The sequence below is a fragment of the Solea senegalensis genome, linkage group LG9, assembly GCF_019176455.1.
Source record: "Solea senegalensis isolate Sse05_10M linkage group LG9, IFAPA_SoseM_1, whole genome shotgun sequence".
In the NCBI taxonomy this organism is placed as follows: domain Eukaryota; kingdom Metazoa; phylum Chordata; class Actinopteri; order Pleuronectiformes; family Soleidae; genus Solea; species Solea senegalensis.
In genome coordinates this window covers 2,870,273-3,010,464 of record NC_058029.1, presented here as the reverse complement: position 1 = coordinate 3,010,464, position 140,192 = coordinate 2,870,273, and the positions used below count along the sequence as shown (strand labels likewise).

General features: G+C 41.5%; 1 protein-coding gene across 1 annotated transcript; it reads right to left on the bottom strand.

The window, feature by feature from the left end:
* Window positions 1-30,588: 30,588 nt before the first annotated feature.
* On the bottom strand, window positions 30,589-95,441 carry LOC122774666 (DNA-binding protein SATB1). The gene is given in 14 exon segments (XM_044034135.1): window positions 30,589-30,723; window positions 34,423-34,593; window positions 35,837-35,908; window positions 40,179-40,391; window positions 45,420-45,931; window positions 50,500-50,577; window positions 51,702-51,813; window positions 60,512-60,534; window positions 60,537-60,580; window positions 60,582-60,632; window positions 64,959-65,085; window positions 67,208-67,384; window positions 73,383-73,621; window positions 95,289-95,441. Coding segments are annotated over 13 exon segments (1,929 nt in total). The 5' UTR covers window positions 73,597-73,621; window positions 95,289-95,441.
* Between the last annotated feature and the right edge of the window lie 44,751 nt (window positions 95,442-140,192).

Below are 140,192 nucleotides of genomic sequence, written 5' to 3'. Positions count from 1 at the left end.
CTCAGTGAGATCAGAGAACAGAATCCGTGGCATGGAGGTGCAGACGTACGTTCCTGTCAGAAGCAGCTGATGGTGAGAGTCACATGACCTTCAGAAGTTCTAATCTGCTTCTTCATTCCTGTAAAGTAATGAGAAGGGACGGCCTGATTGGAGTGAGCTGGGTTCTCATATGCAAGTAAATGAAATTATTATTAGAATGATAGATAGAAAGGAAGACAAAGCATTTAGAAAAAAAATGAGAATTTAAATGACTTTCACAATAATGTTACCGTGCAGATTACAATTCTTCCATCTTTTCAACAACTCTATGCAAACGTGTGTCGTTGTCTGCAATTTCTACAACAACAAACAAATGAAACAATTAGACTGATTGTTCCTCTGCAGTTAAACACTTGCCTTTTAAATGTGTAAGATATGCACAGCTGTCTATTCAGATGCTAAATCATATACAGCAAATGTTATAGCAGGATGGGTTTTTTTTGTACTAAATGGTAAAATGTTGACCAACCAAATGTTGATTGTGAATATGTTGCAAAATTGAATATAAACAATCAAAATATAAATCAAATAACAGTTTAATAAAAAAAAAAAATATTGCATATATAATCCATTACATATACATACATTTGTACTTTGAAAAACGCAATAATTATAATTACATTCCGAAACAAACAGACAAAACATTGGCATTGAAAACAAGGCCAAGGAGATTTTGGAGGTAAATGTTCAATACTTCACAGTTTGTGCTGAAATCCATACTGTTCTCATACTCGCGAGTTGGAGTTAAACCTTAATTTCACACTCGAAAAGCAATTTGATTAGACCTAATCAGACTAACATCTGTGTGAGGCAGTTATGAAAGTGCTTTATTGAGAATTACTGGAACTAAACACTGAGAAACTGATCCTAATGTTTTATTAGCGTTTGGAGTGCTGCTGCCGTTGTATTCCTCACCACACTGATTCTGTTTGGATCGATTTCCATTTCTATTACAGCAAAATATGTTTTTAGCGAGATAAAGTGACATCCCTGCTCGTTTGTGCTCCGTGGTACCGACCTCTGCTGGATGATTAGCCACTGTGGGACTTCATCAGAGCCCAGCTATTGATAGCGGATCAGTTTAATGAAGGTGACATTTTAACCCACCACTCCAGAGCGTGGCATGCAGCCCCCAGAGAGGCCTCGACTGTGGCCGAGAAACAGGAAGTAATGGATGGCTCTGATGAGCTGACCAATTTATCCTTTGTTTTCCTACACGTGTGTGTGTGTGTGTGTGTGTGTGTGTGTGTGTGTGTGTGTGTGTGTGTGTGAATGAACAGACTGTTGTCAAACATGAAAACATGACATTCTCTAATCTCAATGATGCAGGAAACCTTTTCGGCTTTGATGCTTTATTGTCGTCGTGATTAAAACGACTGGTGTAAATAGTTGCATGACTCACACATTCGAGTATTTTACTTTATTCTATTTTTATTTTGTCTAAAATGGACACTGATTTTAAACTCGACCAACAGATGATGAATTCTTTGCTTACGTCCAGTTTTTTATCAGAAACCCGTTTTATCTTTTGAGTGTGTGATTCATACTTTTATTACTAATCATCTTGATTACTGTAATGTGCAGTACAGTTAGTCCAAAATCCAGCCGTAGCACATAAACATGATCACATTTTTAAATTGAAGTGATCTTAAAACTGTGTTCCATGACACAGAAGACATTTTATATCTCGTTTTTAACTCAGTTGTGTGTTTTCTCCACAATACATGAAATAAACGTGTCATGATCACAAGTATATACTCTCTAAGTCCGCCTCTGAGACCCATCTCCACCCCTTTCTGTCTGATCTGATGCTGAATACAATACAGTGAATCCTATGTAAATCAGGGAAATAGTCTTTTTTGTCACCGTACAGTAATAGTCACATGATATTGATGCTAAAATTATCGAGACTCATCCCTAATAACTTCTGGTATGTAGTTTAACCTGATGCATGTGAGAAAGGGAGGGTTGGTAGAAGGATTCCTCAGCTTGTCATGGTCTACTCTCTCACCATTAAATGTCAACAATTCGCATGCACTGAACCTTTAAAATGTTGAATCCCTAAATGGCATTTGCCTCTTTAGCACAGTTGCACAAGTTAACTAGTTGTGCACCGGCCAAACTTGAAGCCCATATTCCAACTGCACGTTTAAAAAAAAACAAACTTTTCAGTTTCTCCTCACTGTGTCTCGCTGTCTTCACAAAGTCCATGAAACAACCTCCGTCACAGACATTGTCCAACTGGAGCTTCACAGACTTTCTCAAGGTGTTAATTGAACATCACAAGCTGTGACAACACGACTGCTGATAATAATACATTTGCTTGTCGTAGCTGCCACGCACTTTGTTTCCAGGTAGTGAAGGCAGACGCACAACATGCTGCTCCGTCACAACAGTTATATATGGTGCATTAAAACCGCACAACAGTTGTGTGCGGTTTTTATGCACCGTGTTTAAACTGGCACCTGTTTGTGTGTGAAATTTGATTAGTCTGAGGCCAAAACCAACTGCGGCTGTTTGTGTTTGATTTCCTCGTCCTACCTGTTTGTTCAAAGGTCATCTTCTAAATCCATTATTCCAACAGCCCGTGTTCGTAATTCATTCTCTAAATCTTCACTAGGTTTTTGAGCATTGCAAAGGTTGGCGATGAGAGCAGCTGGCATGTGACAGAAGTCAGTGAGGGCAGCTGAACTTCCAGCTCACTTGACTTTGTGGAAACTGAAGCCGACTTTCAATGACGTTCAGGGTTTTTTTTGTCAATGTCTGCAGATCTGTGTGTGTGTGTGCCTGTAATCTGCTGAACCATCACAAAAGCTTGAGTTTTATTATTGTGTTTATGTTAATTCTGAAGGGTTATTAACAGTGGGATTGCTGCACCTAATCATTTCATAGCCACATATATTTAACCCTCATTATTACAATACTGCAACTGTAATTCTGCCAAACCTGCACCTTGTTTGTGTCGTAACGTGTCAGCTGAACAGCCGTGCTTTTAATTCACATATTAATTTGACCTCACAGCTCATTTAATCAGTGCTGGTATTAAAAGGCAGGTTGGCCCAGGTGACCCGACGACAATGTGCATGTCCCTTTATGAGCTGAGGCGCCTAAATAGCTCTCTGGTCTGTGCACACGATGACACATGAGCGGGTAGAATGTGAAATACGTAGTATGTCTTTGTTGGTGATGGCTTCACATAAACGTAAACATGTACACAGCGTTACGCTCAATATCACTCAACAAATATATTCTTTAAATGCCGAATGATGAAAAAATGATTGAAATTAAACAGCCACTAGTTTGTGGGAAATACTGTGTGTCCACTTGTGCAGAGAAAAGTATTAATGGTACCGTGACTAACAAATCATAATATTACTACAGCACACATGATTATATTTCAGGTTCATTTGAGGCATGAGTCCTCAGAGGGCTGTAATTATCTCTCCACTCACATTCACCAGCATCACCTTCCTTTTTGATGAGATTTTTATTTTATTATCCGTTTAAAAGAAATGATTTCAGTAGGACATGAAGCAGCGTTAGGTTAATCAGAGCTGCTAACCCACCAGCTCTGGTCACTTTGCTAAAGCAGCCTTCTGCAGAGCTTAGTAAAGATGCAAGAACACTGCTCTACCACTATCACCACCATATCTAGTTCTAGAGAAAATGTACATGGAAACATGGAACACAGTCAAATATTTAGTTTGCTTTTGGTTAAAATGTACAGTGTGTTCGGCTATGAGAGAAGGAGGTGATCAACTGCCTGCCCAGCAAATTAAATTTTTCATCTACTGTGGTCCCACAAATCAGCACCATGGACAGCGACAGCTGTCCATGTTTAAATTGGATTCATTACAAATCTGATTCTGTGTCTTGGACCTGAACGCACCTGTCTTCTCAAACAGCACACATGCACACAGATACCATTTTGCATGCATCAGTGTCACAGTTGTGAGGACACTCTGTACTGAAGCACAGGATGTAAGATAATAGAAGATAATAGACGATGTACCTTTACTGGATTTCTGCGTCCACAAAAACAGGGGAAAATCTAATTTGTGTCACTCCAGCCTGGTAATCTGAGCGTAGCCTCTGTTCGTGTCATCTCACCTTGTCAGTTTTGCAGAATCCCTATAATTTTCTTTTCTTCTCAGATATTAATGTGTCTTCCAGAGTGCAGGACTGAAAACAGCTCCATAAACTCTGTGACTCAGCAAAAACATTTTATATCATTAACGATCCTGCTAATTGCACTTGAGGAAAAAAGGTACATAGACCATGACCATTAGATCATTAAAACCACATTGCATTTAGTATTATGTACACAGTGCTACCTCCTACAAATAAAACCATACAATCCTGAATTGATTTTTGAAATTGCACAACTTGGGTCGGTGCCAGACTCAGTCCAGTGAAAGTGGATGCCTCAGGGTAATGTACAATACACAGACAGAGGTAGATATGAGATGAGATTTACTGGTATTACAATAATCAAGGAGAGAAATGAGGCAGTAAGTCTTGTTTATTTGTTTAAGTCAATATTTGTCAACATGTTACCCGCCGGGGCAAACTGAGTGCACCTTGTATCCCAAATCTCACATGATGTAAAGTCCACAGAATGTCAACAACCTGTCTTCTCCGCCAGCCTTTGCCCACGCTGACGAGAAAACAATATTACACATTTCATCCTGTCATATTTCATATCTGTAGAAACCTCTGCCAGGGCCGTTTGTTTCCCCACAGTGTCAATACAGATCAAGATCCGGATTTTGACTCAACCCCTATACATAGTAACGTGGTCCTATATGAGGCACTTCTTTCAAAGCACAAGTGACAAAGTAGATTTATTGAAACAAGTGTCAAAACTCTCTCAAACTGCTGCTATATACGGAAGGTCGGAGATCTTGACTACTGACTCCTACTGACAATCCCTGGCAACGCGTCGTGCCCTCATCATCTCATATTCATCAGTGTCTCCTCCATCCTCTGGCCCTTGTGATCCTCTCTCTCCTCACAAAGGTCCATCATGCCCAATTCCTGAACTGATCTTTAAATCTGTTCACAAAGGATTTTAATACCTAGAATCATCATTTCAAGCATCCCTACCATTATTTTGTGTCCTCAGTTTTTCTCCCCGCTCTCTTGTTTTTTCCCTACTCTGTGAAGCTGCCTTGAACAAATCTAATGTATTATTATTATTATTATTATTATTATTATTATTAACAGTATTATTATTATTATTATTATTATTATTATTATTATTATTATTATTATCAGTATTATTATTAGTATTATTATTATTGTTATTATTATTGTTATCCCAGTGTTTTGTTACAAAAGTAGACAAATAACAAAAAGACACGTATAATAATTCCAACCAGGTGGTCCTTCTTGGTAAAAACGAGCAACAACTGGTGTACAGACACTTTTGTATTTGTCAGAAAAATAAAATGAATTCACAAATAAAGGGAGGAAGAAGAAGAAAAGCACCACAGTCCATGGGAATAACAAATAAATGAGGAGAATGATGAAAGCCTGCATTTACATAATGTGTTCACAATTCAGCAGGGTCTGCACATAAACTCTAATTGTGATTAAATTCCGTTGTTTTCAGTCATTACAGGGCCACTTCAATGAGATAACGGCCTGATTCATCATACACATTATAGATGTGGTGAGTCCACGACCCAGCGTGAGGAAACAAGCGCTTATACCCACAGTAAACACTCAGGGATTAAAGATGTCAATTTCTATCAGATAAATAAGGTCTGAGTTTAAAAGAGTCATTGACAGTCACATTATCATGATACACATTTGCCACATTGCTGTAAATCATAACCCATAATCCATGTGTCTAAGTGGACATGTGTCCAAAATTTGAAAGACAACCTTAAAATACTGCATATACAAGACCTTTGTAGGTGTTTGGAGGATCAAATCTCGAGGATACAAAACCAGACGACAGTGGCAACCAGGCACCTCTCTGACAACACCACGTGTCAATCACACTGGTGTCCACTCACATGTGCCACGCTTTATAAAAATCAACATCATAAGCTGTTGATGTTGACCTGAAACTAGAAACCATCATACGACGACTGTAAAATCAAAGTGCTGATGGTAAATTGTGTTGAACAGAACAAATGGATGGACAGTCCTCACACATTATGCCCGTGACCACTGGCTGTTGGCATGAGCATGATGTTTTATGGTGTGAGAGAAATGCTTCGTTTTGTCTCGTTAGACGCTCTGTGGCTATAGGTTTTAATGGCTCCCATTACACAGAGAGGCGGGGGGGGGAGGGGAGGGGAGGGGAGGAGAGAGAGACTGCAGGATAGAAAGCTTAAAAGTGCCTTGTTGGGTTCGCTATCGCTATCACTCTAATGACACTCAGTGTTGAACTGATTAAACCCAATTTGTGTGAGAGAGAGAAACGGGCAGTGAGATTTATATGGAGAGAGAGAGACAGAGAGAGAGACACAGAGAGAGAGACAGAGAGAGAGAGGAGGAGAAAAGTTACAAAGAAAGCATGAAAGAGCTGCTGGTGTCAGACAAGATAGAGGATTTATTGGAATTATAGGAAATAACAGTGTTGTACATATTCTCTCGTTCTCTCTCTGTCTCTTGCACAGGTGCAGTAATGTGTGATGATACTGAGGGTGGGAGTTTACGTGCACTATGTGTGTATATGAGTCATTTTATTTGTGTGTGTGTGGATATGTTTGTAGGTGTGTGTGTCTACTTGTTTGTACATGTGGCTCGTGTGTGTGTGTGTGTGTGTGTGCCACATCCCTGCAGCACGGGGGTGCGAAGCAAATCAGACTGTAAATGCTATTCATTTACTTCCCAGCAGGCACTTGGCTATAGGCTTGTTAGCAATGTTCCTTAAGAGAGAGAGAGAGAGAGAGTGAGTAAAACTGCCTCAGTGCATCGCTTTGCAAATGTAAACCTGCTGTTTGTCAAACAAGACCTTAGGTCAGATTAACTGGCAGCACTTATACTTAGACATACTGCCCTTCAGTGGTGTGGAATAGGTCTGTCAATGTTTAGGAGTGGTAGAACTGCGTATGCAAAAAGCGCCATTTGTCATTTATGTGTAGAACCCAAGATACCTCCACCACACGCTGCTTTGATATCGTGAGTGGAGTGGACGCTCATGAGGACAGCTGCATCTTCCTCTGCTGTGTTTGCTTCTAGGCTGTACACGGGTCATGATGTCATCCATAAGAATTTGAAGCCATGTTGAGGTTTTGCCTCCAGAATGTACAAACGTTAGTGTGTGAGGACATCAGCATGCTGACATACGTTCAAAGCCAGACACCCTGCTGTGTGGCCTCTTTTTGAACAAAGCATGTCCGAAAAGAACCATATTTGGATTTGATTGTTGTCCACGGCATGAATCGGGACAATAGCTGAGTGATAAAAGCGAGCAGCATATTGTCCAGCTGCAGTGATTGAGTGTAGCCTGTGAGACTGTGACTCTGCAACGTCCAAAATCTCAAATATCAAGTGATATATGATTCTGCAGTATTGATCCACAGAACCACCAACCTTCACAGATACATCACGGACATGTAGTTATTCATTTAATACTCCCTCCATTGTCCACAGTGGCATCTTTCATTTCCTTGTCTGCAGTAACCAGAATTGTGTGACACTCTCACTTTGCCATGTACAGTCAGTCATATCAAAAATCTGCTGGTGCTTTAAAGCAGAATCACTTGTGATGTCAGGTTATTTATTAGACCCAACATTTATTCTCTGAACGAAGAATCAAACTCGCGCGACAAATGATTCATTTAACAAAATAAAGTGGCTACATATGTAAATGGTTTCTTGACACATCTGACTTAATATCACAGAATTGCCTGATACCCACTGACCATAGCAAAACAGCTCCATTGTGGGACCTCAACTCATTAAAGCATTAGAGGAACAGGCTTAGTTAGGTGTCAAAATCAAGTATAATTAGCTCAGTGCATCACGATACATGTCGAGTGTTCTTTGCTTGAACATAATGTTGAGCACACGCTTGTTAGAGGCTTGAACCACTTCACATTTCCTTTTCTTTTTGGGCAATTGTTTGTGATTTTAATCCAAAACAACTGAGGGACCCACATAAGCAGTTTCTACCACATAAATGATAAATGACTAATACACAACACTTACGTATACAAAAATACTTTGGCTTCTTATGTGTTGTTGAGTCAAAGTTTTGATTCACTTTATTTCACGTTGTTAGTAGTGATTTAAAATAGACCTTTTTTTTCTTCTTTTTCTTCATAAAAATGAACCAGTGAACTTTGAACTGTGACGTATTACCAAATTTCACAAATTCAAACAGGTTTTACAACATTTTGAGTACTTTTTGCTCAGGTGTGTTTATATAGTTGGTCAATAGCCTAAAAAAAGGATATAGACACTCTTTATTGCACATACTGTATATACTGTACATTTTAACATAGTAATTGAAAAAAGCAGACAAAAGTGGAAAACTTAGCATTCCTCAATATTTAACAGGATCAACTACAACTGGGTGGCAGAGGGGTGTGAGTGGTGCACTGATCAGTCATGTAGAGGCACTAGTAATGTTTTGGTAATTAGTTGAATTCCTCCGGGGGGTCGGGGGTGGGGGGGGCAGAAGAGGTTCTGCTCTGGTGCTTTAACTCATAAGCTGACAAAGAGACAATTGCACCATCTGTCAAGTTGAAATCAGTCTTTTGCTCCATCTACAATCTGTGTACTGATGCCTGTGTACCGTTCCAGGACATAAAGAGAGACGTATACGAATGTTACATGATTGTGATAATCCTAATCACTCCACTTTTCCCAGTATATGACTCACTGCCTTCTGAGACACCTTCTGAGACATCTTTCATCTTCATCTCTGAACTCTGTGTTTGACACCCACTACAGATTTGGATTGGTACTGTTTAGCAGTCAGAAGAGTAACAGGGGTGTGTGCGTGCGTGTGTGTGTGTGATTGTGTGTGTGTGTGTGTGTGTGTGTCTGTGTGTGTGTGTGTGTGTGTGTGTGTGTGCGTGAGAGAGACGCTGTCTAAAACTCCAGCCTGTGTTCACGATGAGGCTGACAGTGTGCTTTGTGTTAGTTTTGCTCTGCTGAGCAGCGCTCTAGTTCCAGACACGTTTGGCTCCTCTGTCGCAGTCGTCTCTTGTCGCCGCCGTTGTTTATATCCCGTGGCCTTTTCCTGTTTTGTTCTCCGACATTGTTCCTCCTCTCAAACTCTTTCCTCCTTTTCTTGTGAATAAAGTTAATCTAAGATGCACTCCACCTTCTATGCTGTGTACTTTTCAAGATGTTTAAATTCAAATACCTGCCTTCTGCTCACGCATTTTCGATCAAATAAACATTGTTTTTTTGTGCGTCTTTAGAAAGCATTTTTCTTTTAAGAATTATATAACCCTCATTTTTATTTGAGTAATTCTGGTGGATGATTAAAACAAACCAACTGCTCACTTGTTCACAGTAGTTAAAGACTAATGGAATTATGTAACACGCATTTGTTTGGATAACAAACACATACCATAATATGCCTCAACCACAGATAATTGTTGAGTATACATTATACAAGTTGACGTGTGCTTTTACCTTGAATATGATCCCACACACCCACTCACCTTGTCTCATTGTGTATATTTAATCATGTTTTACCCAGGAGCCATTTTCAGTCTGAAATCTCATCATGTAGTGATTCAACTGGAAAATGAACATCAAAATGTACCTAATTGCACTATTTTAAATAATATAACTGGTATAATTAATAAATAGATCTATATCTGTTCCACTGTATACTCTATTCTACTGTTCTACTGCGTACTCTATTCTACTGTTCTACTGCGTACTCTATTCTACTGTTCTACTGCGTACTCTATTCTACTGTCTCTACTACTCTATTCTACTGTTCTACTGCTCTATTCTACTGTTCTACTGCGACTTATACTACTGTTCTACTCATGCACTCTATTCTACTGTCTTACTCTCATTCTACTGCTCTCTGTCTACTGTTACTCTCTATTCTACTGTTCTGCACTCTCTACTGTTCTACTGCATACTCTATTCTCTGCACTCTATTACTGTTCTACTGCTACTCTATTCTACTGTACTCTATTCTACTGTTCTGCTCTATTCTACTGTTCTACTGCGTACTCTATTCTACTGTTCTGTCTACTGCTGCATACTCTATTCTACTGTTCTACTGCGTACTCTATTCTACTGTTCTATTCTACTGCTCTATTCTACTGTCTCTACTGCATACTCTATCTCTACTGTTCTACTGCATACTCTATTCTACTGTTCTACTGCATACTCTATTCTACTGTTCTACTGCATACTCTATTCTACTGTTCTACTACTACTATTGCATACAGGAAGCATACAGGATGAAAAGACTGCTATTCCAGGACATGCAAAAACTTAAGATGTGCCCTTGAATTTGATGGGATTAATCCTGGGAAGCACTTGAAAAGTACTTGAATTTGATGTCATCCAAGTTAATGTGAGCTAACATTTTCAGTGCATGTGCTACAGAGACGCTCTGTCACAGTAACATGTCCGGAAATACGCCATCCATTGTTGGGAAGCACTGCAGCGCCTCTTATCGCTCTGCCTGCAGTCTCTATCGCCCCTTGCAGTCTGAAAGCTGCCGATTGTGAAGATGGAGTCTGAAATATGTTCCTGCAGCCGTGTTTCAGGACATCTCGAAGCTGCATTCCCCATATTCCCTCTGGATCTTAGTCAGCACACTAAACATCACATTCTATTCTCTTGGGACCTTTCCCATAATGACATAAGGTAGACAGGGCTTATGCTTTCTCCTACTTAATCTCTATTTGGCTCCAGCTCTGCCTCCCTGGCGTCTCCTCCTTAAGTGGTCGGGAATTTGAGCAGAGTGAATTTGTAGAGCGCCATCAAAAAAAAAACGTGATAAACAATAGTGAATGCAATGATTTGCTTCTAAAAAAGATGCCTATATTTCTCTAATGTTGGACACTTGCTGGCCACTTTAGAGGAGCTGGACTATAGGGCAGGGATTAGACCACACCCGGAAGAAGAGGACAGGTTTCACTGTAAGTCCATCAGAGACTTCTTCACTCCTCATCATTTTGTGTATTTCTGCTTGTAGCGGATTAAATTGTTGTTAACTATGACACTAACACTACGTGGTATAAATGGATAGATTTTCACTGGCAGAGGTGTCCTGGCACCATACGTCGCTCAGGTCAGGCTATAATCACGCTGAAAGGTATTTCTGCTATTTCAGAAACTGCTGGCACAGCATTCATCTTTAGGTTTTACAGACACTAGTGCAAAAAAGACAGAATATCCAGTGGGCAAGAGTTCTCTAGGTGAAAATGACGAAAACGATGGTATTTATTAGCTATACTGTGGACCTAATGAAGTGGCCAGTGAATGAACGTCCTACGTGATGCATAAACCTGTATTACACATTTTATAGATATATGTCTTGATGGCCTCCGTCCTCACCCACTGGTTTTGCTGCCATGGTCCTTCTTATGCTGAGATGTACTCATGGAAAAGGAGTGTTGAAATCCCTGAAGTGACGAGGAAGCTCTTGAGCACTGTAATATTGTCAATCTGACCTTTTCAGAAGACTCGCCCATATGCTTTGATGTAATTGTTGACATTTGGATCCCGGGGTGTACAAATTGCTCCTCCTCAGCAGACTGATGGCCTTTTGATTGAAGCGCTTAGTCCTGCTGAGAGGTTAGAAAGTCTTCCAAAGACATCCTGTGTGCTTTCATTCATTATATCAGTGATGTGAGGTGGTTGACTGTAATATATTTACTCCCATGAGAATACAAGTCTCTTGCACCTCCACATTGGCTTCACTGTCCAGACCCGGTGACTGCATTCATTTTTATATTCAGTCTATAATCAGGATCAATAATACTGACAGTAAACTACAGGACTTACTGTCGACCACTGGAATAAACACAGTCCATTTAAACCTGTCAATCGTCCTACTTTCATGTTTCCCACTCGTGGTTCGTTGAGCACAACATGTGAGAAGGTTTTTACGGTTAACTGCTGCAGACTTAGCCACTAATATACGTGTAAGCTGAGGAACAATGTCTGTGAAAAGGGAGTTAGCAACTGTAAAAGCTTCAGATTGGTGTAACTTTTTAAAGACACACTAAAGGTCAGGTTCTAAATGTATCATCTCCATGAATACGTTCCCATCCCTCCCCTCCTCGGCTTAAGCCTGCTCTCTTGCTCCAGGGTTATGACTAAACCAGAGTTCATGTCAGGTTTGGCTTTGAACTTAGGTCTGTCTCCCCCCGGCTCACTGACGGCGCGCTTCATTTGCGAGCTTTCAGATGAAATTGGAAATTGACGCGGCGTGCTGAGCGCTCCCTCTCTCTCCCTCATTTCTTTTGGATCCACATTCATTACAGGCTAAATGAACTGCGGTGGATTCAGCTTCTCCATTTGGATTGTTTAGTCCTAATTGCAGTGTATTAACAAACACTCAGCAGAGAAGAGTCAGATAGGGGGAGAAGACATTTTTTTCATATTAATGTTAACACGGTCACTGGGCTCAGTCATCGGTGTCTTTCAAGCATGCATAATAGCACCTGGACAAAGAGGAAGATGAGGGGCACGAGGGAGGAGCAAAAAAGGTCCAGACAGGTGCAGTGAGGTGAACAGAGCCAGGGAAATGAGGCTCCATTAAGTTTGTCATCAGTAATATGCCACTGGGGTCACTGCAAAAGATGACAACTCCCTTTTTCTCCCCTCTCCATGGCTCTCTTCTGGCCTAATTGTTTGTGTCTTTCCATCTCATCCTCTAAACCTGTCTCACACCCTCCCATCATTTCTGTATTTAAAAGCCTCTCTATCCATAAGGGCAATTAAAGTGGAATGGAGCGTGTACTCGGCCATATCTCTCCCCGAGTTCTTCCCTACCCTATCTCCATATTTAATATGCATAGCTCGAACAATTAAGGTGAATGGAGCACTGTACTCCTGTGTACCTCAATCCATCTCTCTACCCATTACGCCTCCACTATACAGAGTAATTTAAATCAAAGCCTCGCTGTGGGAGAAGGGGCACCAAATTCACTTTATCAGATAATGTTAAGAATGTGAATTTTTATGTCCGACGCTGCGCAGATAGCAGCGAGAGTAAAATGTCGAGCTTTACATTTAAATGGAGTGATATTGCTCTGATATGGTGACAAGGTTTGGGATTATTCAAATTGAGCCGTAGCGGTCGACAAATTTTAATGTCATTCAATAATGTGAAAGAACAATTCATGTCCGCGTTAGGATATGCATTCTGTGCTAGATAAGAGGAATCAGGCTTTAAAACTGATAAAGGCAGTAAAATAAATGTGCATTATTAACATAATATAATATACTGTATTTACTTTGTATGAAGCTGAGTTTGATGTGATCTAATCTCTCTCTGAATATCACAGGATTTTTAGCATGTTAGCCCATGTTTTCTGTGTACTGACGTTCTAACGACATAAAGACACCAGCTTCTGGTGTGTGATCCTGATGTTACAGTGACAACAAACTGTCTTAAATGTGCAAATGGAAACAAAGCAGATGGCCTTGTAAGTATCTTAATCAGTCATTCTGGAGTCCAGAGTAACATTGAACAGGTGTAGTACTGAGTGTAGGGCGTAAAAAAAAAAACCCTCTAGTATCCTGCAAAATTGTCTTTAAATTGGATGATTCATGCCAGTTGTCAGAGTCTATGCGATGCTTTTTCTGTGTAACAAGGTCAGAGGTGTAATGTCATTCGTTAAAGTGCTGGAGCGTACCAATGATTCAAACTGTTCCACTGTGTCTCATTTAAGTGATACAACCACAGTTCCTTTGGTAGCAAATGACACACATTTGTCAACATTAACTCACCAGGGGATCAATGAAACACATTGATAGGGTAATGCATACACTGCAGATATCAGTTTATCACTTCCATCAATGCTCAATTGTTTGCTCCATCTCTTTTCTAACAGCATTAGATGTATATGAATGTCAGTGACATGCCAATAAAGACTAAAGTAAAGACTTTTTGAAACATCGGAACATGATGTCAAAGCTGCTGACGGCGAAATATCAGCAGCTTCATCTGCACTAAACATCTTTACATTGGGTGTGCTCTCACTGACCTGGAGTGGTTGGTTCTCACAGTGTCAGGGCTTTTACAGTAAATCTCACAACCTTCTCTGCTGTGAGAGGTCTAAATGCCCCCTCTCACAAAGGAAAAAAAGGAGGAGCAATGGACTCCTGTCAGTTAACCAAAACTTGTTTTAAAGATGACATTCAAAGTACTTTAAAAACACTCTAGCAGTCCTGTGAGAGTGTCCACACTGTATCAGATTAGAGCAGCCACACTGCCTGTGTGAGTTACAAGTAGATACACTGTAGTATTGTTGACCTGAATCCTTGAATGTTTGGCTTTTATTGTGTCGAACCAACAGATTCATGGCTTCATGCTACAGAGTCATTTCCTTAATTGCAGAGGCATGTTTCAAAGTGGTGCGAAACATGGTGACATGCTCAGAAATCCAGATTTTTAGAAGTCAGGGGAGTCATAAATATCGACATGTACAGGATTTTCTGCCAATCCAGATTTTGAGGCATTTATGTGAACAGTCTAATCCACTGTTGGTCAGTTGATCGTGAAGCAAGTCCATGTTCTTGTTTGGTGTCTGAATGCCTGTAACGTTTTCACTGGAGTCTTCAGGTATGAACTCTGTCACTGGCAATGCAGTAGCCTTCTGTAACGGCTAACATCCAGCGGAAATGTTCCAATGTCTGAGGCAATAAAAGCAACGCAGCAGTGTAACTGTATGTGACATTCAATCATAGAGTGAACATCTGGGTTTTTATTAATGACCGTGCATGGATGGTAACAATATTAACCACCAATATCAAGGCAATCTCATCCAATCACCTTCTTTTCCTCTTAGCTGTGGTGTATTTAGCTTTTGGTTCCATCAATGCTGCCGTAAATTGTTCCCGTCACTGGGATAAAATCCTATTATTTGTATGTGTTTGTTTTTATAAGCAATGACAGCTTTTTGTCCTTGTTGAAGAAACGTTCTGATAAGCTCATAGCTGCAGGCTCGCACTCTACAAATGTCCAGCACATTTCCCATTAAGATAACTTCATTTATGGCCTGAAAGGCGACAGGGAAGAAATTGAGAAGAGAGGATGTTGGTGGAAAGGTCACCAGGAAACATAAAATAAGTTAAAAGAAACCTGGAGAGTTGGACATGGATGTACTTCAGTCAACTACAGTCAAGGAGGCAGAGAGATGAATAGAAAGACATGTTGGTCCACGGAGAGACACAAGGTGAGCAAGAGATAATAAATGATTGTAAATGATTCTTTATTACTGCGCAGTGTGCAGCACTCAGCGTGTTTGTGTGTGTGTGTGGAAAAGAGAGAGTGATTAGAATTCTTCTGATATAGTTTTTTTCTGAAAATGTTTCATATGTTTCAAACAAGCACCATACGTCAAGTTAGTGTCAAAGTTGGAAGCTTAAAACTGAATAAGATAACGAACAACCATTTACACCAACGCTCAGTTTAAAGTGTCAAATTAACCTGGACTGTGGAAGGAAACCGTAGCACCCGGAGAAAACCCACGCATACACGGGGACCAGGTTTTCAACAGTGCTTGTTATTAAGATGTTGTCATGGTTATGGACAAATGATTTCATCTCCTATAAGCTTGGCTTTAACTACTGTGTCATCAACCGCTACTGCTGTTCCCTGCACCACGCAGCTCCAAGTTTCCTGGATGATTAATGCTACATCTACATCATATGGGAGAAGACAACAGCCGTCTGTGTGTGTGTGTGAGTGAGAGGGAGAGTGAGAGAGGGGGAGGGTGTGTTTTAGTAATAGAAGTTACACACTTGAGCTTTAAGAGACTTCTATGAGAACAAAGCGGATCACAGCCTGCATCATACTACCACATCCTTATCTTGAAGGGTTTTTTTTTTGCCAGTATTGGGATTCACTCATTTCTTATAAGGAGATGTTATTACTGTAGATGTCTGTAGATTTGTGGCAAAGCTGTTGAAAGCATTCAAAGTGTTACTTGATTCCATTATATTTCACCTTGGTTGTATGTGTATGTGATGCTTTAGCTTGCAGTGCTTTTAAAGTGCTATGGTTGAGCATGTTGAGACCGGCCCACTCCACCCCCAACACATTAACAAAAAGGATGCACACAGTCATAGCGACATGGGTTGCCAGACCGCCAACACATGATGCATTTTTCTTATAAATAGTGGACTAATGGAACTCTCCTACCTTTTAACTTTTATTTGCAAAAACCAAAGTACATCATACGCATCAGTGCACATTTGTAAGTGGTTATACAGGAAATACTGGTCCTTATGTCATGGCTATACAGCGAATACATACATATCATGTAGACAGTGTACTTACCACTTTCTTCTCTTCAGTAATTAACAAAATGATATGCTTTTGATTTCCTCACTTCCACAGAATCAGGGTTTAAAGGAAAGGTACCAGTGTACCAGTGCTACTGCTGTGGCTTAGAGATAGTGCTAGAAACACAAAGGTTCAGTTCTGTAGCACCATTCAGACAGCGACAGTGTGACGTCGCTACATTATGAGGCAACTTCTCTAAGGTAAATGTCTGACCGTAGGGTCAAAGGATGTTCATGACCAGGAGTGGACAGTCATTGAAGGACACACTTGCAGACACTCAGTGTGACACTCAGACAGCACAGTGTGTCCACAGATGGACCTGATTCATCAGTCACTGTTAGTAATGCTTACACCTGCTGGACATAGTTTGAAAAACAAAAATAAAAAGAACAACGCTGCCTTTGTTCTGCTATCGGAGGACACATGCTCAACATCAGACGGACAGACAGACATCGGATCCACATGGTCTCAGGCTAACGACTGTAACAGGGAAAGTGTGTGTGTGTGTGTGTGTGTGTGTGTGTGTGTGTGTGTGTGTGTGTGTGTGTGTGTGTGTGTGTGTGTGTGTGTGTGTGTGTGTGTGTGTGTGTGTGTGTGTGTGTATGAAAAAAATGTTTTATATCAGCTGCATCTTTTGGAATGAGCTGATGACTAATTGACCCAATTTGTGGTGCATCTATTACCACAAGGTGGCAGAAGTAGCAGGCGGAGTTTGGTTCGTGGGCTGCACATGTAATTACAGAAGTGATGGAATTTAACAGAGTCATTGAATGCATCTCCAATGCTGTCAACCCTGCATTACTCACACTAAGTTTCATGCGCTGGAGTGTCTGATGTAAAATATTGATATTTGATATTTTCGGATAATCCCCAGTGACTGTCCAATGTCATTTCAGCTTGCGGGGTTCTTGGTTGACACAAAATTCAAGGACTTTCCAGGACCAATTCCCTCAAATTCAAGGACTAAATGTGCTGACACAGCTTCAGATGGGAGGGCAACTTGCACGCTCTGTATCTGGACAAGTGATTGTCCTTTTTGGGATCTTGGTCAAAGTCAGTCTTTGTCTTTGGTGAGACAGAGATTCTTGGAATTTGCATTTCCCAGACATCATGTTGTCATCTCACTACTTGCTCATTGTTCTGCACGGAATCTCATGTCAGCGGCGGAGAGAGACAGTGGACAGTGTCCACAACACCGCTAGTAATTACGACTCAGTTAACTTCTTTCTTGCACAACATTCAAGCACTTTCAATGACCCATGATTATAAAGGGTGATTTTCAAACACTCTCAAGGGCCTTTTTTTTCCAAATTCAAACTTTCAAGGAATTCAAGGAACCATGGAAACTTTTAGCCATTAGCATTTGTAGCAAACATTGCTGTTTCACAACTTGGGACAGCTTTAATTATTTTCTATTTCATAATTTGGATCAATTGGGTAAACAATAGGGGGCTAAGTAAAATATACATATTAGTAAGCAGTGCCTTTGTGATGTCAACATTCATGCATGACTGAACAACCACTGGCAATTGTAACAGTGTTAATTTGCCCAGGGAAAAAAATCCCCGCTAATTTTAGATCAAAGGCCAAAGTGACAAAAGAAATGATGATGAAGAAATGATTGTGGTCATAGTGGCGGTAGAAGAATAAAGCTAATAGTCGGGGAAAGAAAGCCAGACAATCCTCCCCACTGTCTGAAAAAGTAAAAGTAAAAGGAGAGACAATGAATGCATCATTGTCTCATTGTCTTTCCTCCTCCTGGGCAGAGAACCAGCACTGGCAGACACCAGTATGCAGATAAGTGCAGCTGATAGCACGTTAAAAAACCTGTTTCTCCTCTCAGGGAACAGCCGCACTACTGGCTGCTCACCTTTAACCTACAAGGTAACGAACATGCACTCTGTTGTAAACACATTACGACATCGTAGGCACCTGTTATGCTGATGACAGTGAAGTCTCGATATGTCCCCGATGCGCTGGCTTACGCAACTGTTCTGTGCCAATAAGGAAAAACCTGACTGCAAAATTCAAGCCCTGATTATTTACGTGGGGGAGGAGGAGGAGGAGGAGGAAAGGAAAAGTCTTTATGTGCAAACAAAACATTGTGCAAATTGTCTTTGGCCAAGTGTGAAAAAGATTGAGCACTGGAAATGGGGTCAGTGGACTAATGAACTGCACTGGCATTTGGGCATTTGGAAGGATGGCAATTATATACCCCAAAAAACAACCTGCTAATAGACAAACAATGACAACACAAAAGTTGTGTTTATTTGTCTCTTGTCTTTGTCTTTGTGGAGATAATGTGTCAGGTGACCAGGGGCCCAAACATTCCAGAAGATCTATGTAGACGATTCATGAAAGGGTATGAAATGTTAATCCTTGTGATTTGATGTGATGAATGTTTCCAAAAGTATGAATCACAATGTCCTCAAATGTTTTGTTTTGACCACAAACCAAAGTTAATTAAGTTTTCCTGTCACAGGGAAGCGGAGAAACCACAGCATACTCACACTTCTGATTTCAAGAAGCTGAAATCAGAGGAGTTGTTTTTATACATATCAATAAAAAACAATTAATCAATGCGTCAGGGTTGGTAAAGGACTCATTTAGTTGATGATTATTAAACAATCCTACCAGAAAACACACCATTTGAACTACTACAGTATAATGGGTAAACAATTTTTCTGTGTGATGTTCTTTTAACCGACTTTGACAATCTTTTAATGCGCTTTATAAATGAAATGTATTACTATTATTTTTGCTCCACTGTGAAGGTGTTCTGGTGGTCCAAGCATCACTTCCTACTGACGCTGTGTCGGAGAATAAGGACCGCTGATTGTCGCAGCACCGTTGCATCACCCTATATGAAAGTGTAAGGCTAAGCTGTGCATTCGTTTTTATATCCTCAGTAATCCTGTTTAAATTCCCTTTAAGCGACGGTGTTGTTCGTAAACAAGGACAAGGTCTCAGCGCAAAATTACAGCCAGCGAGGTCTTCACACACAAACGTCTCGGTTCAGGAAAGGAGAAGATTACCAAAACTGTGCATTCATTATATGGCCAAAGTAATCACGTTTGCATCCCTTCATTGACTTAGAGCACAGCGAGGATAAGGTTTGTGCGAGAGCGATCACAACATACTCATTTGCAGAGTCTCATGTTGCTGAAAAAGGAGATTACTGAGCGTCTTGATTTCCTGACACTGAATATGTCATGTCAATGCCGTGGATCCTCCGACAGAAGTTGCCGTGGACGCGTTTGGATGAGGAAACGCAAGAGACATTGATTAAAAGCTTCCGCTTCCACCCCCTCCACGGTTCACTTGACCGGCTTCAAAGTTGGCAGGCGACTTACTAAGCCGGTGTCCTTCGTAAGTCACCTGCCGTGTGCAACACTGACTTTGACGTTGTTTGGATTTGAAATGCAAGATATATTGGTAGAAATGTGACAGATGTATAGCTAAACCGGCACATACTGAATGGTTACAGTGCTAGTTTGTATCAATTCTGCAGATTTAAAATGGTGACACTGTCGCAACAAGGTATCTGGCTCTCAGAAGCTGTCACCTTCAACAAATAGTTGAGTTGTGGCAAAACAAAGCTGGCAAAAGATCTCTGTATTTGCTAATCTATCAACAAATATGCACGAAGAATCTGTCAGTCAACTGTTCGTGACTTACGAAGTCTTACTAAGACTTTATATCCCTAAACGAGCCAAAAAACAGGCACATATTGAATGGGTTTACCTGATACAAATTCTGAAGATTCAAACTAGTGACACTGTAGCAACAAGGTACTTGGCTCTCTGAGGCTGTCACCTTCAGAGCCAGGGAAACTCTGGCCGTCTTAAAGGAGCTTTTTCGCTCACAGCGAGTTGTGGACGATAAGAACCCATCGGGAAACATACGTTTTTTTTAACCGTGTCATTGTTTCCAAATGTCTCAGTTTTTGCTTATCCATCAAAAAAGGTCTTCATTCATGCTTATCTATCTGTAAATGCCACGAAAAATCTGTCTGGTATTGTTTCTTGACTGTCCAAGAAAGACAGTGACTTACTATGGGTGCCGACTTTGACGTTTGTTTGGCTAAGACATTCAAGAGATATCAGTAGAAATGGCTAAAAGAGCTGTATTGAATGGTTACAGCACTTATTTATAACAATTCTGCAAATTCAGACTAGTGACACTGTAGCAATAAGCCATTATTTCACATCATGATTATAAAGAAAGGGGGAAAAAAAAACAAAAGAATGTTACAGATAAAAAGAAATTAACATTTTCCTATAAAATATACCACTTTGTCTGCACTGTATCTAAAGCTGTTCGCCATATGGTCTTCAAAGAGTGGAATTTATTTGTTGAGCCTCGTCGTTATTTACCTCCGAATCGCGTTTCATAACCTCAGACGGTCCTGAGCGTTCCACAGCGAGGCAGACTACAAAGCAGATGGATCAAATGAGCATCTTTGCGAGGCGACCTACCGTACCAGTTCCCCGCATACGAAGAGAGAAACTGTTGTGTGTTGGGGGGGAGGGGTCACGAAAGCTGCTCAAAATGTCGTAAAATGACCACTGTGTGTCGTCAGAGATAGCAGATTATTTAATTTATTGTTCAGGGTTGGCGTTTAGTCTGTTGCTCCACCTACTGCCATGCAACTCTGAGCACTTTCTTTACTTTTCGTTACTGCAGGTACGGGTCGCAAACGTAGAACGTCAGAGCTTCTCTCATACACATTGTAAATGGATATTAAACGTAGCACAAATATGACTTTAGCATCTTCTCATCATGTGATGATGATAATATAAAAATAATATAAAACTTTGAAAAGTAATGATTCTTTTCAAAGTGGATGAATCTGTAAATGATTTACTCAACTAAAAATGTTTTGTTGTTCGGTTTTTAAAATACTAATAAAAACTTAAGTTCTTCAACTTTTTTGATTATGTGTAGCTGAGGAACAAAGGAACTATTCAAATGTATTGTTTTAATAATTGAACAATACTTAATAATCAATTACCTAGTGGCAGTCCTAGTAAAAAATAGAAATAAAACAGTGGAACGGCAGCTATTTTAGTGCTAAAGCGATTATTTCCGTAATTGATTATTACGAATGAATGACAATGTTCTCAGACGTCTTTGTTTTGTCCACAAACCAAAATGACTCAGGATTTCTTTGTGTTTTGGAGCAAAGAAAAATATTCACGTTGAAGACGCTGAAATATCTGAGAAACCACTCAAACTTATTTAATCTAAACAGTTGACGATTCATTGTTTCAGCCTTAAGCTTTTTTGTCTCCTTCCCAAAACTTTAGCAACCTGAATCTTTTAAATCACTTCAAACTGGCCTTTATTATTGCCTTTATAACTTTATTATTATTATTATATTAAATAAATCATGTTGATGTGAGTGTGATTTCTTATCAGAGCGGATTGTTTTTGCCAGATTGTGTCTCCGTCCTCTTTTGTGAGGACGTCAGCGGCGGAGCTTCGGCAGAGAGAGAGAATCTTGCCAGTGTGAATCATACATGCCAGACAATTAATCTCTATGTCGAGCTGCGACACGGGGGGAAGTCTTCGCCAAACAGCGAGCGTTTTTTTCCTGAAGAGGGAGGTCGCGACCTCTGCAGATACAATTCGACAAGTCGACAACAATAACAGACTGACGGCTAACACGGCGCACATTGTGGAAGGACGAGGCATGACTGTGCAGGAAACGTCCCTCTCTCTCTCTCTCTCTCTCTCTGTGTGTGTCAGCAATCGCTCTCTGAAACAATGGCCGACCAGTTCTGTGTGGCAGTTTACGTCATTGGCTGGCAAACCGATAAAGTGTGCAGGGAATTTTCCAGCAACCAAACAGAGGCAGATGGAGCATAAAGAATAACCAAAGGCAAATGACCAGTCCATCTAAAATGGAGCACATTAAACATCTGTGTGGCCACAATTTCCTCTTTTCTTTTTCTTTTTTTTTCCCAGCCGCACGTTTTGTTCTTTTCCAGCAAAGTTTAGTGCTGTCGCACAACACGGTAACACAACCTCAGAGGCTTTTTTTTTTTTTTTTTTTGTCACACCTTGTTAATCCCTATGAGGCAGATTGTAATGACCGAGTATGTGCCGTACAAACACGGCCATGATTTATAGATTGAGCAACATCACTTTATCTCATGAAAAATAAAAAGGGGGGAGAAAAAAAAAAATCACGTTTTGAATACATCATAATTAAAGTGACATTTTGTTCTCTTTGTCTTGGGATTGTGCGCGCGTAGGAAATGGCAGGAAATCAAGTCGCTGATGATGCTACAGTACACAACGCCTCTTTGTATTAAATATTAGTACAGTTGAAATTGCACCATAATCCAGTTTCGCCTGGTGGTGGGCTGATATTTGGGCAGCGGCGGCGGCGGCAACACAGCATGTTCAAACACGGCTCTCCCACCCAATAATTTACTCCTTGTTTATAATCTCTTCTGTTCGATACTGCTCAGGCAGATGGAGGATGAATGCACAGAAGACAACAAACACTGCTGCGGATGGACGGGAGATAAACAGCGGCGGGCGGGCGGGCGGGCGGCAAACACGGCGCAGCACCTACGTGGAAGTCTGATTCCGTCAATTACAAGAGCTTGATTGAGATTTAATTCAAAGCTGGGGTTTAATTGCTAATATCAAAGCATAATTAAGCTGATAAATCATGACTGATCTTATTGAATTAGGGATTGAAATAGCGCAGAACCGGCAAATTGTCTATGTCAGCTAAATAAGTGTTCTTAATTGGCTGACAAGTTTGCTTCAGATGCTAATGAAACTAATTCTCAAATAAAAAAAAGAAAGAAAGAAAGATAAGTTGAGAAATAAAAGCAGTTGTTGCTCGTTACGGCAGCTACAGTTGTTTTGAAATCGTCTCAACTACAACGGGAATGCGCTCGTGTGTGTGTGAGGTAAAAGTTGAGTCAGAGCTCGGCGTACTGCAAAGAACTCAGGACAGACACACAAGCAGCACTCCTAATATCTCCCCATGTAATTCCCTCCCTCTCTCACACACACACACACACACACACAGAGAGACTCTCTCCCTCTCTCTCAGACTGCATCTGCCGGAGCTGGTGGCTGTAGTTAAATTGAAATATTTCCCGGCGTGTGTCAGAAGCATGCAGAATGGTAATTATGACAGATCTGATTAGGCGGGCCGAGTCGGGCGGCTCCGGGCTGCAGGTGCGACCTTGTGCATTCCTGCGTGTGTAAATAAAATTAATTACAAGCGTAGGGGGCGCGCGGCGCGTGACATCAGCGCGCACAGGGGGGACTCCCACGGGGGGCACCCTAATGGAATATTTTCCCCGAGTCTAATAATACAGTTGGTATTGACTTGAGGTAATTAGGGGGATCATTAAAGCGCTTTTCCCGGCGTATTTGCCTGCCTGATCAGATTAGCGAGAATGGGCCTCAGAACAAGCCCTGTGTGGTCTGTCAGGAGGAGAGGAGACAGTGGGAGAGAGAGCGGGTTAGCTAGCTAACACGTTTGCAGGGAAGGGGAGCGTCTACTCGACACCGTGCCGCCGCCGCCTGTCACCGGGGCAGACGCGCCATCTGCTAACAAGCCAGCAAAAGTGCAGGGGGTGGTTGGGGTGAGAGGGACGCGCACGGGTTCAGAGAGCGGTTCCCTAAGAGGAAGGAAAAGTGACCACTTCATTAACCGCTAGGTCGGTTAGCTGGTAAACACCTGCTCCAGAGCAGAGACGATTTGTCCTGCGATAACGCAGTGGATTAAAGACGGCTCCACACTAGGGGGCTGTCAGTTCTCCCAAATCTTAAATCAGGTATGTCCAAAATCCGTTTTATAATGTATTATTCATGGCCAGGGACAGAGTGGGACAGAAAACCAGCCCTGGTCCCATGTGTTGTCCACGTTAGCTCAGCTGGTGAGGAGTTGTCCTCACCAGGATTCACAACGCAGTCATGACAGACTGATGCATTTACCACTTATTATGTTTTCTGAGATTTGTGGCTTAAAATGACAAATGTGGCAATGAAAATAACAGTGTATTTGTATGTAACTGTTAAAAAAAGGGACCGTCGGCCCCCGGGAACCTTCACATGATCAAATCTGGACCTGGTTTTTGGACACTCCTGTCTTAGATGAAGATATTTGAAGACACAAACGTGATTTTATTCATTATTTTTCTGACGGGTCAAGACGACGTTATTACTTCACATTAGGGGTCGGGAATCACAGGGTACGATATGATACGTGGTTCACGATACCAATAATATCACGATACAACCATTCTGTGAGAATCACTATATCGCGAGACAATCACATAGCGATAGGATTTCTCTCTTTATTCACAACACAGAGAACAAAGTGCACAAAGTCTTCTAACGTAGCTTTCTTTTCGCTACCATTAGCCCGCTGTAAACTGCCACTTCTTCAGTCAGGTAACTTCCAAGTTTCCCCTCATTTATTTGAGCAGCGCCACCGCGAGGAGACGTGAAGTAGCGACGCCACGCGAGTGAAACCGGCAGAGACTGTTTACTTTAGAACGCCTTAATTCGTTCATTTAAAATATCGTAATCTGCCTTAGCATATTGTACAAGGAAGGACGTCGATATATCACCAAATCGATACTTTGACCCGCCCCTACTTCAGATGGTCTGATGCACTTCGAGGCTGAATTGGGATTTTACGTGTCGGGTTTGGACGTTCCTGAGTTAATACCACATATTTAACTATTTTTAAAAACACAACAATCCAAGTTTATAAAAAACAATTGTGCTCCCAAAGGGAAGAAATAACAAGCAGACTGTGCTTAGTGAAGCAATTATGTGAAATTAAGTGTTTTTGGGGTCGTGTTGGAGTTTTTAAGAAATCCAATCCAGTGACCAGGACTGTACTGTACCAGCTCACGCCTGCTGTAGATATGACAATTCGACGTCCTCTCGCTTTGGGCAGTGGAGACGGAGGAAGGCGAGGAGGAGGAGGAGGAGGAGGAGGAGGAGAGAGTGAGCTGTGCGTTTGGAGACAGATGGGGTGAGAGGTGGCATGTGAGGCGTAAGTGAGAGAGATGGCAGGAGAGGCACAAAGTGCTGTGGGCATGCTCAGTCAGCGAGACCCTCCGTGCTCCTGCTACGAGGAGGAGGAAACCGACCGGTGGGAATTCCACTGTCCATTAAACAATAAGAGAAAGGCTCATTTCAGAGGAAAGGCGACTTAACTGTTTGCAAGATAATTCATTCGCTAAATTAATTATTCAGACAGCTCAGTCTCCGGTTCAAGAAATTGTGTCTTTAATAATAGAGAGGATCTGGCCCAGCCTGTTTCCCATGGCAACCTAATAACCAAGCAGGCACGAGAGATAAATAAATAAATCAATTAATAAACAGTCATGGCCCCTTTTAGATCCCTGAGGGCCGCGATACGCTCACTCTGATCTGCCTGATTTCAGAAGGAGTGAGTCCACAAACTAAAAATTACAGACGCTTTTAGAGCCCCGTCCCGTCATAATGAAGACAAAGATGAAGGAATTTCACAGCAGCAGCAGCAGCTCGACAAGCAGACATCGTCTGATAACATCTCCCACTGTGATTCAAAGGTCTAGTGTGAGATATGGTGGCCTTCACAGACCATAAATGCACTGTGAGTGCACTGCACTATTGGTTATTTTTATTTCACAGCACATAAATTAAATTAAACTATTAGGTCATCACAAAAAAAACTTTGTCAAAGTTTCCGAGTGCAAAAAATTGGCGGGATTATTCGGCCCACCTGCTGCCTAAAGTACATAATTAAAGCGTATTCTAAGGCCGTTTCACTGGATTAGTACGACGCACATTAATCTACAAAACGGCAGAAAGCGTCAACGTAAATATGCTGGAATTAAGACGACGGCGGGACATCAAGAGAAGAACAACCTACAGTACGGGGTAAAGATGTGTCGTAAGCCCTGAGAAGAGGCTTCAGAGGAGAGTTACTGTATGTAAATGTATGAAAACATGAATGCTCTTTGTTTTCAGCCAGTGTTTTGAAGGTCCCTGGTAATATGAGCCGCTAGTTTGTTCCATGAATGTGAGTCTCTGACGGGCAACGGCCGTTTGACTAAATTTAGTCCTGCGCCGCGGCACATTACAGCCTCCACCGCTGTTGTTGCTATTAATATTTGATTCTTTTTTTTGGTATGAAATCAGTAAAAGGTGGGAAGTGAAGCCCGTTTAAAAAAAACAAACAAACTAAAAGATGCCGATCCATGGCAACGCCCGGAGTGTGCTACCTACTTATGACGATGATGTATAGGTTTCCTGTCCAGAGACTTACATACAAACATATTAGTATGTACAAATATAGTATATACACTATACTAGTATAGTAGCACAAACTTGTTAGTATTGGTATGGCAAGTACATTCAATTTCTGCGGACCTTTAACGCCGTGATTGTTCATGTTAAACACGACTCTGAGCCCGAGTGGCTCCTCACAGACAAACCTCAGCGACAACCGACGAGAACAGACACTCGGAAAGGTCAGCCATCTGCCCCGCTCCCCCCCCCAACCCCCACTCTTGGATGGAGCCGGGTGACACAGGCACGGTGCGTGTACGTGAGATTCAAGCCTTTTTCGTACAAGAAACGACTGTGAAGCAGATTCCACCTCCGACAGGAAATGAGCCACTTTAAAACGCAGACAGGAAGCAGTTGTCGTGTCACCTTCCCTTCGGTGTCTCCACCACCGTCTCCTCTCCCCTCCTCCCCTCTGAGGACTGCCGTGCCAGGCGGGTGCAGGGTGACAGATGGCATACACCATCCTCCCCCACCACTCTCTCCACCCCCCAGCCCCCCCCCACTACTGCACCAGCCCCCCTGACTGGCCCCCCCGGTGGCGCAGCGGCGGACCAGATCAGTGCCATTCTGTCTCATTAGAGCCTGGCTAATTAGTGTAGCCTCTTCCAGGGGAGAATGAGGGAGAGAGAGAGAGACACAGGAAGGGAAAGGAGGGCGGTGTTGGTGGCGGCGGAGACTGTGTTCTGTACTCGACTGGTCATTGAGGAGTCGGAGGGCTTTGAGCCCTGTGGTGCACCGGGCTCCCTGGGTGCTTGTTTTATGACAGCGGGGACTCTGATTCCATCCGCTGCGTAATTCCTCTCAGCAAGCGTCGGGGATGTTTAGACACAAAAGTTGTGTCAAAGGAATGGCCTACCCCTCCCCGCCCACCCCCCCTCCCCGCCATGAGCTGCTCTGCCATCCCACCCTCAGCTAACCTCCCATCACTCAGCCGAACACTAGCCGCCCTCTCTGCCAGGCTAGCCAACACAGCAAGCCTCCGCCATTACCGTGAATGAGGACAAAGCACGCCTCCCACCCCCCCGCGCTCGCTACATAGCACTCTTAGTCCGACTGAGCCAGTTAATATTGTTGACATCAACCGGCAGGCGTTCCGCTTCATAGCGTCCACCTCTGCAAGCTGAGATGAAATGGACCGTTTGGCAAATACAGCCACGTCTGCCAGTGACATCACCGCAGCTGAGCAAGTGACACAAAGCTGTTTCTCCAAGTCTGACGTTTCCTGGAGCAAAAGTGGAGGAAGGGAGATTCTGAGGTGTTTGGGCTACAGATCACGAATAATAGGGGTGTGAAAAAAAGAACCCTAATACCAATCTGCAATCCGTTATTACTATGAATCAATCAATGCCCTGTCTTTGATTGTTTTAAATCTGTTTAATGACGCTGTTAAAAGACAGTCAAAAACAGATCTTGCAAGACTTGGATCCAGAGTTACAGACGTTCTAGGTCTATTTTCGGATAATAACGAGTTCATGTGTTTGTCTTGGCATCACAATCACGTCCACCTGATGATTTTTGAGAAAGTTCGTGTACTGAAAGAGCTACAGCGGCAGCACACGGGGCACCGCATCGAGACAAAGGCTCAAAACCATACTTCACTTCTGTGGTCGTGAGGAGACGGTTCCTACAGATAAAACCAAAGTGTCTAGAACTTTGCAAGATTACAGACAGCTTTATGAGGCCATTAAGAAAGAAGTCGTTTTCCTCGCTTTAGCATTCTGCAATCAACTGTTCTGACGTCTTGTTCGGACAAACTGAGCACTAACACCTCCATTGTTGACCGTTGTGTCGCACCGTCTCGTACGACGTCACGCTACATATCTCACTGACACGACCATCAGGCAAAGCACACACCCAGCCTACCAAGTCAAGCTACTGTTCTCAGTCGAAACCAAAGCCTGACTCAGGGCTTTGCCGTTCTAAACCGGAACCTGTACTGCACCTCAAATAGACTGATGTGCTTCTAGGATTTATGTGGTTCCACACAGTAGATGGCAAAGTCATGGAGAAAAATCTGCTGACTCAGCTGTTAGCTCCATCTAACAGTTAAGGGAAGTTAGCGGCGCTAACAAAGTCGGCGGAGGCATCACAACACAAGAGTCTGTTGCCGTTTTTGTCGCTCTCAGCAGAGACAGGAAAGAAAAGCGAGACGACTCAACTCACGTAACGACATAAAGGACAATTATCAACAACTAAAGTCAATATTTTCTTCTATAACATTGACTACTATCCTTACTGTAATCCTGTAATCCTGAGTTGAAATTATTTGTCTGAAGCAGGTAAGACACGGCAACATGAGAAAATGAAATGCCCCTGAAATGCCATTTTATTTGAAATATTACGTGCATGAGCGTCTCTGTCTGAGCTTCACTTTATATTTACACTGTCAAAAATGTTTATTCAGACATTAACAAGATAGGATTAACTAAGTTAAAATTCAAGTTCATTTTTGTCCTAAAAATTTGAATTAAAAATTCTACGATTCTCTAGTCTTTGTCATGAAATATCTATTTGAAGGTCAGGTTCCCTAAACCACGCCCAATGAATAACGATCGTCACTTTATCAAAGTGTGAATGAAATATGTGCGATGATAAATCAGAAGAACAGGATTTTAAACATATGTTTATATAAAGGACATGTTGAGGCTCGAAGAGTGAAGAGCAAGCATTAATCTGATGGAGTAATATGGATGGGGTTAGAGTCACTGCTCTATAGTTACTACTCTGGCAGTAAAAGTGTGATTGAAATGCAACATTGAATACATGAGAGGAGGAGGAGGAGGAGGAGGATGGGAGATGGGGCAGTTAAGGGCTGGCAGAGGCCTGCTGTGGTTACGAGCCCTGAGAGAGGACGGGATGGCGTCGGTCCAGGAACAAACCGCCCTCCCTAACTCAAAAAAACAAAAAAACAAAAACACCCACACATCGACACCAACGGGCGTTGAAATCTGCCTGCACATGATTTACCTGTTCCATTCACACTCACTCTCCTTCCTCTCTTAAACCTTGTGATCTGGGATGCAAATCGGCTCCATGTACGTATCCATACGAGTCACTTTTTATTTATTAATGACGACATTTTAAGACAAAAACAGCCTGTGTGTCACGTGACTGTTCAGGAACACGGCACGTGAATGTTTACTACGTTTTAGAAAGTGAGACTAAATAGCTAATAGTCGAGATGTGTCTAACAATTTTGCCCAGAAAAATGCAGCCTTAGTGTTTTCAAACAGTATTTTTTCAACTTCTCCATTTTGGGCCTCTAAAACGCTGAGTCATGGCACTTTTCTACGACACAGTTATAGCATGACTTGGCTCTACGTGGTACCTCCTGCTTTATGTGACGTCGACAGAATTACCGCACTTTCTAAAAGCAAAACCATGCTAAAAAGGCTAAAAAATAAAGCAAAACAAAGGTACATTAAGGCGCTTATAAAACACATGTAACCCAAAATGACAGGAAACAGTCGTTTCTAACTTAACTTAAGTGGCAGTTTGGTCTTTGGAAAACTGAGTCGAGTAGAACCGAGTAGATCGAGAAGTAAAAGCACCATGAAAGCATCTGCAGCAGAATTGGTGTGTTTTTTAAAGAAAACAGTTGAGTGTATTTGATGTATCCTGAGTACGCAAACGTATACGAGCGGTACCAATGACCCTGTGGTCACCTTATCTTGATTCCTGGGAAACCCTGAGCTGAGCTTCCGAGGCAGAGGTGATGATGAGGCCTCTTCTCCACCCCTCCCCTTCCTCCCTAATTACTTCCCTGGACCCCATATGGGCATCCAGCCAGCTGAGCCATCCTCCACCACAGTCACCAAGTGCTGGCATGGTACCGGAGCTCCTCGGATGGTGGTTGTTTTACAACCCCCGCCCTCTGTGTAGCTGGGACGCTTTTGTGACACGTTTAAACGCTTTTGTTTAAATAAACATTTGCTTTTCATACATTTCAGAAGAATATAAATGAGAATATTTTCATTCATATGTGAAATAATTCCATGGATGTTGAAGATAACTAAAATATGCCTATTATTTTTACTACATGACCACATTTATGTATTTTATAAATAAATGAAGACTGCATTTATGCAGGTGTTATTAAGGAAATGTGAAGTTAAAGGCTTCTAAATGACTATATATTTTTCTACAACTGACTTTAGACACTATTTTGTAAACAGGCGAGCGCGAAACAACTGCTCCATTGTATGATTGCCATTATCTTTTCTGCCAGTTTTTACTTCTCATTTCCACGATATTCACTTTGCTTGTTTTTCTTTGGACCGAAATCCAACAATATCCATTTTACGTTGATAAAAAAGCGGCAGATTCTCACATTTCAGAGGCAGTAAATGGCCGGGGTTTTTTTTTTTACTCTCTCTCTCTCAAAATCAAATTACTAATTAAAAAAAAATTGCTTCCATTTTTATAACCTGACAATCAAGTTTTTTTTATCAATTATACGACAGATCGCTGCAGCTCTTTCTGCGGAACAACGTAAAATGTGTGTTTGTTGTGAGTGTCGGTGACGTGATAATCTGTGTATGTACGGGAAAATACAGCTGGTGGATTAGATTATCAGTCTTCACTCTGAGTAATAACAAAACAGATATTTTAAGGATACTGTAAGTGAATCCCGGGTGCTGCAGCGTCTGGTTTTCGGGGGAGGTGGGGGGGTTCAGAGGTGACGGCGGCGGTGGAGGAGCGGTCGCCGGCCTGGCAGCGCCGGGTAGATGTGGCAACGCCGGCTGGGTAGTAAGGGGGGAGACCAGCTGCCCGGGGAGCGCCCATTACGAGATGGAGCCAGAGATAAGTGCTCTCCCAGGCCCCCTTTCACAGGCATAATTAGCACACTTCTTATCTGCTGCTCAATTCACATTCACACTCGTCTGCCATGAATGGAACGTGAAAGAGAGGCAGAAAAAAAAAAAAGAATCGAGGAGGAGGAGGAGGTGAAACGACGTCGAGAGGCAGAGGGGGCAAGACGGAGAGAGACTGAGAGGAAGAAGAAGAAGAAGAAGAAGGAGGCACGGTGTGGAAACCTGTTCCCACACAAACCTTCATTTACCACTGCCTCACCCCCCTCCTCACCCACCCCCTGTCTCTCTTTCTCCAGCGTTTTCCAAGGAGTCTTTGAACTCTTGAACAAAAACAGTGGTTTGTGCATCAAACTGCAATTTGGTAAAACAAAGCTATCTGAGGCTATAATCATCCTAATCAGCAAGAAAAAAATAAAGCCTTTGCAGATATTTCCAGATTATTCCGCCCTTGGTGATCTATTCCCCCCCACCCCCCACCACAACCACCACCATCATCATCATCGTCATGCACGATTGTGGAAAAACTCGGTCTCAAATAGAGACACGAAAACCTGTAATAAAAGCTCCTCGGTGCTTCATTTTTAAATTGCTTTTAATAAAGACTTAAACTGATAGTGTGTGTGTTTGTCTTTCACACACACACACACACACACACACACACACACAGGCGTACATTGTGTGAGCTCGCTGCTCTCTGGGAGAAGATAACAGGGGCCCTCATCGGCCGCGCTGAGCTCATATAAACAGGTTTGTTTGGTGTTGAAACAGTGTGGACTGTTAAAGCCCCCAAAAAACCCATAATAAAAGCAGACATGTGTCATTATGACAGAGCAGTGACTGCGCCGACGCACGGACGTGGACAGATTTTCCGTCTTCTTTCCATTTTGATGATTTCTGTAGAGTTTCAACACTTTTATGTTGCAGTGCCCCCTGGAAAACACTCCCCCAGGATCATGGACGAGGTTTTCAGATGCCGAATGACGCCGAATAAGTCACGATAAAAGACGACTGTTTTGTTTTAAACGCAGGTGTCTGTTACCTTCACGTCTTACAGGAGCTTTTTCTTCACACCTAATAGTCACGTTGTGGCCAAAAAGAACCGATCAGTCTGACTGTTAATCGCGTGACTCTCAAACTTCAAACTTGGCAGGTGACATACTACGGTGTGGGCAGTGCCGACTTTCACGTTGTTTGGATAAGAAATGCAAAAGATATCGGTAGAAATGCGACAGAGTGCAGAATTTACATGTGTTCTAAGTTCAGGTGTCACTTTAGAGGCTGTCACCTTCATAAGCAGAGATGGGGAAACTTTGACTCATCTTCAAGGAGCTTCTCCTTCACATTGTGGCCAAAAACAACCAAACAGGAAGAGAATATGTGTAATTGTGCCATATTTTCCAAGGAACGGCCACCTGTCTGTTAACCACATAACTGTCCAACAAATCACTTGACAGGCTTCAAACTTGGCAGGTGACATACTACGGTGTGGGCAGTGCCGACTTTCATGTTGTTTGGATAAGAAATGCAAAAGATATCGGTAGAAATGCGACAGAGTGCAGAATTTACGTGTGTTCTAAGTTCAGGTGTCACTTTCGAGGCTGTCACCTTCATAAGCAGAGGTGGGGAAACTTTGACTCATCTTCAAGGAGCTTCTCCTTCACATTGTGGCCAAAAACAACCAAACAGGAAGACAATATGTCTAAGTGTGCCATATTTTCCAAGGAACGGCCACCTGTCTGTTAACCACATAACTGTCCAACGAATCACCTGACAGGCTTCAAACTTGGCAGGTGACATACTAAGAGCACCGGTGTGTGTAGTTCCAACTTTGACATTGTTTGGATAAGATATGGAAGAGATATCAGCAGAAATGCGACAGGTAGATTGCCTAAAGCGCCAAATTTTACCACAGAGTGCAGAATTGACATGTTTTCAAATGAAAATGGAGTCGTATCAATACAAAAATGTTATTTATGCATCAGATCTGCCAAAACAAGAGGCCTTCACCTTTGCAATCTGAGCTTAGGAAACTGGTCCACTAAAAAAGCTTTCCCTTCACATTGTGGCCAAGTGTCTTGGTTCTCTATGAATACAAGGAACGTCTGTCTGTCTGACTGTTAATCACATAACTGTCCAATGGGTCACTTGACAAGCTTCAAACTTGGTAGGTGACTTCCTAAGGGCACCAGTGTGACGTTGTTTGGATAAGAAATACAAGAGACATCAGTAGAAATGCGACAGATATTTTGCTTAAAGTGCCAACTTCTGCCACAGAGTGTACAGAGTAGTATGAATATGAAAATCCACCCAAACATGTTTTTTATACATCAAATCTGCCAAAAACATCTCTGTTTTTTAAACTCAGGTGTCACTTTAGACGCTGTCACCTTCACAAACAGAGCTTGGGTAACTTTGGACGTCTTACAGGAGCTTTTCCTTCAAAGAGAGCCAATCAGGAAGTGAATATTTTTAATCATCGTTTCAGAAGGCCTCTGTTTTTGCCTGTCTGTCTCTAACTGCAGCCCTGGAGTTTTCAAACTAAAACAGTGTCCCCGGTATTTACAAAAGGGCTCGAAAACGCCGCTTCTGCTGCCTCTCGTACAGCGCACAGAGTGTTTGCCTTTACAAATCAAATAAAAGTGATAAAAAAAGGTTTTTTAAGCATAGAATTTGCTGAAAACTTCAGAAACAGAGCCTGAGAAAACTTAAAGGAGCTTTTGAACTTTTTTTGACAGCAAACAGTCGAGTTATTGTGGACAAAAGGTTTTCTCTCGCTGTGTGTCTTGGTACCTGGCTCTTGGAGGCGGCCACCTTGGCGAACAGAGCCTGGGAAACCTTGGCCCTCTTCATCTCCTGCTGGATCTCGTCGTAGATGGTGGAGTTGATGTTGAGGATGCAGCTCTCCGTCTTCCCGTTCCACTCGCTCGGCAGAGGCGACGGCTTCACCTTCAACCACAGAAAACAGTTAGTTAATAAATAAATGCACGTTTTCCTACTTAAATCTATTTAAGTTGTGACTTAATGCATGTAACACAATCTTTATTAATTATAATTCGTTCTGACGCTGCATCAGGTATAATATAAACACAAACAAAAAAAGCTTTATTAGACTTTAATCTAGTTATCAAAGTATCAAAACAAGTTATTATTAATACCTAATAATAATCTTTGTAGGAGCTTAAAATAAAAAAAAGCATTGCATGCGTGTGTTTATGTTTGTTTTAAGTTAAAACGGAAACATTAGCCTCACACTTGGATTTCAAATGTCGCTCTTATCAGTGTTTTTGTTTCCTGCTTCACAAACATGTAAACAGAGAAGAGCATGCTGGGAAATTATGATAAACTCTCAAATGTGCATGGTCTGTAGCCGTTTTTAGGGGTTTCCAGGCTTTAAAATTCAGATTTTCTTAAATTACTCGCATGAAATGAAGTTGCGTCTCGAGGAAATGTCTGGTTTACCCGCTCAAAAATAAAAAAGGCAGTTAAAAAAAGATTTTGTCATGATTTATGATGTGAATTTGGGCCAAGATTATTTAAAAAGTGGGTCCTCGTACAAACCTTATAAGCACATTTCTGACTCATTTTTAAATGGATAAACCACACATGACTGATCAGTAACTCAGAACTTCATTTTGTTAAAGTATACTTCTATTTTGTAGTAGTACAAATACACGACTTATTCGATTAATCGATTGCAAAGTTAATTGCCATGTTTATAATCGATTTTTTCACCTTCTTAAATGTGAATATTGTCTGGTTCCTTTGCTCCGTGTAACAAAGAAAGATTCAATTTGGTTTGTGGACAAAAAAAGACTTTTGAGAATCATTATTTTGAATTTTCTGACATTTTATGGACCAAACACCAAGATAATAATCACCAGATTCATTCAGATTATTTTCTAGATTAATCAGGTAATCGTTAGGTAAATAAAATGTCAGAAAACTACGATCAGTGTGTCACAAAACTCAAAATAATGACGTTCTCAAACATCAGTCAGTTTTAAAGGTTTATTTTGCAAAAACTGGGCAAAGAAACTAAGAAATATTCACATTTAAGACGCTGAAAAACCAGAGAACTTGTGAAAAACAGCTGATAATGCAGCCCTATGTGAATGTTACTGCTCTAAAGTCATGTGTGAGTAGAGTGCGGTGCTGGAGTGGAGTGGAGCCGGTGCCGTGTTTTGCTCACAGGGGAAATGCCCACAGGGATCCGGGGATTCCAGTCCTCCGGCCTGACGCTGTTGCAGTCCTCCCGCCGGGGCTGAGGAGCAAACACACAACAACACACAACCATGATTGTTCACACTCACAGGAACTTATACATGTATACCCACATCTATACATATATATATATATGAAGAAATAAATAGATAGAGGGGGGGGTGGATCTGGCACAGCCTACACACACTCCATGAATGTGAACCACTTGAATGTGTTGTCGGAGAGACGCTATTATCCCCCGCGTCAAGGCGGTGATTAAAAAATAAATGCCAGTCACATGAAATCAAATCATCGTCATTGAGCGTCTTGTTGCGTCTTGACAAAAAATCCTTTTGACGACGGAACAAGTACCCTAATAAAAGCATTACCCGAGAGCCATTAGCATATGAATCATTCCATACCAGCCCCAAAAAAAGCAGACGTCGTCACGCGGGGGCAAATAAACCGTAATAACCCCAACAGATACTGACTAGTCTGACATGAAAAGAGCACATATGTGTATACATATATATATATATATGTTTATATGTATGAAATCCTCCGTGATAGAAACATTACCGACACGTTTACGCAAGCAAACTTTGCATTAGCCGTAATTACGTGACGGTTTGTGCAGTTTCTGAAAGCGGAGAAGTTGCACGTCAAAGTCAAACGTGTGGTTATTACGGTAATTTCACTGCAGGAAGCCGGAGATTCTGCGTCTCTGTCGCCAGAGAGGTTGGACAAAACGTCTGTACATAGTTTCCATGTTTTTGGACATTTGAGACACATTTGAGACATTAAAACTGAACCAAATGTTTTTAAATATGTTTTTTTACGGTTTCATATTTCAAATTTAACAACTATAGCAATACAACTACAGCATTTTTTCTAAATAAAACACTTACAATTGTGAATATACTATTTCAACATGCAGTAAAACTGTAAATAACTGCCAGATATTGAAAGTTATTCTGGGAAAAATAAGCAAAAAAAAGTCCAAATGTTGAAAGGTTGTGCCAATTCGTTTGGGGACCGCAAATAAATCTCCCATGACCCTTCTGTGGGTCCCGACCCCCACTCTGGGAGATCCAAAGTCTACGGTAATTTCACTTGCGCCACTGCAGGAAGTGGGGAGAGTTTTTTAGAGGCCTGTTTTTGCAACATTGAGAGAAAATATGTTTTTTACTGTTTACAAAAATCTGGTGTTTGTGTACAACTACAGAGTTTCCCCTCAATTAAACGTCTCGTTTTCCCTTCATTTTAAATTCTTAACGCACTATTTTAACGCGCAGTCGTCGCTGGAACGTGTCTCCGAGCCTTTCACGCTTTTCATTTTCCTCTTGTTTTTCGTGACGTCGTCGCGGGGCCATGTCGAGCTAATTGTCAAGGCTGGGACGTGCACTCACTGGCTTTGTGGTGGTGGGAGGAGGGTGAGGAGGAGGAGAGAGAGAGAGAGAGAGAGAGAGAGTGAGTGGAGGCGACCCATGAGTAACACGTGATAGAAACATACCTCTGCATCTGTTTTTATGAGGCCAATAAAAACGCTCCTCTGTCTCTGGCTCAATTGCCACCCTGGCTGATTTATGTGCTTAAATTCACACCGCATTGCTCCATCGGAGAGGCTGGCAGATGGCCAGTGTGTGTGTGTGTGTGTGTGTGTGTGTGTGTGTGTGTGTGTGTGTGAGAACTGCTTCAACTAGGAACAGGTCTGACGTGATAAATGTCTGACATGATAAATGTTAATGGGTTAAAGTCATACAGGTAAAGGTATACTGGGCCTCCAGATATTCTTGCGGCTTCTCTTTTCTTTTCTTTTCTCCCCCTCCTGTTTTTGATCATGTATGAAATAAATACTACACGACATAAAAAAAAACCCCGTACAGTATTATTTACTGTTTGAACGGGGGGAGAATTTATATGTGGTTTTGTTGTGTATCAGCGCGACAAGAGTCTGGCGGCGCGATATATAAAAGCCTCCTTTTGTTCCCGCGGATCACCTGATCGCGCCTCTGCTCCGCTGCTAATGCTAATAAAAGCATTAACACTGGGTTATTCATCCGTCTGATCTCATCTCGGTCATGCGTTCACACGACCTGTGGTTGTAAAGGCGGGCTGTGAAGTGCGACGTCGTCCTGCCTGAATGAGACTCTTTAAATCTGGGTGGGCCGGCATTTTTCATCGGTCTTTCCAGACAAAAACACGACAGAAAGGGACTCGTCACCTCACAACACTCTGCTGACCGCACTGAGAATAATGTTGTCATGTCAGTTACAACATCTCTTAAATCTGCTCCACACTGGCGGGTTTTTAATAAAAAATTGATCGGACTTGATCGTAGGAGAACACAGATCCCGAGAAAGCAAAGACTAGACGATCCAGATCCAGTCAAGACACCGGGACCACACACCCTAGGAGATTCCAGGGATTTGGGATCTCACGGAAACCCGCGTGAAATAACGTGATTTCAGAATATAAACAGAAAATGGAGACGCAAAAAAAAACCAAAACTGTGGATGAAGTCACGGCTAACAAGCAAGTTACGGTTCTAAACTAAAGTTCGTAACGTCTGTTTCCCGGTCCACTCGCTCTCATTGATTATTACGTGGTTCTGGTCACGCCCCCCATCGCTGTTTAAAGTCGTAAAATATCAAACATGTTTAATCCTTGCAGTTTGGAACAAAATCCCTCACCCGACAGGATAATTTGGCCGGATAATCTGATCATATCATCCTAAAATCAGAAGACACCCACGATTTTCCAGAGTGCCAGATCGGGACCAATATCTGGACAATTGTCTTCCCGTGTGGGGCGGGGCTTCAGGCAACTTTCCCGATACATTTTTTTTCCTTTTCGCTCTTAAAAAGCTCAGGAAGCTGGAGAATCAACGCCGTTTTAGCATCGTTTTTGGACATTGAGACAAAGACTCAAACATATATGCCAGATATTGATAGTTATTCTGGAAAATGGGCAAAAGCACTTACTAACTTTTATGGTTAAAATAGGCACAAAAAAGTCCAGACGTACACGTGTTAAAGGGTTAAAGGTTTGAAAGGTTCTGACTATTTGTTTGGGGACCCCAATGAAATCTCCCGTGACCCTTCTGTGGGTCCCGACCCCCACTTTGGGAGATCCACACTTAACTGGTGGAAAGTTTCTAACTTTAAACAAAAGAAATGTGATTTGCAGCGAGAATAAAGTGGTCGTGGAGCGATTTTAAAACAAATATGGACATGATTATGTTTGCTCTCTTATGGAGCTTCAGTCGTCTGTTAATGCTGCCGGATGCAAAGGAAAAGGTCAAAATTAGCACAAATATCACTACCACTCACCTGTGTGAGTGAGTGTGTGTGTGTGGGAGCAGCTGTGAGGCGTTCAGGGACACACGGCGTCTGCACAGTCATGCACCGTGAGCCGGAATGTACTGTATTTCCCCGACATGTTTGCAGACAGGTCGCGCACACGCGCGCACAATGGGAGAGGGAATGTGCGGCATGTTGCCAGACAACGTGCTGCGGGGGCGGAGCTGCGGGGGCGGGGCCGCCGTGCACTCACAGGTAAACACACACAGTGTACTGTACTTATGAGTACATATGAGTTTGTTTGTGCAGGACATTTAGTTTTTCCCCCACTCGTCATCAAGGGGCCCGCTCTGTTACATGTTGTGTTGTTGTTGTTGTTGTGTTATGATCAACCGTAAACCACGCTACGCCAACTGTTCAAGGGACGTTTTCTACGAGGGCTGCAACAAGTTATTTTAAGGATGTCTTTGCCAATATCTTGAGATTATTTACGACAGGGTTCCCCGCACCTTGGTTGACATCAAATTCAAGGACTTTCCAGGACCCACTTCAGAGAATCAGGACTAAAATGACCGATATCGGGATCGTGAGACACTCGAGTTTGTGATAACGTTATGGTATCAAACATGAAAAAGTGGTATCGGAGTCATTGTGGCAAGAAATGTTTCCTATCGTCCCACGACTGACTCGTCGAAACGAGCGCCTACGCTGGGAAAAAAACTTCCACGATCCGGTATTTCCCTTCTTTGCTCCGTAAACGCGACATCTTTGTATCAAGATTGTAGTCTAAATATAAATGCCAGGCCTGTATGTGGCGCTGTGACGCTGCCACAGAAACACGACAAGGACAGAGGAAGACACAAGAAGAACGATTGTTTTGGGACTTTAGAGCTCAGAAATCGCTGTTCCCCTCTGTGAAGACATCCTGCTGTACTTCCTGTCGTTGCACAAGTCCTTCCTCTCGGAAACTCAAAAACCCTGCGTGTTATAAATGAATAACCGTGGAGAGAGAAGTCAAACGTGTCTAACCTGGACAGGGCGGCTGGGCGGAGTGCTGATGAGCGGAGCGGAGCCCATGGCGGAGGCGGCTGTCAGGCTGCGCTCCCTCTCCTCCTGATAGATGCGGTCTCGCTCGGCCTCGGGCAGCTGCAGGAAGTTCTGCATGGCGCGCAGGTTGACCAGCAGCGACTGGGACGCCGTCTTAGGGTCCTCCTCTTTGCGCAGGATCTCGGACAGCAGCCCCTGCAGCAACGGACGAGGGAGGAGGGAGGGAGGAGAGTTGGTGAGATGGAGACGGCCGGGTGCAGAAAAAAAAAAAAGGTCCACAGCTCCCGGGATGACGGGCATCAGAGGAGCGAGCAAGAATCAGCACATTAAGAGGATTCTTAAATAAGACAGTAAAAGAGCCATAAGAGTAAATGAAGACGCTAATGACACTGGAGATGTGACTGTCTTACACCCACTTACACTCTCAACTAATAAAGCCTTTCAGGGACTCCATATTTACTCCTCTTTTTTTTGCTGGGGAAGAAGAAGAAGGTGGAGTCGGAGGGCTTTCAGCGACCAAGCGGGAACGCCGAGTCAGCAGACAGTTTAGGACAGTCGGTCATGCTACCATTCAGTCTGGCTGTCAGATCATCATTTTCATCACCAAAATGAAATGTTTTTGTTTGCCTATTTCTGCCGTTATCCGGTCGCTGTCTCCTCCTACTTTTCACAGCTTGTTTCTGCGACCAATGCTTTTAAAATAAAAAGTATTTGATTGGAAATGCGGAGTCAGCGATTCCCAGCTATGGTTTTCCTGTTTCCGCCATTCAGTTTTATTCCTGCTCTTTATACTTTCTAAAATATTCTACTTCTTTTTCCAAATTTTAGACGTTCCTATTTGCTATGTATGCTATTTTAAAACATTTAAATCTGGATATGAACTGTTGGAAAAATGACCAGGCAAAAGACCACGATTAAAATCATAATAATGACTCAGCATTCCCAGCAAACGATCCAGAGGAATTACTGAACATCATGACTCGGCATTTTAACTCTAATTTGTAGTTAGGAACCCAAAGAGACGTTTGTCAGGAACAGGAGACGAAGAAAGAAATGTTGGTCATCGCTGACTCAGCATTTCATCAACAAACGTCGGAGGTTCCCGACATTCCCAAAAAAAACACAAGTTCCAATTTAAAGAACCACTCTTTCATGTCTGATACTGATACGACTTCTTACGATGACTCATCACGTTATCTAACAATAAAGTCCACGGAGGTCACATGATCACTGCGGCGTGGCAGGCGTGTGCATTCCTCACTCACATTCCTGTCACATGACGTCGGCGTCTGTCCTCAGTGAAGCATTTATGTAATATTCGTTTCTCGTGTGTGTGAGTGTGTGTGCGATACGTGATCCCTCGATCTTTACCGATACCTCGACTCGACAGATTTTCTTCTTCTGGCCGCAGCAGTTTCTCTCCGATCTTGGACGTTTTCTCGGATGCCGTGCGTACGTACGCGTGCGCACGCGCGTCACTCGGCATAAAGAGCCCTCGGCGCCGCTTTCCCCTCACTTGCCTGCGATCTTGTATGGGCGAGCAATCAGCGCGTCCTCTGTTTACTTTTCAATAGCGCCTCAATTCCGTCATTATGAGGCGGCGGTGACTCCATTATCGGAGACGCGTGATTGGGCCTTTTCATCAGCTCTTGGCCACACACTGTGCTAACCATCACGCTGCTTCTCTCGCTATCAATAGGTGTGATTTGGTAATCAAACAAGGTGATGGAGCAAACGTGGAGGTTTTTTTTTTTTATTTGTCTCTTTTATGCGAGGAGCTCTGTGTGTGTGTGTGTGTGGGGGGGGGCAGAAAATGAGTAATGCTGCAAATATGTGCTTGATGTCACTGGAGTGGCTATTAAAAACGTATGCGAGCGCGTGTGTCACGCTTCGCTGGGCGGGTTTGTGGCGTTCAGACGAGTGTGGACAGATTCGCAGACAGACGTTTTTACGATGAGGGGAGACTGTGCACTTGATATACTGTACGTCAAGTGCAGAGCTTAGTATTCAGGGAACAGATTAGTGGCTCTTCTTTATGTGTGTGTGTGTGTGTGTGTGTGTGTGTCTGCATTCTTCAGCTGCGAGTGTGTGCTTATCTGTCTTTGCCATCAACGCCACACTGTGTTGTCTATCTGTGGGTCAATCAGTTTCCTCTCCACCTCGTGCACTGCACCTGACAACACTAGCACCAGCACCAGGACCAGCACCAGCACCAGCACCAGCACCCCCCCGTCAACACAACACGACGACTAATTCACATTCATGTTCCTCAACAAAGACATTAACCCTAACCCTGAATCTGCCAGCGATTTTGATTTATCCCGGCAGACGCGTGTGGCCAAGGACGGCGCTTCAGAATCTCTTTGGGAACCAATCACAAACTGGGGGCGGGGTTAGCGCGCCGTAGAGCAACGCGGCGGCCACCGAAGAAGGCCAGCGCTCCTGGAGAAGATTGGTCCGATTGCTAACGGAGGCATTATGACCTTTGACCCCTGATCTGTTGGTCACATGTCGGAACACCTTTTTCCAGACGTCATGCAGTCCGGTGTAAACCAGGCTCATCTACATCTGCGGCGACGTGAGAATGAAAAACATAAGATATCAGTTTCACTAAATGAGCTGTACGTGTGAAAGTCGACCGATCAAAAGTTCCTAGATTAAATAATTCCTATAAATCTGGACACTGGGAATGCCAAGTCAGCAGATTTTGTTATTCATTAGGACGACACTGGTCAACAATTCACGCTCGGCTCGTTTAACACATTCCTGATACTAGTATTTTTTTTAATGCTCTTTATAGACTTTTTGGAAAAGATTGGGAAGTTACTGTTTCTGCCATTTTTGGCGTTATTTCCTCCAACTTTTTTTTTTTTTTTTACAGCCAATTTTAAAAATACATACAATTAAATTGAATGTTCCACTCGTTCAGCACATTCCTGCAATCATTCAATTATTTTTTTTCTGATATTTATACTTTTCGCCGAAGAGCAGCAGCTGTCTTTGGATTCAACTGTTGCTTCCACTTAACAGTATTTTAATGTACTATTGTCTGTTTTTGGCTCTTTTAGTTTCTTTATGTACAACACTTTTTTTTTAAAGTGCTTTAGAAATACAGTTGGATTGGATTTTCATCCAGATCATTGGTCCGATTGGTTAGCGTTAGCCAGGCTACCCTTAACTTTTAACCCTTAACCCTAAAACCAAATCTTCAGGCCGTTGGTGGTGTGACAGAATATCTTCACTTTCACAAAATGTCCTAATTTCCTCGGGCTGTTTTTGAATAAATATCGAATTAGCGATTATTTTGACAGGAATTGCGATATCAGAGGGAACGGTCAATTCTTTACATCACTATTCTCATTTTCCATTCGAGAAACATACTTAAAATAAGGCAAAGACAATTCATTCATCTAAAAATGACATTTTGACACACACTGAATCTTTAAAACCTCCTGCCATTCAAAAAACACACACACACACACAGACTCCGCCTTGACTTCCATTCATTCCAACAACCAAACCGAAGCCAAACCACTCTCCTTAACCTGAACCACAATCCAAATCTTGGCCCTAAACTTAACCAGTCGCTAAGAAAATTAGCTTCTGCCTCAACAGGACCAGGTTTCGGTCTCCATGAGGACTACTAGTCCTGACAGGGTCGGTGTTTATGCCAGAAAAAAACGGTCCTAAAGAGGCAGCAAACACACACACACACACACACACACACACTGTATACACTCATTGATCCCTATCAGTTTCTTGCTTTTCCATCTTTTTCATACGCGCTGGCGTCAGAATGAATGGAGTCTTAATGAGGTTTGCTGTCACCTCCTTTCAACCCCCTCTAATACGCGCCGTACATCTTCAGCCATTATCGCTCTCTTTGCTGTGTGTGTGTGTGTGTGTGTGTGTGTGTGTGTGTGATGTTTTGGCAGAGGGAACGCACACACCGTGACCCAGCCTGGGTCTCTCTCCTCTCCACGTGGCAGCCTGCCAACTGTCTTCAAGTACAGTAGAAGTGCAGGATCACTGGAGTGTTTGGAGAATTATGAATAAGATATCAGACCACGTGCGGAAACATAAGCGGACGCAGACACTTGTGTTGATGTGTCATTCGCTGTGAGGACGGGACGTCTTTTCTGTGTTTTCTGGTTGTCGTCGTCGTCTCTGGTGATGTTTTTGTGTTTGTTGCAAATCATGTTTTGTTCTTTTTTTCTTATTTTTTATTCAACTGTTGACTTTTCCCAAACAGAGATATTATTCTCTTGATTCTTGCCCGCGGGGGGGGACGAGAGATGAAAATTAACTTATCGCCAACTTTGATGCAGCCACAAAGCTGCACACTGTCCCTGTCAACTAAACTAATAAATCTTTTAAATGTTCTCGTTGCAGTCGCTCCCTGCTCCCTTTTTACTTTTTATGATATTTTCCAAAAAGGTAGTGTTTATACACAACACACACACAAAAAAAACCCTTTTATTACTTTGTGAATTTTTTTTTTTTTGCGTCAGACTTGGGGGGAAATTTTTTTAAATTAAATTAACATTTAAGAAAAATAAATAAATTGAATCTTCAACTCAAACCTCAGATGATGCAAAATAATTCCCACACTGATAATTTGGTCGGGGTTTGGAGCTAATTTTACTTTATTTATGATCAATGAATCCGTCAGCCGCACTGCGATTGATCGATAAAACCAATAAAAACGTGTTAAACGGAGCAAATGTCCACATTTAAGAAGCTGAAAGTTCAAGTTAGTTTTTATTAATCCCCTTAGGGTAAGTATTCCTCTGCATTTTGACCCATCCTAGAATTAGGAGCAGTGGGCTGCCACACTGAGTGGGGAGCATTGGGTACCTTGCTCAGGGGTACCCCAGCCCTTTTTGGCCGGGTGGGGATTTGAACCGGCGACCCTCTGGTTACAAGTCAAGTTCCCTTTCCACTTGACCACGGCTGCCCAAAAAAACCCCAGTGAACTTGTTTTAATCGAAAAGTAAAACAAACTGAGTAGTTACAGATTAATAATCCATAAATCGCTGCAGCCCCAAAGCCACCGACCTGCGACATTGAACCTAATCTGATTAAAATCGGACAGTATTCGCTGCAGCCAAATCTGAGCTTCTTTATCAAAAGCACATGGAGGAGGATTAAAAAATGGGATTACACAAACATATGATGATAATAATTACTAGTGACACAAATGTGTGCGTGTTCTCTGCTCACCTGGGTTCTGTTGAAAGCCACGCGGGCGAACACGGCCTGAGAGATGCCCGCTCGCTTCAGCTCGTCCCTCACCCACTGGTAGATCTCGGACGACACCTCCGTGTTGGACGCCACCTGCGGCTCCATGGGCTTGTTGTGCGAGCTGCGGCTGACGGGCGGGTGGTTGAGGTACTGCTGCGACAGCGACTGCTGCGCCAGCAGCCGGTTCACCGCGTACTGCTGGTTGAGGATCTGCGCCATCACCAGCTGCTGGTTGACCAGCTGCGGGCTGATGGGCGTGGACACCAGGCCCGGGTGGTGCAGGCCGGGCAGCTGCGGCTGCCGGCCGCCCGTCTGCCCGCCGTGCGACGGCGGCGCGTGGGGCAGCGGCGGCACTTGCGAGGACGGCGTCTGCTCCGCCGTGCTGCCGGGGATGGGCTGCTGCTGCTGGGAGAAGCCCAGGTGGTTGTGGTTGTGGTTGTGGGTGTGGTTGGAGCTGGGCGGGGAGAGGTCAGCGAGGCTGTCGATCTCCGCTGAAACAAAACCAGAATTATTCAAGTTTCATTGAAAACTGCGGCGATAACGCTGGTGATTCAGTCTTCCTCTTTGAAACCTTTGACGGGGGCAAAAAGAACTCATCTTGTCTCAGGCCTTGGTTCTCAAACTGTGGTACGTGTACCACCAGTGGTGCGCGAGCTTCCTCTGGTGGTACTTCACACATCTCTTGTTGACTTGCAACCTAAATAAAGTGTCATCCCCTAACCTTTGTCCTAAACTCCTCTGCCTCATTAGGACCAGGTTTTGGTCTCCAAGAGGACTACTGGTCCTGACGAGGTCAGACAAAAAAAAAACACATTGAAAAACATGACTTCTACATGTTTCACTCCATATCTAACCTTACTTAATACTTTAGTTTAATATAAGATTTCACCCCCTTATGCCATGGTTCTCAATCTGTGGTATGTGTACCACCAGCGGTACGGGAGAAAAAGTGGCTTGCGGGAGAGCCATAAAAACGCTAATCTCAGAATCATGACCATCGGTTAAAAACGCTATCGTCTCTAATCACAAGCAAAGAAACAGATCTTCTCCGTATCAGATCAAATTTGAGTGAATCTGAGTGGGTCGGCGAAAACATTCCAGCTGATCAGTTTAAAAAAAAAAAGAGAAAAAGATGGCAGACGCAGATAAAAGGGCTTCATTGTGTTTGACCTGTGTCTTCCACAAGCCATGCCTTCGAAATTAAGTTCAGACCGTCTGGTTTTATCATGTGAAAAAAAGTGTGTGTGTGTGTGTGTGTGTGAGCGGCAGAGGCTCTGCAGATAAATCTCACTCTCTCTTTATATACTGAAAGTCTAAAATAAGGAACACGAGCCAACAACATGATGTTTTTAGGGGCTGGTGGTGTAAATATAAATGTAGAGGAGCAGTGAGCAGAAGAAGAATCCACCACCATCTCTGCCATTTAATGGCATTAAAAGAGATCTTTGCAGCGTCTCTTGTTGTGGGAATCGTTAAGTCCGTAATGGCTGCTGGGGAATATTTGATCACAGGTTTAAATTATGTGCTTAAAAGAGGGCGAAAACAATGATTTAGCATTCAAAGTGCTACCCACAGCGAAGTGGAGGGAGCGGCCGAGTCCACGTTTCTTTTTCCTACTTTAAGGAAATCCACATATGCCGAGCGCGATGGCAACATTAAAGCGTCATGCGAGATTGCGAAAAGCGTGAATGGCTGTTATAGTGTGTGTGTGGGGGTGTTCTTCAATAAGCTGAATTTTGTAGCAGATGAAAGATTAAGTGCATGGATGTTGTCCAAAAAAAATACCCTCAATAATCGTGTGTTTGAGCTGCTGCCTGTTTGTCAAAGTGACAGAAAAACACGCGGCCAATGCGCTTCTATTGAGTGTTTGTGGAAAACAAATGATGCGGTGTGTGTGTGTGTGTGTGTGTGTGTGTGGGGGGTTCTGGGGGTGGTGGGAAAGAAACAAAACAAAACAAAACAAAAAATCTTGGTAATAATCACATCTCTTTCCATAATCCCTGGCATTCCCTGTCTCTGATGGTATGGCGTGCCTATTCACTCATATGTGAATGTGTTGTGTGTTTTTTGGTTTTTTTTTGCATACGTGTATGTGTGTGTGTGTATGTGGAGTGCTGGGGGGCATGCTCATGACACACAAACACACACATGGAGGCATTTCCATGCAAATTGAAAAGAGAAGGGGTGACAGAAGAGCATGGCAGGCCCTGGGAGAAAAAGGCTGCCACAGAAGCGGGGAGTCCTCGTGTGGAATCCTGCCACAAAAGAGCCCCGGATTAAACACACAATGGGAATGGGATGTGGGCTGAGGGAGGGAGTGTGTGTGTGTGTGTGTGTGTGTAACAATGTGGAGAGAGGGAAAATGAGACATTCAAAGTGACCTAACTCTCTCCTGTGTTGTTACGTCAAGAGACACAGAGCTACTTTCGCTGACAGGCTGTTCAGACACAAGAGGCTGCTGCTGGTACCTGTGACCACGTAATTCTCGCTCCCTCTCGACTTCATGCTGCGTTCCAGCTGGAGACGGAAGTCGGAAATGTCCAAATTCCTAGTCGGAAGGTTTCAACTGGAAGCTTTCCAGCTCAGGAAGTCCGTGCAACCTCACGAACCCTCGCCGAGATGGCTGCCACTTTGCTACTTTTACTTTTAATTGCACTTCTGTCGTATTTGTTTGTACTCAGAAGTCGGAATTTCCCAGTTGCTAGTCGGGATTTCAACTGGAATGCATGCTCAGGTCGGATTTTCAATTCAGAAAGCCGGAGCAACCTCACAAACCTCACCAACACAGCTACCACTTGCATCAACACTGAAAACACTTTTTTCCTACTCTCGACCTTATGGTGCGTTCCAGTTGGGGTCGGAAAACAGAATTTCCAAGTTCCTAGTTGGATGTTTAAACTAGAAAGCCCCCTTAGGTCAGATTTCCAACAGAGAAAGTTGCAGCAACCTCACAAACCTCACCAAGATGGCTGCCACTTTCGTCAATAGTACTACTTTTTTCTGTTAATTGCACTTCTGTCATATTTGTTTGTACTCAGAAGTCGGAATTTCCCAGTACCTAGTTGGAAATTCAACTGGAACACCCTTCAGGTCGGATTTCCAACACAAAAAGTCAGAGCAACCTCACAAACCTCGCAAAGATGGCTGCCACTTGCATCAACAATAAAAACACTTTGCTACTTTTACTATTTATGACACTTATTCGCTTGTACTCAGAAGTCGGAATTTCCCAGTTTGTAGTCGGGCTTTCAACTGGAACACATCATCAAGCCGGATGTCCAACTCATGACTTTGTAACAACCTTGCTAACAGAATTATAAGATGACTGCCACTCGTGTCAATTGTAAAAATACTCTGCTACTTTTACTCTTAACTGCACCTTTGTTATATTTGTTTGTAGTGGGAAGTCAGAAATTCCGAGTTTCTAGTCAAAAGTTTCAACTGGAACGCCCCCTTTGGTCAGATTTCCAAATGAGAAAGTCAGAGCAACCTCACAAACCTCACCAAGATGGCTGCCACTTCCGTCAATGGTACTACTTTTTTCTGTTAATTGCACTTCTATCTTATTTGCTTCTCAGAAGTCGGAATTTCCCAGTTCCTACTTGGTCTTTCTACTGGAACAGTTCCTGAAGTCGGATGTCCAACTTTCAAAGAAAGTAGTAACAATCTCACATCCCCGACACATATGGCTGCCACTCTTCTGTAAACTTACAACTTCTTGTAGTGGGAAGTACAAATTGCCCAATTCCCAGTTGAATGTTTTAACTGGAACGCATCCTTAAGTCGGATTTCCACCTCACTAAATGGAACACGCTATGAGTTACAACCTGTCAACACATAACAGTGAAGTAAAAGAAAAGCCACATGTGACCTCGAGGCCAAATCGTTAAAAAAGGGACGGCGTGGACACACCGCCTCGCTGATTTGCACTTTATTTGACCGTGTGGGCACAGCAGACTCCAGAGGCTCTCGTGCCAGGGTTTTGTTATCTGAGGTTTGTTCTAACGCGACACATGACTCAGAGTGAGGGTGTATAAACACATCTCCAGAAGCTATCGTTGCTTCTGTGGTTTTTTATTCTTATCAGTGCCCGATTTCCTCAAATGAACAGTTTCGCAGTGAATGACATGTGATGCAAGGGTTTCATATGAATGCAGTTGACCCGGTGCCTACCATGAGTTGACTGGCACCCTTAAAGCTACAGCTGGTTATTATTATTGTTGTTGTTGTTGTTGTTATTCTCCAGCCTCTGTTTTAACTTTGTAAACAAACACGCGTAAATGTAACAATGTTTACTTTATTTGAAAACTATTAGCCCTGACTGAGGGAGCATTTGTGTGTTTACAGCAGCATTGGTGGTACGTGTACCACATCTTGAGAACCACGGCATTAGACATTTAAGGGTAAAAATAAACATCTTACAGTGACATAAAGCAGTATAATTCAGGGTTTAGGTGTTTTAAATAAGATTAGATATGCAGTGACTCGTGTTTTTAAACGTCTTCTTGAATCTGCTGCCTCTTTAGGACCTTTTTTTATGGAAAAAACACTGACCTAGTCCTCATGGAGACCAAAACCTGGTCCCAATGAGGCAGAAGCTCATTTCTGAGAAACTTGTTAAGTTTAGGACTAAGATTATGGCCCTAAAGTGAGGGATTACACTTGAGTTAGGCTGTGCTGAAGTCAAGGATAGCTGTGTTAATCTGTGTGTGTGTGTACAGGTATTACTAATGTTGTGGGGACCTAAATCTGTTTACATACTCACATTATGGGGACTTGTCTTCCTTAAGCAAGTCCTTATAATGTAAATGACTACATTTTAAGGTGCAGACATGTTTGAAGGTTAGGCTGAGGTTAGGATTAGGATTAGGGTCCTAACCCTAACCTCTAATTAGGGTCAGTAGCAATTATGGTTAAGTTTAGAGTAAGTCTCCAGGAAATGAATTTAAGTCAATGCAATGTCCTCTGAAGTCATGGAAACTGTGTGCATGTGTGTGCGTGTGTGTGTCTGTGTGTGCGTGTGTGTGTGTGTGTCCATGTTATGTATAGACATACATACCTAGTGCATTGGCACGCGGGCTCTCACGGAGGACACACGTACCCAGGTAGCCCTCCAGCTGGGAGGGCTGGCGCATGCCTGTGCAGGTGGATGGAAGGACACGCACACACAAACACACACATGCACACACACACGCACGCACACACACACACACACACAGCAGGCAGTGTCGAGTCAGAAGAGGGAAAAGAGAAAACAACACAGCGTTAAGGATTTTTCTTTTTACATTACTTCACACAAACGCAGACACACACTCCGGCAAAAACATAAAACTTGAAACACCTGCAGCTGCAAATGTCCCTATTTTTTTAAAGAATGCACACACAACTGTTTTTATATATATATATATATATTTATATATATATATATATATATATCGTGTACATAAAAAAACAAACAAACAGAAGAAGTGTCTGAAAAACATAGGAGCAGCAGGTCAGAAGTAAATAAAGTTGTCAGCCTGTGCGCTGCCACTTTAACAGATTAAGGAAAAAGAAAAAGCCATCAGATACGATCATAACACGCTATTTGCATCGACGTTGTGAAAACATTTTTGATATAATATCTCGCGTGTCATCACTGCAGGCGGCAGAGGGGAAAAAAGTAAAGAAAAGGGAGATTTTTTCAGCCGATTGTTGGAGCTAATATCTGCAGATTAAACTGCATTATGAGCGCTGTGACATAGTCGCGGGTTCTGCTTCATCAAAAGATATTATCTGTCAGCGTTCTATCTGCAGCTGGGGCAACGCCGCCGTTATATAACCTCATTTCCCCGCAGGTCAAAGGCTATTTATTTTTTATTTTGTATAAGGGTTGATAAGAAACATTTAATTGAATCTTGGCCAGTTGAAGTTCTTCTTTTTTTTTTTAAGTTTTTGTTCGACACAAACACAAAAATAAATAAAGAAATAAATGTGTGTGTGTGAGTGTGAGAGAGAGAGAGAGAGGCCTCGGTTTCGATTCTAGCGTTAGTTAAAGCAATAATGGATAAATCAAAGATAACACTGTGCTCAGCGGAGCAATCTTGAATTATTAGATAACAAGATAAAAATGTATTTCTGCTTCGTGCAGCAGCAGCAAGACAAAGCATCGGCTGGTTAGGGAACATATTGTAATGGTGTGTGTGTGTGTGTGTGTGTGTGTGAGAGAAGAGACAAAAGTGTGAGTGAGCGCCATACTTTGCGCCCCTCCATTTTGCTTACCCATCATATCTTTTGTCTTCTTGAAATGTTTATACCAGCGCCCAAATTCCTGACACTTCGCCGCCGACACATTTGCATAGTAAGTGCTGTTCACAATGGAGGAAATCATACTCTGAAAGAGAGAGATTGATTGAGAGAGAGAGAGAGAGAGACACAGACAGAGAGAGAGAAAGAGAGAGAGAGAGAGAGGACTTTAGATTCCCATTGTGGGGGGGAAAAAAAAATGCAGACATAATATTAAAGCTTGTGAAACATGCGGTAACAGTGTAGCTTGTCAAAACAAATAAAAGATAGGGGGGGTGGGGAGGGGGAGATATGGTTTAGCACGTAAAAAAAAAAAAAAGACATGCAGAAATTCCCGATAAGTCGTCGTCTAAGGGTGAATTAAATCAAACAAAGCTTTATTTTCTTCTTTCCTTTTCCGTCTTTTATCAAATGCCGCTGAGTTTGTGTGATGGTCTTAATTTCAGAGTGGGTAGATAATCAGATAATAAGGTCAACTGATTTCTCTACCTCTGCTGACATGGAGATGTTTACCTTCAAACGGGAGAGAAGGGAAAAAAAACCTGGCTTATTGAATATCAGCATCTGGGGAGTCGGGGCGATGTAAACAGATAAAGCTGTTTTTTTTGTTTTTTTTATTTCTCAGGTCTTTATTTACACAATCTGTTAAAGACGACGAGGACGACGAGGAGCAGATTGAGAGGCCGCGCCGGGCATGTCGTCCTCCGCGCGCCCATATTTTCCCTTTACAGTCGACTTTTTGCCCTCTCCGTATTTACCTCCTTTGCCTGAGAAAAACACGGGGGGTTTAATTTTCCTTCTTTTTTTTTTTTTCTTCTCCTTCTTCCAGTTTCATTAAAATGAATGTTTTAACACCTTGGCGGCCTCCGGGCGAATTGTGAGGTTGGTGCAGGAGAAATTGTTTTTGATTGTTATAAATATTCAAAAGAACCATACCATCTGTTTTCAAATTACAGGTATGCCATCTTTATCATTTCTCTGTAATATTATGCACACGCGGGGCGGCAGGGGAAACCTTCTGGCAGAGCAGCGCGGGTCGTGGGAGCACAGCGACGATCCCGGTTTCTCTGCGGCTCCAGGAGCAAAGCGCGCTGCGCGCAACGCCGCCAATTTAGGAGTCGCGTTCTCTCTCGCACGAAATCTAAACCGCACATGTCGTAAAACACAACAAACAAAGATTCTTCCTTTTCTTCTTTTACCGCATGTGAGAAGAAGTTTTGTACGTTTTGAAAAGTTCAATTGTATCACAGAAGTGTAAAATACGACGTGATGCCATTACGTGAAGCACAATTAGAGCTGAAACAGTTCATCGATGAACGGATTACTAAATTAAGATTAAAACAAGATCTCTGATTGTTTATTTTCTTCATTTCTTTGCTCTGGATAACAAAGAAAGGATCATTTAAAACAAGACATTTGAGAACATCAGCTTTTCCAGGTTTGACAGGTTTTCTGACAATTTATGGACCAAAGAAGAAAGTAATCGACAGATTAAACGATTATGAAAATAATCGACGCAACCGTTCCTCAACCGGTGTATTCTGGGCGTGAGAACCTGTTTGAACGTGAGACTTTCATCCAACCACAGGCATCCAATCATGTGCAGGTCGCACGAAGTACAAGTCTGATCGAACGCTCCGGATATTTAATGTTACAGCAGCGTAAGCGGGGATTTTGCTCTTCAGTCCTGACTGATTCCATCACAAATTCAGTCTGGTCACTTTTCCCCCAACCTTCTTCCTCTAAGGAGCGACACCAGCGCAAACATCCATCCATTGTCTACCTCTTCATCAACGCTGTTGTTTTCTCTGCTTCTATTTCACAGTGAACGTGTAAATGAACGCTCTCTGCCTTGATCTTACCTGGCTGGTACCTGGCTCCTCGTGAGAGGACTCCAGGTCGAGCGGCCCTGACCTTGCAGGGCTGGGTTTACGGGTTTGCCGTACATAACCATCCCAATGACTCTGACGCTGTTCAATTTTTAAAAAACAAAAGGTGAAGTGAAGCAAGATCTGATCGCACGCGCTCCCAGGAGAGACCGAGCGCTGAACTCCTGACCTCCTCGATCCAAGGAGCCGCACGCACATAACGCGACTCCTAAGTCGAACACGTTTAACCTGAATACAACAAACAAATGGGAGGATCTGAGAGAGCCGGAGCTTTTCAAGGCGAGTCCTCACTTCACGGCAAAACAAAAGCACGCGGCGGAGGAAGACGCCGGTCACGCGGCGACTAATCCCTGCAGACACCCGTCCCCCCCCACGCCCTGAACATGCTCCCACCAGGTCGAGTTTGGCTGCTTTCTGTCACGCCTTTTTTTTTTTTAGCGCAGTCATACAGGAAAGTGATGCGGGAGTCGCGCTGGCGACTGCAGCTGGGTGTGAATGTGTGCCAACTCTGCTGTGGAGTCTGTGATAGCCCTGCAGACGACAGTCTTTCACAGAATCAGTGACGGGAACTCCAGGTGAGAGGGTGAGGAAGTTATGAGGAATCAAATGTTAATGGGGTCACCAACATTTATACTTAAAGTGCGCTTGTTTTATTCGAGATTAATGTGAGTTTTAAGACCCACAGTCGACTCCGCTGGATGTGCTTTACTGCCGGGAAGGTGGGAAGGTGAATATTTGGGTGATGCTGATTCGTGAAAAAAGCAGCAAACCACAAATTCCTGTTCAACCAGGTTCTCGGGAGCCAAACATCCGTCTGAAAACCATATATTTTGAAAGAGTGCAAAGAATTCTCCTTGAATACGAGGGGATAATGAACTCCTCTCCTCCTGCCTGCCATGTTTTATTTACAGTATATCTGGGCTAAAGCAGCTCCAGGCAACAAACAAGAGGCCTGCAGAAGACGGTGTGCCTCCCTCCCTCCCTCTCTCTCTCCCTCTCCGTATCTCCCTCGCTCCCTCTTTTCCCCGCCATCTTTGACACAGATGTTCTAATAAACGCTCCTCATTAATCAGCCCTCTCCCTCAATACATCACTCTACCTCTCACAGGGGGCCCAGAGTGTATGTGTGAACGAAACAACACACACACACACCCCTATTCTCTCCCCCGCCTCCCCCCCCCACCCCCCGGTGCACTGTCACACACACATGCATCCGCACTAAGTGAAATCAAGCAAATAAGCAGAGTCTCTGCCGCTGCCACTGCAGTGCCAGCAGGACGGCCGCGCTCGGGCTCGTCAACAGGTAGCATGGGCTCCACGAGTGTGTGTGTGTGTGTGTGTGTGTGTGTGTGTGTGTGGTCGTATTTGTTGCCTCTTTAAGACTAAACAAAAAAAAAAAAGAAAGAAAAACGCGTCCTTGTCGGGACCAGTCGTCCTCGCGGAGACCGAAATCTGGGCCTAATGACGCAGAACCTGGTTAAGTTTAGGGACTCAGATTTGAATTAGGTTAGGGATTTATGTTTTGAGTCCTGAGAAGAACAGCTGTGTGTGTGTGTGTGTGTGTGAGTGTATGAGCATGTGTGTGCGTGCGTGCGTGTGGACCCTTTAAGTGATAGCCATCTGCAGCACAGAGCGCTTATCAGCAAGACCAGGAAGTGGCACTGGGCGACTATCGGTCCCCAACATCTATTCTACACCCCATCATGGGAGACAGGAAGACACAGAGAGAGAGACAGAGAGAGCAGGAGTGTGTGTGTGTGTGTGTGTGAGCATCACGGTGCAGCAGACAGGTACTGCAGGCACCCAGCTGCCAGCTTTTAAGTGCAGCAAATGCAAACACACATGAAAGTACAACCCCTACAGATAAAAGCCTGATGTCTTGAATCAGGGAGAAGAAGGAAAAAAAAAAAAACACTTCCTCTTCTCTCGCCAACATGGAAACACAGCTCAATTATGGCGCACGTCCACCTCAAGAGGGGCAACCTCCTACACACACACACACACAGACACACAGACACACACACACACACACACGCCCTGGCAGCCAGGTTGTGCCTGTGGCAGCAGAGGTGGTGAAAGGCCTGCGAAGATGGCATTTTGATGACTATCTGCTGCTACGCAACGCAGCAGCTGGTGCATCAGAGGCCGCCCAGTGAGAGCGAGGTGGTGCTGCTGGTGGTGGTGGCAATGGGAGAGAGAGGAGAGTGGGGTGGGGTAGGGTGTGTGTGTGTGTGTGTGTGTGTGGGGGGGGAAGCAAGATCTCGTTTGTTGCCATAGTTTCTGTGTGGATGGGCAAAGGGGGTTGCTAAGCCTGGTAGCAACCTAAGAAAAGACAGAATGATCCTGGCTGACTGCGGCGAGTTTGTGAAGATGCGTCACCACCGTGTCTCTGCATGGAAACGATGTCCGGCGGTGGACGCGCGCGAGACAGAAGGTACCCAACGCGCTTTAAATCAGCATTTAACGACGTCACGCGCGAGGAAGGATAACGCGCGTTTCCGTTGTTGTGTTCAACACTTGCCGGTTCCCGCAAGCGCAGGAAACGAGAAGACAACAGATCACAGAAAACCACAGCTGGAGGTGGTTTGAGGACGCGTGGACACGAACTCGACGTGTCCTCACACTGCATTTGAGGAAAAAAAAACAAAAAACGACGTCTAATCTGCGGCAGTTTCACTACTTATCAGCTGATTTATCTGCAGTCACAACAAACACAGAGAGAGACACAGGTCGGGCCACATTTTGCTGTTTTTTTTATCCTCAGTCGCTGCTTTCCAACGCGATTGAACAGCATTTTAGTTTCGAGACGATTCCCATGATCTCACGCTGCCTCCAGATTAGGGGGCGGGAACCACAGATTACCTCACGATACGACAATTCCTTGATACTCAACGTATTGCGAGACAATCGTGTCGCGATACATCACAGCGTGAAGCGTCAAAATGTATTCACAACATAGACAACAAAGGTCATAAAGTGGGTGGAGCAACTTTCTCTGCTATTATCGCGCCGTAAACGCCCTCTTTTTCTGCTGAGGGATGACACTAGGGCTGCAAGAACTATTCGATTAATCGATGACTATTTTGATCATCGATGAATCGGTTTTAGAGTTTTTATAGTTTTTTTTTTTAACAATCAACACAAGCTTTCTGGTTTTTCAGCTTCTTAAATGTGAATATTTCCTGTTTTCTTTGCTTTCTTTGGTTTGGTAAACACTGATCGGCATTTTTCAACGGACAAAAGGACTCAGACAGATGACTCGATTCTTAAAAAGAATCGTTGGTTCCCGTGCGTCCTAGAGGACGCCCAAGTAGCGACGCTCGGCGCCGTCATCTGTGAACTCAAATCCCGATATCCGATGATCGTAAATCTCTCCGCGTCTCCACCGTACGTGTTCGCGCCTGCGGCTCCTCCCGCAGAATCTCAATGAGCCTCGCTCGCATGCGTTCTCGCTGCGAGCGCCTTTGTGCAATTTGTAAGGCCAAAAACACACAAGGCACACGGGACTCCCCCGCGACAAAAGAATCAAACTCAGTGTTTGACAAGGCGCCGGACAAAAGCAGCATTTCACAAAATCGCCCTCCCTCCCTCACCCTCTCTGTGGCTCTTCCACTCCTCCCCTCTGTGTTCAGAGGTGGGCTAATTCTCTTTCACTCACTCACTGTAACGCTGTCATCTGTTAACCTCTCTTTTCCGACTGGGATTACGCTGCAGAATATCAAGGAAATGCCAATCCCTCCCCCTCCCTCTCCTCCTCCTCCTCCTCCTCCTCCTCTCAGGGAAACTCTCCCAAATCCTGCCCTGCGTCTTCACCTTCTCATGAGACGCAGAGAGGAAAAAGAAAGACGTGTGGACACAGGGCGGACGCGGGGACGCCACCTCACATGTGACGACACGTCCCCATCAGCCAACGGGGGGTTCAAGAGCAACAAACGTCTGTGTGCGCGGGGGCAGAGCGGGCCACGAGGAACCCCCGCCGAGTAACAGATGTCAAACACCGTCCTGGCAGCCATGTTTGAACAAGACACGCACACACACACACACACACGGATGTCGACGCTCAGCAGCATCGCTCTGAAGAGACAAACACGATTTCTCTGACGAGTAAATGCACAGAAAGAAATACTGGAGTTGGGCAAAAATGAATTAATTATGACGAGAGGTCGTTTCTTCTCTGTGGCTGATGTTGATTTTTTTAGATTCAGGGCAGCTCACGGTCAATAATTGATGCGGATTCTCCCTCCGTCTGATAAAATAGGACTAATATATAAGTAAAATATGACTTTAATGATCAGAGATAATAGAAAAATGAATAATTGTGCTTCCCGTCAGTGTTATACAGTATTTTCAGTAAAAAAGTAATGTATGAACGAAGGATTCAATTTTAAAAATGGATGAAAAAATAGAGTTTGAGTGACGTAGCATCATTTATAAAGTTTCTAAGAATAAAAAAGGTCATTTATATTTAGCCTCTCTGTAATTATGACTTAATTATGACCGTTTTTTAAAATATTTTCATATAACCCCTAAAATTATTATAAATAATTATTAAAAAATGATATATAAAATGGTTTAAGAGACTCTCCAGTCTCTACAGTATATTTTGAATTTAAAGTAAATAATGTATAAATTAAATTTTAGATACACTATAGAAGCAGCAAAATGTTGTCAAATCCGCTTCAGGGTGAAATAATTAAGTTTCCGAGAACACAAACGTTAGATAAAAATAGACAGAAATCAATCGACCGCACTGATTATTAACAATAAAGACTTCAGCCGCCACCAAATGTATAACAGGCTGCTCACAGACTCTGTGTAACGGTAAATAAATAAAGAAATCAACCAACACACACACACACACACACACACACGTTTAAATGTGTGTCTGGTTTACAACAGAGTGAATAAAGACAGAAACATATTCCGTTAGATATTTCCAGGAGCATCTTTCATCCTCAGTGGAGAGCTGAAACAATCTACGCTCTCATTTGAGACTGCCGCACGTGTGTGTGTGTGTGAGTGTGTACGTGGGAAGAGCAGAATGTGTGTGTGAGTGTGTGCGTGCGTGCGCGCGATCGCTCTCTCTTCTGAGCCGTCTTCACATATGGACCGTAAACAGGGTGATTACCAGACCGGGCTGGGCTCCGCCTGAACGCCACCCAGGGACTCTTTACATCATCAGCGCACTGCTCATGCCCGGCTAAACACACAAACACACAAACACAGACACACACACACCACACACACACACACACATACGCTGCAAATGAGGGTCTCCAGGTGACCATACGGTGGCCTAGGAGGAGATCTGGCTTCATACTGGAGGCTCCTACGCACATGCTTGGAACTAAACACACACACACACGACTCATCCTGAAAGTTGATATACATTTTCACACACACACACACACACACACACACACACACACACACACACACAGACGCACACACATTATTGCCCCCTGTGAGAGATATACTGCCGTTTCCTTCCATTCACTCCAGAGCTGCCTGTGTGATATACTGACTCCACTGCCTGTTAATACAATATCAGAGCTGCTGCTTTTCTATACGGCCTCCCAGCCGACAACACACACACACACACACACACACACACACACACACAGAGTATAACACCTAACATGTGAACGTGCTGTGAAATAATGACAATGAACTACAAGGAGAAGAAAAACAATCCCGATGGTTCTGGGTTGGGGCCAATGTTTACCCAACAATGACCATACGTGCAGCAACACTTCTGCTTTTTTTGGCTGGCGTCGCATATAAATCTGGGTAAGTGTGTGTGTGTGTGTGTGTGTGAGTCAGGATGAGTGAAATAAAATCATGCGGCAGACAATAGACAATAGCCTTGTGCGTGAATGAAATGTCGCATCTAAGTTTTTTCACCTTTGATTAGAAGCGGGAAAAAGCGAAATTAGCGATTGTGCGACTGATAAAATAATCACTCCAAGTGAAACTGCGACGTCATCCGGAGAATGTCGACGCCGATTGGCCATCGCACCGTCGCAATGTTTCGCCGAACTTGAAAAAATTAAACTCAAGCGACTTCTGTCTGCGTCGAGGTCGAGTCCCGTAGTTTCCTAGCTAATCCGTTTTAAAGGAGCTAGCGGTCTTCGTAGGTCTCCTTACTACAGTTTGGGGGTCTGCCGGCCTGGTTGGTAACACTGCATTCATCTGGGCTGGGTTGGATACGGAGAAGCGCACAACGCTCGCCATCCGCTCAAAACGTAACGTTAGCCTACGTCACTCTGTCGTCTTGTTTCCGGTCTAGCTAGATCCGGTGTGGTGCTGTAGCTTTTCTAACGTTACTAGTTGTTGCGACAGCATGTGTGAAAAAAAAAGAACGTAAATCTCGCGATAAAAAAGCACAAATGTGAACTTGTCACGCGACAAACTTGCATCGCGTCCGGTGTGAACGCAGCATAACGTTCACGCATACGCGGGAGAGAACACGCAATGGTCCCACACCCCGGGAATCAAACCCAGCACCTTCTTTGCTGTCAGGTTAACTAACCACTACCCCAAATACCGCCATCAGAGAAGCAAATATGACGACAATAAATGAAAGAACCGGTGGCGAAAGAAACACGACTTTGTCTTTTACGTCAACAACAGCCTTCATAACCCCCAACATCGGACACAACGTAGAAACGTAGAATTTGCGATAAAATCCAATCCAATTCCCGACGCCGTTTTCTCAATTCTCCACTCGACCAAACTCAGGGCATTTGATAAGTTGCTAAGTCAAGGATAAAAGGACAGAAGTGATGGCAGGAGGAGAGTTTGTTTAGTTGTGTGATGTGGAAGCAAGGCAGTAAAGGTTGTGGGGAGGGGGTTTGCCTTTTTTTTTTTCTTAATAAGCAGACTGGGCTTCAGCACCTGTGATAAGGGACATTCTTTGCCAGAGAGCTCTGATTCATGTCTTTGAGTAACTCCTTGAGGGCGTTTTACTGTAGAGTGGCTCCATTGCTCGGGTGGCAGGTCCTCCAGCTTAGGACAACTGTGGACAGAGAGAGAGAGGGAGAGAGGAGAGACACAGGGGGCGGGGAGATAGGGGAGGCAGAAAGGGGAGGAGGGGGTGGAGGGAGAGCATGAGAAACAATTCAGATGGAGAGGAGACGGAGATAGAAAAGGAACGCCGGCAGCCGTGATGGTTTCTTAAATGCAGCGATAAAGCACACAATGTTGGACTCATTCAATCGGACTCTAAGTGTTGGGAATTTCTCATGTGCTCAGCAAACACCTTTAAATCTGTATTTGTGTGGAGGCACGTGTGTGTGTGTGTGTGAGAGGGAGAAACAACTGGGACAAGTTATGCTGCGTCTCTATCTCGTCCAACATCCACAACAGACTTTGACTCAATCTGGCACAACAGCCTGCTCCTAAAATTAACTGAAAACAGAAAACATATAACATACGTTTAAGCAGTTGCAATGGTGGAAACGGCTGCACTGTGTTTCTTCTATAAGTCAGTTTCCTTCAATAAATGTCAAAATTAAAATTGATGAATTTGATCCCAAAAAAAAGTCAAAACTTGTCACGTTTAAGAGGACGGAGACAGCGACTGCTTACATTTTCACGTCCAGCATCACTTGATACGTCTACCACATCTAAAGAACACGTTTGACACTTTTGACTCCTCATTAAACAGCTAAACTCAAGTTCTGTAAACCACTCCCTCTTCCGCACCAAAGTCCATAGAGAAAAGCGTGCATTTTTAGCTCACATGGACACAGGGGCTGCTGGTCTACTGCTGCCTCGTGTGGACACTTTGTGCCACTGGAGCATCGCCGAACAGAGTTTTCCAAACACCCAAGTGACAACATGACGCGTTTGGACTCAGTGAGGTGAAGCAGCGGCGCATCAACAACTCCTGTGGGCTGTGACGGCAAACCGCTGGTTTTCTCTCTGGGGTTTGGTGAGGGAGCGTTTTAGACGACCGTAGACTCGTGCCGGTGTGGCTAAAATCGGCCTTTCTTGTGTTCCTCACTGGTTCACGCTGAGAGCCAGCGTCCTTGTCTCTGTCTGACAAAAAAAAAACAAAAAAAAAACCCTGAACTGCTCCTTTAATATCATGTCCAATAAAATTGAATAATCATTTCCGTGTCCTGCTACAATTTGGGAACAATTTATTCTCCTTAGAACAAAGGTGTAAATTGGGGTTGTGGTGTTGAAGCCTGCGCGAGGGATGTATTGATGAATTAGCTAAATTACTGGAACGATCAGATAGGTAGAGCAGCACAGAGAGAGGGAGGGAGAGAGAGAGAGAGAGGGGGGAGAGAGAGATTAACACACACAGGGCCCTGCTCGTTTTTCCTGCTGCAAGCTCCCCTCCAAGACAGACAGATTTCATTTGGCGCATCAAGCAGATGCATCTGGAGATTGCTCTGTCTCTCTCTCTCCGTCTCCCCCCTCTTTCATATCCTCCCTCTCTCCCTCTCTCTCTCTCTCTCCTGATTGTTCTGATTAGTTAATTACTTTATACAACACATCTGCTGGATTGATGCATGAATTATACATTAGCTGCATGTGGCGACTATTATTTCGTGTTACTTCTACCTTCCTGGCTCATTGTGCTCGGCAAAACAATTTAAGGTGTTACTGGCGAGATTTCTGTGGGGTGTGGGTGTCGGGTGAGGAGGGTGGGTGTGTGAAAGGGATGGAGGGGGGTTTGGGGAGAAAGGGGTGGGGGGTTTTTGGGAAACAAATACAAAAACAAATATACAGCCAACAATCAAAATAGATTTAAAGATCAAATGGACGGGTGTTTGCTGTGAGATGCCGTTGACTTGTGTGTTACCAAATTAGTTTGACTTAAACCTGCTTTTTGTGTGTGTGTGTGTGTGTGACAGAGGTGTGTGTAAATCTGTCAGTCGGTGCGTTGGAAAGCGTTACGAGCGAGGAGATGGCGCAGAAAAGGATTGTGCGGAACGTTCGGGGGGCTAACATCTGCTTGTTGGAGAAGCGTGCACACACACACACACACACACACACACAGGGAAACAATGGGTTTCTCCAGAACACCTTAAACTGCTCCAGCAGCGAAGAAGCCTCTGGGGAGAAGGAAGTGAACAAGAGAGAGAGAGAGAGACAGGGCGGTGTAGTGGAGAAAGACTGCCATCCATGCATTCAGGGCTAGCATGCCGGAAATAAACACAAACACAACCTTCTGTATCCTGAGTGCTGGATGTGTTTTTGCATCCATGTGTGTGTGTGTGTGTGTGTGTACTTCACTGGTGAGGCAGGTGGTGGGGGAAGAGAAAAAAAAAAAAAAAAGAGGGAGAAGAGAGGATGAGGTAGAGAGAGAGGGAGGTTGGGGAAAGAGTGGGAACAACTCTCCAGAGGGTTGCAGAACACTGGGTTAGCGTGCAGCTGGCACAAGCCTCCACACACACACACACACACACACAGACACGCGCACGCACACGCACACGCGGGGTCTATAAATGCTTGTATGCTCTTCTCAGTGTGTATAAATACGACGGAGCCTCACACCTACAGAGCAGCAGTTAGCTTGCAGTGCGGTGAGTGATGGCAGAGGACGGTTTCAAAAGTGTGTGTGTGTGCGACGCGGGGTTTTCAGGCTCGTGGTTTTGTTTTGCTTGTTTGGTCGTCTTCCTTTTTTCTTTTTCTTTTCTTTTGTGCCATGTGCCCGGAGGAGGAGGAGGAGACTCCTGAAGAAATGTAGTCGTCTGAAAATAGCCGCCCGCCGCTGCAGCCCGGTTTATTTGCCGTACTATTTCAGGTGAACAAGCTCGCATTCATGTGTGGCGAGAGGCATTTTTAGCCGCTGTTCCGACCACATTCGCTTTCTCATGAAAGAGCTCGGTTCAAAAACACTTACTTTAGTACATTAAAGTAAGATAACATTTAAGTTATCCAAATCCATAATCCACAAATGACGAGCACAGGTTGATTGACACAAGTGCGTTAACAGTTGTGTTATTGATTATTTATGTCATTTATTCTTCAATTTAGTGTCAGTTTATTTATTAAATAAAACCCTAGTTGTATCTTCTGGTGTGTTTTGGAAACCTATATATTATTGATATAATATAAAGCAACAGTGGCCCCAACACCGAACCTTGAAGAACACCATATTGAATGGGCCAATAGAAATGATCTTTCTCCTTCTCTGAAAGGTTATTATGTATTTATTGCTGAGGAATTCTGCTAATAATAATCCACATAATCCCAAAACAGATTTGGATAAAAATATTTTCTAGTGTTTTGGAAATATTATTGATATGATAAATTGACAGTGGCCCCAACACTGAGCCCTGAGGAACTCCGTATTGAATCAGCCAATAGAATTGCTCTCGGAAAGGCTATTATGTAATTACTGCTGAGGAATTCTGCTAACTGTACATTTACCATGACTCAGCAGTTTAATTTAGAGCAGCCAAAAAAAAAAAGATGGAATCATCTCCCTGACTCACCACGGTGTAAATTAACTGTTAGCACGGACACACGGATGACGATCAAACCTGAAAATGAACTAATCCCAAAATGCTTTCGATGACATCATTGAAGTGTGTGTGTGTGTGTGTGTGTGTGACTAATCAAGCTATTCTCAAACATGCAGAGGGCTTTCAGAAGATTGGCACCTGCTTTTGTTGGAAGTGGATATTTATAGGTACAACTGTGCCTGCTATATGTTCTAATAAAAGCCGTTCACTTCTGGTTTATGTATCACAGGAAATACAGGACGTGGAATGAAGATTTACACACATTTTAGTTTGTGCCACATGTGAGACACAAAGGGGGACAAACAAAAAGCAAAACGTGGGGGTCAAAATGTTGATTTGAGAAGGTTCCTTTAGATTCAGGGTAGGACATTTCATTTATGAGACTAATGGTATGTTTTTGTTTGAATTTTTTAAGGTTTCTTAGAGCAGGTATATACACAAGTTGGCCTTTAGGTGAATGTATAGGTCCTTAAAAATCCTGAATGAATGTTTGACAGTGCCGCTGCATTTATTTCATAAAGATAAAACAGCATGTGCTGCCAGTCTGTTGACAGACTGAAAAAATGTCAAGTTGACACGATTTTAATAATTCTTTTGTATTAAAATGACAGTTAGGATGCAAAACACAAATGATCCATCCAAGCAATTATGAATCATATTGCAATCTTACCGCCTGTCAAAATAAGCACAATATGATCGCTATTTATCAAAAAACTCACCAAAACGCCAAGTTGAGAAAAATGTCTTACGGAACAACATCCTTTCAAACTTCTGTGTTTTTTTTTTTTTAAAGGAGTAGTATACGAACCCTACATTACATGCCTGTGTGTGTTATTGTGTGTCTGTGTGCGTCTTACCTGTGCAGCTGGATCTTAAGCGTGACCACGTGGTAGACATCCTGCAGCATGTCCGCCACTGTGGCGTCCGGTGCGTCTGTCACGTATGACAGTGGGAGAGGATTCCACTTCCCCACCTGAATCATGCCTGAAAGACGGAGCGTGACACAAACACATATATACGGGGTTAACGTCGACAAACTGTGGGAATAAATGACGCACAGCAGAGTTCATTTAGATCATTAAAGTCAGCGATTTTGGTGATATATCGTCATGACGTGACGTATCGTTCAATACCTAGACTTTATGACCTTTGTTCTTTATGTTGTTATGTTTACGTTTTGTTTTCTTCAGTTTTGTTTACGTTTTGTTTTCTGCAATATATTGATTTATCACAGAATCGTTGTATCGCGATATCATTGGTATCGTGGACCATGTATCGCGAATCAAAAGGCATCGTGAGTTACGTAGACACGCGTCAACTGCAGAATCTCCAAACGAAGGGGGACCCATCTAAAACAGGTTTTTGCACCCTGTCTCGCCAGAGGCTTCACTCACGACTTCCCGCAGCTTTTGTTGTCTTTCGATTCAGCTGCTGCTTCCATTTTCTCGCTCCACGCAGCTCCCCTGGGCAGAACTACGTTAGTTGCTCTTACCTGATAGCCATCGCATCCAGGAAACTACAACAAGTACATTTGTCGACATGTTTTCCGTCGCTCTTCATACATCATCCAGATTATTAGTGATCGGCAGTACAGAGGCACCTTCGTCCACGTACGTTGGTCCCTCTTCCGGACTCGTAATCAATCTCAAATGAGACAAGAGATGCAGTCTGGCGTTAGCCAAGCTACAAAGTCACTAAAAACAGCCATAAAAAAAGCCACAGGTAGCTGCTTCAGAGGCTTCCCGGGTGACGTAGGCGGCCTGTATCAACTTTATTTGCTACGGAAATCACGACGACCACGTAGGAACTTCTCCCGAGACTACCTTGAAAAAAAGCCACAGCCCACACAGCAGGAAGTGAGCGGGGATACGGCTCATGGGAGCAGCGAAATGGGATGTGTGCAAGCGTGTGTGTGTGTGTGTGTGTGTGTGTAAATGTTGAAGTGTGATGGACAGGCTATAATAAAAAAGCACGCTAAGAGGCACCTTGAAACAGCCACCCTCGGCCTGTGTGTGTGTGTGTGTGCTCAAGAGCAATTAGCAGACCCTTTCCTCCACCGGCCCCTCCCACCTGCTGAGTCACTGAGTGGATGTGTATATAAATATATACAGTACAAGTGTGTATCTGTGCGTGTGTGTACAGTGTGAGTGTGATTATGAGCACTTCACTGGGTGAGCCTGTGTGGGAATGTGTGTGTGTGAGTGTCTCCTGTCTGAGATCAGTGTCAGGATGTGTTACTGTGGCTTCAGATCTGCTCGCTCTGTGCTCTTATGGTCACAGATTGTGTGAGGGAGGTAAAAAGAAAGAAAAAAAATGTGTGTGTGAAACAGCTTTGGTCAGAAAACGCAGTGTTTTCCCAAAACGTTCTATGTGGGGACGAGGTCTAGGCATTTCTAGCAAAAATGCTAAAATATTTGCTGAATATTTGACGATGTTTGCACTGAACCAACTATTTTGTTACTTGATTATTTTGTGTGACCGTTTTTATAGCATTTAAAACAATGTTTTTTTCCAGCTTTCTTTGTTTCGTGTAACAAAGTAGTAACTAAAATTGGATCATTTTGGTTGTGGACTTTTGAGAACGTCATCATTGAGGTTTAGCAAACACCAATCCATATTTTTCTACATTTTCTGGACCAATCAACTTGCAATTAATCAAGAAAATAACCAACAGATGAATCAAATATGAAATATTAATTATATTCTAAACTCCAGCGCATGATAACTAGTGAATGTAATGCAGAGTTCACAGCGTGTTGACCTTACGGGATGCATTCAAGGACCGTGGTAAATGCAGGATCTACAGCGTGTTGAGCTTTGAGGAGAAGCTTCAAGATGCATTCAAGAAATCTCCTAAATTTTAGTAACTGAATAATCAAACACTCTCATCCTTAATGGGGACACAATTTTGAAAAGATGGCAAAACTATCATGACCCAATTCACTTAAATTTACAAATCTGTGCATAGTAGAGCGACTCATTTAAAACCATATTATTAGACACATTATATCATCTTTGTGAATGACTGTACTGTAGAGAGGATGCTAATGAGCCCCAGAGAGATAAAAGTAGGAAAAACAGCAGCGACGAGATGACGGTGGTTTACCTTTGGCCTGGGCCGCCGAGCTGTGGGAGTAGCCCAGTGACAGCAGCGCCATCTCAATGAGCTGGTTGAAGAGCATGTCCTTACGCACCAGGACGAACTCGGCGTGCTCCTCCTTGCTGTCGAAATCCATGGGATTCTCGTAGTGCTCGACGACACAGAACACCGGCAGCATGTTGCCTGAAGATGTGAGAAAAGTAACACATTCACAACCTTTCTTCACATCCAAACTTTGACCTGTGGGGTTGGTTTTTGCCCCTGCAACCCATTTCTCAGGGACCGTTTGATCAATTATTCGAGGATTCCTTCTTGCAGTTGACAGATGTCTGTGTCCGAGAAGAAAATCTACAGATTTTTAGAGGCAAAAACCCTTCGACTCTTAGGACACGAATACCTGTCAAGGTGTTGGGATCACTTTAGCCCTTCCAACCTAATTCTTACCGTGCACATTTCAAGCCACTGTTGCCTCTCCAAGTTTTACGACTCTGTGTCAACAGTCGCTCCGCTGAGAGGTGAAATGAGCAATCCTTGTCCAAAGACTGCCAAACACTCAAGGGACCCAACTGTGCAAATATCAGCCGATAAAATAACATCCCTGAAAGTTTGAGAGTGTAATGGCGTGAGGAGAGCGTGGCCTTTTCCCAAGCCTAAACGGAAACGTCAGCAGTGAATATGAGATTCTCAGTTTCCCTACGCTCTGAGTACGTCTTTCAACACCTCACCTGTCTGTCAATCACATAACTGTCCACCAATCTGCTTGATTGCTTGGCTTCAATGTGGTAGGTGACTTACTGACGGACGGCACCAGTGTGTCCAGTGCCAACTTTGACACTGAGTAAGAAATGCAAGCGACATCGCAGACAAATGTCTGCTCCACTCCCTCTCACAGACACATGCAAAGCACAGCACCTATGGATGTTCCTTTCATCCGTCTGATAATCACATATCGATGGACCGGTTTGTTCAACAAGGCACACACTTGGTGGGTGACTTAATGAGGGCACCACTGTGTGCAGCGCTGACTTTAGCGTTGTGAATACAAGAGATATCGGTAGAAATGCGACAAACAGACCAACCATGAATATGCGATTCTCAGTTTCCCTACACTCTCTCGTCACGCCTTCAAACTAGCATCACCTGGAAACACCTATATATAGTCAATGCGAGAAATGTCTCTCTGTCTCTTGTTAATTCCATAAACATCCCACTTGACAGGCTTCAAGGCTTGGAATGAGACAGGCACCTCTGTGTGCAGTGCTGAACTTGACGTTGTTTGGACAAGAAATACAAGCGATATCGGTAGAAATGCGACAAACACACAGACGAATAGCTGACAATACGTACAAATCCCTACACTGTCATCACGTCTTCAAACTAGTATCCCCTGGAAACGTCTATCAATAAATGCCATAAACCTCTCTGTCTCCTTGTCAATCGCACAAACGTCCCAACGGGTCACTTGACAAGCTGGGCAGGTGACTTGCTAAGGGGCATCGTCAGATAGCTGACAATCATACTCAGTTTCCCAGTTACGTCTTCAAACTAGCATCACCTGCAAACATCCGTCTATAAATGTGAGAAGCGCCTGTGCCTGCGTGTTCGCCGCATAACCGGTACCAACGCTGACAGTGGTACTGCACCAATTAGTCGACACTGTTGACATAACATGACGCTAATAATAGCCAACGGGAAATTTAATTGCAGACAATTGTCGGTTATGTCATGACACGACTTGAGCGACATCCCTTTTGTTTGGTCGGAGTGAGACATCTCGCTCTCTGCCTATCTCCGCTGGGAAACGGCAGGTGAACATTGGAGAGACATCCAACAACCGCACGCCCCCCAAAAATGAGGTATTGGAAGCATTTCACGGAAAGGAGAACTCCTTGGCGACAAACTTGGCAGGTGACTTACTAAGGTTTGAAATTTGGGCGATGTATCGGTGCAAACTGGCTAAAACGGGCCCATATTTAACAGGTACGGCGCTGGTTATCTGCGCATTCACTGTCCCCGCTGAATAAAATGATTCACACTTTAATATTTTCCAATTCCAGGATCCCAGAAGATGTACACAGCCCTGGCAAAGCGGTCAATAAGCCGACAGATGCCAGGGAATGTGCTGAAAGCGCTGCTTTTCTCCTCCCTCCCCGATTTTAATAGATAAAGATCTAACAATAAAGACTGCTGTGTAGGTTCATTTGGGGGATCAATACCGGCTTTGTTTCCACGGAGCCCGCAGAGGGCTGCTGTAAATATTGTTTCGGGCTCGGACACAATGCCCACTGTGGGCCCTGTGCGAATCCTCCGCGGCGGACCGCCCACTTCCACTGGCAGCTTCAGCCTTTACCCAGGAAGAAACTTTATAAAAGGAAAGGAGGAAGCATGGGAGGGGAAGCGAGGGGAGAGCGACGACTTGGAGGAGCAAACGTCGTAGGAGGCCAAGAGACGCAGAGATGATGGAGGTGAAAAATTAGGCTCGCTCAGCTGGAGGGCGCGCGACGCGTACATTAAAGGAGCAAATAAGAGAAACGGCTCATGTGAGGACACTCGCGCAGCCACATTCCAAGAGTTCCAGAGTCCCTCTTGCCCAAAGAGAAACCGCGGCAGCCAAAGAACACTGCACAAACAGATGAGCCCGGGCGCCATTACGGCTCCAAACCTGCAGGTTTTCAAACTCATTTCCAACAACAACAAAAAAATAAAATAAACAGAAACTCATAAAAAGGGGGTTTCATATTTTAAACGGCGTCTTCGCCCACCGCCGTGTTATTTCACGAGACGACAGCAGTTATATTAAAAAGCTATGTCATAATCTCAAAGTAAAGGCTCCCTTTGAACTGCAACCGCTCTTAAAGGACTCCAAACTTTCCCCTTAATAAACAAATGTCGGCGCAGGAGGGCTGCGCTCAGAGAGCGGTGACACAGCACAGCGACACACAGGAATCATTCTCACACTCTCTCACTCTATTAGCTATTGTCTGGGATAAATAAGTGGGAGTGTGTGTGTGTGTGTGTGCTGACGTGACAATAGAAACACTTTTGGAGCATTTAGTCTCTCGTTTACGCACAATGTGCAGAACTTGTTACAAGTTTTTCTTGATTGGATTATTGTGTTACATATATTTCATGAGTTAACCCTGAGAATGTGTCTTATATCCATTTTATCCCCATCACAACCTATAGACGATCTGATGAAAAAGATACTATGAAGCACGCGAAATGTTTTTAATCGGATTGAATTTGGGAAATTTAGAGTTCTCTTGGCACGTTTTCAATGAACATAAATAAAAGAAAATGATTTATTTATTTTATTTTGTGACTGCTGCACAATTATCACTACTCTGATATAAAATGAATCATAACTTTGACTCAACAACACATAAGAAGCCCTGATCTTTATGCCTATTTTCTGTTTTTCAGTAAAGATACCAACGTTAATCTATGACTAAATTAATCGCCTACTTTTATTAAAAAAGTGGGTTAAAAAGTGGGTTAATTTAGTGTTTTTTGTGTGTTGTTTTTTAAATATGTAGTGACTCTAATAGGGCCACACCAGTTGCTGGCAGGTTATTCTTCAAAGTTCCTAAAAATCTTAATATTTATCTTCTAATGACAACTTTCTTTTGCAAACGCTTCATGAACGTGAGCTTTGTCATCTTGGAAATGGTGGGAGGTTCCAAATATAAAACAACAACAAAAACAGCTCCTACAAAAACATAATTAAAAACAGGTTTTTCCGATTTTTCAACCTCTTTCTACTCTTTGCTCCACAACAAAATAAACAAATCATTAATTGTGGATAATCTTTGGAATTTGTGAACGAAAACGGGCGCCTGTCGATTGGTTGATCCTGTTCCTCAAATAATTGATTTTATAGAGAGGTTTGAGTTGAATTATTCGGACGTTTATTTTAAAATAATTCAGCTTTTTAAGTATTTTCTGGTTTCTTTGCTCCGTATAACAAAACAATGTCATCATTTGACGTTTTATGGACCAAAAAAAAGCAATCGACAGATTAATCGATGATGAAACTGAACATTCGTTGCACTTAATGATTATTACGTCCTCTTGTGGACCTGCACGGTGGCCGGTGGTGTTTAGTTTCTGTTGGCTCAGCGTCTTTGGTTTCTAACAGTCTTGTCAGATTCAGACCACAATCTGACAAAAACCTGCACCTGCATTGTGTTTCCATTTCCCTGGGATATTAATATTAATTGATTTTTACAGCCTCTCTCTCTCTCTTGTAATAGCTTGTGTTACAATTCCAGCTATTTTCTACATTAGACTCTTTATAAATTTCAAGTTTTTTGTGTTACTCTGATCACATTTTTCCACTTAAATAAGGGTTTTTTGGCGTTTTTCCCTCATTCAACATGAGGGTCTAAGGAGGGAAGACTGCACAGACAGTTGGGCTTCATAAATAACTTCTAAAATGTGTTATTATTTACTTTATATTCGCGACAAACATGTTTTATAGTCGATATTCCATTTATTTTGCTAATGACGGCTGTCACACGCTCACAGCCACGTCTCCTTTTTTTTAAATGGCTTCTCATTTTCTCCAAAAAGTGAAGGATTAAATTAAAAGTAATAATTACAGTGTTTCTCTGTACACACCTGTCTTAAGGAGATGCTGTTATTTTTTTCCCCTCTTGGTTTATATGTTGATTAAATGTCAGAAATTAAGAGACTTTGTGATTATTCTCATCATAGGTTAATTAATTGTTTCATGTATAAAATGTCAGGAGGGGAAAATTAAAGAAAGAAAAAAGAAAAAGTTAAAAATGCACAAAAGCAGAAAACAAACAAATGAAATGACTTGTTTTGTCCCTTTTTAATGGTTCAAACATTAATAGTAATGAAATATTTGACGATCTGTCACAGCTGACAAACGAAGCCAAATCCTCACATTTGTACTTTGTTTTTTTTCCCTGCATGAAAACGACTCGGCGATTAATTCTCCATTAATCAACTAATCAATTATCAAAGTTGTTTACGCTCAAACACAAACAAAGAGAGAGGAAGTGGACAGACTTTTATTTGATGTCTCCGCCATTATGTCCAATAAAATGTCCACGTTTCCTTTTCGATTGATCATATTTCTTTTACACATTTGGTATTTCTGTTTAAAACCTTAAGAGTTTTACATGGTGATTAAATTGATGTCAATAAAATAATAAATTAATCTATTTTTAACATTTTTAAACCAGCAAATCATCACTATTGACTAATACATTGATAAGAAACAGAAAGAAATGCCCAGATTTCAAGGTTATTTTGTCAAAAATGCAAGCATTTACAAGCAATTCATTGACTTAAATAAGTAAATGATCACCTTAATACACATTTTGGTGTTTCTCCTTCAAAAACAGCCATTTATCTGGTGATTATTTGCAATAAATCAATAAATTCAATGAATAAATCATCATATTTTTACACGTGTGGTATTTTTCCTTGCAAACGAATAGGTGATTAATCACCAAATCAATATTTTTCTACCTATTGCTATTGTTCCATCAGAAAGAGAATTAAAAGTGGCAAGACTTCAAGGCGGCGTCTCCATTATTCTGTCCAATAAAGTGTCCAAAACCTATAGATTTATGATCAATTCACTGATTTGAATCAGTGAAATCATAAATATGCCATCAAACAACTAATCAGAAGAGTTAAAGGTGGCGTCTCCATTGTTCTGTCCAATAAACCTCAACCTTTCTAATCGATCGATTGATCTGTATCAGTAATTGATCACGTTTTTGGTAAATAAGTCAAACTAATCAATTCAAACGAGAGAGAAAAGTGCCCAGATTTAGAAGGTGGTGTCTCCAGTATTCTGTCCAACAAAGTGTCCAAAAACCCAAACATTTACGATCAATTTGATTGATTTCCATCAGTAAATCGTCACATTTTTGTATATATTTGTGGAAACGAGTGATTAATAATCCCCCCCCCTCCAATCCACTAATCATTTATAAGAAAGTGCCTGGATTTCAAGGTGACGTTTCTTCTCTTCTGTCCAATAAAATGTCCAAAAACATTCAACATTTACGATCGACTGATTGATTCCAATACGTAAATCTTCACATTTCAGATACTGGGAGCAGCGTATGTTGCCTGTAATGGAATAAAATGTGACTCTAAGCTAAAGTCGTGTCACTGTGTCCATGGCCGGTGCTCTTACCCCTCTTGTGGCAGGTCTTCAGCAGGTGACCCGTGGGTTTGTACGGGACGCCGGCGAGCTTGGCCCCGGTGCTGCCCAGCCTGGCTCGGCCCAGCGGGCTGCCGTTCTGCTCCAGCCGGGGCAACTTGGCCGGCGGCGCCTTGGCCTCTGCCAGGCTGTTAACCAGGTCAGAGTTGTCCTTGCCCAGACACGCCTCGCTGAGATGGTCCATCATTCTCAGCACCTCTGCTCACTATCACCTGAGGAAGACAGCGAGAGAGCGAGTCAGTTGACATCTTAACATGTGAGAACACAAGCGGACGTTGTTGTAGAGCGGGGGGGAAAAAAGGGTACTTTAAGTGACTGAAACCTCCAAGAACACAGCCATTACGACCAAAACTGTCATTTCGCTTCACCAATGACAACTCGGGGCCGCTGTAATGTTCCCGTTTTTCAACACATGTATTATGTATGCAAAGATTCCCATGCGAGGGGAGGAGGAGGAGGAGGAAGAGGCAAACAAGCCCAAGGTTTTTAGTGCAAATACATAAATTTGACAGCAGATTCCACTTGAATGAATCGAGTGCAGTTCAAGAAACCAGGGATGCATAGAGACCACAGGGAGGAGGGCGAACTCACGTACTGTAGTTCACTTTCTGAGTCACGTCTTGTGGCTTTGAATTAACGGCGTCGTTTCACTCTGAACAATCAGCACGTTCACGCAAACTCGGTGGCTTTTACGCGAGCGGAACCGGCAACCCTCCAGTTACAAGCCTCCTTTCCACTTGGCCCTGGCTACCCCCAACGCAAGCAATCAGACTTTGAAGCAACTGTACTGTGATGAAAAGTTCAAATAAAAGAGCGAGGATGGGCAGGAAGGAACGACTGACGGTTTATTTCCAAGAGTGGTCCTCAAAGTGGGGTTCAAAGACCCCCAAGTGGGCCAATTTTGGGTCTGTTCAGGACAACGGGCGAGGAAATAGTCCAACTTCTATGTCGACGTTTGTTTTGGTCATCAGTTAATTGGTTTGAGTGTTATTTTTAATACTCAAAACTAGCTGTGTGGGTTTTCCAGCTTCTTCAGTATGAATATGTTCTGGTTTCTTTCCTCCATATTAGTGTTTAAGTAGTAAAACATGACATTAGCAGTGCATTAGCCTCCCACCAGTGTGTCAGAAATATGACGACGACTGCCTGATACGTACAGACTTGAGGCTGGAGCAAACTTTTACAATATTTCTGAACCTCCTTGTGTAAAGTTTTCCTGGTCCGACACCTGGATCGGTCGACAGCTGACTCTGAAAGGATTGACACTGCAAATAATGAGTGATGTTCGGGGACAACGGGCGAGGAACTAGTTCAACTTCTGGAAACTTTCTGGACTTTTTACGGACTCTGCAACAAATGATTGACTCGCATCCAAAGACAAGGAGAATGCGATCACGTATAATTGGAAAATGGATGCCGGACATGACGCGCCGAGCAAGCCCGCAACATTTACTACTAAAGTGTTTTGGTAATCGATGAATTGGTTATTTTTTAACACTGAAAACTAGGTTTCTGGGTGTTCCCAGCTTCTTCAGTTTGAATATGTTCTGTTTTTTTTGCTCCTTATGACAAAAGAAAATAAAAAACAGTCATTTTTGGTTTGGGGACGAAACAAAACAGTTGAGAACATCATCACTTCAAGGTCTGAGGAACATTTTTTTGACAGTTTGTCGACCAAACAATGATCCATTTGTGAGCAAAATAATCAATTTGAGGTTCAAATGGCAGTAATCATATCATTCAACCTAAGAAAATCAGGTTTATATGATTTTACTGAACCTGTAAGTTGATTTCTTTGGCTTTAAAAAGTCAATTCCCCAGGTTTGGAGACCAGTACTGGGTCTTGAATTAAAGGCCAAACCAAACGCAAATATACTGTGTTTTGTAACTGTGCAGCACACCACAAGGGAATTAATATTCATCTACAAGTATCAGACCACAATGAGGCTTTGAAAAATACACTGCGTCTGTCACTCGCACACAAAGCACCAACACGCTTTGACCCTCACTGTCTCTGGGAAAACAAGCTCAGTCTCGGTGTTGATTTCCCTGTGTTATGTCGGGTGTTTAAGTCGTAAAACATGACATTAGCAGTGCGTTACTGTCACTGCAGAGTCACTCTCCGCGCAGTGTGTCAGAAATATGATGAATCATGAACTGCTGGTACGTAAAAACTGAAGCTGAAGCGTTCTGAACCTCGTTGGGTAAAGTTTTCATTTAAGCTGATTCTTAAAATATGTGTGTCTGCAGTAGAAAAATAATTAAAGGCAACACCATTTGTTTTCTCCGCTATGTTTCAGCGAAATGCATCCTGGGATACACTCAATTCAATGCAGTGCCTTCTCCAGGCACGCTACTTCAAACCAAAGCAATGGATCAGACTAGATCAGCGTTAGCCCCGCCCACTGACTTTGATGGCCGAGTTTGACTGTTAAAATCAATTAATGATGCGCTGCAACACGGACCATGAAATAATTAATTAAATAGTGAATTTTTTTTTTTTTTAGATAAAACTAATTATTTGATAGTGTATTTATTAATGTAATTATTTAATGACACATTTACCTTTATCTCTATCTTTTTACTTTTCAAATCCCGTCTGAAAACGCATCTGCTCAAACTTTGATTTGTTTTTATCCGTCCATCTGTTTCAAGCTGCTCTTTATGTAATAAATTACTTGTTAGTTATTAACTTTACTGTATTCTTATACTCTATAATAAAACTCTGCCTGTAAGGTGACACAATTATCATTAATATTATTTTCCCCAGCACTTTATTTGAAAGTGCAGTGGTGTTTTGTGTTGTTTATGTTGTTATTCTGCTTTTGTTTTGGTCTTCATAATCATGTGATCAGTTATTCGTATGTTGCATCCTTCCTCTGTCAAACAGCTCAATCAAGTGTTTTTTGAGCATTAACTTCTGAAACTTCTGAAAAGAATGACTTCCTGTGTGTGGTTAGGGAAATGTCACCCGGTGACACGACATCTAAACGCTGCTACGCTGCAAAAACACCGTGAGAATTAAGTATAAAGTAGCATATTAACCTATACGCAACAAGAACTCCAATTGTTTCCCTTTGTTTAACATTTAACAAAGTATCATTTCACAAAACATGTCCTTTTTTTTAATTTGTTGAGGAAAAATAAGTGCAATTTCAACAATATTGGGTCTTACGTTCAACATTTACATGTGCATTACAACGTACAGATCACAGTGGATCTGCGGAGGCACAGAACATTTAGTCGCAGGTATCTGGAAATGAAAAATAGAGTATTAAACATTATGATTAGTCATCCTGCGGGCCAGATTGGACCCTCTGGTGGGCCGGTTCTGGCCCATGGGCTGTATGTTTGAGACCACTGGTTTGGTCTATGTATTATTTCATTTGAAAAGCATATATAAAACGACTACTGTGTGATATTTGTGCAGATCTGTGAGAGACAAAGATTCCGTGGAATATGACACGTATATGTCAAGACGGAATTTAATCTGAAGTTGTATTTTTTAACGTAGTGGTTAGCACGCTTGTCGTCTTGTCTTTTCAACTTCGAAGGCTGTGGGTTTGATTCCCGGCTCCACTAGTCTACATGTGTCCTTGGGCGAGACACTTAACCCCCATGAGCTCCTGACGGCCGCGTCGGCAGCGTGTGAATGAGTATGAAAGATGAGTGTAAAGACGCTTTGAGTGGGGTCATCCAGACGAGTTACATAAATACAGACCATTTAATCATTTTTAAAAAAGTGTGTGTGTGACCACATTTAAGAAGTTTTGGAACCACACAAGGTGCTCATGAGAACATGAACATCCTCAAAATATCACGAACTGCAGCATTCACAACAAATTGGTAAAGTGGACACTCTAAATTGACCGTAGGTGTCTCTATATGTGTCCTTGTGATGGACTGGCGACCCAACTTTCACTTTCACCAGCGACCCCTGTGACCCTCATGTGGAGGATAAGGAGCTAGAAGATGAGTGAGTAGAGACATTTCTCAGGATGTCACACTGTGACACAAATTAGCTTTTTAAACAAAAGTGTGACCACATATAGAAGTTTTGGAACCAGCAGGTGCTCATGAGAACATGAACGTCCACAAAATATCCAACGTATAATGAACTCCAGCATTCACCACATGTTCATCACACACATAAACACGATAGTTCAAATGGACACAGTGACCCTAAAGGACAGAGAGTCAAAGGAGGACAAGTGGAGAAGAAGCAGAAAAATCCCAACCAACCTTGAACGCAGCACTGGAGCACAGGAGAGCATAGGCTGGAGAAAACAAGCGTCTTCTTCAAGTTTAAAAACAGGGGAGAAAATAAAAACTCCAGGTTCTTCCCTCTCTTTTCCTCTCTACGTGAACATGATGTTTTTTTAAAAAAAAATCAAAATAAATACAACGATTTTTCTTTTAAATAAAAAACGACTTCACCTCCAGGAGGCGGCGAGAGAGAACGACAGCCCCGCGGCTCTGTGGAGGAGACGAGGTCGAGATGGACCGTGATGAGAGGCGGACATTGGTGAGCGTTTGTGTGGATGTTTCTCTCTCTGTCTCTCTCTCTCTCTCTGTGTGTAGCTCGTAATGTTAGCTAATTCCGTCCAAGTGGAGGAAAAACGGAGGGAAAAACGGCGGCGCCGGCGACATTTAGCCCGAGAAAGTGAGCTGTTAGCCGCGGACAAGTGGAGGCGACTTGCGCGACGAGTTCGCCGCACGACATGCACGCGACACCGGCGAACGTCGACACACACACTCACTCACTCTCTGCTTCCTTCACACACACACACACACACATACACACAGAGGCAGGCAGGCGGCGGTAGAGTGGAGTACAGTAGCAGCACAGCAGCTCGGACACACTTGTAATAACAACAACCGCCGCTGAGACCTAATAAAAGCCCCCGTTCTGAGGCGAAATAGCACCCGCGTCGCCCCAGCGACCGGCGGCAGCCCACAGACCGGCACACACGGAGGAGGAGGAGGAGGAGGGGGGGGTAAATAACAACAAAAACAACAACAAAAAATAGCAGATACTGCCTCGGCGGGAGCGACACAAACACGGACAGGCTCCTGTCAGTGAAAGAAGCGGAGGAGAAAAACGGGAAAGGGTTCAAAAAGTGCGGTTTACTTTCCGATGTCGAGCCGAAACGAAGCTTCGCGGCGGACGCAGAGAGACAGATAGAGAGAGGGAGGAGAAGCCTACTGCGATAGTAAAAGAGGAGGAGGAGGAGGAGGTGCTGTCCTGGCGTCCGGACCGAGCTCCTCTTTCTATCTATCTGCCTCTCCTCTGTCTCTCCCCCTCTCACTCCGGCTCTCCCTCTGTGTCCCCATTAAATTATTAGTTGTATTGACTCATCACTCCCCCCTCTCTCTCTCTCTCTCTCACACACTCTCACTCTGTTTCTCCTCCTCCTCTCTCTCTCTCTCCTCCTGCTGCTGCTGCCTTCTCCCTCTCCTCCTCATTTGTACCAGGGTTTAAAAAAAATATGTAAATAAAATAAAAAAACTGAAAAATGAGGCGAGAAAACTTGAAAATAAGCAAAAATGTGCAAAGACATGAATGAGTGAAAAAGTCCTTGTGTTCTTCATAAACCACTCAAAGCTGCTCTGTGTCGCTGTGGAGGACCACACACCACATAAATAAAAGCAAGAATGAATAAATACATAAATAAATGAATGAATAAATAAAATAATACACGAATGAATGAATACAGAAATAAATTAATGAATAAATGAATACATTGATAAATGAATAAATAAATAAAAGAAGCTGCAGTACAACAGAATATTAGAGTAAAAAGTCGTAATGAGATTAAAGTCAAAATATTATCAGAAAATAGCCGTAATATTATGAGATTAAAGTTGTAATATTAAAAAAAATGTGTAATATGAGAAAAAAAGTTGTAATATAACGAAAATAAAGTCGTCTTTACCCTTGTTTACATTATTGGTGGAAATAGCTTCAAATTACGACTCTTACGATACCAATATAACCAACTACTGCCTCTCTGGACTGGTCTCGCGTGTTACTAGCACAATGTTGTGCGATTTGTAGCTTTAATAACACATGTGTAAACCTGAAGTTCTGTGGATGCTGATATTGCAACCTTCAATATCTACCAAAAAGCACTTTTGTATTTTACATCTTAAAAACTATTTATCCGTCGGTGCCGACTCATGTACGCGTCACGTTAGCACCCGACGCTTGGCGCTAGAGGTAGCTATCGGAGGTTAGCAGAGCAGTTTCCGTCACAATTATGCCGCAAGAGTTGCTAATAATATCCAACGTTAAAAAAAAACATCGGTATTGGTGAGAACAACCTCTTTTCGGGATTTGTAGTGTTTGAGCTAAACGTTAAACATGATTTGATTGGCGGACGCTTGGAAAGTTGAACATTTCTCAACTATTTTCGCACACAATGTGAGCAAAGCGACGCAACATAATGCCCACAATGCAGTGCGGCGACTCTCGACTGCGCTATAACAAGCCACTGTAAAAACATAATGCATGGAAGACATTTGCAGCTGTCACTTCCTGGTCACATGACATGCTTTGAAATGTTGAGGATTCTTCAAATTCAGTTGAGTCAGAATCATACACTCCGTGTGTCCACAGAGGTCCATTCCGCGCGTCATAAATGTCATCCGCCCACGTCTGCATTTGTGCGTGCAGACTAGAAATGAGCCGATATCAGTATCAGTATCGGTCCATTATTGCGACAAAATAACTGCATCTTCACTTCATCCCTAAGAGCCTCAAACATAAGGGGTTTTGCCTCATTAGATCAGCACTTTGGTCAGTGTTAATATCAGAAAATGTCCTTAAGAGGTAACAGAAACAAACATACACACACATAAACAAAATGGAGGGGGGGTGGAGCGACGGCGGTGCGATTTCCGGCTGTGCGCGCAGGAATTTTTAATCAGCTTGATTAGAGTGAGGCGGTCCTGCATTTATTATAGGGGGGAAACACAGATGCTCACACACACACACACACACACACACGATGTATTTTATATTCTATTTACAAGTTAGTTTTTATTTTTACATGGAGGAAAAAAAAAGTGGCAAACCAAAATAATTTTGCCAAATTAAATCAAAATAAAAGCTTTTACGCGCCGCGTAACGACTGAACCTCCACCATTTGATTAATTAATGGAGATTTTTTCACAAGCCACATTCTCCTATACACTATCAGTACATTCAATTTTTAATCATATACGTTGTGAATTTAAATCAGAAATCACTCGTCGTTATAAAAAGGAAGGAAAAACTGTAAAAAAAGGAAATTAGGGTTTTTTTTTGACTAAAAGACTATTTTGATTTGTTTTAAAAGGCATTAATACACAGACTTCATAGTATTACATATATGTTTAATCATTAAACACACAAAGAATGAATTCGTTTTTTAATAAAGTGCTGATTCATGTTGCTGCTCTTTATTATCACGTAACTTACATCGATTTCATGACACGTGTGATTGTGTACCGCCGAAAAAATGCTTAACACAAATAATGACTAAAAAAAGATGGATGACTACTGCTTTACCTTCACACGGGGGTCACGGCCTTCGATGTCAAACTGTATGAAGTAAAAATATTAGACAACGCTATTGTTATATCCAAACAAAACCCTAAACTGCCACAATAGACGGAGGGGAATGAAAGGAGCGACGGTGAAAGGCTGAAATCTCTACAAACAACAAACAGCGCTCTCTCAACGCCTTTGTTATTATTTTGTGATTATTTCATGAACCTTTTCTTTTCTTTTCTTTTTTTTTGTCCTCAGGGGTTTCGTCGCACTGCGGGAAAAAATATATAAAAATAATATTAAGACAAGCTAATCTCTGTTGATACTGTCAATATATGATGTTTGTCCCTAAAACCTTCAGGCGGCCTAATAACGGTTTTCGCGCTCTGTGAGCAAAGGGCAGACTAATATGTGGTGGAAACACACACACACACACACACACAGACACACACACACAGACATAACAGTAAATGTTGTCACACTGCTGTGCATTTAACTCACAATCTTTAGGTCCAAGAACAACAGGAGCAGTGTTAAATTACTCGGGGGAGTGCTGTGTAATACATTTTATTTCATATTACTCCTTTAAAAAGGTAATATTATTACTTAGTAATGCACTCCACTGTTATATTATTGCTTATTGATGGATGGTAACTTTTTGGTAGTGAATCCACTTTATTAAAAACCAAAATTTGACTTTAATTGTTTTTTGCGTCGTCCTTCACATCGTCACAAGTTACTCTCTAAATCAGTACTGTGGTTTCTACCCATTTTTGTTTTTAAATGACCGGTTTTCGTCATTCGCAATAATTCTGAATAGCAATTCAATGACGTCAACTTATTGTGAGTGCTTTTTATTGTGATGTACGAGGATATTGTGTAGCCCATAGATCTGGTATTTCACTGTTAGGCTAGAATTACAAAATGCCGAAATGTCACAAAAGGTTTTAACTAACATAACTGTTAACATAATGTTTAAAAAAATTTAAACTTGTTTAACTTGTTTTAAAAAAACAAAATTGTTTTAAAAAAGTTACACAATTTGCGTCATTTGCGATAATTCTGAAGAGCAATTCAACTTATCATGAGTGCTTTTTATCGCGATGTGCGAGGATATTGTGTACCGCGTAGATGTCACACTTGATGCTAAAATTACATGTTACCCGTGTTTAAGTGAAGCATTTATGCCATATTTTGTAGGACTGAAACAATGACTCAATTTCGTCCACTATTATAATAATTGATTAATCAGTTTGAGTGTATAAAGAACCTTGTGGACAAAATAAGACATTTGAGAACATCGTCATTTCCAGGTTTGACAAACACTGATCAATGTTTTTTTAACATTTTGGACGATTTTAAACGATTAATCGTGGAAAAAAACGTAAGTTACAGCTCTAGTCCCGCCCCAAATGATGTTATTATGTCAAAACATTCTGCATCCGTGTGTCCACAGATGTTCACTATAATCTCCACGTAACGTAAATGTCATCATAAGCCAAAATGACGTCAGAAAAATCGAAAAAGTAAAACCCAATACTGTCCAAAAACCTTAAAAATCATGTAAAAACTGCATTAAACTCCGTGTAATGAGTTCAACAGCACCACCGTGTGACAAGGACGCGAGTGACAGAAGCAAATGTCTGCATTGTGTTTTTGAAAAAGTCTGGTGACACAATAATAATAGATGGTGTGAAAATAGCACGGAAACTCGTGTCACCTTTACAGTCTTGCAACGATCTTATCTTCCTGTTCAAGTCATTTCAATATGAGCATTTTTAGAACGTCTCTGAACCTTTCTGGAAATGGGATTTGTATTTTGTTTGGGTAACAGACCAAAAAAAAATCTGCACCAAACACGTCTGTCCAGGTTATGCGAGAACAAAAACAGGAAACCAACAGAAAACAGGAAGTGTGTCGCGTTGTGTCGTGCACCTATCGTGACGACAAAGCCCCGAGAGTGGATGTCAGGTGGGTGTGAGATGCTTGCACGCGAGGACGTTTCATCCAACGCTGAGACTGAAAGTAAATACAGTAATAGACACGACGCACAAAGCTGCTGTTTCACAAACAATTCAAAACCAGAGACGTAATGTCCTCAACTCCACGTTAACCGCAGTCAGAAGAAGAACGACCAAAAACACATTTATGGACAGTGTTCGGGGGTTTAGAAGAAAAAGAAGAAGCTTGCGGTTGGATGAAAAACGTCTCATTCATCCCCTCATTCATAGTGAAACCAAATCATGGTTCCAGCACCCGACCCAGGCGAGGTCAAAAGGTTGCTATTAGTTGCAGTGAAGACGCTTTTCATGGAAAACACAATGTCAAAGTCAGGTTTGAGACCTCAAGACGGAAAAAAAAAATGCCTGAGCGATACTTACACACTTAGTTCACACCGGGTGTGAGTTTTGAGAGTGTGACAGGTTTATACAAGGGTCTCACATCTATGTGCGTGTGTGTTGTTAAACAGGAAATGATAGAAATGTTTCAGTGCCGCTGCTGTGTGGTTACTGTGTCCGAGTTAAAAAATGTACACACACCAACTGTGGAGTTATCGTTCTATTCTAGGATTCTTAGCACTGAAGCTTTTGAAAGGGAAGTGACTGGGTGAAATTTCACAAGTGATTCAGGTTGAATTTCAGAAAATGTGCACAAATACGGACGTACAGATGAACTAGTGTTATAAATGTGTGTTACTATCGTTATAAAGAAATGTGTTCTCATAAAAGCTTGCCACTAGCATTCTAAAAAAAAGTTGTTTTTTTTTACAAAATGTTTAAAAGTTGCAAAAACTTAATTGGACAAAAACTTGACACTAACATTTTCACGATACTTTGTTGTGCGAGGATGTTGTGTATCGTGTAGATGTCACACTTCAAAATGCCGACGTGTCACAAAAAGTTGTAACTCACGAAACGTTACGCGGACAAATGACCAAAGTTACGAAAAACATGTTTTGGGGGCGGAGCTTTGACACAGTGTACCAACAGAAGGCGAAAATGTCAATCAAACACCCGGACTGTATGTTGACGAGCTTGACAACGTTTTCCAATAGACATTTTCGCCATTCACGATATTTCTGAGAAGCAATTGACTTACGTATTTTTTTTTTACGTATCGCCACGCAAGAAGATTTTCAGGTCCGTCGCCGTCGTACGTCGCGACACAGACGAGTAGATGTTTTTTCACCGTCGTTGATTTTTACACGATGTTCGCTGCAGCTCTCTCCGTCTCTGTGAGTGTGTGTTTTTGTTTTTTCTCGTTTGGTCTTCCTTGGCCGTGGTTAGACAGCATTCGGGAAAAAAAAACAAAAAAAAACAGGAGCGCCGGTGAAAGCGAGCCATTGTCGGGCAAATGCTCTTTTCTATCTGGCATGACGCAAGTCAGCCGCAGTCATTTCCACTGTGATTGTCGGGCGGGCGCCATCAGAGAGCATCGATAACCCCTGCCAGGCCTTGGCACCGCCAACAGGTGCCGGCAACTGCCAGCAAGGTTGGCACCGGCGCGGCTGTGAAAACCCTCTGACATCCAGAAGGGCACAGATTTGCACTGAATGCACCACTGAATCAACACTGCTGATTATCAATTAACATATAGCGTTTTGTACGACAAAGAAAAGAGAGAGGGGGAAAATGGGTTTTGAAGCACAGAAAGCCTGTTTAAAAAATACTAACTGTGTTCTGTTGTAATCGTGCGCTGAATGCAGATTTAGCTCCGTTCGAGGTTGTTGTGTTGTTTTTTTTTTAAACAAGCCTATGCGGCTTTGTGCCGCCGCAAAATACGCGTGCCGCCGCGCGCCGCCGTGCACACTAGTGCGATTGTTCAGGGCGCCTGTTTTGTGCCTGTTGGCTACATTTGTAAAGGAAACATGAAAAACGACACGAGGAAACATGACAGGCTGAGCTCTAAACCTGCAGCGGCGCACACCTCGTGTGTTTTTAAATGTCAGGAGTCAGAGCATTTACACCGCAGATGCATTTCATCTCCTCACTCAGGTGTTTTCACCATAACACACACACACACGCGCTGATCAAACACCGCTGCGTTTCTTTTTCTTTTTTTAAACCACACATTTACATGAAGGAGGAATGAAAAAAATAAAAAATAACCCCCCCCTTAAATTTAAATCAAAGACGCTAATAATCGACACACACAAAGGGCCCCCGCGCCGCGCGCCGAGAATGAAAGGGAGAACGTAGGTGTTGTGATGTCTTCATGCTCGCCACTTAAGTTGTGACGCGCCTTAATGGGCATTAATGCGATTATTTGGATTACTAATACAAATTAGTCTGCGCGTCAGAGTCTGAGACGCACAAACACAAACAGAGGGCGTCTGCGAGAGCTGTCACCGGTTCAACTCTCTATGAGCTCTTTCCTCGCAAACCGTCTCGTCTTCCTTGTAATGAACACACACACACACACACACACACACACGCGTAAATATAATGGTGTTATTAGAGGATTAAATAATCGTGTCAAAACAGGCCTGCGTCAGTGTGGGTGAACCACATGAAAAGAAGAGGGAATTTATCGTGATAGATTTCATATTAGGAACAAAAACATGTGTTTTATGTCCCTCTAATGTTATTTTGTGACCAAATTAGGCATCAAATAAGCATTTTAGCTCTTATTTATTACCAATATTCATTAGAATACACTGTCCCTGTGAAGTATACAAACAAATAAAAGTTTCAAAAACATTTATTTTATGTCCTACTAATGTTATTTTGTGACCAAATTAGGCGTCAAATAAGCTTTCTAGCTCGTATTTATTGCGGATATGCATTAAAATGCACTGTCCCTGTGAAGTACACTAGCAAATAAATGAGCAAAAGTTTAAATTACAGTTTAAATTAGTGGCATTTCTTCTCATTTTTTGCTTTAAAGACTTAAATGCAGAGATCTATGTCGACGTGTTTATGTATAAATATATATGTGTATATATATATATATATATGTAAAAATACATAGATATATATACACATATATATCTATCTATATATATATATATATATATACAAACATATGCATATATGAAAAAACCATAGACATTCGTAGGAAGGAGAGAAACAATATTGAAGATGCGTCATCGTTTGTCGGTTTCACTTTGCTCATCATTTCTCTGAAATAACTGTTTGTTTCTCAGCGACACCTTTTGTTTTTTTCTTCTGCTCAACTTTGGCACAAACAAGGTTCAGGGTTTGAACGTCGACTGCTCCTCTGAACATCTGAGGAGGAGCATGATAGATGCAGATAGACGTAACGTTCCGTAATAAACACGTCCACCCAAATCTAATTAGTTCCCCGTTTTTCCGTCGGCCTCTAATACACCGACCGAGCGTGTTTTTCAATTACTCGGCGTGGAATACGGTGGTTTAGAACGTATTCCACGCCGCGCAGGTGTGGGAGGACAGAGAGAAGAAAGCAGGCAGGAGAAAAAGAAAGAACCAGGGGGACGTAATGAAGTGAGAGTCGGCCTCTCCTACGTGCTTAATTCTTTTATAATCACATGAAGTGGACGGAAATAGAAGCAGAGTGAGCGCTCCCTCCTCACCTCAGGCCGCGCCACGGACAGGAGGGCGTGACACGTGTTGACCCTGACCACGACCGACCGACCGGGTTCTGAGCATCGCGGCGTTTACACGCGCTTTCACAATTTCTCATCTTATCTCAACACCCACAGACAAAAAAGTAGAAAAAAAGGCATTTCAGGACCAGTAAGTCCTCATGGAGACCAAAAGACCTGGTCCAAATGAGGCAGAGTCTCAATTTTCTGAGGAACTGGTGAAGTTTAGAGCTAAGTTTTGGATTGTGGTGAAGGTGAAGGGTTGGGGTTAGGTCTCAAATGACTGGAAGTCAATTAGAGCGGAAACAATTACTCGATTAATCGTTTTTTATTCATGATTAAAACAAGATTTCTGATTGTTTTCAGCTTCTTACGTTTTCTGACATTTTAAAATGATCGACAGCTCTAAGGTCAATTCAGTGTCTTAGGGTTTGGGTTGAACAATTCATCGGAATTTGATCAAGATCGCAAGATCGGACACTATCAACAATTACAATAATTTTAGATGAAATATCATCCTGATCGTTACACAAAGAAAGAAAACTATCTTTGTTTCTCACAGATTTGCACAAATATCACACAGTACTCACTGTAAATATGATTTTTAAATGCAAATTACACAGAAAATAACCATTCACCGCTCTTATAGCAAATCATATCGCAGTAAGATATTCTTTTTAAAAATCATTCAGCCCTGGTTGAGGTTATGTCACGTTAAACACAATTTTTGGGGATTTTAAAAGAAACGTAACATTTTAAGACTAGTAAGTATTGTGTCTGCGAACGTAACAGAAGATAACACTGTAGTTATTAAAACTACTGATTAGGATACTAATCTATCTATAGATTAGTGTCTGAATATCAACATTTTGTTGATAATTTTACTCTTAAACTGCATGAAATGTTGCCTTTTTCAAGCAATTTCATTCCCTTTTGATTTGGATATTGCACTGAAGTACAGTGTCATTGCGATTTATCATGCCCTCATACGTCAGAAGACTGAAAATAATTCTTGTCAAAACACAAGGCAGCACCACCTACAGGCCTGGCATAGAAACTACAGCCTTAAAACAATCTTTTTGACATAAAGACGTTATTTCTTTTTTCACAAAGCTTTGTAAGTGTGGATTAGACAGTTTCACCTTATACTTGACCAGGTGTTTCAAACTATAATGACCTGAGGGGTCACATGGGTCACTGGAAGTGGTGGGTCACATGACAAAAAACCCAACTGCATTCAGGCAGGTGGGGTGAAATTAATTTAACGATCACGCTATGTGTGACGATATGAATGAAAATGAATCGATAAATATCGCAAACAAACATTTAAGAGGCGGGCCGTATGAAACCGATTCAGAGGGCCGCATGTGGTCCGCGAGCCTCGAGTTTGAGACCTCCACGATAGACAGTTGAAGCGTGTCAACAACTGCAACAAAACCAAAGTGATTTCATTCCAATTTAGTGCAAAAACTGCATTAACTAATGATGATGTACATTAATTAATCTGTGGATTATTATCCAGATTAATTGTTTCGTTGTTTGGTTCAGAAGATGTGAGAAAATGTTGGAAAACCCCTGTATATTATATTCACATTTAAGAAGCTGGAAAAATCAGAAACGGATGAATTGACAATTGAAAAAAAATAGCCGAAGTTGCATAATCTCCATCTTTATCAAATTATAAAATCAATTATTCCCAAGAACAAACAAACAACCAATCAACAGGCAGCAGAAGCAGAAGCTGTTTTTGTTTCCACCGCCGCTCGCTGGACCGCGGTCGTCACATGAGCGAATAATTAAACTCTTAATTTCAGCCTCGTGGATCGCGACAAATAAACGGTTAACAGAGTTAGAAGGACAGTGGTGTGTGTGTGTGTGTGTGTGTGGCAGAGGAGGTGAGAAAGGTCACCACCTTCCTGCTGCTGAAGGTCAGCGAGCTGCGAGGAACCTCCTGAGGAACGTGAAGGTGACGCCAATGGTGTGACTTCCCCTCACAGTGTGTGTGTGTGTGAGAGAAGATGGAGGGAGATGAAAGGAGAAGTGGAAAGAATAGAATAAATATCATCAAGGCTTAAAGAGAGAAGTATTGAATTCCACGTTTTAATCCCTCGTCAAAGGAGGCGTCATCCACCCATCCAGTCAACAAAAGAGTTGATAAGGCGAGTGTGTGTAAGAGTTTCCTCGGTGTCTGTAGGCGGGTATTAACAAGCTGATCTGAGCGGCGTGAGCTTCCTTCTTAAATCGCTGCTGCTGCTGCTGCTGCTGCTTCTTCTTCTTTTTGCTTTCGCCCGAACAAAAGGATTTTCACACACACACAAACACCCTGCACAGATTGGAGGAAGACAAGCGTCGTCTCCACAAATCAAAAATATTTTAAATTAAAAAATTTATTCTGCGACGTAATAATGTCATTTAAACTATAGTGTGTGTGTGTGTGTGTTTCTGAAATGATATTTGTTTCAGGGAAGCAAACAACACAAAAAGACACGATGGACGTCTAAATTTCATCTTCTAAAGGTTTGGAGAAAGGTGCTTGGATTTTGGATAAAGTGCTTGAAAAATGCACGTCCCACCTGGACTTTACCTACATGAATATTATTAAAAAAAAAAACACGTGTCTTACTCGTTATAGCACAAAAAAAAATAAATCTATTTTCAAGCATGTGTGTGCCTTAAGGTGCTGGAAAAATACCTGGAAAGTGCTTGAATGTAAGAGGGCTGATATTGAGGGAGAAAAAAAACAATAACAAACATAAGGAGGGACGCCATATTGTCACAGACGCGATGGACGTCAGTTTGTTTTCAGTTTTAATGTCATGTTAAAAAGGTTTGGAAAAAAGGTGCTTGGATTTTGGATAAAGTGCTTGAAAAACACCTGCACTTTCATCACGTTTTTATCAAGTGCTTCAAACAACAACTAATTGGCTATTTTATATATATTATTCAAAAAAACATGTTTTTTTTATTTATTATAGCACAACAAACTCTCCGTTATTGTGATGAATAATCATTGTTTGAGCATGTATGTGCTTTAAGGTGCTGGAAAAGTGTGGAACAAGGACCTGGAAAGTGCTTGAATATAACAGGGTTTTATAGTGAGGGGAAAAAACAACAACAAACATAAGGAGGGACACCATTTTGTCAAAGACATGATGGACGTCGGTTTGTTTTTACAGTTTAAATTTCATCTTCTGAAGGTTTGGAAAAAGGTGCTTGGATTTTTGAATAATGTGCACTGCTCCTCCAGGACTTTATAGAACAACATCATCTCTATTATTGCAATGAAATCATTTTTGGGCACGTATGTGTTAATATTAACAGCTTAAAGGTGCTGGAAAAGTGTGGAAAAAGGACCCGGAAAGTGCTTGAATTTGACGGGGCTGATAGTGAGGGGGAAAAACAACAACGAACATAAGGACGGACGTCATTTGTTGTTTTGTTTGTTTTTCAAGGTACTTCACCTTGATTTTACATGTTTTCAAGGTTTGGAAAAGGTGCTTGAAACAGTGACTGTATTCTGCTTTTCAGACAAGCAGCTAATGGATGAAATAGTTTGCTTATTAGATGAAGGAAAAGTGTGGGAAAAGGACCTGGAAAGTGCTTGAATTTGACAGAAATTCAAACATAACGAGGGGGCGTTATTTTGTCAAAGACGCGATGGATTTTCAAGGTGCTTAACATTGTTAAAAACGCTTTTTCAAGGTTTCCTCGTTCAATTATTAGATTTTTATATAAAAAAACATGTTTTTTAATCGTTCCGGCGCAACATCTTCTCGTTCATTGCCATAAAATGAGTGAAATAATCATTTCTGAGCGTGTATTTCTTCATTTTAACAGCTTTATCAACCTGGAAGTGTGGAAAAAGGACCTGGAAAGTGCTTTAAAAACACAAACAAAAAAAATCCAATGTGATGCTTTTATCACTAAGCCAAGGAATCTGGATCAACAGTATGCAAAGCATGTGCCAGACTCAAAGCAGTCCAACATGCTGGGACAACATAACTCCCAGCACCACTACCGTCCTCCTCCTCCTCCTCCTCTTTTTATTATTTTAAATAAAGGAGTTTACAGATAATGACAAAACGAGCTGTAACACACACACACACACACACAGGGTGGCACAAGGCGGGGGGGTGGGTTTTACATTTTTAAGCTGGAATGCAACCGTCATTATTAAATAAAACACACCAACTTTACTTTCACCGCCACCTAAAAACGTGTCGCGACATGTCGTCAACACTGGGAATCATTGTTATCTCTGTGTGTGTGTGTGTGTGTGTGTGGGGTGGAATCCCCAAAGAGCCACACATTAAAAAAAAAAAAAAAGAAAAAGGGAGCGAGACAGGCCTCTTATTTACTGGCGACAGTCTAATAAATACATTTGCTGGCAGCTAAACAGGTATTTACTCCGCTCTCCACCACAGGTATAATTTCACTGTTTGCTGAGCTGTTATTTTTGCCTCAGTGATAATTATCGAGGCGGTTAAAGAAAAGACGATTAATGGTTTTAGCGCGAGATATCAGTCTCTCTGCAGAGAGCGAGGGAGGCGAGGGAGGCGCGGCGCACATCTAAACAAACTCCCTTCTCCCTCTCCTCCTCTCTTTCTGTCTCTCGTGCACCGACAGGGTTTCTTTTTTTCTTTTATTTTAATCGTCTGTAATAATCTGCGGAGGAATTCAAAGCAAAGGGGAAGGACGAGTTACAGGGAAATATCAAAATATGACAACAGGTTTCATTTAAAGACCAATTATCGGAGCGACAAAATCAAAGAGTACAAGAGTAAAATGAGTGTTTTTTTACGTTCTTGTGAACAATCGGAGCGATAAAATGTATAAATCGCGTCCTTCGCAGCTCAAATTTGGTCAGTTTTATTTAAGTTTGTGCAACTTCAAGTGAATAAACACAGAGTTAAAAATTAAAGGCCTGAAATTTAAAGTTAGGTTTTGCCCCCAAACTAGTGATTTACTTTGGTCCCAACTTAAAAAAATGACATGAATCAGTCATTTTTAATGACATTTATTCAACTTAAAGTGACATAAACGCAGTAAATCAAGTCAAATACACTTAAAGATTAAAGGTTTGTGTTAATGTGACTTAAATTGTACCCAAACTACTTATTTACTTCGGTCCGACTTAATTAAAATGACCGATTTGTGTTGTTTCTTTTTCAGTGTGTTCAACTTAAAGTGACATAAACGCAGTAAATCAAGTCAGATACACTTAAAATTTCAAGGATTTAGTTAATGTGACTTAAATTTAGGTTTGTTTTCGCCAACAGCCTGAAAAAAACTACTTTAATCGGTCATTTTAATGACATTTATTCAACTTATAGTGACATAAACGCAGTAAATCAAGTCAGATACACTTCAAAATTAAAGGTTTGAGACAATGTTACTTAAATTTTACACAAACTTCAAAAAAATAACTTTAATCAGTCATTTTTTTCACCTTTGAGTTTGAGTTAAGGTTACTTAAATTTAAGATTAACTTTCCCCAAACTAGTGATTTACTTTGGTCCGAGTTAAAGAAACCACAACTTTATTTGGTCATTTTAAAACTTTAATTTATCGAGTTATAAGATCTACTTTGATCTACTTTAAATTTGACTCTAAATACGACCTCACTTCATTTGATAAACATTATTATTTTACTATAAATGTTTCTGTTACGACGATGAGGAGAAAATGAATATCATTTCCTGACGGCGACAAAACAAATGAAATCACGACCTCTTCTCTCGCGCTAATCGGTCTCTCGAGGTCACGGTGACGAACTTTAACTCCGCCGACGCTCGACTGCAGCTTTACACTTAAGACGTAAGTTAAAGTGTTTTCAAACATCCGGTCGACCCCAGCGCGGCGGAAGTGAGCGTCTATTTTCTTTCTTTCTTTCTTCTGTAATTTAAAACGGAGAGAAAAAATAACTCTGTTACCAACATCACGCGCTCATTTCCTGCCACTTCACTTACTACAAGTACAGTAAAACGCTGCGTACGCTAGTTTCGATGAGTTGTAACGGAAACTCATCATTTCAGAAGAGGGGAGAGAGAGGGGGAGAGAGGGGGGAGAGAAACGTGGAGGTGTTTTCCCAGATCTCTGTCTCTGTCGCTTCCCAAGTGTTTTATCGTAAGAGCGGCGAACGCGCGGCGACAGAACGCGTTCAAATGAATTCATTACGCGCTAATAAGCTGTCACAGGCGTGAGAGAGCGCGGCTTCACCGACGCCGCCGACATCACCGTCGTCGCTGCTGCTGCTGCTGCTGCTGTTTCTCTGATTCTTATCATTCCTGTCAAACAAGTTTACGGAGAGACTTTTCCTTCTTTTTTATTTTTATGCCAAAAAACCAGAAAACAGGAAGCCCCAGTTTTATCTTAATAATCTTCTTTTTTTGTTAATTCGTGCCACTTTCAGTGGAAGAACAACACTGTGAGACGCTGAAACTGAGACGTTTACAAGAAGTGACACAAGGCGGCGTGAGACAGGAAGGACGCCGTGTCTCTCTGTGTGTGTGTGTGTGTGTGTGTCAGCGTTGACCGCCGCAACAGATTTTGCAAAAGATTAAAAGAAAACAGCGGCTGCGGTGAATGGAGTCGTTGTTAACCTGGTTTTTGTTAGTGTTGTTGTTGTTGTTTGAATCCGACCTCCACGCTCGATCTCGTGACCTCGCGAGTGAAGGAAGGAAGACGTGTGATTTTAAGGAGGAAGTGATCTTTAATTTGTGGGATTAAAACACCCACATTTAATCTACTTTAACCCTAAACAGGTCAGATTACGCCAACACTATAATCCCCCGGTCTCCTATAATGTACATTTGTTTTTACTGTGGTTTAATTGACGATCACAAACGAGTTTATCTCCCTCTATAAACTTGAGTTTTCCACTCAAAACATTTTCTTCACATAATCTACTACATTTATGACGTTTGTTGGATTATTTCTGCATAAGAAAACAACAAAACGCTGATTTTCAGGCCAAAAAACGACAACATTTTGTTGAAATGAATCACAATTTATCTGTTACTTGTCGCAGGTCACGACCTCTGACCTCTGCACTGTGACACGCCGTCACACGTGTTACATACATTTATGCTCAGCCACCGCAATAAAGCAGATATTAAGGTTTCATTCACTAATAACTTTATAGTTATTAAATGAAATAATACACATTCTAACTTTTCCAGGTCATTTCTGTCTATATTTTCATTTTTCTGTTATTCCTTTCCAACATAAAGCGCTGATTTCTGCATAAAATCAACTGAAATCTAGTGAGATTATGTTAATATTAAGTAAAAATAATGCATTTATGTGTTTACTTTTGACTTAAATTCTCTGTTTATTAGCTGGTGCTGCGACCTGCACACTGTATATGTTTAAATATAAAGCAGCATGCGCGGAGGAATGACTTCAAACAATAAAATAAGGCACAAATGGACAAAAATGCTCATATTGTTTCAGTTTTTAGTGCATTTTTTACTATAATTATTTGTTTTTGTTGGGTTTTGTTGCTGTTGTGAATTTGAGTCTCCACTAAGACACTAAAGCAGATATTATTCTTTAACGTTACGTGTGATTGGTGTAAATAAGATGCGTTTGTGTGTGTGTATGAAAATGTGCAAGCGAAACCACAGGACACAGAGTGCCCACACACACACACACACACACACACACACGATTACGGAGGCGATACATCTTCTCACAAGTGACACACACACACATTCACACTCACACACTCATCTACCTGAAATTACTTCATCAGCAGTAACACAAAAGCCACAACAAGTCGACTTCTCCTCCGTCACAAATCAAAATATTTCTCTTTCCTGTTCTTCTTCTTCTTGTTTATATATATATATATATATATATTTTTTTTTTAAATAACCTTATTTGCACCAACGTCGGTGCACACAAGTGTGTGTGTGTGTGTGTGTGCGTGTGTGCCGTCGCCATAAAAGTCCTGAGGCGAGTTGACACGTAATTAAATAGTAAGTATATGGAGAGAATAAATGAAGTGGCTCTAATGGCCCCTAATAAAAAAGTAGTAAAAAGTAGACGGCGGGCAGTTCAGGCTGCACCATCTACAACTATATATACACACACATATATATATATATATACTGTGTGTATACACACAATTTAATTATTATACATTTAATTACAAAAAAAAGTCTAAATAGGATTCCAAAAATAAGAAAATAGTGAACTTGAAAGCTTTTATCACCTTGTTGCTAAACTCATCGGGTCAGTGCAGCGGTGAGGCATCAGCTCATCACTTCTTAAGTTTGTTCCACAGTAAACACAGTGATTTCTTTTTACATCATTCGAGAATTTATATTATGTTTTCTGGATTACGCGTATTAAACGTGATTAAATTTGAATAGTTGTCTCATTTGTTGCCCTTTAACACATTAGAATCATTAAAAAGTGAATTATTTTCAGTTTATATGAATATGAGAATATGATTATTTTAAGGTTTGGGGAACATTTGGTGCACAAAACAAGTAAAATAATATCTATAATGGTGATTTTTAACATTTTTAACATTAATAAGTGCAATAAAGCGTCTTATTCTTAGTTTTTTTTGTTGAAGTGAATTATTAAATCTTTATTTGGACTCGCGCGGCCGCTTTTTAAGAGATTTCTGCGTCAGAAATATGAAATCCGGCCATAAAAACACGTATTTACACGTAAATTACGCACGGTTTTAATGAAAGCGTGAAGAGGAAGGAAATGATGTAGTGATGTGGTGATGACAGGGTGAGGGAGGTGAAGGAGCTCGTACCTTTTAAAGTCAGCAGTCAGCGCGACCTCTTGTTTTCCATGAAAAGTTGAGCCTCCTCTTCTTCTTCTCGTCTCTGCGCCACGACGACAGATCCAAAAATAGTCAAAAGTCTGCGTGTGTGTGTGTGTGTGTGTGTGTGTGTGTGTGGCTGTCTCTGTGTGGTCACAAAAACAGAAGAAGTCAAAAGTCCTGAAGAGAAGGAAGGAAGGAGGAGGAGGAGGAGGAGGAGGAGAAGGAGGTGGAAGAAACCGCACACAGGCGGAGGAGGCTGGAGCTGCGGGAGCGCACAGACCCGTGGATGCGAGCGAGAGCGCAGAGAGAGAAGCGTGCGCTGCGGGGGTGAAGAGGAGAAGAGAGGAGGAGAGAGGAGAGTGGCGGCATGTGAGGAGGGCTGCTCTGAGAGGGTGGCAGGTAAACGAACCGCCCCTCCCCGTTTTCTGATGCTCAAATCGATGATTTGCCAGCTGTGGCGCAGCTTGTCTCATTGCCCCACTTTGGTTTTTACAGCCGCTCCTTCTCTTACGCGCTCATCTCCGGGGACAGAGGGGGGGGGAGAGAGGGAGAGAGAGAGAGAGAGAGAGGGGAGGAGAAGAGCCCTCACACTCATTCATTTTCATATTTACACGCCACATGTTTGCATGTCAAGAAGAGGAAGTGGAAGAGAAACAAAGTCCTTTACGCGCAGCGGCGGCAGCGGCGGCGGCAACAGCGGCAGCGGTGGCCGCAGCGCGTTGTTTTCGATAGCAAACGGCGCCGAGCCAAGCCGTGCTCCCTGCTGCACACCTGAGCCGAATATCGAAGCGCCTCACGTGCGAGCTCTTTATTAGAGCAGGTGGTCGTGATTAGTGGCGGGAAAGTTCTCGAGAAAATGAGGAGAGGTTTCGGTGCGGAGACGGAAAAGAGACGCGCGCGCCGCGTGCGTGCCGTTGTTTCTCCAAACACCAGGAGACACGAGTGTGTGTGTGTGTGTGTGTGCAGTGAACACGTTAAATTTCATCACTTCATATCTACACACACATTATGACATTTAAGACTCAGAGTGAAGGCCAATCAGAGAAAAACAGACTTAAATACAAATATTTATGGGATCATTTAGATTTTTTTGGACACGTTTAAGAACAAATAGCAGAGACCGAACTCTTATTTACACACTGTCTTCATGTATTTGTGCCTTTTTAATTGATTTTTCTTTAAAAAAAAAAGAAGAAGAAGCTGGAACTACATTAAAAACAACAAACCTACAGCATTAATGAGCAGCTTATTCCTCTCTCTCTATATATACAGTATATATGTATATATATCAACTTTCAGAGTTTTGAGTAAGTGAAGATTCCTGTTATTTGTCCATGTGTTCTTGTATAAATGTTTCCTCACAGATTTATTACAAATTTAATTACATATATGTATTATATATAATCTTATATAATCGTCTTTCTGCATGAATGATCATTTAAAGCTGGATTTTTATGTCGAGTGTGGGTTTTTTCCGTGCATATTTTTAAACGTGTGCATGAACTCGTGAGCTCCATTTACACAAATGTATTCTCATTTGGTCGCGTGTGTGTGTGTGTGTGTGTGTGTGTGTGTGTGTGTGTCATGATTGACAGTTTACATCTGTGCACTCACACACTAACTGTCTCTGCAGTGGCAGGTGTGCAGGAGCCCACAGGTAACGCAGCTGTTTACTCACAGTGTGTGTGTGTGTGTGTGTGTGTGCGTGCGTGCGTGTCACTAAATAATAACACACTGATACATTTTTCTGCTTAAAAATAGAACAAGTGCGTTTTTAGACACACACAAGAGTTTTTACAAATAAAATTCAGGATAAATTGATTTAATTCAACTTCAAAATGAGAGTAAACTCAACTTTTAATGATATTATTTCTGTTTCATTAAAAACAGAGATAATTTGTGTCAAATTGTCAAATTAACTTACATTTATACACAATTTCAACTCAATAAGTTCATTTGTACAAGCTGTTAACTCTGTAATTCGATTTTGTTCTTAATAATCTGCGTTAAATGAACTAAAACACATTAACCGTTTAAGAAAAACTTAACTCTTTTTGCATCAAATTAACACACATTACAAGTTTCTTTTAATGGACAATATGTTAAAGTAACTTTTTTTTACTTTACTGAGTTAAATGAAGTAAACTATATTAAACATTCACATAAACTTAGTCTTTTTGAGTCAATTGAATTTACATTTGAGTTAAGTTAATCCAAGTTCCAATCCAATCCCAAGGAAATGTCAAAGTCATTTACATGAATAGATTATTTCAATACTTTAACTCAAATTGTACAAATTATTTAAGTGAGAATTACTTGGAGAAAAGGATAATCTTGTTTAAGTTAAAATATTTCGACTCATTAAGTTACAGTAAATTCTTAAACTGACAATTCCTTTTCCTGGTACTTAATCTGAGTTGAATTACGTAGAACGTAGATTAACCATTTAAGGGAATGTCATTTACATTTAAGATAAATTAAGTTGTACAAGTTGTTTAAGCGAGAATAATCCGAGTGGAATGAACTACAGATTATGTATTTTAAGTTGCAGTTAGTTCAGTTAAGTAGTTAGTTAAGTTCAGTTAATTAAGTTATATTTCTACACTATTTTATGACTAATTGATGAGTTAAATGTTTTCATTTGATGCTCGGAGTTAAAACAACTCACGAAAACGTACTTTCTTTTGTTAAAGGATCATAAAATCGTCGTAAAACTCCTATTTACAGCTTAAAATGGAGGAATTCACTCGTGTTGTGTTTGACACTGATTACGCGGACATTTGAGGTATTTATTTAAGTATTTATTGTCTTCCTCTGGGATGTATCGATGAGTGCACACAGACACAGTCCGAGTCTTTATTGTAAGCCCGTGCGTTTGCGTACTTCTCCGAAAAGTTTGATTGTTGTGGTTTCAGTACTCCACAAAAGTTTCATTATGAGGCGACCGAGATCTGCATTTCAAACACACACACACACACACAGTGACACACACACACACACACACACACTCTCCTGGGAACCTGAACGTGGAGAAAAGTTCCCAGTAAAAAAACAACTAAAAAACACATAAATTCAAATACTTTCTTTCTTTTCTTTTCTTTCTTTTCTCAGCATCATTATAAATTCACGCTGTGTTGAGGATGTTTTCATCATTACGGACAAACAGCTGCTGATTTCTGTGTGTGTGTGTGTGTGTGTCTGTGTCTCTGTGTGTGTGCGTTTGTGTTTTATTCAACAATTCATCCTCTGTCGCCCCCAAATGAGCTGCTGCAGTTGACACTTGACACCACAAGGGGGACGAGTGAGCCTCATGTTGAGGAGCGAGAGCACAGAGACGGTGAAGAGTAATTAATAAATGAAGACGCTGTGTTTTTATTTGTGTTGTTTTCAGGCGTAAAAACGTTGAAGTGGTCGTGGTTTTTTTAAGATAAAGATAATTTAAGATAAGCCAAATAATATGTGTGAGAAATGGAAAGATAAATGACAATAGCTTCACTGGAAACAGTATATTATACAAGTAAACTCAGGGAAGACAAGTGTTATAACTTAAGATATCAATAATATGTATTAAAATAAGTACTAATGATACGATATAATAGCAATATATCAGAGGTAAATGGGTGAATGTCATAGTTTTTGGAGGTATATGATGTGTAATGTGTTTCCTTGATGACCTGGAGGTCACTTGAGTGTCTAGCTTGGTCAGTAATGGGTCAACAAGTCAAACTTTTTGATAAAAAGGATGATATTTAACAATAATTTCAAAATAAAAGTGCTTGTTTTGACACGGAACGATGACTAGTTCACAATATAAAACGTATTTCTGATGCAAAATTGATCCATGAATAAATAAAAACATGGACAAATAACTTTGATTACACATGTGGCCCGCGGACCACGAGTTTGAGACCAACTGGCTGCCACTTGAACATCACTCAATATTTTTTCATTTGAATTTATAAGTAGAGATTTAAGTGTAAGTCCACAATAAGATAAGATAAGATAGTCCTTAATAGGCCTTAAATGTCCTCAACCAGAAACCAACAAAGTGAAGCATCATCATCGTCATGGCGACGTAGGACAGTAGACGAACTACGAAGTAGAATTTTGTAGTTGATTAGAACCAGAAGTTCCATAGAGATGAACGCAGGTGATTGTGACGCAGTGAGGCTTTAATGTGAGTGTATTCACCCTGTCATAACGTGGATGAACCATCAAAACAATCTTGTGATCTCCCGATTTACGGAATAACCTTGAAAGAACAAAAAAAATAAAAAGATTGTTCTGAGAAACTGAAAATCAACGTTTTCTACAAATAATAGATTATTTTATGTCCCCGCCCGCCCCTGTGTTGCTGCTGTATACACACAAACGCTCCCTCTGTCAGGTCTGAGAGTAGCGATGCACTTTATTATCTCCTCTGATGTGCTTCTAGGCTGTATATGTTGATCTCAAACCAGGCGAGAGTGTCCTTTCAACTCCTTAAAAAGTAGAAAAGAGACATCTTTTCTGGCATGTGGAGGCCACCGTAGTTCTGTCGAGTGTGAGTCGGCTTTAAGAAGTGTCGCTTTAAATGTGAATATTTTTTCTCCATATCACAAAGAAATCATTAAAACTGAGTAATTTTTTAGTTTATGGACAAAACAAGACATTTGAGGACGTCATCATACCGAGGTTTGGGGGGAAACTGTGACATTTTACGGAAAATAATGTCTGTGTGAGACGTTTTATTTATACTTTTAAAGGTTTGAATGCAGCGTTTAAGATTCAGCATCAAACCCTGACCTCTGCATTCAAACACGCCGAGGACTATTCCGTGGACGGGTTCCAGAGCGCTAATGCAAATTTGCTAATGTGTCTATGTCGCCGAAGTATGAAAAGGCCACGAGGAAAGAAAGAAGACGAGTGTGTGTGTGTGTGTGTGTGTGTGTGAAGTGCAGAGAAATCAAAGCAGACCTTGAGCGGAGACGATTCAATCGTCGTCTCTGAAAAACAATAAACAGCACTTGGAAAATTACAAGGGTTACACACCCCAGAATTAATCTTTCCAACCCATAACTAAATACAGAGAGAAACGCTTGCCTCTCCATCAAGTGGGTATATTTTAATTACAGGCTATTGACGACTCAAAAGTAATTTGTCTCAGAAAGAAGCCCGAGAGCTAAAAGACAGACGTCTCGTGGAAAATCTGGAATGCGCAGCCACTTTTTGTCCCCCCCGGTTTCTGTGGTTAGACTGTGCAAACTTTCTTTACTCGCTCTTTTATTATCGTTTCACCTTTTCAAAGATGAACAAGGATTCCCGAGAATCGAGTCAACTGAGGCTTTAACCGCGCGGGGCGGGGGTTCAAGTGAGTGCTTTTGTGTTTTGAATCAGAGCTGAAATTCACCTTTCAAATGAAACACTCCATTAATTCCTCTATTTGTGGAGATGAGACTTATGGAGGATAACGTACTCATTTCTGTGCGTCGGCGCCCAAAACTGTTTATGTAAAACAAAAAGGAAAGAGCGCGAGAAATGGTCAGCGAAGAAGACGAAGGCGGCTCGAGGGTCAAGGGTCGGGCCGCGGAATTATTTTGTCTACTTATTTTATTTTTATTCTACTTATACTTATCTTATTTTGTCTTATTTCCGTCTACAGAGAAGAAACCGACGTCTTGTACGAAAACGACCGCAGACGTTTCCACAAGAGACAAAGTGTCGTACAGCTGTGTGTCGTCGCGATTCTTCGCAAAAGTCGAGTGCACGGGCGTCAGCAGATGCTAATTTCTCGTCAGCCGCGCCTCACAAAACAGTGCGAAACAGTGCGACGCGACAATCGCTCGAAAAGTTACAACGTACCGTAACCGGGACAAGAAGAAAAAGAAGAGAGTGCAGCAAATGGTCAGCGAAGAAGTCCACGGCGTCTCGTTTGCGCTTTGAACGTAACGTACGAGTATCGGGAAATCTGCAAAAGCTTTTTATCCACACAAACCCGACATTTTAAGATAGATTATACACAGTATATTGGTTGAATATTGCTACACAGTAACTCAAATTATGGTAAAAGTAATGAACAATATAATGTATGTAGTGCTTTATGATTGAGAATATCATCATTATATGTTAGTAGCACAGATTGTTTACGATAAGAGTCAAAAGGGTCGACTTTAGCCATGATGTCGGAAAAAACGCATACGTATGACGTTATTAACCTCCAGCAAAGCAACTTTAACGAAGAACACGCAAGTGTCTTGCGAGACGTTCTTCTCAGTGCGTCCCTGAGCTCAGATGTCGGTCAGCGATGTTACCAGAGGAGCTGCAGCGACACCAAATCTCCTGGAGAGTTTATTAGCTGTGCTTAATTAAACAAATGTGATTAGACCGATCCAAACTCACACACACGTGAATCCCGGGTAAGAAGTCAAACATGAGCGGCGGCCGCGGTGAGAGAGAGGGAGAAAGTGTGTGAGTCACGCATGGTCTAGCTTTATATTAATAGCGCCTATTACTCACTAACGCACGACCTCGGCACCGACGCTTTCAGGTCCACTTCTGAAGTTTGTCAATCACACTTTAGCTCCGCCCCCGAGTGTCAAGAGGAGAGAATGAAGCTGCGGTGGTTTGATTGTAATTGATAACTGTTAATTTAGCTTGAGATATGTGGGAGGGACTCAGTCGTACGACTGTCAGTCAAAGTCTGCGTGTTAATGTGTACATTGACGACGAGTCAATGTACAAAGTACTTTTCTCTCCTGAGATGTTCCTCGGTGTCAGACTGAGACATGAGACGTCCGTGTAGGTGGACGGATCGACTTTATTCTCAGGTAACACAACTTTTCTTTTCTTTTTCGGTATAAAAAGTTTTCTGGAAACATTGTTTCATGACCAGAAACCTGAGGGGTAGGAATCGCAACGATACACTATATTATCACGATGCGATATTATCACGACATTTGAGTCACGATACGATATCACGATACGATTCTATCACAATATTTAAGTCACGATACAATATCACGATACGATTCTATCACTATATTTAAGTCACGATACAATATCACGATACGATTCTATCACAATATTTAAGTCACGATACAATTCTCAATATAAGATTCTATCACAATATTTAAGTCGCGATACAATATCACGAGCAGATTCTATCACGATATTGAAGTATATACAATATATACGATTCTATCTATTGAAGTCACGATACAATATCGATATCATATTTAAGTCATATACGATCACGATAAGATTCTATCACAATATTTAAGTCACGATACAATATCACGATAAGATTCTATCACAATATTTAAGTCACGATACAATATCACGATAAGATTCTATCACAATATTTAAGTCACGATACAATATCTATGTCACAATATGATTTTATCATGATATTTAAGTCACGATATAATATCACGATGATTTTATCACAATATTTAAGTCACAAAACAATATCACGATACGATTCTATCACGATATTTAAGTCACAATACAATATCATCACAATATGATTTTATCGTGACATTTAAGTCACGATACAATATCACAATACGATTCTATCACAATATTTAAGTCACGATACAACTTCATTACGATACAAATACTTAGTATATGACAATATCTTGATATATTGTATATATTGATATATTGATATATTGTATATTGTCTCTGGCGATTCCCGTCCTTACTAATCCACAAAAAAGGTTTGTTTATCTGTCATGTGGAGGATGAAGTAGAGCGAGTGACGATACAGTGACTGTTTTTGTCACCATAGACGTTCAGAACAATCCAGTTGCTGCTGATCCAATGATTGTGGATTAAGGACATAAGTTGCACAGGGACATCATCATCTCACAAACTGAGTTACAGTTGAACTCTGTCTGCCCTCTGCAGATCCTCTATGTGATTGAGAACTCTTTACTCGATCACAAACAACCTCCACGTCCAGGAGCGAGCTCTTCACAATGCTTTCTCTGTGTCACAGTGACCTGAGGGGACGCGAGGGGACGCGATGGGACGCGAGAGACGCCGCAGCTCTGATCCTTCATCGGGTCAACAAGGCCTGAACCTGACGGTTTCTCTAAAGAGTTGGACGAAAGATAAACGAACCAGAAAAGTTGATCACAGCAGGTCTGGAATAACCCGTAGTCCAATATGGCTGTTTCCCATACTATAGCACCGGGGGGGGGGTTCAGGTTCTGCGATAAACTGCCCGATCTCCCTGGATTTAAGCCTACAAACGTAGAAAATGACATTGCTAACACCCAAAAGTTCGCAATTGCCATTTCCTGGAGACTTAACTCTAACCTTGACTACCTGCTGACATAAACCTAACCACAGTTCCTGCCTCATTAGGACCAGGTTTTGGTCTCTACCTACATTAGTAGCACGAAAGTTTGCGATTGCTAAATTAGAATTAACTTAATTTATGTAAGTTTTTCAACAATAAGTTGCAAATTTGTCCTGTGTTTTTTAAAGAGATCGTTTTCTAAATCACTTACAGTGTTTGTGACACAGAGAAAGAAGTTCAGCTGTGACACTGTACCTGTTCGAGATGTTCTTATCTGGTTTGTTTAAAGTTATTAAGCGGTTTAGTCGGCATTAATCATCGCGTTGCTCACCGTTTCCTGTGTCTTCAGCGACACAAGCTGCTGCTGCTGCTGCTGCACTGATGAGATTAGAGTAGGTGGATCACAGAAAACCTGTAGCACGTGTTTCACATCTTGACACTCGCTGAAAACTACCCTGATGACAGTAAATCTGATCTGTGAAGATGAACACAACAATGTCCATGAACCATTTGGGGAAAATATTCAAAATAGGTTTTGGAAATCGCGATTTGATTCCTGATAAAAAAAAAAAGTTTCACGTAAAAAAATATCTTAAACTGACATAAGACGCCATGAAAACACTGACTGACAATTACGCAGCGGTTTGTGTTATCGGAAAAACTCAAACAGTTTCTGAAAGTTGAAAAGTTGCACGTCAAAGACAACATTCGCTTATTACAGTAATTCCACTCACGCCTTTGCAGGAAGCCATTTCCATTTCTATTTTTTGGCCTGTTTTTGGACATTTGAGACACAAAGACTCAATAAGACTTGTGTTAAAGTGTTCAAAATTCAAAATGAACGTCCAAAATCTGGTGTTCATGATAGAACTACAGTACATATTTGTTTTTCTTCATTTTAAATTGTTAATACACTATTTTAACACGCATGGAATTGTAAATCAATGCCAGATATTGAAAAATTGGCATTTTATGGTTCAAATAAGCGACTTAAAGGTTAAAGAGAACCAGTGTGAAGGAGTTCGTGCCATCTCGTGGGTGACTCTTGAGAGTTTTAATCATGTGTATTGTTCCACAGCAATCTTAAGGGAACATTTAAGGTACATATAAGAACAAGTAGAAGTTGTTTTCACTGCTCACTGTTGTAGATTAGGAAGAGACAGTGAAGTCTTTCAGGTAAAATAAAAATACAGAGATATATTTACACCCCTTTGTTTTTGTTGAGGAAACCATGTCATGGTATCCTACGTAATTATATAGGACACATGTGCATGACGTAACCATGGTAACACACGTAGGCAACCGGAGCACACCTGTGATCTCCAGAAAGGAAGCATGTGTGTGTTTACTTGTATTTGTTACCTCTTTAGGTGTGTGTGTGTGTGTGTGTGTGTGTTTCAGCTTCATTGGAGACGTCAAAACAGTGAAGCAGAACATCTCCATGATTCCATGATTCAATTACGTTCTCGTCCAAGTGAGACACTTCAGAGGTTTAAACTGCTGCTGTGAGGAGAATGTTATTCACACGTGTGTTGAGGTTTTAGTATTTATGCTTAATGTGATGCTAAATATACAAACTAATATGTTTTAACAGATACAATAACTACCTTTGGCCATTATACACTCCAAATAAAACCATTTCATTTTAATTAATTTATTGTCACTTGAAGCTGTGGGGGACATTATTTTTGGTTTTATTGATCAGTAATAATAAATCCTATAATACATTTCAGAAGCTTGGCTAAATATGCCATGAAATGCCCACAAAAAGTTTAAGAAGTAGATTCTACTGCTACAAAAAAAGTGATTCCTGTTCAAATGATGCTGCAGTGGTTTCGACACAGATGAAAACATTCAATTCTAATTTGTCTACTTAATATTTGTCAGTGATGCTAATTTCCGACTATATTTCAGTTGCAACGCTAGGATCTTCCAGCCGTTAGCATAGCATAGCCAGTACCCATGAATGTTTTTAGCTAACCGTTAAAACTATAGCTAACTTTTTACAACTTGGCATTAAGGTCAATATTTTTTATAATAACTCAAACTTGTGCTTACTTCCTTTTATTGGTGACTAAAAATTAGGATAAAAGATAGAAAATAGTAACGACTGTAGCTTTAGCTTGTTTTGTTTCTGGTTCACCGAGGTTCAAAATTCATGGGTATTTTAATTTATTTTATAATTTTAGCGTGATATAGGCTTTAAACACACATCAATTAAAAACACTAGTAATATTTTCACTAAATTACTCAGAATTCATCAACAGGGAGCGACAGAAGTTCATGACTGGAGCTTTAACGTTGGTAAAATTTGCAAGAAGCACGGCTTCATTTTCTAAAAAAAGAATTGAAGTATCTGTTCAGTATTTAAATTGTCAAGAGAACTCGTGATAAGTAATATACGTGTTGTATTTCTATTGATATATCAATCAATCAAACTTTCTTTATAGGGCACTTAACATAGTAACAACAGAATCACCCCCAGCTGCCACCCCCCAGGAGCTCGGCCGCCCGACAAGGAGCCGCAACCCGACCTCAGGTTGGGCAAAGAGCCAAACGTGGACCCGGTGATGAAGCCACCATTTTAGATTTTTTGAAAATCTAGAATGGAAAATCTAAAACAAGACAAAACGGGGATATTATAACGGTAAATTAAAAAAGGTGGGTCTTGAGTCAACATTCTCTGTGGTCCTCAGGTTCTCCGGCAGCCTGCTCCATAAACACATGGGGCGTGATGCTGAAGGGCCCCAACATGGGTTCTTGTCTTAGCAATGGGAGTGGTTAAAAGGCCGGTGCCGGAGGACCTCGGGGTCCATGAGGGTTCAAACGGTAAGCGCAAAAAGTGCAAGACGATGAAGACATCGGTCGACTGCGTCAAAGTTCAGGGACCGCCCACACTGGTGCCGCGCCAGGTTTGAAGCCTTTGACGTGAAACGCTGGGACAGTTACGCGATCAACAGACAGACGTGCCATTCCATTTATAGACAGAAGCGCGTTGAAGTGTCATGGGATCGTCCATCAATCCGGCGACATCTCCATACGCCGCGATGCATCACTTCATTCCCAACAATCACTCACACATACTGTAAAGTTCTAATCCAGCTCGCGCTCTTGAGTCGTCTTTGACAGCAGCTTAGCCACGCTGCCATCCAGCGCAACACAGCGGGTGTGGAGAAGCCCTCGGGGGTGAGATCGCCTCCTCCTCCTCCTCCTCCACCACCACCACCTCCTCCCGGTTGCCCCTGGTGACAGTGACAGAAGTCTGTAATTGCCACCTCGTCAGACGGCTTCATTAAGACGAGCATTGTCTGCACAGCTGAACGGCGGTGGATGGTGAAGAGCAGAGAGAGAGAGAGAGAGAGAGAGAGAGAGAGAGAGGGAACCGGCAATGCAATTACTGCGTGGCTGTGACAGGTGGGGCCTCCGATCCTCTGCGTCAGTGAGGCCCTGATGCATGCTGGGGAGCCGCGGCGGGCTCGCATCATTTTTCAACCCCCCCTGTCATTAGTTGGTAATGATTGGATTATTTTGCAGATGAATCGCAGTATATGTCTTGCTCACAAACATTTCCTGGCCATATTAATCAAAAGCATCAAGGCAGAGCAGTCAGAGCGAATTAAGAAAACAACACGTCTCGATTAAAAATTACCGTAATCCTTCATCAGTGAGCCTTTAACCCTTTGATTGTGCCGGTGTGCCGTCTTTAATCAATGTCTTTGACACTGTTGTGGCAGTCTTTAGAAAACAAAAACTTGGATTATTTGCAGATGCTCGTAACACTTGAGGAGAAGCCACAAAGAATCTGTGCTCTCAACTCTTTATTGATATCAAATGACCTGACACGGCACAAAGTTTGGTTTCAAGTAGCAACAAAACATGGGTCGTGTCAAGAGTGGAGATCGACACAAGCGGATTTGCTTAAAGTTTTGGTGATATGTCACTTCTCACGCAAGAGGCTTCTTCAACTCTTCGGACATACAGTGTAAAGTTCTCTAGTAATGAAGAAACCTCTTGGATCAGAGGAGAAACGGCTTCAACGAACCACAAGCAAGACGTCTAAACTCTTGAACTGGATGACTGAGGACCTTCACACATTGAGGATCGATGTCAACGAAAGTATGGCTTCCTACTCGACAACACGGCGGTCCGATGGCTAGAACTTCCGTCTCACAGCCAGAAGGTCGCCGGTTCCTATCAGGGTTCGTCTGAAGGCCTCCCTGTGTGGAGTTTGGATGTTCTCCCCAAGTTCTCCTGCTTCCTCCCACAGTCCAAAAACATGCAGATTGGGGGATTACTTAATGGTTAAATGGACACTGAACTTTGACCTTAGCTGTGCCTTTGTTGACCCGTCCGATGTCAGCTGGGATTGACTCAAGAACTCCACAATGAGGATAAAGCGGCAGAAAATGGATGTCTTTCTACTACTGTGTGCTATTCATTTTTATTATAAATTGGATGATTCATACTTTTTACTGCCTTTATATTCCAAGTGCATCGTTTCTTAATTTAATGTTTAACAGCTTAAAACTATCGCGTTTTCACGACGGCTGCCTTGTTTCTGTGACGAGGGCTCGGCTTGATTTGTGAAATCAGCAGCAGCAGCTTGACTCCATCTCCCCGCTCGGTCCACTCCAACCTCCCCCTCGGTGAAACGCATTCCTTTCATCCATCAAAAATTCCACACGGTTGAAATTGCCCTCGGTGGAAACATATCATAGCCATCCACGGCTCTTGGACCGCTCCCATCGGGCGGTTCGGCCCATGCCAGGCGTTCTGGGTTTTGGCCCGGAGCCTCCAGGGAGGCCGCGGCTTATGTCTCTGTGGGCCAGTAAGCCTAGAGGCCACGCCGCCCTGGGAGATGTAGCAAATCAGGGGTGCACCTTGGCACTGCTGTACCCAACCCCCCACCCCACCCCCCCACACACATACACATACACACATACCTCCCCTCCTCCCCTTAGCCTTAGGACTGTCAAAGCTAAAAAGACGGCTAATGGTGGCCAACTGTGCAGCGAGTGGGTCTGGGGTGTTGGGGAAGCGTGTCTGTAGGTTCATCTGGATTGGCGTCGATAAGGATGTTCGCTCTTCGTCCTCTGCCTATCACTGCCATGCACAGGACAGGGAGCCGAGTGTGACACGTTTATGTGTGTGTGTGTGTGTGTGTGTGTGGCAGTGACACAATGATGAGAGACTGGCAGAGCATCTTCAGAATGCCAGCAGTGACTGATGCCACACCAGACATTCCTTTCACAGGGAACGGTGGCGTGGTCAGCAGCATGCCAGCTTCCACAGGCCCACAGGACACCAACACACACATACACAGAGGCTTGTGCAGCTATTCTTCTTGTATTGACTTCCCATTCATTTGGACGGTCCAACCAAAGCGTTATCCCCAACATTAACCAATAACCACAATTCAAATCTCAACCAGTTCCTCAAAGAAATTCGCTGCTGCCAGGTTTTTACGACCAGGTTTTGGTCTCCATGAGGACTACAGGTCCTGACAAGGTCAGTGTTTATGACAGAAAATGTCCTACAGAGGCAACAAAAACAAGAACACACACACACACACACCCCTGCCTCCCCTCTGCCTTGCTTTAAGCAAAGACCATGGCAGTGATGGCACCAGGTTTCACAACAGGAAAACAAACAGTGAGAGGAAAGTGTTTAGTTCTCACTTTTAGATTTTAGTTGTGCTTTAGTTTTAGTCCTGAACTTTTTTTTTTGCCTTTTATTAATTTACCTTTATGTAATAAATGAGGGGTCACATGGTTGGTGCTGTTGCCATGCAGCAAAAACATCTGAGTATATGTTCTCCTGCGGTGGGGTTCCTCCAGGTTCATCCAGGTTCAGGTTTCTCCAGGTTCATCCAGATTCAGGTTTCTCCAGGTTCATCCAGATTCAGGTTTCTCCAGGTTCATCCAGGTTCTGGTTTCTCCAGGTTCATCCAGGTTCTGGTTCCTCCAGTTTTCCCTCCGCAGTCCAAAAACATGCAGAAGTGAATTGGACACTTTAAAGCTGACTGTACACGTGCGTATGTCTCCGTGTGTTTGTCCTGGGATTGACTAGCAACCTGTCCAGGGTGTGTCCCCTGCCTTTGACCCCGAGTCAGCTGGGATTGGCTCCAGTGACCTGTGACCCTTGTTTGGAAGGTAAATGGTAAACAGACTGTATTTCTATAGCACTTGTCTCGTCTCAAAGTGCTTTACGCCACAGTCTTCTTAATATTATTCCTCATTTCTCCTGTTCCTGCTCGTTCTTTTATCTCTGGGATTTTTTTTCCTTCGCTTCTGTCAGACGAGCCTCTCCTCCGTTTCGTCTCACACTTTTTTTTCTTCTCTTTTTTCCAGAGGTGAGGAGGGTATTCAATCGCCAGAGCCCCTCATGCTCCACCAAGGCTTAAGTGATGACACCGAATGATTATAGCGGCGGTTAAATACCTGGTCTAATGAGCCAATTAGCCCTATTGACATCCGTGGTCGTCTCGGAGGTGGAGTGAGTGCCACGTACATGCTCCTTAATCAGGGCCGATAACACCGTTTAGCCTTCAAACGCTAATCCTGACTGTGGGGCTCTCGACGGAATCCACTGTGATTTTCTCTGTACTCGCGCGGAGGAAACTTCACGCCTGATTCATTCTCAATTCCTCCTCCTCCTCTGCCACAGATGTGACTTCGTTGTGGTTTCACAGCCATTATGACTGCGTTACTTTTAATATGATTCTGTTTTTGGTTTTGTTTTTTTTTTTTTGCCGAATGTTTTGACAGTTTCTGCAAAAACAATCCCTCCCTTTAAACCACATTTCTACTTTTCGTGTCTCTATATTGAGATATAAAACCTTTTTTGTAAATAAAAGAACAGACAATGGAAAATTTTCTGATTTCCGTTTGATTGTCTACAAAGAGCGAAACTGAAAAAGAAAAAGAAAAAAGGGTGATGGTGATGAATACTTCAGGTAAATTTGGGGCATTTCATTAAAAACACACGCCACAACAAAGAGACCGAAACTCGTAAGTATTTGCCGCGGGCTCTCGTTGAGTCACAACAGTGTGTTTTGATATTATTCAAGTTACTGTAAAAAAATTACGCACCCACCGTGAGAATATCTCACGCTGAAACCGCTCGTTTCCTTCATTTAAAATGAGAGAAAAAAAATCCTACATTTCCTTCCAACTCTTTTACCAAAAAGAGATTTAAATGTCATGTTCGAGGAAACGCGCTGTGACACAGGATGCACCGGCGTTACACAGTTTGAGCGGAGACAATAAACTCAACGTCGTCTTCTGTGAGTGTTTGTGGTTAAAAGTGAAGCGAGGAACGTGAAGCCTATCTGTTCATCTTCACGTCTCTGAGACGCACAAGAAGGTCAGTTACACAAACACGCACGCACACTAATGTCCTTTCACTCTCACACACACACACACAGGTTTGTGCAGCTATTCTTCTAAGGACACAAGTCTCAACAAAGTGTTATCTCGAACCTTAACCATAACTAGTCCATGTCCTCATTAGGACCAGGTTGTGCAGCTGTTTATCTTCATGTCTCTGTGACACAAACACACTTTCACACATGGTGGTTTTTAGGACACTTCATTGACGTCCACTCATTTAGACAACCCCAACAAAGTGTTTACCTGAGGTTCCGCCTCATCAGGACCAGGTTTTAGTCTCCATGAGGTCTTCACAAGGTCAGTATTTATGCCAAAAATAAAGTGGGGGGACACACACAGATTATTGTAACCCTTAACCATCGCAACCTAACTTGAATTGTAACTTTAAAACCCAAGTCTTAATCGATAAAGGTGTGACAGAACGTGAGGAACCATCTGTCACGCTGTCCTCACTTCCTGTGGGAATTCATTTAAACAGCCTAAACAAAGTGTTACCTTCAACAAAACCAGTTCATGTCCAACCTTAACCTTAGCTTCTGCCTCATGAGGACCCGGTTTTAGTCTCCATGAGGACTTACGGTCCTGATAAGGTCAGTAAATGAATTGAAGAATAAAACCAAGTTTTAACCGTGACAGAACATGAGGACCTGCCATATTGTTCTCACGTCCACAAAATCTCCTCACTTCCTGTGGTTTAACAAAGCCTTATCCCTGACTTTAACCATCACCAGCTAATGTCTAACCCTACATTCACATACATATCCACAATTCAAACTTAACCAGTTCCTCGGAAATGAGGTTCTGCCTTGTTAGGGCCAGGTTTTGGGTCTCCATGAGGACTACTGGTCCTGACAAGGTCAGTGTTTATGACAGAAAAAGGTCCCAAAGAGGCAACAAATACAAGAACACACACACATTCTTGTACAGTGGGTTTAGTAAGAACACTCAAGGAAACAATTCTAAATCCAAGTAATAACATAAATAAACAGTCCATTTATGTTTTTTTTTTGGTCCTTACAAAGATGTGCGGACAAGTATATACAAACACACACACACACACACAGGTTTGTGCAGCTACTCTGCTCTTCTTTGGACGGCTTAGAGATAACCCTTTAATCTAACCTAAACATAAATCTTAGCCCTAACCTCAACCAGTTCTTCAGTAACAACACAGTTTTACCTAGTAAGGACCAGGTTTTGGTCTTCAAGAGGACTAGAAGTCTAGAGAAAGTCAGAGTTTATGACAGAAAAGCACTCTTTGCATTCTCTAGCTTCCTTATTGAAACCTTAAGCATCGCAAGAAAATACTTTAACCTAACTTAAACCTGGTTCTAATCCTTAACTTAAACCAAATCTTAACCTTCAAAAGGGTTTAAATAGATGTTGTCCTCCCAGCCTCTTACAGACATCACTCTTGTACTTCTAAACATTAAACCAAATCTTAACCTTCACTTAATTCAAAAGTGAACCTTAAAACCAAGTCTTAAAGGGATAGTTTAGGTTTTACAAATGTCTCTGAGCGCGCTGCTCAGTCTCGCCGACTCTCTCTGGTCTTGATTGGTTTGTCGGTGAAAACCATGTCCAGATGGTGAAAGAAGGAGACGTCAGACTGTCGTCTCTGAAGGTAAAAAAAAAAACAAAAACCCAGGGATCCACAGAGAAGCAGCAGAGTCGGCATGAATCTCTCCTCCACCGCTGTCCCCGAGGACCAACACAAGTGTCTACGGGGCAACGTCTGCCTGCTTCTCCAAGTGGCCACAGGGGAAGACCAATTAGCAGTTCCCATGGAGAGACGCTGTGGCCTTAATAAGAGACGGAGGGAGAAGGAGAATCAATTAAACCTGCGCTGACCCCCCAGAAACAACATGGTAGGATCCGTCTACAAGCAGTAGTGTGTAAAATAAAGGGAGTAGTGAGGTGGCACGACTTAAAATCACCCCCCACGGAATTTAACATTTTGCCTGAAACCTTCAGCGTCTGTCGGTCAAATATTTATCTTTAGTTCTCATTTATTCATCAATAAAGGAATTTATTAGAGGGAAAAAAAGGTGAAATTGGCTTTTATTTTTCCTGATGAATTAAAAGTGGACAGTCTGATGTACTTCTGGTCTGTGTTTTTTCAATAAGAATGTTATTCAAAGAAGAAAAACAAACAATTATAACTCAAATATGACTTAAAAATCAAACGCGTATTCATTATTTATTAACAGACACTTTACTTTCAGGCACTGAAACGCAAATATTTCTCACAATATTTCCTAGAGATTATGTACTAGTTTCTTTGTTGGAGATTGTGGGAAACACAGATTCTCATGCAAAATCTCAATTTGTAGTGAAGTTTTTCATGATATAAGTAAGAAAAGGAGGTCTTTTAGCAGAAAGGTGTATAAGTGTCTTAAAATAAGCCTCGTGTCATGTTTCTACAGTAGCCTGAATGGACAAACCAGTGGAAACGGCACAATCTCACGACACAAAGAAGAAAATCTCCACATAGTTAGAGATTAGGCCAGTAAAAAAAGTTGTCAAAGAATATTGACATCTTTTCTGGTGTGCTGAGGCCACTGTAGTTCCCCGACACACTAGGGAAAAATGGGAGGAGTCCTCAATTTGTTACAATCTGCAGCCTCACCATTAGATGTCACTAGTTCTGACACAGTGGACTTTTAAAAATTAATATTTCGGACATGTCATTGTTGGCCACAGATACTGCTTTCATAAACATTAATCTAATGTATACGGTGAATTCTGTGCTAAGTTGGGGTCGTGAAGGATCCACAAGTTGGATTTGTTCATTGCTCCGAAGTTTATCTTTCGTATTACGTTGTTTTCTTTGCGCTAAAATTTAAATTGTCCTCCATGACCTATATCAGGTCACATGCTTGAAAAAAATCTAGATCTATCACTAACGGGATGAATTCATGTTGCTACCAGAGATTAAATTGTTTCAAAAAAGACATTCCTGCTGCTTTATTTGGTGTCTGTTTAAGTGTAAACTACAATAATCCTCGCAGGATAATAAAAAGTACCTTAAACCACGACCCACGGCTGATTCTCAAAACGGACAGAAACTACTTTTCCCGCGCGTTATCAGCTCCAGACGTGACGGCAAACTCAAAGCCTTTTGTTTGTCACAAAAAATAGAGGAGGAAGTCGATCTGTGAGAGAAAAACCCATAGATACGCGATGCATTGTGGGTAACTTCCTCTCATTGATATTTGTGGGAGTCGTCAACAAAGACGCAGCTCAGCGGGGAGGAGAGGATAATGAAAAGTTTGATTGTCTGAGTTTTGCTCTCTGTTTTTCCCCGACAATAATTCACGGCAGAAATTAAATTCTGCATACAGTTCTCTTAATTCAACTTTAATTAAACAATACTCTATAAAATGCTACTTCCAGTGACCAAATGTTCCCGCGTAGCCACGCCGACGCTCCCCAGCCGGTACCGCCGGTGTGCCGCCGGTCTCCCGGGGGGCCGGACTGGAGTCTGATTTGCGAGGACTGACAGCTGATGACTTCAAAAACTTAATTAACTTTTCAATTAGGGCCGCGTCTGACACTGCAGTTGTGTCTGCTGCAGAGCAACGAGACTGCTGCTCGGGGAGAAAACAGACTCGTGTAATAGATTGATGCACTTCAGTGTCTTTGAGCGCTTGAATAATGGCTTGTAATGTGAGAGCGAGGCATTAGTGACTCTGCCATGTGCTTGTTACAGCTTTGTTTTTTAAATGGCTGGATTTTTAAAATGTTAGACTATGTGAAAACCGGTGCTGCAGTCCCAGTTTAAAAACACTGGGAAGCTTCTTTTTTATTTGGCCAGGAAGTTTCCGTGCGCGGAATCAAGGAGCTACTTCCACAAACACATTTAACGACACAATAATGACTAGCTTTGTAACTTCCAGCTTTGTTTTTATCCATTCATTCATTTACTTCCACTTTAACCTTCACACGAGGGTCAATTCCAGCTGATACCGCATGTTTTTTCGACTGTCGAACCAGGTCTGTGAATTTTTAGGGTTTTATGGTTTGCGTTTGAACTTTGACCCCATAAGAATGTTCTTCCAAGAAAAAGGAACAGCCAATTTAAACTCTAATACGACTAAAAATAAAATCATCGGGCAAAATCTCAGTTTGTTGCGACGTTTTCTTTTTAGTTTCCGTAACGCGGAATCAAGAAGCTGCTTCCACAAACATATACATATACACACACACACGACCGTGCCATTGTGTGTTTTATTTTTGGAAATAGTCTCACAGAACCACCAGCTTTGTTGTTTTTATTCACTCACTCATTCATTTTCTTCCACTTTAACGTCCACATGACGGTCGCAGGGAGCTAATTCCAGCTGATATAGCCGTCACACCTACGGCCAATTCAGTGTTTTTCATTCTGCATATTTTTGGACTGTGGGGGGTCACGAACCTGGGCCTTTTTGCAGTAAGGAAAGAGTGTTTGCCACTATGCCACGGTGTGACCCTTGTTTTATTTGTCTGTCAAATTCTGTGATCATTCGCGTTTGGATTGGACTTATAGGTCAAATTGTCAATATTGCATGAGTTTAACTTTACAATGTACCGTTATTTTTCATCAGCGATTAATCTTATGATCATTTTACAGATGAATCCAGGACTTGTTTGGTCAGAAAATGTTGAAAAGTGTTAATCAGTGTTTCCCAATCATGGAAATAATGATGTTCTCAAATGTTCAAATGAAGGTTAAAGTGGAAGAAAATGAATGAATGAATAAATAAAAACTACAAAGCCGGTGTTTGTGCGAGACCTTTACTCATGACTGTGTGTTAAATGTGTATAAAAATAAAACATACGTATATGTTTGTGGATGTTATCGAATGTCTTGTTTTGTCCACAAACAACGTTTGAATGATTTTCTTGTCATGTGGAGCAAAAGAAACCATAACGACGTCACATTTAAGAAGCTGAAAACTTTAAAACCATTCATCAATGACTACATTTTTTTATCTAATTTGTCTTAATTCTTTTTTTGTTCATCACTAATATTAAAATAAATAGTTTCAAAGAGACAAAACAAAGACTTTTAAATGACAATAATGTCAGTAACAGCTGTTTGTGTTTTTCTTCCTCTTCTTGAATGCAATGTTTTCAATTAGCTCACCATTCCTCAATGTTCAGGCTAATATTAAGGCGTGTGCCTGATGCTAATTTACGCGGCGGCTCAGTGTGTGTGTGTGTGTGTGCTGACGTGGGGACAATGTGCTAGCACGGGAGCTACTCATTAGCCCAACACTGCCATACACCTGGGGTTCACTCAGAGCGCGGGTCACAGGGCACGGGAATTTGTACGATAATTATTGACAAGCAGATGTTATAAAATCATTTATGCTAATGGGAAAAAAACGTAATAGACGGGCTTTGTGTCGCCGGGCAGACGAGAGGAGGGGAAGGAGAGACTGATGAAACCACTCAGAAAATGGAGAATAGGCCCTGGTGGCTTCCATGAACTACAAGACCAAAGGTACGTATAACGTAAATGGTTTGAAAACCAAACAATTCTGATTAAAAAGTCATTTTACACTCATGAAAACAGTAAACTAGTAAAAAACCCTCCTGAATACCTGTACACACAAGATCTTTACGTCTTTTTATCCACGTGGGACTGGTGTTTTGGAAAGTGCATCCTAGAATAACAGAAAAATAACTTAAAAACACCATCTTTGTGGGTTTTTGGGTATACAATCATTACACAACTTTGGGGAAATTATTATGTCAGCTAGGGTTTGGAGTTTGTGCGTCGATTTATGCTCACACTCCACATCTATGAAACACTGGTAAAAATAAAATCTTACAAATAATTATAATATAATATATAATATTATATGAAGTGTTATAATGTAGTTGTGTTATAACTTTTATTCGTTCACGATTTCATTTCCTGTTATTTATTCAATTGTCCAGAATGAGTGACAGCACATTTGTTAAAAATGTCGTCCTCCCCACTCCGTGATATTACACAGATGTGTATTTGTTATCAATAGTTTACAGCCTCGGTTCTCAAACTGTGGTGCGTGTACAACCAGTGGTACGTGAGCTTCCTCTGGTGGTTCTTCAACTTTCAACAGCAAATCAAAAAAACAGGGTATGTGAATAAATGTAATTAGAATAATGAGAGTCACTCTTATCTTTCGCTCCATCTTATTTGAATGTCACTACACCAGTGTGTGAAGTATATGTGAGGAAGAGGAGGATGAGGAGAGGGTCAATTTCTGCAGTAATGGTGTTACTGAGAGAGATCAATATTTTCTCAGGTGTTACTTGGTGTAAAAAAGTTTGAGAACTACTGGTTTCCAGGGTTTCAACGTCATTGTCAAGAAAGACAATTTGTTCACAAGGAAACCCGAAAGTGACGCACAAAAAAAAAGGGGGAAATCTGACCTTGAGTTACTTCTGAAATCGAAAATAAGGTCTTTGAGGAAAGTTCTGGTTCGGTGTGGACAAGGCCTACATGTTACGCACTGGACCTTCAACCAGGGAATGAGGTTCTGCCTCATTTAGGATCAGGATTTGGTCTCTGCTGGTCTAAGACAAGGTCAGTGTTTATACCAAGGTCCTAAATAAGTAACACACACACACACACACACTATAAAGCTGCTTTGACAATTTGTCGCCTGCAAATTCAGCAAATACAAAATTAACAACCATTTAGCACCGTCGCCGTGTTTGGATTTAGATTTATTCTGAATAGCAACCAGGTGTGAGCTTATGTTGTAAAAATAAAAATCCTCCTCATGACGACAGATTTTCCTCTTTTTTTAAAAAATAATAATAATAAAAATAGCCTCCATCCGCGGTGTGTGGAGCACCTAAAGGGGGGAGGGGGGTTGCGCGGGGGACACTAGGTGTCTTTACATATATTGTCATTTGTTATAAGAAACCGTATCTGTCTCTCGAAATGTGTCAGGAATTACCGCCAATTCCAAAAACACGCATTAGCCCCCACCTCAGGTGCAGCGGTTCTTTTACGGCGAGGGCGGTGGCGGGGGTGGGGTGGGGTGGTGGTGGTGGTGGTGTTGGGTTGGGGGGGATGGGGGTTTGGAGGGAATATCGCAGCGGAACACGGCTTGTTTGTGAAGCAGCTAACCTGGCAGCTGCCGCAGAATCACCCAGCGCAGGGAAGAAAGCGGCCGTGTTATCATGCACACACATGTGGCCCGGGTAAAGATTAAGCCGTATTCATCCCTGGCGCTGCTTCTCTCCCTCTCTCCTCTCCTCTCTCTCTCTCTCTCCCTCTCTCTTCTGCCTCAGTCCATCAGCAGATATGGCAGCCGTTCAGCCAGGAGGAGCAGGAAAGGAGAGAGTGCCACGGATTTCACGGCGTTTTTTTCTCCCCCCCACAAATCGGGCGCCCGAGCGGAGGTGCTACGCACACCTCGCCTCGGCTTTTCCCACACATCGTAAGCTCCGCTTTGGAATTTTTGGTTTGGTTGGACGGGAGTGTTTAACAGAAGCTCCCCTCCACCCACAAACACACACACACCAATGCAGCATCAACACAATCCCTGGTGTTGTGTGCATGGAATTGGGAATAATCTGCTGATTCATGGTTTCCTGACGACGACTTATTGTTTGACTGTAGCGCGCTAATATTTTCCGGGGGAGTTTCTTTTATTCGGAAATGATCACCGAGCATAAAAGAAGTGTGGGCTCACGGCGTGTTCCCCTGCTGACGTGTGTTATTTTTCCCTTAAATAGGGGGCGATGGGGAGACGGCAGCAGTGTTGGCCTTCACTCGGGGGAGAGGCTTACACCCCGAGAGCTACTTAGCGGCCTGTCGCTGCTAAGCTGCTAATAATTCCTGCTGTTGCCTCTTTTTTTTTTTATAAAAAAACCACACACAAAAGAGGGGGAAACAAAGTGATGAATGCAGCGTGCGGTGAACCTGAGTGCCTGTGTGTGTGTGTGAAGCAACATTAATAATAAAGGAAACAGCAGGAGTTTGTTAAACAAGCTGCAAAAAAAGCAAGACAAATAAATCAATATTAGAGGTCATCGGATGATCAAACTCTCAGTTTAATCACGTCTCTTAAAAATGAAAGAAATAAAGTTCATCAAAGCTTTAGATTATGTCTTTAAATGACATAAAATAGTGAGAAATATGTCACGTTTGAGCCGCAGGAATCATAGAATAATTTTTAAGAAAGACCGCCGTTTAATTTCCTTTCTTTTTTATAAATGTAATGTTTTATTATTAATTCTCAATTAAGAGAACAGAGCTATGTTTATTTTTTTTAAAAGAGCTATAATAATAAATTACAAACCACTTATTTGTCCTCCGAGGTAAGAAAAGTCATTATCATCAACATTATTTTATATTTTTTTTATTTAACCTTTATTTAACTTCAAAGTCTCCAGTTTTCTGATTAAATGTGAATATTTTCCGGTTTCTTTGCATCCAAACCCTGACACTGAAGTCTCTGTGACCATATCAGCATCAAGTGGGCGTGTGTGTTCCCGTGGTGGGCTTGTCTTTTCTTTAATGGGCGTGTTTTCCTAACAAATGACTTTCCGAACAATTTCCGAAAGGGCTTTGGTTGCAGTTGGACGTACTTGCCGCTTTCAAAACCATACTGAAACCCAACTTTGCTCTACTTTGTGGCTATTTCCTGTCTAAAAAGGGGCTACTTCCTGTCTAAAAGGACTTCTTCCTGTCTAAAAATACTTCTTCCTGTCTAAAGGGATACTTCCTGTCTAAAGGGATACTTCCTGTCTAAAAGGGCTTCTTCCTGTTTAAAAGGGATACTTCCTGTCTGAAAGGGCAACTTCCGGTCTTCCTATTTATAGCAGTTGGGATTTTAAATAAAATAATGCTATATTATAGTTGTTATTCTTATGAAATAAATACAAGTTTTGATGTTATTTCTCATTTTAGTAGATGAAGGTGATGGAATGTTTTCAGAAGTCATAGGTGGCAAACTGGAGGACCGCGGACCACATGTGGCCCCCTCAAATCGGTCACATGTATATAACATTATATATATGTTTTGTGTTTGAATGACAGTTGGCCACATTATTATTCACTTTATTTTACATTTATTTCTGACTGTTGATATTTGATATTCATGGATTTATTTTTGCTCTAATGTCAAAAATAAGTTCTCTCATATTAAAACAAACACTTTTACTCTTACAAAAGTGTATCTTAACATTGAGAGAATAATGTGTTCTCATGTTGTCCACCTACTACTTTTCCCCTCTCTTTTCTCTGGACACGCCCCCTCTTGACCAGCCTAGATGCTCATTGGCTCATTGACTTTGAAACCACTGTCTGTTGTTAAAAAGCAGGAGAAATAACAAGCTTTGGATGGTGAGTTTGACCACAGACTCCCTTCCTCTCTAACAGTGTGGTCTCAACTTTTATTTTTCTTTTTTTTTTAATGGAGCCAAATAAAAACAAAAGGCGCTGTGTGTCACTGAGAGAGGGAGAGAGGGAGAGAGAGAGAGAGAGAGATGCCAAAGGAGCAAGGTAATCACACTGGTGTATCCAGGCATAAACGATTAGCTTACCCATCTGAATATTCAAGGTGATGCCCGAGCCATTTGTGTTGTACTTCCGACATCTTTGCTTCACTACACACAGATGAGGGGGAGGCGGCGGGGGGAGGAAGGTGTCACGGCGCTGCGGCGGTGAATCCAAAGTGTTTCTCCTGTGTCAGTAGTTTTTTATTTTATTTTTTTTAAAAAAAAGAAAAAAGCCAGTGGTGCAGCGTATTAGTCATAATTTATGTTTATCATCCCTTGTACCCTGACTGACTTCAACAAACCGTTTAACGCCGCGAGCATATGGCTGCTTTAATAGCTATTCTGCATGGAGGAGCACTTTAAAGACTCTAAATCATTTCTTTGGACAAACACTAATGAATTATGTCACGGCGAGTGCAATTCAAAAGTGCAGAGGAACCCGCGGTAATTATTGGTGAGGCTCGGAGATTTTAATTATCAGGAGTGGGCTCCTTTAAGTGTAACTAACAGGACTCGCATGGGGAGGGTGACGGTGCGACGCATCAGTCACTTGCTCTTCAGATGAGAGAGGGAATGATGAGGTGTAAAGTTTCTCCTTCTCAATAATAATCAATAATAACAATGATACTGTTTTGTCTCACCCTCAAAGTGCCTTGAGGTGGTGTATGTGGTGATTTGACGCCTTTAAAATCACATTTAATTCACTTGATTTGATGATTTCATAAAAGATTGTGTGGACTGGACATCATAATCTGGAAAATCAAATGTTTTACTTGATAAAGATGAGAAAATATACAAACAAAAAAGTCAGAAGTTAACTTTTAAAAAGGACAGTTATTAAAAGTCAAATAGGGAGGACGTCACCCGTCCTTCTCCCAAATGTTTCAGGGAACTACGGCGGCCTTCATGTGACAAAAAGGATGTTCTTTGACAACAAGTTCTCAGATTTCTTTGTCAGCTAATGAGGTTTCCATTCACACAAAGTTGGTTTAAAATGTTGGATTCATGTGGGCGGGGCCATTCATTTTCAAAACGCCAGTTTTAGCAGGTTTGTCCCTCTGAGGCTGCTGTACAAACTCCATAAAGCAAGGCCCTTGCATACCATACACATAAAGTCTTATTCTAAGGCTATAAACCCTATTTTGGGGGGATTTTATACACGTAATTATACGTGTATAAACATACTTACTTATGTAATTTATTTAAAAAAAAACATTTTACCTTTAATTTATACTATTCATTTTAGATAAACGATCCAAAAAGTGATTACATATATCACAAAAAGTACAAATAAATTGTATGTAACAAGGTCTTTGGTCTGAAGGTTTGTTCATAAATAGGGCTTTTAACAATTAACCAATCAATGGATTAATATTCAACTACAGAACTAATCGATTAGATTGATATACGCACGCTTTTTAAACAAGTTCTGTGATTTCAGCGTCTTAAATGTCAAGTGTTTTCTGGCTTCTCTGCTCCATTTTGATTGAACATCTTTATTTTTAAGTAAAAAATAATAATAATGTTGACGTGTAAAATGTATTTTTCACCATTTCCTGACACTTTAAGACCAAAACACCTAATCGATTAATTTAGGATATTGTGGATAGATATAACCATTAGATGCAGCCTCACTCTTATTTGTCCTCTCGCACCCTAATCACAACCTTTAGATTCACCTGTTAATGAGAAAGATCCTCTAACTATGTGTGATTGCTGATTTTAAGTGTCTCTTCTGAGTCGTCTATAAATAGCAACTTGTTTGTCAAGAGCAGCTCCTGATTTCTGTTTAATGCATTAAATTCTGATGTCTTTTTTTTCTCTCCCTCTCTCTCTTTCCCCCCCATTTTAAATGTGTGTCACATAATACAGTGACATTTAAAGTTTGCTTGAGAAGCCAGTGTCACTTCTGAAGCGTCTCCTCACCACACACACGGTGAGTATTTATACGTGAGCAGGACTGTAATGAATGTCCTGAAATCAAATTTATTCTAGTGAAGAAAAAAGGAAAACCGTCCTTTCCAAATCATTTTAAAAAATGGAAACAAGCTGTGGCAGCGGTGGTGTTGTTGTTGTTGTTCTCCGCTCAAAGAAAATAGCTGAAATATGGCGTGTGAGAAACGCGCAAGGTGGCCGTCTTACAGAAGGTGTAGAGGTGGGATAAATTTAATTACGGCTTCAAATATTCATTTGGCAAATATATCAAGGTTGGAAACACGGGCCCAGAAATGGCAAGCCAGTCTGGCAGGCGCTCACAACAGTGGATGGCAAATGACAGTAATCCATGAAAAGAGACCAGACATTTATAGAATTTATAGAGAAAGAGTCGGCCATTCCAGATCTCTGATGTCTGTGGGATTTGCTTTTTGGGCACATTAACTGCAGGGGGAAAATGTAAAATAATCCCAAACCGTTTTTTCTTTTTCCCTCTACATTTGTGGCTGAATTTCCCCAAATTAATTTGAGTTTATAATTGAGCCACATTTGTGCATTAAACTTAAAGTTACTCACACACTATTCATGGTTTTTGAAAAATCACTGGATCCGAAATTGGAAAAAGATAAAGATTAAATCTGACTAAAGCCATAATATGAAGAAGCTAATAGTTTGGCTAACTGGACGGCTAAAAACTGGCAACAAATTAGCCGCGTAGAGTACAATATACAGAAGGAAATCATTTGAATATCGGGAGGAACATCTCAAACTCTGTTCTCAAGAAGGATTCATGAAGTCAAGAAAACTAACATTAGATAAACAACAAAAATAGCTAAAATAAGCTAAAATCATCAACATATTAGCATTGTAGTTGGATGCTAATTTGGACAAGGGGAAATCCTTCAAATGTGAAAAGACACATCTCATTCTCATTTTGTGTGTTTCTGTCATTCACTAAGTCACAAAAAAAACCAAAACCACCATAGTAAAGGACAATGGACTGACAGAAATCATTCAAAGATTAGTGCAACGATTGAGGTAATATTTTGGCTAACTGGGTTGCTAAAAACTGGGTTTGCTACATTAGCATTGTGGAGGACAATGTAGAAAACTGTAGAAGACATTGGACAGAAATAAATATCAAAAAAACACATTTAGAGGATGTAAATCTAGCTTATATAAATAAGCTAATGCTTTGGCTAAGTTGATAGCTAAAAACCGAGCACTGTAGAAGAACAATGGACAGAGGAAAATCTTTCAAATATCAAAAGACACCTCTCACATTCACGGCAGAATTCATGAAGTCACAAAAACACGCATACAATGAGGAAGTTAACACTTTGGCTAAGTGGACAGCTAAAAGTCGTTCACCAAATCACCATTGTAGAGGACAATGGACGGAGAGAAATCATCCAAAAAGCATCAGGAGGAACATCTTAAACTCTAACCTCAAGAGGAACTGTTGTACGAAAACCACAATAAATGAAGAAGCAGATATTTTGCGGATACTTTGGCTAACCGAAGTCTGTCGCCATAGTAGCATCACAGAGGACAGTGGACTGAGAGACTAACTTTAAAAAGCATCAGGAGACACTTTTTACACTCCAGCCTCAAGAAGAATAATTACTGTATCACTAAGACCACATACTATGAAGAAGCTAATACTTTTTCTGTTATTATCATGTTAATTATTGTGTCACACATTCACACAGTACAGAAGTTAACACTTTGGCTAACTGGGTAGCTAAAAACTGCATCACAGAGATTTAATTTTATTTAAATCTTACACCCTCAACCTTGAGAGGAAGTGTTGTCTCTCTTACAGGACTGGACTTCTGTGAAACATACCGTTTAAGACAGGAAACCACAATCATTTACACTGACTGTGAATAAAACTGAATACCTTTAATGACACTTTATTTTGGCCTGGGGTTTTTTTCCATAGTGTTTTATAACAAAATGACCTGAGCAGAAGAGGCTCAGTTATTGAAAATGTACAATACATATCACTGTGTTATAGTCATAGGAGGAAAATTACTTCAACCAAATAAAACAAAAAAAACAACAAACTAAATGGATAAAAGTTGAAAACAGATGTGTGGATTGCTGTTTTTTTCTACATTATGAATATATGTGATAACTGATGCTGAAAACTTAAAAAAATGTAAATAAAGAGAAGTAATCTACAAGTTCACACTTCTTTCTTTCTTAACTACTGCTTTTTGACACCGAACAGGTTACTTTTGATTTTTTTTAACTATGTTGTAAATGATGTTTATTGTATTTTATATTAATGTGTTAATTTATTCCCATGAACATACAAGTCCAGTCTGTAGTTCACAGGAGATAATCTCATTAATTAAACATTCATTTTGTGATTTTACATCCAAATGAAATTATTACAATTCTCAGTACAAAGACGGAAAGTTGTGATTAATACCAGCAAAAACTTTGGTTAATTAGTCACGTTAGTTACACATGAGTCATAAACACAGACTCATACAGATGCCGACTAAAAAAGGTGCGGATAGTAAATTCAGTTGAAGTGAAGACAGAAATGAGCCGTGCGTGTCTCTGCAGGCCTCAGACGGTCACTCAAGACAATCGCAGGAAATGCAACACGTGAGCCTCGCGGCTCTGTGTTCTGAACACGCTCGCGGTTGCGTCTCCAGCTGTGCACCGGGGGTTGTAGCACCAGCGAGGCGCGAAGAAGAAGAACAAGAAGAACAAGAGAACATACACCAGGGCACTTCCTCTTCCTGTGACAGCGAGTGATGGTGGCCTACTTTGGCTTTTTTTTTTTTTGTTATCTCGCCTGACGCCGCGCTGGGGTTGATTTAATCAGCGGGTTGAGGGGGTTAACGAGGGAGCGGGAGCGCCCGCCTCAACCTTCCAGAGTCTGGAGCTGCAGGAGAAGCTCGCAGGCGGTAAAAGTGGTTCTCTGAAGACCACAGCGACACACAGAGAGAGAGAGAGAGAGAGAGTCCCAGTACTGGTGCCAAACAACCTCTCCTAACCCCCCTCCTCCTCCTCCTCCTCCTCCTCCTCCCACTGACAACCTGATTAGAGCAGATCAAACCTCGCTCACCTCACCTCGGCCTCCAGGGGGCTCCGACTCTGGCGCGGCGAAGGCTCCGGGCAGGAGCTGCTCTCAGCGCAGGGGCGGGTGGGGGTGAGGGCGTCAGCTGCTTGGGTCGAGCTCTAATAACAAATGGATGCCAAACAGTTTTGTCAAAGGTGGAAACCGACACTGACCTACATTACAAAAGCCACAAGACAACATTTTTCAGTACCCGTCTTTCTCACGTGCGTGCATCATTTACAAGATGTGGCAGCACCTGCATCAGGGAACACATTGTTCTGTTAAGTCTAATAAAGCAAACCGTTGCTATTTGTTATTAAGATAAATGTGTTTTTATAAAGGATTACTCCGATAAAAACGGTTCATTCCAGCCAACCGTCTCTGTTGTTTCTTTCAACTGTGATCAGGATCGATCTGAAACGTTAAAGTTAGGGTTGGAAACATTTGTTATCTTCACATCCTGATAGCAATCAAAAGAAAAAAGAAAAGCTAGAGTAGCTCTCACAATAACTCATTCAGGTCACACGGCTTTGCATGACCTGCCCGCATTCTCACAGCTCGCGGGAACTAAATCGAACTAAAAGCATCTGGACAAACAGTGTCACTATCAATATTTATGTTGTTTATTCCAACTAGAGCGAGAATATTTACCGTACCCGTCCTGAAAGCAGTCAGTATCCTAAACCTGACACTCTCACAGTAGAGTCCATCACGGCCGAGAAGAGCTCAAAATTTAGGCTCAGTTTTAGTGTCATACTTTACGTAAAACTGCTAGCTAGAATTTTGTATTATTTCCTTTCCACTTCTTGAGTTTTTCACCAAATTACGCCGTAATATTGGGGTGTTGAAGACAGAGCTGCTGGGCAGAGGGAGGAGAGTCAAGTGTCAACGGACACATCTTCAATCCCCAGAAAACTGCCAAGTTTATCGACCAAATGAAAGACTTCTCGCAAACTTTCCGCTAGAACATCCATCTGCACTTCAGCTCTGCACATGAAAGACTAAGAAGCCTCAGAAACCGAAAACACTCGTCCACAAACAGGAGCCAAATCTTCAAACGGCCTTTACTGCCCTCTGGAACCAGGAGAGCGCTCCATGCCATGTGGAGGTATGGAGAGAAGCTGGCGGCAGCAGCAGCTGGTGGTGCTGCTGCTGGTGGAGGTAGGGTACTAATCGGAGGGGGAAAGGAGGATGGATGGATGGATGGATGGATGGATGAAGGAGGGTGGGTGGGAGGGAGGGATGATAAAGCCTGATCTGTGCCACGGGGCATTCATGGCTGTCGGGGATGGAGGGTGGGGGGATATTTGGGGGCTGAACGGGTGGGAGGCGGCATTGTCTGCTGTGTCCGCGCGTTTATAGGATTGAGCTCAAGTTTCCTTTGTGTTTCCATTTTGTTGAGGGATTATGTTCTTTGAGAGAGTTGTGCAAGCAGGCAGCACACGGAGTGGAGGCGGAGAGAGAGAGAGAGAGAGGGAGGACGGGTGAGGGAGGATGTCTTTGTTCAGAGCATTGATCATGAACAAGACAGATAGCAGAGGGTGTGTGTACAAGTTAGTGTATCTGTGTGTATGGCATTAATACCCGTGTGTGTGTGTGTGTATGACTGCGGGAGAGGGAGAGGGAGAGAGAGAGAGTGAGCAAAGCAAGATGTCAGGACATGTAACCAGCCATGTAACAATTTAAAATCAATTTGCCTCCCAAGAAGGAATTGCTCTGCGAGAGGGTTTTTTTTTTCTCTCTCCCTGCGAGCGTTCGCAGGACTTTTCCTTCTGTCTAAATAGATATCAATTACATAATCGCTTCTCTTTCTCCGCAGCCACGGACTGTAAAAGTTTGTCACACTGAGCGCCGGCGTTATCGCCCCTCCCTCCACCTCCACCCGTCCCCCCAATTAATGATCGTGAAATTTGCAAGTGTGGTTTGATCAAACAAGGGCGGAAAAACACTCGCCCTTTGACTGAGGGCGAGGACGTCCGGAGCTTCTGACACTTCCAGCGATCGTTGAAAGTCGACTGATGTCAAGTATGAGTAAACTTTCTCCACGGGGTTATCGCGACCCAAATTACTCCATCAGTTGTGACATGAGCACATTTTGTGTAATTGGTACACAAATCGTTTGCAGATGTTTTTTAAAACTTCAACTTATGCATGTTTTTTTTAAATTATTAACATATAAATCTCAACTAAAAGGTTGGGGAGATTCTCCCATGACCCCTCTGTGGGTCCCGACCCAGTGTTTGGGTGCTTCTCCATCAGTCTGTGTTTTTTGTGTCAATTGGTGCATGAAAACCACTTGAATGGAAGTAGAGAAAATACAATAAAAAACATAAAAAATATCACAAGAAAGTTTAAAAAATTTGAATAGAGGTACACAATTTGGCGACTCGATAGAAAGTAGGAGATAGAAAATGGATCTAAGGTTAAGCTGCACTTACAGCACCCTCTGCTGGACTGTGCTGTAAATACTTCAGACATTCTGAGCACTTCTAGGCTGCGTAAGTTCAAACAAATATCTGAATTTTGTTTAAAACGTGATGACCCTTAGTGTGCGCCAGTCAATCGTGAGAGAGAAAGGTATGGAAATGGAAGTGATTAACACGACCACAATGATATTAATGGTTTAATGGTTTTAGCAGTGAAACACTAAGTCAAGGTGCATGACATCATTGCACCAGGTTTAAAATCCAAATTCAGGGGGTGTTTCTTACACAGAAACCTCGGAAATTCCATTTTCCCACAACAAATGGAATGCACCAATAGCCCAGTGTTTCCCAAACTTCCTGCGTATGGACCCACTTTTTAAAGATGGAAAACTATCGTGACCCAAATCATTTAGTAACTAAAAATAGTACTTAATTTAAGGCAAGTTATTAAAAACATATACCATATAAATATGTATATACACATATATATATATATCTATATATACATATATAGATATATATATATATATACATATACATATATATATCTATATATCTATATATATATAGATATATAGATAGATATACATATATATATATATACACACATACATACACACATACATATACAGGTTATTGGTATATATTATGTTTATATACAGTATATAAAAGTGTTCCCGGCAGCACAAGTGTCAGTCCAACTCTCTGTGAACAAAAAAACACTTTTCTCTCATGAATCGATTGGTGAACGGATGAAACTTTTCCCATCTCTTCACAACTCAATGAAAACAAATTCACACAAAAAAGTTGAAAATGTGAGTGCTGAAACTTTTCCAACTCCTCTCATTTAAATATAAAAAAAAAACCACACCTTGTTCCAGCCCCCCTGGGCCCTTACGTCGTCATTGTTGTTGTTGTGTTTGTGTGTTTCTTTATCCTCATCTTGTTAAAACACCACATGGTATATTTGCATTGGATAAGGCGACACACATACATATAGATTTTTTTATATATATATATATAGTGAAAATCATTTGCATGCCTGGAAAGTGCACTTGAGTAACCGTAATTACACGTGACACCAATTACTCTGTTACTTTGTATTAAATTATAATGGGAAATTCCACTAGAGAATTGGAGCCTAATTGCATCTTAATTTGCATAATTTTGCATATTAATCGCATCTCCAATGAATAATAAATTTCGGCAGATTTTTTTAATTTATGCGCAGATACAAAAAAAATGAAAAAAACAAAACAAGTTGAAAAATTGTGGCAAAAATAACAACTTAAATACTTAAAAGCGTTTGTGTGTTAATTCCTGACATTATGTGTAAGTCAGAGATAAGTCGACTCTTAAGTAAAAAACACTTAAATACTGAAGGGGAAATATTCAATTTTACATGAAACTTTGTGGCTGTGTTTGAAGTCATTGCAGTGATGCCAAATACTTTCCACAACCATGATAATTCACATTTCTTTCACTCTTTCCCTTCACACTCTCTCTGTCTATCTTTCATTCTTTATTTCTTTCCTTTTCTTTTTTTCCCCTGCTCGACACCTGTGCCTGCAATTGTGTGTGGCGCGCTGCCAGCACACAAATACACACACACACACACACACACACACACACTCCAACACCAGTGGCCCAGATTAAATTCTAATTTACAAAAACAACATTATTTTCACATTTCACACGCACAATCCACTTCCAGCAGGAATAAAAAAAAGTTGACCAAGAAAAAAAAAAAAGCATAATAATGAAAAGAGAGGCAAATTCAGCTGTGGAGTTACAGAAAAAGTCATAAAACGTGTGAATTATTTCATAAAAAGCCTGAAAAATGTGCAGTTTTTTTTAAGTAAAATCATAATTTTTGCAATTGCAACAATTTAAATGTTCTTTTTATTGATTATATGCCAAAAAACTGAACTGTTTGACATGCGTTTTAGTATAATTGTACTTTATGTGTTGCTGCTTTCTAAATTTCTATTATAGCTTTTTAATCTACAGCTTGAATTTATGAAAATCTATTCCAATTTTATAGATATTTGACCCCAATTTGTTAAATTTCAATTCTACATTATTCGTATTTTATTAAAACATACTGCGTTTTCCAAAATCTTTGCTAATTTACATGAAAAAAACAAAAGATTGAAGGGAAAAAATGTCCCCTTATTCACTGCTTACTATAAAACGGAAACATATTTCAATTAAATGAGATTTCACACACTATTAATCATAATTGTGTTGTATTTTTCTCCTCAAACACCTTCATCCATGCACTTTACTGATGGATACATTAGATTACACCTTATTTTTTGGATTTTTTTACACTAAAAATTGCCTTTTTATGTCATTATTTTTTTTCCATTTGTCTCTTTGCACTGCTTTTATTGTGGGGTGTACTTGTTTAAGAGTAAAAGGCTATTTTATTTTCATGTGTGAACGTGCATAAAAGACAACAAATAAAGAAAATCTTGAATCACACTGAGGTTAAAGGCAAAAAGACTTTAGTTCAGCAAATACAGTAAATATCAGGGAGTGAGTTTAGACTGATTGTGCTTCTTCTCTTCTCTTTACTCTCTTTTTTTAATCTCTCACACCATTATCAAACATCTACAACATCTAAAATTCTGATTCACAGAATCCTGATTTAATCCAGAATAAAGATAAAACATGTTTAATGGTCCAGATCCTCGTGAGTTCATCATCACTAACGAGGCGTATTTAACCTGCGCTCCACTCGTGACCCTCGCCTCACACTTGGGAGACTTTCACTGAAAACACACACACACGCACATCTTCAGCCCTGTCAGTGGATGTTACAGCGGCTCAAAGTGCAGACAACAGCGCCCTCCAGTGGTTCAAAGTGCAACACTACAACTCCCACAGCCTCCACGACTCTGAGCAGGACTTAAATTTACTTATTTTACTGCAAGAAAATGCTTTTTTTTTATTACTTTTCCCACATTATTTACCAGTTGAACTGTTAGTTCTTTATATATTCACTGTGTTTTAATAAAAAAAGGAATTCAATTTAACACTTTATGTGCAATTTAACACCTCACCGTCTCATGGACAATCCTGGTTTGCATGACAAATATGAAGCTCATACTGCTTACTTAATGTATATACTGTATATTTTTACTTTATCATCATTCTATATTGTACGTTCATGGATGCAAAAATGCACGTTTATTAGATTATTTGTTACCTTTACTGACTAATTAAGAACTACCTTTCTTCAAATGTAATATAACAGAGATTGTATATGTATATATAATTACTTTCACCTAATTTTATGTGCGTTAAACCACAATTTCCAGGTTTAACTTTCAATCAAGACCAAAGAAAATCATGAATATCCACAATTTATCACGATAATTAATGACAATATTTGGCAGTTTGTATCCCGACAGGTCTCAGGCTAAGTCATCATTTGCTGTGGCGCCCCCTACAGAAGGAGAAGTGTAACCTACATTAGTGGTTTTTGTTTTGAAAGAAACGTTAAACTTTTCAAAAATCTCATCGTTTAAATGTATTAATTGCTTAATGCTTAAAAAAAGTGCAAATCTAAATTGGGTCTGCAACAATTATTCTATGAACTATTTTGATAATAGATGAGTATTTTTTTTAAATAATTAAAACAAGTTTCTCTGATATTTCAGCTTCTTAAATGTGAATATTTTGTTAAACTGAGTTTTGTTGAATCAAACTCACACTGATTATTCCTTACTCTCTGTTACGTCTTTATCTTTCAGTCCTCGTCACTTCTTAAACTTGTCGTCTTTGTGACCGTGTGAACCCGGTTAAATGTCTTGATTGTGGCGTAATGAACAGCAGCCTGGACTCAGACTCTTCTCTCTCCTCACTTGTTCACGTGTTTATCTGCACATTCTCCAACAATTAATTCCACCCGGCGTGGACTCGTTAATATTCTGCTCCACTCCACTCGCAGATGTAAAAAGCATTCTCAGCTGACACGCGTAATTACTATGATACATCCCGGGAAAGGTTTCCCTGTCTGAGCCCAATCTCAAATAACCCAGCTCTCTCTGTGTGTGTGTGTGTGTGTGTATGTAGCTAATTATTGATAAATAAAATTAGTTGGGAGAACTTCAGGTGGGCGGGGCCGCACGCAGGTGTCTGCCACGAGCGTGTGAGCGAGCGCGTGTGCGAGGGAAAGAGGGAGGGGACGGGAAAATGGCGCTGACCTGTAATCACCGGGAACAGCGGGGACTTAATGATGTTTTGGTCTGATGATCAAATTTTACATTTTCCCACAATCACTTTAGACACCTGCTCTGTAAACAAAGGCTTTTTTTTCTTTTAGATATTCTCTTTGATTGTGTTAATAATACAGCACACACACACACACAATGTTCAAGTTTGTTTTGATAGTTTTAACACACACACACACACACACACACACACAGCATTCAAAGTGAGGACCCTCATAGACATAATGTATTCCCTAACCCCTTACCTTAACCTTAACCATCACAACTAAGTGCCTTATCTTAACCCTAATCCTAACCTAAACCTAATTCTATTGCTTACCCTAAAACCAGCTCTTAGGACCAGACAAAATGTCCTCACTCCCAATGGTTTACACAACTTTTGGTCCTCACAAAGCCATAAATAAAAGAATTCACACACACGCTTATGTCCATTTGATTTGGACAGCCTGAACAAAGCCTCATCTCCAACCTTAATCGAATCACAAATCTTAGTACAGCTGCAACCGACGATTATTTTTCGTAATCGATTATTCTGTTGATTATTTTCACGATTAATCGAGTCATCGTTTGGGACATAAAATGTCAGAAAACGTTAAAAAATGTTGATCAGTGTTTGTCAAACCTGCAAATTCTCAAATGTCTTGTTTTATCCACAAACTAAAATGATTCCGTTTTAATGATTTCTTTGTTTACATGAAAGAAACCAGAAAATATTCACATGTAAGAAGCTAAAACAATCAGCAATCTTGTTTTAATCAGGAAAAAAGCTTCAAACTGATTAATGGATTATCAAAATAGTTAATTTAGTAATTGCTTCAGCTCTAACCTGAACCAGTTCTGCTCCATAAGGACCATGTTTTGCTCCGCATGAGGACTACTGGTCAGGAGGAGAAACGGTTAGCTCACAGAACACTGAGCAGGTGAAGCTAAAACACACTTTATTCTCTACCTACCTCTGATTGTATTATTAGCAGGAGCAGCTAAATCTGGCACACAAAACAGATGATGTTGTACATGTTGTACTCACAACAACAGAAAGACTCACATTTTCTGGACCAGTTAATGCCTAACCCTAAACACAGTTCAAATATTAGCTCTAAAATTTACCAGTTTCTCAGAAAATTAAGTTTTGCCTACTACTGGTCCTGACAAGGTCAGTGTTTATGACAGAAAACGTTCTAAAGAGGCAACAAATACAAAAACGTACACATTCTCACATAGCTTTCTTACTATAAGCCTCTTACCGGAACCTTTAATCTAAGCCCAATTATAACCCTAAAACCAGGTCTTAACCCCCTCCCCCCCCCAAAAAGACTCCTGTAAAGTTGTGAGGATTAGACAAAACTGTCCCCACTTTACCAAAAAAATGTCCTCAATTACTAGTTTACAATATGTTTTGTTTGGTCCACACAAAGATACACATACAAGAATAGGCACATACACTCATAGGACATGAGGCAGATAAATGGATATTTGTCTCCCTCTACTGGAGTTTGTTTGCAATGACACTGTGCTGCCTTCAGGTACAGTACTGCCTGAATGATTGAATGTGCATAAAAGGGACACAAAAATCAACTCGAGAAGAACGTTTATAAATAGTTATACATAATAAAATATAATGTAAGTGCAAAAGTAATAATATAGGGACAACTTGTGACCCTGAACTAACTTAAATATTGAAAATTTTACATTTAAATATTAATTTGATGTACTAATATTTGACTATTGTAGACCTGCCTATTATATTTATAAAAATAATAACTTTTAATATTATATTATATTATTTAATATTATTACTGTTTACAGAAGTACTAGACGACACATTGCTCGTGTCGTTTACAGCAGAGAGGATTCTGGGTAAATCATGGGAATTGCGTGAGTTTTACCTCTGGAAGATGATGATGATGATGACGGTGATGATGGTGGTCCTCCTCCTCCTCCTCCTCCAGACCCAGTCCCCGCTGTGATGCAGCGGATCGCCAGCCTCGCTGCTGACCCGGAGTTCGGCGGCGGCCTGGCGCCGTGCAGCAGGTCCGGGCTCTGCGCCTGGAAGAAGGGCCTGACCGGAGTCCGGCAGCCGGCGGTGCACCAGCCGGTGTGTGCGCGTGTCTCCGGCGGGGAGGCCCGGCGGAAGTTAGCATTCGCCGGGCAGAAACGTAGACTCTTCAGCTCCCAGCCCGGAGCCGACGGGGCCGCCGGAGGGGGGCGGGGAGCTCCGGAGCTCAGCCCGCCATCTCCGTGGTCGGCGTCCCAGACCCGATTACATGGATCCGGTGTAAAGTCATGGTGTTGGTCATCGGTGTGTATTTTGATAGAGTGAAGCAAGTAACTCCACTAACATGCCACTTTATTAGGTACACCTGTTCAACTGCCTGTTGCACATCAGCCAATCACATGACAGCTGCTCAGTGCTAATGTGTTGACAAACAGCTACTGAGTAGCACTAGCAAGTCTACAACCGTGTATTTTATTATTATTTTAACTTTATAGTGTAATAGCGCATGTGGCAACAGGTGGAATGCAGGTATACCGGACGTGACGTCACCCAGAAGAATCTGAACTCCCGTTTTTGAAGACCGATTGCTGCCCAATCCATACGAAACCGATTTTTTTTTTTTTTTTTAAATATGCTACTACTTCCTGTCGAAACGGGCTACTTCCTGTCAAATCCATTGACAGCAGTTTCAGTAATTTTAAATAAAATACTGTACAGTTACAAAAATGAATTGATTATTGATCAATAATTAAGTTGATTGCAAACTATTTTGATAATCGATCAATCGTGTTAGTGTTTATTTTAATAAACACAACACGTTTTCAAATGTTCATTCTTCCTTAAAGTGAATATTTTCTGGTTTCTTTGCTTCACACAACAAAAGAATAACACAAATTTAATATTTTTTGCCTGTGGACAAAACAAGACATTTGAGAGGATCATCATTCCAAGGTTTGCAAATAAAATTTAAGCACTGCAACGATTAATCGATCATTGGTAATTGATTGCTAAATGAATCGTCAACTATATTCCAGATTATTTACATTTACAATCAGTTTGAGTGTATTTTCAATAATTAAGATAAGCCTTCTGATTGTTTCAGCTTCTTAAATGTGGATATTTTCTGGTGTATTTGCGCCATAAAACAAAGAAATTTCCAGGTTTGATCAGCATTTTTCCATGACATGAGGTTCTGGCTCCTCTCAACGCTTGAAGGCCCCCCATTGACAAAAATCTGTAAAGTGGCACCTGGTGAAGATGGTGGCCCCGCAGAAGAAACTGCTGTATATGAGTAAGCATTCGCTGTTTTCCCAAAAAGTATGGATTACAATCAAATCTCTTTGGAGTTAAAATCTATTTCATGCGAACATGTGCTGCCCCTATTTTGTTGAACACTTAAATTTTGACAAGTGCTCGATGTTCTGTCAAATTCAGTTTTCCTTATGCCTAGAACTGATGACTTTAACAAGAAACCATCTCATTTAAGGCCAATTTGAGTGACACTGGTCATTAATTAGGTTAAAAAATATATTATCTGCAATATAGAGAACTCAGTAATAGGTATCTGTGAATAACAACACATTAAGTTGTGAATGTTACGTCTTTAATGCGTGTAAAATTCTGATACTTCCTCACTTCTTTGATTTTTGTTGAGAGAACAACCACAAGGACATGATTTGCTGCTGTAAGAAAATAACAACAACCCCAGAATAATTTCACTCCCTGTGCATGTAACAGTTAAAGCCTCTTTGCTTCTCCAATCTGTAATCCGGTTAGTTGTTGGACCACACGGTGGAAGTCGACTCTACCTAATGCCCACCTATCTAGTTGGCCAGATTTGGCCTCCTATTGTTTCAGCTCTTAGAATCCCTCTCCTGAGGAAAGCCTGTTAAACTTCAAATGTTATCCCAGAGGCAAGCAAAACTGGCAGTTTGGCAGAACAAGGAAAGGCAATTTTTAGAATCCTCACATCATTACTTTCAAGGTTCAAGGACGAGGAGAAAAACTTTTGTTTTGAGTTTTGAGAGGAGTCGGCCTGCACTGATGGCGCTGTCTCCAAACAACGTGGTTTAGGAGCTGTGTATTGCATTTAACTGGGGGGAAAAAACTTGAAATATGATCACATTAATTCAGTAAAACAGACCCGAAAGTCAACATAGGACAAATTTAGCCAATTAGTTTTTCAAGTGTAAGGAAGTGGCTCTTGTAGGAATTTCTACCAGTATCTAATGCATCTCTTATTCAAACGACATCACAGTCTCCACTGCACACACCGGTGTCCTCAGGAAATCACCTGCAAAGTTTGAGTTGGCCAGTTGGGTATGGGTAAACATCTGTCCTCTCTTCTAGGTTCCATCAAGAGTGGACCACAGCTGCTTGCACTGGCATTGGAATCTGGCTAAATGACGATGATCCGTCAGCCTAAGCAGCCGAGACTAAACTGGACAACAGACAACGTGAGCACAAGACTTGAGGAGCTGTCCCATTGGGTCACATGAACTGGGACCGAGAGCCATAGCATTTGAAGACACCTGAAGACCTCAGAACCTCATGTTCTTCATGAACGTGATCCTACTACCTTGTCAATCCTCAAATGCCTTCATAAACCTTCCTCCAGTGATTTTGCTCGCTTCAAGAATATTTGTTAAACCAAGTCATGGGTTACGTTCAGATTACCAGCCACGCATCGGAAATACGATTCAGTTACAGATCAGATTTGATGGTTCACATCTTGTATTTGACTTGTATGTGAATGTGACTGTCCTCTCAAACAACAGAAAACATTATATTTGTGAGCTGTCGCATTAGATTTGTCAGATATGAACCAAATCTGCTTTGAAAAGAAGAATTGACGATCAGATTTTAAATCAACAGGAAACGTGGATATGAATCACTTCGTCCTGGTAATCTCAGCACAACCAAAAGTCAAATGAAGTGTTTTTAACGAAGATATATCCAGCGAGATGAGATCACAAGAGGAAGCTTTCTAAACCCTCTTTTACTAGACGGCGACTGTGTTTTCCTGGAGCTTTTAGTCACAATCTCTGTCCACCAACCAACAAGGCTGAACGCTCACAGAAAAGTATGAAAGCAAGTAAAACTGATACCAAATACAGAATAAACTTTGTTAAACCAATAATGTGTCAGTAATCATTTCGTTCATTTATATTCAATCCTCATGGAACAAAATATATTAGTATTCAGTTTTTCTTGATAAGTAAAGTGAAAGTTCTGTTACACGGCTGTCAGAGAGTTGGCTGTTCAGGCAATTTCGGGATATCGTCCAGACTCAACCGGTCTATCTCATATAACCAAATATTAGTGTGAAGCCACAAGTATTTTCCCATATTTATGTCTGCAAAACATCACCTAACTTAACGTCAACATGCTAATATGACAAGTGACTGCATTAGCACTAAAAGTCCCTGTTTTCCATAACTGTGATACATGAAACACCTACGGAACAAATTATATTCTGTTTTTTGTGATAAGACGTAAAGCGAATGTTGTGTTGCATGGTTGTCAGAGAGTTGACTGGTTAAGCTAGGGCTAGGATATCGTCCAGACTCAACCGGTCCATCTTATATAACCAAATATTTGTGTGAATGCAAGTTTAGGTTAGATAATGAAAGGTTTGAGCCACAAAAACAAAAGTATTTTCCCATATTTAGGTCTGTAAAAAAAAACACCCCGCCAACTTAGCATCAACATGCTAATATGACAACTGACTGCATTAGCATTAAAAGTAAAGTCCCTGTTTTCCATAACTGTGATACATGAACACACATCAGGGACACGATATATTAGTATTCTGTTTTTTTATGATAAGCAAAGTGAAACAAGATAATCCATTTTCCATAGCAGGCAGGAGGGGGCGTAATTTCTGGTACATGGCTGTCTTGGTTGGTTGGCGACGCCGTCGACTTGTTCAAGCAAGTCATGTACGCACGTGTACGCGTGGCTCTTCAAGAGTCTTAACACCCAGAGAAAATAGTTGTATAGCGTCGCCACGGGCAAGAACCACTCATTCCCATTCCACCTGTTAAATGGAAAACGCAGCTGAATCCACGGTCACTGCCAGAAACGTGTCACTCTTCAAAGACGTCAGAATACTGCGTGTCATCCCATTCCGTTAATGATTATTAATATTGACACGATATGTGGGGGGAAAACAGAGGATCCGTCATTAAGCGGCCACTAATTAATGCGGATTATTATAATTTTTCCCGCGTTTGTAATAATCTGTGGAAGTTTGTGTGGGAGTTTTTTTTTTTGGTTCCAGTTGAGCGTCAAGCAGAGTGATAACGGGATTAAAAAATGAGTGCGTTTAGCTTAGCACATGTCAATATGCTCACGGACACGGTGAGAGCACATTAAACAATTTAGCACGCCCTGTGCGTCACTCAGTCTAATGAATATAGAACACGCTAATTTTTTTCCTTTTATTATTAGTTCTTTTTACTGTTTTGTTCTGGCATGTGGACGAGTCAACGTTTGCGTGCCAACATGTGTCATTAATCTGGTGAGCGTAACCGATTAAACACAATTCCTTATATCATGTGTCCCAGCTATAAATTAATTGCACCATCGTCTCTGTCTGACTCTCATTCTCGGGCTGATTAATAGAATTACAAACCTAATACTCTGTCACAACAAATGATAAGGTACAAAAAGAACTCTTTCAACAGGCTGTTATTATCAAGTCCAAAGCAATCAATTACAGATGTAACAGGTTCACAACAGCCAACAAAAGGCTTTCAATGGTAAAAAGCGGTAATGCTACTAACTCATGATGGGTCAGAGCCTTTTTATTTATTTTTGATTCACATAAACTGAATTTCAGTGTGTCTATAAAAACTCTTTTGATTAGGATTTACACCTCTGCACTAATGATTTATTATTTAATATTCAATATTAAGGCAACAAAAACAACTGTAGGTCAAGATACAACCTAAAAAGTATGTTAATATTAAGAATAGAAGGACACGTCATAGAAAATAATCATGCAAATTAATCAGACCTCCACAATTTATGCCGATAACATTTTTAAAATATCCAAGGATCGTATTCCTATTTGCACATTACTAAAAAAAGTAGGAAATAATTGTGATTACTATTAAAATGTGAGTAAAAAAAGTGAGACATAATATTTTTCATCTTTTCATTTTATTTGTTTTGATTTAGATTTTGCCACAAAACAAATATTCTGAACATATTTATCAATGAATTTGATCAGCTGAATAATGTTTATGTCCCTGTTCCTCCTGTAAAACACTTTTGGAAGCATATTACACCAGTAGAATGTTAATTTTCGTCTTCTAGTATAAGAATTGAACCCCATGTAGTCCGATTATTTTCATCTCCAGACTTTTAACACTTGAAAAGTTTCAGGAGGTTTGTTGCTCGCTCAGTTTTCAATACATTGTCACGTGATGGTGCTCGATATAAGCTCATATATTTAAAAAAATAAACAAAATGTGTAACAGGTGCAACTTGTCTCTTCACATTAATGGCTGCTCTGCCAGAAACTGCTACGTAGCTTCCAGCAAATTTGTGAAACAAAAAGAAAAACGGCAGCATTCCAGAAAAAGTCTAATCCAGAAAATAGGTCAAAGCTCTTATATGACAAAACACATTAGTCTGATGTTCGCCATTAAAATGGGTTTAATTAATTATTTATTTATTTATGTAGTTCTGTGTAGTGTTGCTTTCCTGTTCTTACATTTTTGTGGATTAGAATCATGAGTATTTTTATTTATTTTGGCCATTAATCCAGGGTCACGAGCGTGAGTTGGACAGAATAACAGCATTCGACACATTTGTCTTTGAAAAATTTGACTGCACAAACAAAATTAACTTACGTAAGCGACAAAGTTCTTACGTCTTTTTTTTTTTTTAAACAGATCAAATGTCAGTTCAATTCGACTCCAATGCCGGGATAAAAGGGATTAAAATGTAACATGTCGTATTGCAGGTGTTTATATAGATTAATGTAAGAAGATGTCACTTCTTAAAAACAAACTATTCTTAAAGAAAATGGGGTCA